We start from the raw sequence: 136,478 nt of genomic DNA on the forward strand, positions 1-136,478 counted from the left end.
GAGCCCTCGGTGCGCCTGCGCGCTGCTGAAGTCAAAGTAAACTTTATTGTCATCTCCGCTACAGACAGTCCAGCATATAGAGAGACGAGACGACGAGGCTGCAGTTACAGCAGTGCAAGTAAACAAATAATCAGTGTTGGGACTAACGCGTTATTAAGTAACGCGTTACAGTAACTACGTTATTATTGTGGTAACGAGCACGGTAACTAGTTATTATGCCAAAATCAGGAACGCGTTAGTCGTTACTGGGATTTAGATAGGCTCGTTACTCGTTACTTCGTGTGGTGGCATCGCAGAGCTTCCACAGATTCAATAACATTAGCAAGTGGTGGAGGCCAGCAGGTGGATGAAGGAAAGGGGAGGCAGGAGGAGGAGAGGCCCGAGGCGGCCGCCGGTCCAAGTGTGAACTGAACTTCAGGTAAGAAGTTATGACCTGCAGTCTATCTGGGTCAGATATGAACCAAGTTTAGGTGGAGTTTATTTTCGTTATTCTGACTTTTTCCGTACTGCGTGCTAGCTAGCATGACGGAGTTTCTATACAGCTGGGTGGTGCTATGAAGTTAATGATTTTGTTCATAAGTTATTAGAGTTGCCAACCGTCCCGTCTGGTATTCAGAGAAAATATTACGGGTTTCTTATTGAGGTGAAAAGGAACAGTTTGTCCCGTAATTCAGCTACAATGAAAAAGACACAAAGCTGGAGTTATTCTGTGTTTACGCTGCACAGCTGCCTCTTCTTCTCTCCCCCCTCCCTCTCCTGTTTCTACTTCAATCATGAAACTGATCAGTGATCAGCTGATCGGCTCTCTTGTTTATTTATCGCCCACTTTGCGCCAGAAAGAGGAAACCAGCGGATGTCGCGCTAAACAACAGCAGCACGTTTAAGCTTGATCAGCTGTTGTTAGAATTTATTTAATATTAATTTCTAGTATCAGCTGATGTTTGCTGGAGCCACAGCTGTAAACCTGCTGGTCATGATATTCAAATTCAAATTCAAATTCAAATTCAAATTCAAATTTTATTTTTCACGTACACAGTCATACACAGTACGATATGTAGTGAAATGCTTGGACAACTGCTCGTGACCTAAAGAGAACAAACAAAGAAAAGGCTATGAATAAGATAGGAAATAAATATGAAAAATTAAAAAGGGTAAATTTAACTAGGAAGGAATAAAATATAAATTAAGGTTAAAAATGAAATAACTGTACAACACAAATTAGAATGAAGGGTAAATTTAACTGGGAAGAATAAGATAAAATATATAAATTAAAGTTGAAAATAAAATAACTGTACAACAAAATACACAATATAGAACTATATAAGAATGTATGAAGAAATATAAATATAAATAAATATATACACAATATGGTTTGGTTATCTGGTGAGAGGGAAACATGAAGATGAAACCAGGAGATGTCCTTACTGAACCATCAGAGCTGTGATGGAGAAACAGGTTTACCTTTTAGGTGACATGGATGAGTTGAAGTTATGAACTGTTTCTGAGAGACAAATAACACCAGGATCCTTTTCTAAGCAGCTGACAGCTGGTAACTGTGCAGGGGCGGGTCTAGCAAAGTGCTGCCAGGGGGGCATGTAGGGCATTAACAGGGAGAGGGGGGCACAAAGAAATACTTTTCTTTCTTATTCTCATTTCAAATGTCTCGCTTTTATTAAATAATTATCTGAATCTTACAACAAACGATTGATAGATTGATGCATATATACCATCAGAACAGTGTACATCACTGTCACAACAGTGTTTGTTTTCATTCAAAGGCTTTATGATTTTTCCTATAATGGCGGCCGGTCTCTAGTCAAAACGCCCGGGCTGATTTTCTGTCCCAGTCCAGCCCTGTATGCAGCTCATCTGCAGTCTGGTGTTACCTACATCTTCCTATTCAGAAGGCAGAATTTCTGAGTTCTGAGTACAATCAAAGCACCATGACTGCAGTTTTTGTGTTGGATGTAAAAGGCGCAGATGACACTGTGACGTAGGCTAGAATCATGGCAGCGGTCAATGACGGTCCAGGCGTGGGATTTCTCTCATGGAAATATGCACATTATCTTTTCCTTTCTATTGGTAGGTGGCACAGCGCACTGTGGCAAGTAAGCAAGCTAGAAGACTGGCAAAGTTATGGAAGCAACACATTAACAAGAGAATTCTGAGTAAAACCAAAGTTACTTTCCCTAGTAACTAGTTACTAGGGAAAGTAACTTGAAGTAATTGAGTTACTTTTGAGAGAAGTAACTAGTAATGTAACTAAGTTACTATTTTAAAGTAACTTACCCAACACTGCAAATAATAAATATAAGAAGAGTAAGAAAATAAATCTACACTTTAGGACTCGGGGGTAAAGGATCAATAACAATTTATAATTTACAGTTTGCTGATTTAAAGTCTCACACACAACCCGTCGAAAGGGGCGGGGCCTGCTGCTTCCAAATAGAGCACATTTCATTCATAATGTTGTAAATCCAAGCCCATCATGTATTCATGATTTGAATCCTGGGTTGTGTGAAATCCCAGAAATACACCTTAGACAAAGTGAATCTGTGAACTGTGTGTTAGGTTATGTTGTGGTGATCCTCGGGTTGGGGGACTTGTGTTCATACTGGAGGGCAAAATGAAAACCAAGATGGACAAAAACAGTTCAAAGCCATCAGGAGGAGAAACGAGCGAAAGAATCAGGTAAGCAGATGTGTGATTGGATAAATAATCAAGAATATTCCAGAGTAGAAAAGAGTGTGTAAAAGGCTGTAACTACTGCAGGGTTTACAGTGTGTTAGATGGAGGAGTTGGACATTATTGTTGGGAAGAACACAAAGTTCCACGCTGCCTGTGGTGTCATTCAGTGGTGCATCATGGGTAATCTCAGTCTCTCACTGCGCGTGCTCCTGTGACTAGCCAGCATGTCATGGAGTGGATGGGAGGTGTTATCCATGATTGTCCTTATCTTGGACAACATCTGCCTCTCAGACACCACCCTAACCATCCAGCTCCATCCCCACAACATTACTGGCCTTATGGATCAGTTTATTTAGTCTGTTGACGTCTGTGACTCTCAACCTGCTGCCCCAGCATGCAACAGCATAGAGGATCGCACTGACCACAACAGAGATACAACAAGATAACATTAATTAGTAGTGATAGTGAAAACTTCTGTTTACGTTTGTTAGTCACTTGATTTATGATGGCTGTTTGTTGCATACACAAACAGAAGCAGACCCCGAGGGTGGAGGTGGAGGATCCATCAGTGCTGCTGGAACAAACCTCCATCCTCCTCTGCTGTGACTCACAGCTGCTCCGTGTGTTGGTGGGTTTTATGCAGAGTCTGAATTCAGATTCATCACAGAGAGCAGCACAGCAGGGGGTGATGCACTAATTCTTCCTCTGGGGGATCCGAGGAGGAGGAGGAGCGCTGCAGCTGCAGACAAAAACACACACGAGTCTATCTGACTCTGATTTAATGAAGATGTACGGCTCCTGTGCCTGTCTGAGAAGAGCCCTCTGCACCTGAAGGGCTGGTGGTGTCGGAGTAATAAAGGCTGTGAAACGTGCAGTGATGTGGTGGTTCTTCTCACCTCTGCTGCTTTAGAGCTGATTCAGAAACATGAGTGTCACTTTATCTCTCATTTCCAGACCTCTGATTCCAGAGCTGCTCGAGCCAGGAATGAAGAAAAAACTAACTGCAGGGTCAAATTTCAACGTGTTATTATATCATATAACCGCAACATAAGAGATAAATCTACAAGAGTCTAAAGTCACTCTTTCATGTTTTAACTTTAATAATGAATAAAATGTAGCATTAATTCAAATATACGTATAACTCTGCCACTCAAATTAAAATCTGAATACTTAACAAAGTTTTAAAATACTACTTAAGCCTATCTATGTAAAAATGTAAAAAAAAAAATTAAAACAAACATAAAATAAAAGTAAACACTGCAATGTTCAGTTTCCGCATAGCACTGTTGCTCTTGAACGCACCACCGCAGGGAACTCTGGGAAGGAGAAAAGATGGCGGGACGTTCAAAACCTCGGCGGGGCGTCCGAATTTACAGCCTGAAAAAGTGACGCTCAAAGAGCCATCCGGCGACACGAACCGTGGCTGCCCCGGCTCTCACCCGGAGCTCGGGCGCTGACCATGAGTGGAAGCCGGCTTAAACTCGGCCCTTTGGCCGCTGTGATGGGCACCCCGCTGGAGGAGCAACAGGCGGCTAAACCGAGAGCAAACCGCCTGAGCAGGAGCTCCAGACAGAGGCTGGGATCTGAGCAGGATTCCCCGAGGAGCCAGCGGGCAGGTGAGCAGCACCTTTCTGTGCCTTTAGTGTCGGTTTACCTCCTCGAAGCCGTTTTCTGTGACCGAACAACCGCTCTCCTGTTTGGACAGCGCGACACGCCAAACTACATGTAAATATCTGCAGATTTAAGGTTTTCTGAAACATTTCACTAAAAATCGTTTTCTGATTCGTGACAAAACGTGTGTACAGCCCGGAGAGCTCACACTCTGCAGTTCGGCTAGGAACAAGTTCCTCAGCCTGCAGCAGTGTGGCTAAAAACCAAACTAATATAGTTGTTTGTTGAACTAACCTCTGCCTAAACATTTGCGTTATTGTATCTAAAACCACATTAAAAGCTTTGTCTGCAGGTTCACACAGTGAAACTCCACCATCACACTAACAGAGCGCTAACGGTGTCAGTATCCATCACTGCCCCTTGGACCAGATTAACAGACGCTACTTTAAACTTCAAATGTGAGACGTTTACAAAGCTGACAGAAATGATTTTCATCCTTTGGTCCAGAGTTTAAGACCCCCACCAGAATCCCCAGGTTCAGACATACAGGAAGTGTCTGCGGCGAGTCTCCGCACAACGAGTCCGACTTTCAGCAGGACATCATCTGGGACGCCACCTCCCCTTCGCCAAACAGACGCGGTAACGCGGAGTCAAATTTGCTGCTCTTGTCTGTGTTTAATGCGCTTTGTTCCACGCTGGACACCTGAACTGTGATTCTCTCGTTGTCCGCAGGTAAAAGAGGAAAAACGCGCCCAGCCGGAGCCGTGAGCATCTCGGAGATCGTCAACAGGATTGCTCCAAAGGTCAGAAACCCCCAAAACAAACACACCAGCCACGGGTCGCAGCAAAAAGCATCTTGCTGTTAAAGCTAACGATCGACTGTACTGACTTTGCAGCACGGCAGACCTGAAGACACGGACCCGACGTTACAGCAGTGGATCGGAGACAGCGCCGCCATCCCCTGCACGCCAGACGTTCAGCTGCCCAAACCCAAGAAGAAGTCCCCGAGGTGGGTTCAGCTCAGGAGACTGGCGGGAACGAGCCTCAGACGGCACGCTCCACCCCGCCGATGTAGACTCGGTGTGCCAAAAGAGGAATTACATCTGTTTTTATTCTTTACTGAAAGTAGAAAATCAAAGAGAGACACGAGACAAAATGAAAGAGAAACTTAATGAGAAAAAATAAAAATAAGTTAATTTAAGGTTTGTAATAATACAAAAAAGACAGCACAGCCCCTCTGCAGGCTTCCTTAAGTTGGCCAATCAAAAGAAGGGTTTGGGAAGGGCCTTAAAGAGACAGGAGCTAAAAGAGCCGGTTTCAGACAAAGGAGGATTATTTTGAACGGTGGTTCATGCAAAGCTTCTCCAGATAAAAACACAAAGAAGGAAGTTTTAAAATGATTTGGCTGCAGGTAGAAGGTGTGACTGTGAACTGGATCATAACACAGAACCAATCAGGAAACGGCGCTTTGCTCACGGCCCGAGACCAGTGCACACGGCCGCTACAGACGGAGCCATGTTCACATCAGATCAGATTATTGATCTTTAAGCTCACAAATGCTACGACAGGCTTAGTGTTATTTACAGAGGTCCTCGATAACAGCGGCGGTTCAGCTGCACAGGTGTGAGGAGCTCTGACGTTGGCCTGACAGGAACACATCGTCAGCAGGTCTCGGTCCATCACAGCACATTTACTGCATGTGAGTCTGGTTCCGACTCTCGGTGAGCTTACGTTTCGTTCTGTTGCAGACCGAACGCCGTCGACGACCTGCTGAAGCTCGCCAAGCAGTTTGACTTCAACATGTTTTGTCAGGATGAGGAGGAGGCGGAGGACGTGCACCAGCAGAGCCTGGAGCTCCTGTCCGAGGACATCCTGGATTTCGAGAACGGCGTTGAGATTGAAGTTTCTCCCTCACTCCCTGGAAGCCGTCTGCCTGCTGCGAGCGTTGTGGCGGGGACGGGCGTGCAGCTTCTTCCAGATCAACATGTGGACGACGATCTGGATTTCCTCTTCGATGGGCCGACTCAGTACGTGAGCGGGAACCTGAGCCAGGCCTCAGCTCAGTCACAGGTCAAACCTCCCAGAGAGGCTTCTGGGAAACCGTCCGTCTCGTCACGCGGCCCCACTTCAGCCGTTTCCACGCTGCACGGCAGCGGCACGTCAGCCCGCAACGACTTCCAGGATGACTGGGGAGACGACGACCTGCTAAATGACTCTTTGGTGTTAGAGATGACGCAAAATCCTCTGAAGTTCGCTTCTCCGAAGCTCTGCTCGACCCAGAAACCTGCTGGCCAGGCGAGATATCAGAGGGAAGCTGATACCGCCGTCAGGCTCGGCCAGTCTGCCGCACCCAAAGTGGAAAAGGAAAACGTCAGGCCGAGAGCGACGTTCCTCCTGGAGCCTAATCCTGCTTTCTCTGTAGACAGGATCCAGAACGCACGCCGGGAGGTGGGCTACAGCTCGAATCCCGCCGGTAGAGACGCTGTGCAGGGCGGGGCTTCGTCTCGGCATGCCCGGCAGACCTGTTGGTCCAACTCGGTGAAGCTGGATCTGCAGAAACCGCCGTCTGACCAAAAAAGGACTTCTGCCGGGACCTGCCGGGCTGCAGCATCACAGACTACAAACGCTCCAAACTTCCCACAGAAAGCTGGAGTTTCCTTCCACAGCGCGCCGCCCGCCGACGGCGACTTCCTGGATGACGACCTGGACGCTTTCTTCCTGTCAGAGCCGGTCTGGGACGACCTGGCGGACGATGAGCTGCTGTGTGAAATGTGTGAGGACCTGGAGAGCCAGATCCAGGGCGTGGCTGAAAAACGGGCTCCTCTGATTGGTCAGATTCCCAACCACAGCGCAGCTCTGTGGCCGACTGGCAGAACCGGACGGGACGACAGGATCCTGCAGCCAGAAGCTCCTCCCCCCACAGGTACGGGCAAAGCAGCCGGCAGCTCATTGGCCGGTGGTTCTGCCTCCAGCGTCGCCGTAAAGGTGAACGAGACTCTGAGGTTCACGGGAAAAAAAATGGTGTCAGGATCCACGGTCGAGTCGGCCTGTCTGCAGGAGAGCAGGCGGGTGCAGTGGACCGCCGCGCTGCAGAGAGCGCCGCAGCAACACGCCATCAAAGACCAATTCGCCTTCAAGAGGCCGACCGACCCGGTGTCCACGGCGACCGACGACGGTAAGAGCACTATCGGTCGTGGTGAAGTGAGCTGCGTGTTTGTACGTGTGAAGCGGTTCCGTGGCTTCGGTGCTGTTTGCGTGACTCTGACCGATTTCTCGCTTTCTGCAGTTCGGGGGAAATGTTCGCCCGCGGAGATCGAGCGGAAGAAGCAGCAGGCGATGGAGAGGAGACGGCAGCGACTGCAGGCCGCTCAGAACCTCCGAGATGTGACGTGACCGACCCGCGGGGATGAAAGCTGGCGGACACGTGGGCAGCAGCTGCTGCTCTGATTGGTCCGCCGAGGGTGACTGATGGTCTCTGTGTTGGTGTGTAGCTGACGTCACTGCGTGTGTTTCTAATTGTTTCTGTATTTTTGGTTCACAGTAAAATATCTGACGAACTTTGGCGTCCGATGTAAAACTAAAGGTTTCAAAAGGATGTAGCTTATCTGCACGCCAGTGCGCGAGGCTCGCGCCGCATCACAGCGCCGCCGGGCTTCTCGCGCTCGCCGTGTTTTTAGCTGCGCAGGAAAACATCGTGTGGACAATCGTTATCACAGACCCAGAGAGGACTGAAACCATCCGGCTCATTTCTACCTGCTGAACTCTAAGTCGGACTCACACCTGAGCAGGTGATGCTCAGGTGGAGGCCCGAGGCTCAGCTTCCTCCTCCACCTCTGAATGCTAACAGACGGATGAACAGCCAGCAGCTATGAAACAGCAGGAAGTGACACGCGAGGGGAGGTAATCCCCACAGACTGTCTGGGGAAGCCGACCGGAGAGTCTTCAAACGCCGGGAGTTTAGTTCCCTCGACTTCAGCTTTTAACATTTGTTCACATTTTATTGAAACATTTTCCTTCGCAGACGGACCGACGTGTGCGCTGCAGGTTTGACCTGCAGATTAAACTGGGGTCCATTTTTAACGTTCCTGTTTCTGTGTGAGCTCTGCTCTGTTCAGATCTGAATCTGTATAAAATAATAAAAATAACAAAATAAACTGAAATGAGTAAAGCTGTTGTTCTTTTAACCCTTGTATGGTGTTCGGGTCTGTGAGACCTGTTTTCAGTTTTTTTCAAAAGAAAAATTAAAGAATTAATTCTATTTTCAACCTGAAATTCATTGGCTTTGGCTTATTTTCTGTGAAGAACATAAATCCGAACTAATTTTCAATGACGTCATACTGTACCTCCCCCCACGCATTTACATTACATACAAGGTGCTTGGGTCCACTGGACCCAGGTCTAATAAAAGTGTTGAAAGTGTAGGTCCTGTGTTCCCACACTCTGTCTTCCTCCTTTCTGGTGCTGCTGATAGTGTTTTCTTCCCCTCCTGCTCCGCACAAAGTTGCAACATTGTTGTCTGCTCTTACATCTCACACATTTTACCCTCTTTCTTGAGGTATCCAAATCTTATTTTCTCATACCCTGTCCCACCTGCAAATTACGGGCATAATACTATAAATAAGACTTTGCCAGTGTGGTTCTTTATCACAACTGATCAAGATGGCAAAAGATTATCTGCTGCGAGGGCCATCTGATTGATTTTGGAAGAGAGAGGAGCTTCGGATGATGTTGACAAAGAGGTTTCAGAATATTTCACATTTCTGAAAATTCAGAGTCTGACAGTGACTTTGAAGAAGAGGATGAGGTTGAGCACCATTTAGTAACAAAACGAAGACGAGTACCCCATCTGCAGCCAGCTCCAGGACCAGAACAAGCCCACCAGACAGCAAGTGAAGAAATATGGATGTCAATAACTGGTGAAATTGAATGGTCTTCTTGCCCAAGAAATGAGCCACCCTGCAGAGCTGTTACTGTGATAAGCCAGGGCCAACACAGCTGACAGTTACTCATGTGCAGGACATCAAGTCTTCATTTGAGCTTTTCATCCCAGATTCCATCCAGAAAATTATTCTGGATTGCAGTAATCTAGAAGGAAGGTGTGTTTTTGGAGAGAGGTGGAAGGAGATGGACCAAATCCATCTAAGAACCCCAAAGGCCTACTTTGGGGTTCTTATCCTTGCAGGAGTTTTCAGGTCCAAAGGGGAATCGACAGAATCCTGTGGGATGCAGAAACCGGCAAGAACCTTTCCGTGCATCAGTGTGTCTGGAAAACTTCCACAAAATTTCCAGGATTATTCGTTTTGATAACAGAGACGACAGACCAGCTCGACGGCAGAGAGACAAGCTAGCTGCCATCAGGACAGTGTGGGATAAGTGTGTGCACCACCTCCCCCTGTTTTACAACCCTGGGCCTAATGTCACCATTGATGAGCAGCTGATCCCATTTAGTTGTGAAACATATTGCTTCACGTGTAAATGTGTTGTGTCTTTCCACTCACTCCACTTGATTATAACTGATTTATTTTTTTATAACATTTTATTTAAAAAACAAAACGAGAAGCACATTAATTCATAACTGTGATCTAACAAAGGTAAAGGGAAAAAAATAACCATGTTTGCTGTTCATATGGTTTGTAATTGGGATGAAGTAAACATCTGTTGAGTAATTTAACATAAAATTTTTTGATAGTGTTAATTTGGAAAGCCAAAACTCTAGCGGGTCCAGCAGACCCATGAACACTGGCTGAGTAACAAAAATACGAACACCACACAAGGGTTAAAGGGGAAACTCATCACTGTGATAAATGTTTCAGAATAATATCAATGAACTGAATCTGAAGCACAGATCGATTAATCGATGATAATTATGAAGTAATTAAACGCTTCATGGGGAGTTTGTAGAACTTTGATGGACCCTGGTGGAAACTTTCTCCTGCGTGACGTGAAGCGGGACGAAGCTCCTCCGGGCTTCCTGTTTGTGAGCATTAAATTTCCTTTTCCGACAGCTGGGAGCGCAGCCCGCCTCCGCCTCCCCCAGCATCCACCTCTGTCGCTGCAGCCCTTCGCTACATCCATGAACCTCCCCTGAGCTCTTCCTCCTCTTCAGTCTGCAGCTCCATCACACAGCGGGCCTCACCTCCATCTTTAAACCGTCCCGTTTACTCTTGCTCTTCTCCTTCTGTCACACTTGTCTCCACCTGCTCCACCCTCTCTCATTAGCGTACTCGGTCTCTCCAGGCTCTCCTCCACCTCCCCTGTGTGGGGTTTCTGTGTTGTTGTGGGCTCTTTGCAATAAGGCGCACCGTCAGGTGACTGCTGTGAATCAAAGTGAACTGAAAGCCTGCTGATGGTGATTTCAGGGCCAGGTGATGTTTGGTGATGTTGGAGGTGGTGGTGAGCCCGCTGATGTCGTCCTACCTGCTGGTAGTACGGGTCGGCACCTGCACAGGTAGTCCAGCTCCTCCAGAGTGGAGCGTCACAGGAGGGTCTGCGAGGGTGGAGGAGAGGAGCAGCAGGGCCGGTCTCTGCAGGAGGAGGATAGTCCTTCCCTCCCCATCTCCAGCTGCCTCCCTCTTCCCGCTCCACCACAACCACCCACACATGCAGGGCCTTGGAGTGGGGGTGTGTCACCAGGGTGCAGAGGAGGCCACCCCCCCCTGTCCCCTTCTGGCTGCCTCTGCCTCAATTTTATCCCACAACTTAGACATTCACATTACTCACACTCTCGTTACACATACATATAGGATCTTGGGGGTGGGCACGATACACGGAGTCCAAAGTACCATCAGGGTGTACACCCCACCCCTGGCGTCGTTGCCCACCTCTCAATTTTAAATACACGTAGACATTGAGGGCTAGCAGGAGGGACCATGCGCTTACCTGCTGCTCTCTGGCAGGTAGCTCCATGCCCTCCTGGGTTTTAATTGCACCTTAGAACACACATGCATCAACACTACATATGAGCGGGTGGAGGGAGGTTTGGAGTCTTCTCTCACCCCCATTCTCTGCGACCTGCTGGAGCAGGGGGGGCTAGGAGGAGGAGTTGGCCGTCCGACTGCGGTCTGGAGTGTGGAGCCTTCCTGCTGCTGCGGAGTCAGGGCGGTCTGCCTCCCCCCACCGCAGGGAAAAGGGAAACACCACCTGGGTCTGGGTGCAGTTCCCCCCTCCAGGGGCGGGGGCACCTAGACCCGGTTTGTAGAGTACGCTTGGGGAGTGTGATCGTGTGTACAGCGTCTCTTTATGTCTGTCTCCACGTTGGTTGAGTGTGGAGTAAGTGCATATGAGAGCATGAGGGTGGGAATGGATGTTTGTGTCTGTGTGTGCCTGTATGTCTGTGTCTATATGTCAGGTTGGGTGTCAGGCGCCACCTCTCTGGGGACATCTCAGGCCCTCCAAGGTTTGGAGGCCTATCTCCCCCCACCACCACTTCCCCTGCCAGTGGCGGACTCCCTCAGACATCGGTGCGTTGGTGGTTCTTTGTGTCCGGGGATGGGCGTCCAGGTACACACCGGCTCACTCCTTGGCGGCCGCTTATCGGGGCCTGGAGCCTGGGGCTCGCTCGGGCCACTTCGGAGGTGGGGTGCCCCCGGCCTCTCGGCCTGGGGCTCGGTCACTCAGGCACGGCTGGCTGCCGGCGGAGCTCACGGGCGCGTCACTGCAACTCCCCCTGGCTTCTGCTCCGCGGCTGCTGAGTGAGCCCTCATCTGGGACTCTCCTCAGGTCTTTCTGGGACAGTGGCGCAGCTGCCCCTCTGTTGGTCTTCCTTGGTCTCTTGTGTTCTGGGGGCCTCTGGATGTCTGGAGTTTTGATCTCCTCCACACCTGCTTAACGCCCTGGAGGATGGGGCTGTGGCCCCCCCACACCCTCTAGCAGATTATTACATGAAGGAACCTTTTAAAAAAAAAAAAACAAGCGCGTCCATGCTCACAGGTGTACACACGGGTGATCACACCCACAAACTACACCCTTTTTGGCTCCTACCTCAAAGCACACTGTGTTCTGTTGATCTTATGTGCTGCACAATAATGTTTAACATTTAGTATTTACTGTCATATTCCCATATATCATTGTGATGTTGTTTATTCTATTACTCTTGTTCTCTTCTGCTTGCTTTCTTTTTTCTTTCTCAGCAGGTGATCCAGGTGATTGATATATGCATTTTTTTTTCTGCCCGTTCTGTTGGTTTTTGTCTTTTGCCCTTCTCCCCCGTCCCTCTTCTCAGCTGTTTCTCTTTCCCTCTTTCTTTCTCCCCTTCTTTCCCCCAGTCAAGTCTGTCCCGTATTCAGTAAGTGAAAATAAAATAAACAATAAAAGGTGAATCAAATGGACCATTACGGCAAGGCTGGGATGGTCAGTTTGGTAAAGTAAATCCGTTGGGCATCTTTCTTTGCCTTTAGACAACAATTCTGATGCAAAAGAGCCAAACGGGACAGGCCAAAAAAAAAAACAAAAAAAAAAGGAGGAGGATAGTCGAGTGCTCCCATGATGCTTTTGAGCCTCTGCAGATAAGGATGGGGACGTTTGTCTCACAACAAGAAGCCGTCTCGTCTCGTCCTGATTTCTTCTCCGTGAAGCACTCGATCGTACTGGTTTCACAGGGAGTACCAGTAGGATTACAGGCGATGTCATCCGCAGGTCAGCTGTCCCAGGCGGTCGGCTCGGGCTCGTCGGTTCTCTTCATTACCGGCGTGGCAGCTGTCTGATGGAGCTGATACCGTGCAGCAGGTAAGCTGAGCCTCGTTATCAGCAGACAGGTGTGTAACTGTAGTCGTGCGAATCGCCGGCTCACAGACCTGTGATCTGCCTCGCTGCAGTCACGTGACCTTTGCTCTCACTACTCTCTGTAAGGGGAGCTGACCGCAGGCTGTGCTGGACGCGTGCAAAGTTTAATTATAAAGTCTTTCCATATGAAAGGTGTCCGTCTGTGGTCGTCTTCGGCCTGCTCGTTGGACAGAGCTGGCTTTATCTGCTGATGGCTGCACACAGGGCTCAGTCTGATGATCCCTACCAGGAAGAGCTCTCCTTTAAAGACTTCGGGGCAGACGTAGTAACACTGGGCGCAAACTGCAGAGATATCTGGTCTGGGATACCCCACTCCCACCAGGAGGAGCTGGAAAAGCTGTCGTTTCTCACTTTGGTGTTTCCCAAAGTTTAGTGTGGCTGCAGAGCTGCCACGTGACGCTCCGGACTCCTACACCGACGTACCGCTGCAGCCGACACAGGCCTGCGGGTGAAATGAAGTTACCTGAGAATGACTCTGAACTCTGGATGACCCCCTCCTCAACATTAATTATTCCCATTGAGTCAGAGAGGATGGAGACAGGTGAGAGGAGCTGATAAAGAGCGGGGCAGGTTTCCCTTTAAAGACGCTTCCTTGTGTCAAACAAGTACCGAGTCATTAAAACCGTCGAACAGCGGCGAAGTCTCCGAGATCGAGTGGATGCAGTCAGCTGATTCTGGGCTCTTTGAAACAGAACTGATTTAGATCTTTGAGCTCACTTTTATTCACACGCTGCTTTACAATAAAAACGAGAGAAAACACCATCTAACAACAACAATAAATCTATCAGAGCTTTATTTCAGAGTAGCATAACCACGCTACCATATGTCATTTTCTTCTGGAACCGGCTGTCTGATGGTCTTATGTGGAACGAAGTTTGGAGACTCCCCAATCAGTTTTTAATTACCAGCAAAATTAAAGATGTTGCTTATAAATTCATACACAGAATTTACCCATCTAAAGATGATCTTCAAAGCAAATTTAAATTAGACACTGATACAAACTGTAGCTTTTGTAAAACTTGCAACGAATTTACTAGAATAGAATAGAATAATCCTTTAATTATCCCACAAGGGGAAATTTGGTTGTAACAGCAGCCAGAAAGACACATATACAAACAAACAGGACAGAAACATACATGATTTTTCTTACATATTTACATTAAGGACAGTGGTTACTATAAACAGAGTACTGTACAGTTATTAAATTAAATAAAAATAACTACAGATAAGAGGCAAACTCAGGTTGTTGTGCGAACCGGTTGATTAAATTATTGCAGTTACAGCGCTGATGTAAACATCTGTTTGTTGGGAGCAGTTCAGATTGTGCAGTCTGACAGCTGCAGGGAGGAAGGACCTGCAGAAACGCTCCTTCATGCATCGAGGATGCAGCAGTCTGTTACTGAAGCAGCTCTGCAGCAACATCTGCATGCATGGGCTGGGAGACTCTGTCCATCAGAGATGTTATTTTGGCCAGAGTCCTTCTGTCTCCACCACCTGCACTGGGTCCAGGGTGCATCCCAGAACAGAGCTGGCCTTCCTGATGAGTTTATCCAACCTCTTCCTCTCAGCTGCTGATAAACTGCTGCTCCAACATACCACACTGTAAAAAATGACAGATGCCACCACAGAGTCATAGAAGGTCTTTAAAAGCGCTCCCTGGACTCCAAATGACCTCAGCCGCCTCAGCAGGTAGCGTCTGCTCTGACCCTTCCTGTACAGAGCATCAGTGTTGTGGCTCCAGTCCAGTTTATTACTCAGGTGAACACCCAGGTACCTACAGGAGTCCACTATCTCAATGTCCACTCCCTGGATGTTCACCGGTGTCAGTGTGGTGGGTCTGCGTCTCCGGAAGTCCACCACCAACTCCTTGGTTTTCCAGCTCCTTGGTTTTCCCGGCGTTGATCAGCAGGTGGTTCTGCTGACACCAGTCCACAAAGTCCAGAGTCCACTGTCTGCACTCTGAGTCGTCCTCACCTGTGATGAGGCGACTATGGCAGAGTCGCCAGAGAACTTCTGTAGGTGGTAGTGTGGGGAGTTGATGGAGAAGTCTGCGGTGTAGAGGGTGAAGAGGAACGGTGCCAGCACAGTGTGGGGCCCCCGTACTGCAGACCAGCGTGTCAGACACAGCCCTGTGACCTCACATACTGTGGGCGTCCTGTGAGGTAGTCCAGTATCCACTGGGACATGTGGTGGTCCACTCCTGATAGCTCCAGCTTGTCCCTCAGAAGTCGTGGCTGGATGGTGTTGAAAGCACTGGAGAAATGAAAGAACATGATCCTCACAGAGCTTCCAGGCTTCTCCAGGTCAGTCAGAGCTCGGTGCAGGAGGTCGTCCTCCACCCCGATGCCAGGCTGATGGCATCTGGCATCTACTACACATCTGTTTTGGTTTTGTAACCTGGTGCAAGACTTTTGGCAGAGTTTATGTGTTTTTATCTCAGAAAATGTATTTAAAGGATTTGTACTGTTTTGGAAATATGTATCATTTGGTCTCCACATAAACCAAAGACAATGCAACACTGATAACAGATATGTGATTAACTTGTTAATCTTAATGGCTAAATTTCATATTCACAAATCCAAATGTTTAGGAAGACCTTCCTCTTTTTATGTATTCTTCTACGAGCTCGTGCAATATCTTAATTCAATTAAGAACTCTACTAACCCAAAAGCTATAAAAACTATGGTTGAATGTGAAAAAATGAAGATCCTTCAATCACTTTATTCTTTGCTTAATCAATTAAACTTCTCCCCCTAGCATATGTATATTGTAGGTTCTGAATATTGTTTATTCATTTGTTTGTTTATGGTATACATTTTTTGTAAGTGCAGCACCTTTAATGTAGTACTGTTTAATTCTACTTTGTATTGTACTGATGTTTAAATAAAGGGTTGAAGAAAGAAAAAAACAAAGTTCAAATTTGGGGAAATCGACGGCGCATTTGGAGGACAGCCGTCGTCGCGTCGCTGTGACGTAATCGGTCTCAAAACGCGTACTGTGCGGTCGCTGGATTGGGACGCAGGCGCAGACAGGAGGCGCTGCTCTGACTCGTACATGGGGCTGTGCTGCCCCCACGAGGACAGACGGTGCTCTCACAGTTCAGGACAGAGAGTCTGTATCATGTTCGTACTGAAGAGTGAAAGCTGTTCAAGTCTTCCAGCTGTTATTGAGACAACATAAGTGTGTGTTTCCATTAGACAGTGAGGCTGGATGAGGTAAATACCTGCAATCATCCAGCAAAGCAATGGGCAGCGCACAAGAGAGAAGAAGGCATGAAGTAATGAACTTCAGCAGTCCAGCTGGACGTGAACTTTCAATCAATCTCCAAAGGTTGATTCTGTTCATCTGGACGTTTTCAGTAGGAGAAACGTTTCGTGACTCCTTCAGTCTCAGCTGACTGCAGGTTTCAAGCTTATAAACAGGACATTTGACTGAAACCAGCCACTGAGGAACAATGGGCTGGGAGGGCAGTTCCTTCATCATGATTATGCAAATTCTCACCCTCGGTAACATCCCTGATAAAAAGACAGAAAAGTCTTGAATAAAATGTTAAACTTCGGAGGACGATAAACAAGTGCACACAGCACAGGTGAATGCAGATCCAACAGAAATAATCATAGTTCAAAGCTGCCATAAATATCAACGTTGAGCTGTCGGCATTTAAAACAGTTTTTAAAAACAGTTGCAAGACCTCCGCCGTGACCAGTTTCCTGTGGGGAGTTAGAGGGGACGAGTTCAGAGAAGGGCTTAAATCACCAGGATTAAGCCAAGTTTCAGTCACAAATAAGAAAACGTTAACCTGTCCTATATTACTCCGTAGTCACAGTTTCTCTCCACAGACTGCTGTCAGCCATGACACAGGTTGTTCCTCCGATTCTCTCCGTCACTCCGAGGGGGGCTCTGGTTGACGAGAAGTTTAAAGTGTTGGTCGAGAATCTTCCTCCAGGATGTCTGGTAACCGTCTGCTCCCTCCAAGAACAATTCAACTTTATTTACACAGCACCAAATCACAACAACAGTCACTTCAGGGCGCTTTATATTGTAAGGTAGAGCCTATTATACATACAGAGAAAAACCCAACAGTCATGTGACCCCCTATGAGCAGCACTTTGGCGACAGTGGGAAGGAAAAACTCACTTTTAACAGGAAGAAACCTCCAGCAGAACCAGGCTCAGGGAGGGGCGGGGCCATCTGCTGTGATTGGTTGGGGTGAGAGAAGGAAGACAGGATAAAGACATGCTGTGGAAGAGAGACGGGGGGCTGCATCTGGGACGCTGCAAACTTGTGATTGCGCCTCCGGCCGGATAAGATGGGGCCTGATTATTTAAGACCTTGTATGTGAGGAGCAGCATTTTGAATTCTGGATTTAACAGGAAGCCAAAACAGGAGAAATCTGCTCTCTCTTTCTAGTCCCTGTCAGGACTCTTGCTGCAGCATTTTGGATCAGCTGAAGGCTTTTCAGGGAGTTTTTAGGACTTCCTGATAATAATGAATTACAGTCGTCCAGCCTGGAAGTAATAAATGCATGAACTAGTTTTTCAGCGTCACTCTGAGACAGGATATTTCTAACTTTAGAGATGTTGCACAAATGGAAGAAAGCAGTCTTACATATTTGTTTAATATGTGCGTTGAAGGACATGTCCTGGTCAAAAATGACTCCAAGGTTCCTCACAGCGTTACTGGAGGCCAAGGTAATGCCATCCAGAGTAAGAATCTGCTTAGATACCATATTTCTAAGATTTTCAGGGCCGAGTACAATAACCTCAGTTTGATCTGAATTAAGAAGCAGAAAGTTAGCGGCCATCCAGGTCTTTATGTCTTTAAGACATTCCTGCAGTGTAACACAGTTTGGCATCTCTGCGTTAGTAATATGTCGATTTTTACATTAGATAATTCTTATTCTAATTCCTTTAGAATAAGAGAAAAAAGAGAAACCAAAAAATAGTTTAAAGTTAAAGAGGTACCTACATAGGGATTGTATGTCATAACGTAAGTATCTACACAGATATGTACCAGTTATAAACAAGTTATATATGCCATATAAAAGAGCAGGAGCAATGTGATCGGTGGTAGTGCACACTGAGTAAGAGGAAGGACTAGAAGTAGGAATGATGGCTGCATTATGCTACAATAAATACGTTCATAAACAGAGGTTAAATGTCCATAAATCGTCTTGAACCAAGGCGCACGCACACTGTGGGGACCCAAAAGCAGACTCAATACGAATTTTTTCTGGAACTGTGTAAAGATTTATTAATTTAACAGAGAAGATCAGGAACAACCGGGGAGACGAGAATCTAACTTAATGCCGAAGAAACCGGGAACAGAAACGCCCCGGGAAGCCTTGATCGGGACCGTGGGGAGCTGCAAGAGAAAGGGCAACAATTACTCGTGTGCAGGGCTGCAGAGTCACAACTACTCGAGAGTTAGAATATTGAGGCTTACAGAGTGAGACCGTGGGACTCGGACAGGAGGGTGTCCGTGGGAGAAATTCTAAGTGAGAAAAGTTTAAATTCATGTTGGCAATAAAAGAGCGGGGGCAGAAGGGTCTACAGGTCAATGAAACTGACGATGCTTTACTGCTTTGTGCTTGTTTTCATGTTACTCCACAAGGTCAGTGAAAGAACAAAGGTGCTAACCCCTGGACCAAAAGCAAATGGTCCAAGTGGGCGAGCTGCTGATTTTCAGATGGCAGGTCTACATCTAGAAGCACAATGAGCACAAACACCAACAACCAAAGTGAAGCATTAAGACAAAACTGTCAAACAGGATCCACACATCCTGCCACAAACACATGCAAGACAACTAAATTGGTCCACAGAATAGATGTAAACTGACTAAACTACGACACAAATCAGACAAAAACAGATGCAACATGATCACAAACAGACACATGTTGATGCAAAATGACTGAAATCACACGTGCAACACTTCCTACATATTTGACAACAGAAGAAAAACACAAACAAAGTTGGCATGTATTTTCATTTAGATTTCTTTTTTTATTTTAAAAATCAAGCGCCAAATCACAAAGTCTCCTCCCTGTTTGTACTGTAAGGTCAAAACCCTGCAGTACTACAGAGAACCCCAACAATCAAATGATTAAGTAAGAATGATTGAATGATTCTGTACACACACAGACACAGGCTGTTTATTCAGTTTAAGAGGAACAAGTACTGATAAAAACATCGATCAGTACTGATCGATGTTTTTATCAGTAGGGGAGACCGGGGATAGTTGTAACACTTCCAGTTTCTCCAATCAGGGCTAAGTTTCAAATGATGTGACTCATCCTGTGCATGCCCAACTCAGTTCTGCTATCACATGTGAAAAATCAGCACATTTTGTCAAACACAGACAATTTAACACAAAAAAAAGTAAGTTTTTCTACTTTATTTCAATGTTTAATAGCATTATCTGCTTTGCAGTTAAACTCATCAAACTTGAATTATGTTATTTGTATGTCTGTGGGGATAAATTCTGTCTTTAGTGCTAATGTTTTAGCCGTTGGCTGTAATGTTAGCGAGTTCATGGCTGTAGGAGTCTGGGTCAGTTGTAACAATAATGCAGATGTTACCACACTATTACTTTAACTTATATTAAACAAGTTGGGGCAACGACATCAGCAGAGAGAGGTTCACTGGTCGCTTTTGTATATGCGGTTAATGCCATTGGCAACACAATTCCTCCACTGTTTGTGTTCCCACACATACATTATGCAGACCACTGTGTCAGAGATGGACCAGTAGGAAGTACTGGTAGTGGAAATAAATCAGGATGGGTGCAAGAAACAGATTTCCTCATCTTTCTGAAGCACTTTGCAAACCACACCAAGGTAAGCCAGGATAAAAAGTAATGGAATTGCGATGCTGGTGAACAACTACATTTTTTCAGCTTCATTGTTATGTTTAAAATTGGTGCAAGAGTTGTAGGTTATAATGCCCACTGAGCCAATGAGGCCAACCTCGAGGAAGACCAACCAAAATTAATGAAATATTCAGTTGCAGAAAATTCCATAATTTGTCTTTTGGGGGGTTGGAATATGTTCAAAAGTTAATGTCTGCATTCTGTCACACACACGGCTACATAAATGGATCTCTGCACAACTCCTCCATCTAATGCGCAGCACACAGTGCAGCAGTCGCAGCCTGCAGCACGTCCTCCACAGTGGAAATAACAGTTTCTCTGTAATCATCTGGATGCTTATAATTGATATATTTCTTTGTAAGTTTGTAATAAACTGTATTGTTTTATTAGTTCTGTGTGTTACTGTGTTTATTGGAGTGACTGTGACCACAACACTTCCTCTGGGATGACTAAACATTCTGGTGGGGATAAAGGAAGCGTCGGTGACGTGTCCGTGACACAGCAGCAGCTGTCACCTGTTTTCAGCGTGGGCAGATCTGAACTCTGATCTCGTCTGATGTTTACAGAAAGGCCTGATTCTGTCAGTCGTTTAACATGATGTGACTGTTGCTCATTCTCAGCCAATCATCACCTTTCCCTGGAAACTCGGCTGATGGGTTTTGTACGGATTATTAACCCTCGGCCAGGATGCAAGGCTGCATTAAAGCTTGCTGATTAGAGGCGTGGCCTCTTTGACTGACGGGTGGATGCGACGCTGGCGGCTGCAGCTGCCCGCGGCCTGCCTGAACAGAACGATATTACAGCATTATAGCGAAGGAGCGATCCAGACGAACGACTCTGTGTTTTTAATCCTTTTAATCTCAGTTCTGTGAAACATCAATAATAAAACTTTTCCACGTTCGTGCTGCTGTCAGGATCCCGCTGCACACAAACATATTAACACAAAACCCGAGGGCAGTCCAGGAAGTAGATCCTGCGTGATCGGCGCCTGATGGATGTGGCTAACGTCTGGAGCTACAGCAGCTTCTGCTTCTTGCGAGCCTGAAACTGCTGCGTTTTGCTTTTGATGGATCTGACGAGCAGCGACAGACTCGGGTCCATCTGCGTCGTTGTCGCCCGAGCGTCAGACTCTGCTTCCCGACTTTTCCTGTCGCTCTCCGCCTGCGTGGGCGTGACCTCCTGAGCGCCCTCCAGGCGCCGCTGCTGCTCCTCCCGCCGGCGCTGCTTCTCGGCTACGATGCTCTGCGTGGCTTTGGTCTTCTTGTAGCTGGGGTGGGAGGGGTCCAGGTTGAAGAGATGGGAGGTGAACATGGCCTGGAAACGAGGGTCTTTAACGTCCACCTGCAGAGAGGGAGAGACGGGACATTTAGCTCCAGGTGTATCGTAAGGTCAGTTTCACGCACACCTGAGCCTGGATTGGCCCAGACGGGTCTGAAGGTCAGCGCCATCGTTTCCCACTGCGGTCACATCATGTGACCTGCTGCCATCAGCCAAACGATGCAGACCAACCAATCCTGCACAAACAGACTGAGGAGCGGCCGTTTGCCCCGAGCGTGACCTCCATCACCCCCACCCACCCAATGCTACATGCAGAATAACTCCATCACTGCACTCAAACTTAATCACTAAGGTTAATCATTTATTTATGATTAACCACGCCCCCTCCCGCCACAACAGTAGGCCAAACGAAGCGCAAGGAGCGTCAGCTACAGTGGGGCAAAAAAGTATTTAGTCAGCCACCGATTGTGCAAGTTCCCCCACCTAAAATGATGACAGAGGTCAGTAATTTGCACCAGAGGTACACTTCAACTGTGAGAGACAGAATGTGAAAAAAAAAAATCCATGAATCCACATGGTAGGATTTGTAAAGAATTTATTGGTAAATCAGGGTGGAAAATAAGTATTTGGTCAATAACAAAAATACAACTCAATACTTTGTAACATAACCTTTGTTGGCAATAACAGAGGTCAAACGTTTACTATAGGTCTTTACCAGGTTTGCACACACAGTAGCTGGTATTTTGGCCCATTCCTCCATGCAGATCTTCTCGAGAGCAGTGATGTTTTGGGGCTGTCGCCGAGCAACACGGACTTTCAACTCCCGCCACAGATTTTCTATGGGGTTGAGGTCTGGAGACTGGCTAGGCCACTCCAGGACTTTCAAATGCTTCTTACGGAGCCACTCCTTTGTTGCCCGGGCGGTGTGTTTTGGATCATTGTCATGTTGGAAGACCCAGCCTCGTTTCATCTTCAAAGTTCTCACTGATGGAAGGAGGTTTTGGCTCAAAATCTCACGATACATGGCCCCATTCATTCTGTCCTTAACACGGATCAGTCGTCCTGTCCCCTTGGCAGAAAAACAGCCCCATAGCATGATGTTTCCACCCCCATGCTTCACAGTAGGTATGGTGTTCTTGGGATGCAACTCAGTATTCTTCTTCCTCCAAACACGACGAGTTGAGTTTATACCAAAAAGTTCTACTTTGGTTTCATCTGACCACATGACATTCTCCCAATCCTCTGCTGTATCATCCATGTGCTCTCTGGCAAACTTCAGACGGGCCTGGACATGCACTGGCTTCAGCAGCGGAACACGTCTGGCACTGCGGGATTTGATTCCCTGCCGTTGTAGTGTGTTACTGATGGTGACCTTTGTTACTTTGGTCCCAGCTCTCTGCAGGTCATTCACCAGGTCCCCCCGTGTGGTTCTGGGATCTTTGCTCACCGTTCTCATGATCATTTTGACCCCACGGGATGAGATCTTGCGTGGAGCCCCAGATCGAGGGAGATTATCAGTGGTCTTGTATGTCTTCCATTTTCTGATGATTGCTCCCACAGTTGATTTTTTCACACCAAGCTGCTTGCCTATTGTAGATTCACTCTTCCCAGTCTGGTGCAGGTCTACAATACTTTTCCTGGTGTCCTTCGAAAGCTCTTTGGTCTTGGCCATGGCGGAGTTTGGAGTCTGACTGTTTGAGGCTGTGGACAGGTGTCTTTTATACAGATGATGAGTTCAAACAGGTGCCATTCATACAGGTAACGAGTGGGGGACAGAAAAGCTTCTTACAGAAGACGTTACAGGTCTGTGAGAGCCAGAGATTTTCCTTGTTTGAGGTGACCAAATACTTATTTTCCACCCTGATTTACCAATAAATTCTTTACAAATCCTACCATGTGGATTCATGGATTTTTTTTTTTCACATTCTGTCTCTCACAGTTGAAGTGTACCTCTGGTGCAAATTACTGACCTCTGTCATCATTTTAGGTGGGGGAACTTGCACAATCGGTGGCTGACTAAATACTTTTTTGCCCCACTGTATGGTTCGTACGTCCTGTGTTGTCGGTTGCAACGTTAGATCACGCGATCGTGAAGGCAAGAAGCTGGAAAATCGCCTCTCTTTCCATCGTTTCCCCTCCTGGAGGCAACGGGAGTTTTCTCACGTATCCGATATTACTAAACGAAGACGTCAGGCTTGGATTGCAGCGCTCACACGAGCGGATATCGACTTCTCTGCCATCCCTCGTTTTTTGTTGGTTTGCTCGCGGCATTTTCTTTCCGCTGACTTCTAAATAAATTCATAGGTCTCTTAACAGGCTTTTAGTGTTATTTTGAATGCGCTGAGGTCATAGGTCATTAGATAAAACATCCTAATGTGGGATGCTGCAGAGCCACGTCGTGTTGACGGAGTAGCTTATTATTTGGCATTATTGCAGGCAAACCAGCATATGAGCGTGGGTGTAACAAAGCCAGACTGGGCTCCAACGCTGCCCACGGGGCACGAGCTGACTGACCGGCACACAGCGCTGCTTGATGAGGTTGTGAAGGTTTGCTGTGTTTTGGTGAACATGTGCCCAGTGTGGTTGTCAAACCAGGGCCAATGACACTTGCTCTTGTTGAATATTCATAAAACTGCTGTGTTGCGTTTACAGTTCATTGTAAATAATTGTACTTTCTGTGAAGCGGTTTCAGTAAAACAGAAAAGAAAAGTCTGTTACTTAGCAAGAACAGCTGGCATCGCTCGTGGATCGTTCATCTAGAGCTGCTGAGGAGAAGTTAATGTTATGAGCGACCTCTGGCTGTATCCTGGTCACATGGTCAACGCACTCACAACGGCCAAATCTCGTACCCAACCGTTTGTGAATCAGATGTGCGCCGTGTATGCGCCGACTCCACAGACAAGGCACGCGAAAATATGGGGATAGGACAACGGCGGTAGGCTGCCCGGGTTTCCGCTCCACTGCCTTTTTTCAGACGGGTCCACATTACCGATGCACGCCGTTTTTCTTCCAGTTACTGTCTCTTGGCGTCCGGTCGCGATACAGCCCTTTGTCTCTTGCGCTGGTTTTAAGGTTCTGACGCTCCTGCTTCCAACACAGTGTGTTTTGATTTGTGGCCTTCTGACATGGCGCCGCAATCCCACAATGCACTGCGGCGCGACGTCAACTCCAAAGCCCTATTGTCTGTAAAAGCAGGGAGCCTGAATGTTGTTGAACTCCTACTGTGGCCAACAGCGAGCCTGGATCACTGCAGCTCATCAGCTCAGCTGTGAGTTCAGCTGTTCTCGGCCTCGTGTTCACAGCAGCACGTTGTTCGCTTTCATTTGAATCCTGTTCAGTTCAGGCGACCACAGAACCACAGAGGTCAAAGGTTAAGCTGGCGCCTCGCTACAGTTTTCAGCCGGCAGCCATTGAGAGTATGCTCACCTGGAAGTGGTCGTCCTCCGGCAGCTCCTCCCCTTTCTTCAGCAGCTTCTTCCTCTTCTTCTTGCTCAGGTTCTGCTGCTCCACGATCTTGTCGTAGTTGAAGTGTTTGTGTTTGTCGTCGTCGTCCATCAGCAGAGCCATCTGAGCCTGGAAACACACACACAGTTTACGTGGGACAGGCCGAAACGATCAGATCCAGAACCGGCCCGGCCGAGCCGCGACCTCTGACCTTCTGTTTCTGCAGCTCCTCCTCCTCCTCGGCCGTCCGTCGCTCTTCCTCCTGCTTCTTCTTTTTCTTCCCTTTCTGTTTCTTCTTCATGTCTGCAGAGACAAAATCAGAGACCCTGAAGCTCTGTTGGTGGACACACACACACACACACACACACACACACACACACACACACACACACACACGTGCACACACACGTGCACACACACACACACACACACACACACACAAAAACACAAACACACACACACACGAACACAAACACATACACACACGCACACACACACACGCACACACACGCACGCACGCACCTGCAGCACCGAGCTCCTCGGAGAAGAAGGGGTCGCTGAGGTCGACGTCTGAAGGAAGCTCGTCGTTGCTGAGCGCTCCCTCGGCTCCCTGATGAGGAGAAACCATCAGACAGGTCGGTGACATCATCACACTTGGATATGATCGGCGTGAATACAAACGTCTCAGGCTCAGCGTAAAGAGGCTCAGAGGCGTTCGTCAGTAGCCAATCAGGCTGCAGCCTCAGGATGATGTAAGCAACACGTGTTGGACTGAAACCAGAACAAACAGCGTCTGAACTGCTCCAATAACCTGCATTATCCGGGACCCGGACCAGAAGCTCAGGGCTGGTTTATAATTACTTATAATTATAATTACAGCTGATCACAGATAATCTGGCGCGCCTGCAGTGTCAGCCTCACTCGGCGAACTGCTGATGTTCGGTTTTCCAAAACCGATTCAGGAAATTGATCCGACATGTCAAAGTAAAAGCAGCAGCTCTCACAGCGGAGCATCGTGGACTCCACATCGAGTGATGTAAGAATGCTGCTACTAACGAAAGCTGGAACGTTCCATCCAACAAAGACGCCGTTTGCGTCTGCAAGCCACGCCCTCACCTGTTCACTCTCACACTTCTTCTGCTTCTTCTTCTCTCTCTTCTTCTGCAGGAACTCCTCCCAGGGCGTCAGCACGTCTTTGGCCTCCAGCTTCTTCTTCACCAGCTGCTCCGTCATCTCCTTCAGGCCTGCGGCGTGGAGAAAAACACTTTTAAAACAAGCCCCGCCTTCAGGCCCGACCTCTCCTCGTGTTAAGAAAGCAGGAAGTGAGGCTGCGTGCTCGTACCTGGCACCCAGGTGACCTCCATCTCCATGTCTTTGTCCTCCTGCACCTTCTTCTCTTTCTCCTGGATGCCTTTCAGCAGCTCTCTGTACTTGGAGATCTGCTCCTCGCTCTTCGTCTTCTTCTCCTGCGCCTCCACGACGCGCTCGTCTGTCCGGCACAAACACAGCACACCTGCTCGGCGCCGCTTTCACATTTCAGCAGTCAGAAAACTGTCATGTTCTCGTGTTTCTCACCTGCCGCCGTCTTCACGTCCTCTTCAAAGGCTCCGTCACCACCGCCTTCCTCCTCCTCTTCGCTGGAGGAGGCCAGGTAGGCTCTGAAGTCCATGTCCAGCAGCTCGTCTTTGTTGAACTTCCTGTTTAGGGCCGTCACGCGCTCGTGATCGGTTTCATCCCACGTCAGCTGCACCTGATCGGGTCGACACAAACACGTCACCGCCTGCTGCACGGAGCTCCTGCCCTGACGTCAGCTCTGAGTAACAAACTTCATTCGCACAGGTGAACCCGCCTGACATCATCACACCTGTAAAGTCTGCCAACACTCTTCCTGTCGCCTCTGATGGCGAGTGTCGGGGAAGCGCTTACCTTCGAGGTGGCGGTCGCAGACGAGGTGAAGAGCTTGGGCGTGTAGGCCGACAGGTTTACGTCCGTCGCCGCGTCTTTGGGCTCCTCGTCAAACTTCACGTCATCGGGAACGAAGCTGCTCGTATCAGGAGAAGAGGACAAGCCGTGAGATCCTTTAACGAGCTTCTAAAGTCGATGATCGACATTGAAGCTGAACAACATGACGCGTTTGGCTTTCATCAACAAGCTGGAACAAATCTGTGTGTAACTATTGGATGATTAACGCGCGCGTCATCATGGTGACCCTGCAGCGCGTGCACTCTGACCTTTGACTGAACTAAAGTTCATGGATGGAAGCTCAGCTGGGGAATGTTAAATACTCAGATCCTGGCTTCCCTGCAGACGTCCGATTCAGGAACGACTACATCTACAAACCTTCATTATGGAATAACTGAAGTGGGGAAAGCTGAAGTTTATCAACAGGAACACATGAGTCACTTTAGTCTGCTCGCTGACACGCAGGTCCGAGCGCAGCTAGCGTGAGCCTGACGTGCGCGCGTTTGCCGTTTGCTGACGTACCGCAGGTCGAGGACGGAGCAGCTGCTCTCGTACTCGTAGCCGTCGCACTCCTCGTAGATCTTCGCCGCCGTCTGGGCCGAGTCGCACTCCGCCACGGCGTAGAAATACTTCAGACGCTTGAACTGGTAGTCCCGCAGCTTCTCCCTGTAAACCCTGAGAGCACACAACACCCATGACCGTCTGACAGGTCAGCAGGGAGCCCCGCCCACCTGATACTGCACAGCTGTTTTTAAGTGTACACAGAATCACTGGTGTCCAAATGCAGCTTGTTTCAAAGCAATAAGGTTACAGTTACAGCCACTTCATTAGGTACACCTGTGCATCTGCTCGTTAATGCAAATACCTGATCAGCCAATCACAGGGCAGCAGCTCAGCGCATGCAGACATGCTGAAGTTTAAACTGACCCGACTGATGAAGAAAGGAGGTTTCAGAGACCATGAACGTGTCACGGTTGTGTTTCTGCTGATCTGCAGCGAGCAGCAGCTCCCTGAGTGAAACGCTAGCAGAGGCGCCGCTGTGATGGCGTGGAGCGCTGCTCCAGCAAAGCTCAGGTCATCTCAGACGGTTTCTAGAACACCACGATGAGTTTGCTGCACTCACTACAGCACCTGTGTGATGATGTCATGATGATGTCACTCCAGCAGATGTTGAATCTGATGCATGCAGGGTGTACCTAATGAAGTGGCCTGCATATTCATGTAATCCACCTTTTATGTTGAAAAGCCAACAAACGTCCCGCCGGTGCCGAACCGTCAGAGCCGACGCAGCCTCATGACACAAACTTTCCCACGAGCTGCTCGACTAACAAAGTCTGGCTGAAAACTGCATCTAAATCCCGCCTCTCTGTGACATCATCATTACCTCTCCTCCTCCGTGTCGTCCTCCGAGTCGTCGGGCAGCGCCTTCAGCTCCATCGGTCCCTGACTCTCCTCCGCCTTCAGCCTCTCCTCCCCAAACTCTGACGGGTAGATCTGCAAGCATAACCCAGCACGCACTGTGCTGATCATCAGCACTTCCCGGCTCCGCCCACACACAGACAAACCCACGCAGGTCTCCTTACCTTCACAGAGAGCACGGCGCCGCCTTTGGGCGTGAAGGATTGGAGCAGAGCCAGCAGGTCTCGGGCCTTCAGCCGGTCCCAGTCCATGTTGCAGACGGCGAGCCGCGCCGACACCTAACGCGGTGAGATCGTGTTAGCAACGTTTCCTGGTGGCGCAGACTAACCTTTGACCTTCAGCCTTTACCGCACACAGCATCACCTCGTCGCTCCGCGGCGCGTCTTTGCACAGCTCCCCCCAGTCGTGTTCGATCTCCTCTTCCTCTTTCCTCAGGATGGCGCCCACGTCGTCCTCGTCGTCTTCGTCCGAGCTCGTCTCGATGTTGCCCTTCCCCCGGGCCAGATCCGGCCCGCTGTCGCTGTCGTCCCCCGAATCCAGGCCCGACTCCTCTTCATCAGATCCACTCGCCTCGTCACTCTGCGCCTCCTCCTCCTCCTCATCAGAGACGCTTAGGTCATCTTCATCCTCCTCTGCAGACCGCTGCTCGTCATCATCTTCAACACCTGCATCAGCATCGAACAGAAGAGAGACGGTCAAATCGTTTCTGACACGCTTACCTGAGCAGGGTCAAAGGTCACCTGGACACCCCTCAATCATCCACACAGTGTTGCTATGGTAACGGCGTGTTTTTACCAGAAGTTCATTAACATGAAAACATCTCCTGACCTTCAGAGAGACTCGCTGCTCCTTTAGGCTGCTCTGCTTTGGCGCCGCCAACGTCCTTCTTCTTCTTCACCTCTGCTGCTTCCTCCCCCTCGGAGTCGGACAGTTTGTAGAAGCGCTTCAGGTCCTCAGCGGAGGTGTGGTTGATGGGCCGCCCTCGCTTGTCCACCGTGTACTTGACCTTGAAGCGCTCGTCGTGGAACATGGACTGAAAGCGTTTGTCGATCTTGACTTTGCGCTCCCTCTCTGGCATCTCCCAGAACCGCGGGTCCTTCTGGACCCGGAGGAAGCGCTCGTCCCCGTCTGGGCGTTTTTTGGACGACATGGCGGTAAAATCCCAGCGTCACCTGCAGAACAGAAACCAGTTAAAAACCACGTTTCACACCGAGCTGGTTTCTGCTCGGACGTCAAACCCAACCCCCAGCCTCTTGATGGACACACGTGTGGCATTCAGGGTCATTCAGTAATCCTCATTACTACGATCACCGGCTCTTATGAGGTCGTAGAACTGAAAACGCTCACGTTTTAAAACACAATTTTAATGCCAACAACAATGACACGGAGCAAAGAAACGTGCAGTGGTGGACAACATGAACTCTGTGATGTCAGTGTGTACAGCGCCAGTCCTTCTTCTTCGTGACCTCCGCTGGATCTTCTGGTCCTGAAGGACGGAGACTCGCTCCTGCCTCCTCCGAGCTCCAGGCAGACCACAGTTTGTCCCCCGTGCAGGAGCAGTGTGGAGACAGTCTGTGCAGCAGGCCGGTCCAGTGGACGGAACGGCTGCCTCACAGCTCTGGGTTAGAACCTGCTGGTTGTCCCGGCTCCTGCCTGGGTTCCCTCTGAGTTCTCCAGCTTCCTGCTACATGCTGCGTTTACAGGTGCCGGCTGACAGACCGGCGACCTGCCCGGGTGGACCCGCCTCTCGCGGTGTGAGCGCTGGGACAGGCTCCAGGCTTCCAGGCTGTGATCGTCCGAGGAGGCAGGAGCTGAGGTCCAGCTGAGGTCACGAGAGGTCAGCGGCGTGTAAACACGCCCCTTATTTCTCACTGTCATCACAGACGTGTGCGAACCGACGCAGCAACCGGTGATGACCTCACAGGTATCAGTGTCGTTGAGCCGCGATGAGCTCAGACTGCAGCGCCCAGACGGTTCTTATCGATCTCACCGTTTTATTGATCTGACGGTTTTGAATCGTTCTCTGTGCTCTTGTCTGTTTCATCCTCTGAAACTTTTGGAGGTTTTAAAGAGGATCAGGTTTGAAATCATCGCTCAGTTTGCGCCGCACACCTCAGCCTGGCTTTCTGTTTTCATGTTTACAACCTGGAGACACCGGAAATAGCTGAGAGCACAGGAAACACTTGAGAGGACCGGAAACAGCACGTCTACGCTTGAAACATCTGAAACACCTGAAACAACGCGAGCTTTAAATTAAACTTAGAAACTGGTGAAACTTTACCGACACAGTGTCCGCTCCTCCGCGATCTCACACACGTGTTTACCCAGCTTGCAACGCTGTAGCATCATCTGCTCCGCCCCGCCCCTTTCTCTAAGGCGAGCGAAGTGGGACAAACAGGAGCGAAACGCGGTTTAAACACAGCGTGACACGGCAAACAACAAACGCAAATTATTTTATTAATTTAATTAATTTGATTAAATTAACTTATTAATTTAATTATCACTGTATTGTTTATATATTATTTTATTTAATTTAAGTCATTTTATTTTGATCTTATTTTATTCAATTTTACTTCCGTTCTCAGGCTGTGATCCGTTTCCGGGGTTTCCGGTGAGCTCAGCTGAGGCCGGTCCGGGTTTTGGGTCTCTCCCCTCGGAGGTGACCCGGTGTGGAGGCTCGGAAGTCTCCGTGTTGGTGTCTGTGAGTTTGTTCCGCGGGATGAGCGGCAGGCTGTGTCGGAGGCTCCTGCGGCTCGGCCTCCCTGCGAGCTCCGCGGGCGGCTGGAGCCGGCTCTCCGGGGCCGGTCTCAACGGGACCGGGCCACCGGGGGCCGGGCGCTCCGGGCTGTCGGGCGGAGGCCGCATGAACGTGTTCAGCAGGGAGATGAAGCAGAGGCAGAAGGACTGGGCCGCTCAGCTGCAGGACAGCCAGCAGTACGACTACCTGAGGCAGGAGGTGAGCCCGACCCACACACCTGTCCGGTTTTCTGTGTCTTTGTTTCTCCAACTTTATTTCAACAGAAACTTTAACAACAAACACAACACACGGAGAACACGCTGCACAACTGTATTCCAAATCATAACACAGTGCAAGAGTATGTATAAGTAAACACACCGGACAGAAATACAGATTAAACGGGGAAAGTGACTCAGACACACTGAATAATTAAATAAGACATTAAAATATTACAAATATTCATGTTTTTAAAGCTTTCTTGTTGAGACAGGAACAAACTTTCTGTTTCTGTCCTGAGAGTGGACAGCTTACATTTACAGATGTGGAGTTTGATCGATGAGGGAAAAGCACGAGAGTCTTTCTCACTAAAGACGCTGTCAGAGATGAAACTAACGATATGTTTCCATAAAAGCTGAGTAAAGGCAAATGTTTCTGTATCGCTCTTCTGTTTTTGAAGGAAGCTTTGACAGGATCAAATCTATGAATGAGCTTAAATGAAATCTCCTTCACTTTGTTAGTAAGGAGGATTTTTTGTGGCAAAGACCAAACCTTTATCCAATCAGCGCCCTCGACAACATGAGTCCAGAAAGAAATGGGAGGAGGAACAGAGATAAAGAGACCTAATCTACAAGAGGAGAAACACATCTGACCTGATGGAGACTCTGTCAGGACAGGGCGGGGCTTGGACAGGTGTGGGGACACTGGGATGTTACACCTGGAAGGAAGAGCCAGTGTTATTGAAGAATACCATCATTAAACCAGTTTTCAAAGAAGGGCGATTTATTCTTGTAAAGATGTTACAGATGTTCCAAATATAACATCTTTGTGGAGAACGGTGATGTTTACAGATCCATGAGTCTGCTGATGAAAGTTTGAGTCCAGCCACCCAAATGTGAAAACACGTGATGAGAGGAAGTCCAGATAGATGCTTTTACTCCACTTTTTTGAAAGCATCATTTAGGGGACTGAAATCTATCAAATTTAAGCCACCATTGTTAGAATTGTGATCAATTTTGTTTTTCCACAGAAAATGAAATAACAGTTTATCAACAGAGTTTCCTGTGTGCTCTGCACGCGTGTAGTTATGCAATTAGAGATGTCCTGACTGACGTGCACCACAAATGTCCTCGTCTTCCTCCTCTCCGCCTCCCTGCAGTTCCATCTTCATCCTCCACCCTCCCTCTGCACACGCTCAGACCAGGTCAGCCTCTCTGACCCTGAGCGGTCCCTCTTATGTCCATCTTCAGCTGGTCCTCAGCCTCATCAAACATCTGGATCATAGAGAATGAGATCAGAATTTGCAGCTGGGTTTGACACCACCATCAGTGATGACCTCACTGAATGAATCACACGTTGTTCCTGTTGTTTTGTCTAAAGGGGGGGAAATGATTTCATTATAACAACCAGACCCAGCCACGCTGATCAGACGTCCTGTGCTGTTGGTTTGCAGGTCGGGAGTCGAGTGGCCGATCGGGTTTACGACATCGCACGGTGAGTTCCTGACGAGGCAGCTGGACCCATGTTTCACACAGTTTAACCACAGAGAGACACGTCTGCTTCAAAAGTCATGGAAATCATCTGAGGAGGTCAAAGAGCAGGAAACGTTCACACAGCCAGATCACTCCAATGCAGTTTTGTTTCTATAGCAACGATCACAACAGCAGGCGCTTTATATTGTAAGGTAGACCTACGATAATACATGCAGAGAAAAACCCAACAATCACATGACCCTCTGTGAACAAGCACTTTGGCGACAGTGGGAAGGAAAAACTCCCTTTTAACAGGAAGAAACCTCCAGCAGAACCAGGCTCAGGGAGGGGCGGGGCCATCTGCTGTGATTGGTTGGGGTGAGAGAAGGAAGACAGGATAAAAAACAGTCACCGTTTGTCTTCCTGTCTCCTCAGGACGTTTCCTCTGGCGCTGGACATCGGCGGAGGAAGAAGTCACATCGCAGAGCATTTAAGCAAAGTACAGTGTGTGTGTGTGTGTGCGCGTGTGTGTGTGTGCGTGTGCGTGTGTTAGGGCTGCCACGATTAGTCGACTAGTCACGATTACGTCGACTATCAAAATCGTCGACGACTGATTTAATAGTCGACGCGTCGTTTGAAGCTTTGTAAGATCACAAAAGACGCAGGAATAAGTAGCAGGATTTAAGAGTGTAATAACGGACTGAAACAGAAGATGGCAGCACTGCATGTACAAGGATGCCAGCTGCCGTTAAACCCCGAAGAAGAAGAAACTGTGTCCCAGAATTCATAGCGCGGCCCAGCGCAGTTGTCAACAATGGCGGCAGCTAGTTAGTTTTAATATTACTCTTATTATTCTTTCTGGGTCACAAAATAAACGTTTAACATATTTTCAGGCGAGAATGTAGCTGTGTAAACCTCAAATATCTGCTCAGTTTATCAGGACACCACATATTTTCAAAAGCGCTCCGACGTTTTCGGAGACGTCTGTTACCCACTAGCTCGATAGCTAGCCGGGGGCCATGAGAGCACCGGACTCCCGGCAGATCGTTTTCAAACCCACCGCCCTACTCAGGTTAAACATATACAAGTCACTTAGATAACTTAAAAATGTTATTGTTTGGCTTTTTTCAGTATTTTATTTGTTCCTGAGTAAATCGGCTGAGTTTATTAAACTCCACCGAAACAATCTGCACATTTAATTAGAATTCAATTAACTATCATCTCGTCTTTATTTTTAGTTAGCACAGACCTTAAACACTTCAAGCTGTAAGCTAATGATAGTTATATAAGAGCAGATGCTGCTGGTGCAATAAGCTGTAGTTTTACGTTCAATGGATGATGATCTGATTAGTCGACAAATCGCAAAAATAATCGGTGACTAGTCGACTATCAAAATAATAGTTTGTGGCAGCCCTAGCGTGTGTGTGCGTGTGTGTGTGCGCGTGTGTGTCTGTGTCTGTGTGCGCGTGTGTGCGTGCGCGCGCGCGCGCGTGTGTGTGCGTGCGTGTGTGTGTGTGCGTGCGTGTGTGTGTGTGCAGCACCCATCGGTGATCTGAGGTCACCGCTGTGATCACATGTATTCAGCAGCTACAGACGGGTCGGATTTCCTGATCAGAGATGAACCGATGAGCACAGCTCAAGCTAAAGCTCTGCTGTTTCTGCTATGACGTCACACTGTTGCTCATGTTAAACACGATAAACATAAAGTCACGAGCTCGGTGTGCAGAAAAGGCCTCAGACGAGTCTTTGTTACCTCGGTAACGAGCTGATGTCGTTTAGATCTCCTTATATGGTCATCTCCACAAACTGTCTGTAGTTCACCAAAACAATCAAATAGAAAACCTGAAATCATTTTGTGAGGTTGGGAAACCAAAATAAACAAAGTTATAGAGGAACTCTTATTTATAGTTTTGGATTTGTGCGATCACAGACTGTCTGAGGAGGTTTTAGGTGAACATGAGACTCAGAGTCAGCAGCTTTGACAGCTGCAGAGACGACACCACAGCAATAAAAACACTGAGATAAAACTGAACATATAACAGCTACAGACGCACAGCTTTCTGGGTGCTGCCCCTCTGTAGGCTTCCCAGAGTCGGTCAATCAGCACAAGGTGGAGACAGGAGCTAAAACATTTCAGACAGAATCAGAAAAAGGTGGATTATTCTGAGTTGTGAATCATGTAAAGCTGCTGTCAGAGTCAAAGAATAAAACCAGAGAGCGGGAGATGAGCAGAACGTTAAACATGAGCTCAGATGTTTGTTGCCTGCGTCTGTGTGCACTGCACGAGTTTCACTGCTGTTATGATGAGCTCTGTGCTGACGATGTGTCCCGCAGGAGGTGGTGGAGCGTTTCTGCCTGACAGACGTTTCCCAGCAGTCTCTGGTGGGTCCTTAGACTCGTACTCAGATATCAAAGATGGGGGCAGGAGTTTGAAGCAGACTGCTGTAATTTCATATGTGAATGTTGTTTTCTGATCAGAGACGGAGGAGGCCGAGCGAGATCCCGACTCACTGCGTCCTGGCTGACGAGGAGTTTCTGCCGTTCAAAGAAAACACCTTCGACCTGGTAGTGAGCAGCTTGGCGTGAGTACCAGAGCTCGTTTCAGTGCAGGTTGTTTCAGTGCAGGTTGTTTCAGTGCAGCTCGTTTCACTGCAGCTTGTTTCACAGCAGCTTGTTTCACAGCAGCTCGTTTCACTGCAGCTCGTTTCACTGCAGCTTGTTTCACAGCAGCTTGTTTCACAGCAGCTTGTTTCACAGAAAAGGTTTGAGTGACCGACTGTTTGCTGCAGTACCAACTTCAGCCACGAGATGGCGTCTGAGCTTTTTTAATGGTTTCCTACAGTAGTGTTTTATGTCAGGTTCATGTTTTCTTGTTTTTTGTGTCTTTTTTATAATTTGTGTGTCTTTGTGGTTGTTTTCAGTTTGAACCTCGTTCTAACATCTTACTTGGTTATTCTGAGTCTCTGTGCCTGTTTCACTGCCTTTCACAGCTTTTTAATAACTTCCTAAATAAAATTCAAATTCAAATTTCATTTGTCACGTACACAGTCATACACAGTACGATATGCAGTGAAATGCTTACACAACTGCTCGTGACCTAAAGCAAAAAAGACTATGAATAGGATAGGAAATAAATATGAAAATTAAAAAGGGTAAATTTAACTAGGAAGGAATAAAATAAAATATAAAAATTAAAGTTGAAAATAAAATAACTGTACAACAAAATACACAATATAGAACTATATAAGATGTATGAAGAAATATAAATAAATATATACACAATAACAGCAGCTGTACAAGTATTAACTGGAAATGAAGAATATAGTGACCAGTGTTGTGCAATCCACATTATGTCTTGTGCAGTGCAAATATGCTTAAAGTGATTTAAGTGATGAAGTGAAAACAAAGTCCAGAAAGTCCAGTGTGTGTGTAAGAACCATATGTGTGGGTCAGTACTGTGTGGTGGTGTGATTGAGAGACCGTATCGCCTGCGGGAAGAAGCTCCTCCTCAGTCTCTCTGTGTTGGTCTTCAGGGAGCGTCATGCTCGGAGATGACGAGCACGTTTCCGGCGTTGGCGGTATCTTCCTGTCTGCAGCCTGTTTATGTTTCTTTTACACTGTTTAATGTGAATGAAGTCAAATATATTGATCATGTGATTTGTGCTGATTATCTCAGTCACAGTTTGAAAAGATTAAATTCATCATATATTTTTAAATGGTTGCTAATGGAACTGAAGGACATCGTGAATAAATAATAACCGATAATCATGTCGTTAGATTTTTATGTCCAGAAATGCAACGAGTGATTTTAAGGTTAAAAAAATCAAATGTATGAAATAAAGTGGGTCTAGACTGAGAGGACCAGGGTTTGTTATGAACAACATGTGTGCTCATTAAAACTGCAGCTGAGCTTCATGCTTTTCAGTCTGCACTGGATCAACGACCTGCCCGGAGCTCTCAGACAGGTGAGACGAACCTGCTGCGATACCATGACTGACTGCAGCTCGCCCGTTAACGTTTCGTTGTGCGCCGTCCTCTCAGATTCACCAGGTGCTGAAGCCGGACGGGGTGTTCATCGGAGCGATGGTGGGCGGCGAGACGCTCTACGAGCTGCGCTGTTCCCTGCAGCTGGCCGAGACGGAGCGGGAGGGCGGGTTCTCACCCCACATCTCCCCCTACACCGCCGTCACCGACCTGGGAAACCTGCTGGGCCAAGCTGGCTTCAACATGCTCACTGTGGTGAGTCAGCGTGGCTGCATTTGTTAAACACGCAGAATGTTTTACATCAGCTCACGGTGACCTCTGACCCTTCCGCCTCTTTGTTCCAGGACATCGATGACATTCAGGTTCATTATCCAGGAATCATGGAAGTCATGACGGATTTACAAGGTACGAGCTGGGAACCATTCGTTTGAATCATGTGGTTCCTGCAACATTCAAACATGGCTCTACAGTCGCCCTCTTCACGTGGAAGCAAAGGAAAGCGAACGAGGATCTGCACCTGATGAGCGCAGAGCCAGAAATGACGACTTCAGTCTGATCACAGCGACTCTCAGAGTCGTCGGCACAGAGCTTTAGGTGACCGAGTCCCAGGACGCCGGCTCGTGGAGGTCCCCGAGTGAACGTGCTGCTTTTATTCCTCCTTTCATTTGCCTGCAAACAGGCTTCAAACCGAGCGGCAGAGGCTCCGCCTGAATAAGAGAGCATTTCAGGATTCGCTGTTTAAGCTAAAACAGTTTGATGACCTCACTGCGGTTTGATCGCTGAACCGGTTTCGGATCTGAAGTCATTCGTGAGGCTGTTAGTTTGAACAAACTTTCGATTAAAGTTTAAAAGTGCAGTGTTCGTGATGTGCTGTGTGCAGGTATGGGTGAGAGCAACTGTGCGTGGAACAGGAAGTCGCTGCTGCACAGAGACACCATCTTAGCAGCAGCAGCGATTTACAAAGGTGAGTCTGAGCCGCTGTCTGATTGGTGCTAAATGACATGTGATACACTGATGAGTATTAGTAGCGTCAGATTCACAAAATGTGTGGACTGGCCGATTTTGTTCGTACCGCCCGGTGCACGCGAGGGAATTGGTCTGCTCCATGTTCACCTCGTCCGAGCAGGAAGCCAGAAAAGGTGCACGTGTACAAACCGGAGGGATGAGGAGACGCGGTCGGGCTGAAAGGAGGAACAGAGGATGAAGAACACCTGATCACCCTTTAACCCAGGGGTCCAACTCCAGGCCTCGAGGGCCGGAGTCCTGCAGGTTTAGACGTGTCCTTGATCCAACACAGCTGATTTAAATGGATAAACGACCTCCTCAACATGTCCTGAAGTTCTCCAGAGGCCTGGGAATGAACTAATCATGTGATTCAGGTGAGCTGACCCAGGGTGGGATCTGAAACCTGCAGGACGCCGGCCCTCGAGGCCTGGAGTCCGACACCTCTGCTCTAGACTCTAACCTGACGCTAGGTGAGGGTTTAAAGGGATAAAGCACTTCTGAGCGTGAGCACAGGCAGCGGTGTAGGTAACAGGTGGAGGCGTGGCCTCAGTTTGAATGAGGTTGACACGAGCACGTGCGTGAGAAGGTTCTGGGTTTGAATCTGCGTCTCTGCTAACAAACAAACTGTTATTCGTAATTAACGATAGTTGAACAAACACTGAAGCCAGTCAGAGCCGACGCCGTGTTTCTGTTTGCTCATCAGTGACGCGTCAGGCTGGCGCTTTAGTCACAGCGCGGCGGTTCATGTGTCACTGTGTTTTTCTCATGTGCCTGAAATGTTTCAGAGATGTACGGCAGTGAGGACGGCTCCATCCCCGCCACCTTTGAGATCCTCTACATGATTGGCTGGAAGCCTCACGAGTCTCAGGTGAGAGCACCTGATGCTCCGTGCGCTTCAGTCTGTTTCTGCTGCGTTCACGGTGGAGCGATCTCCATCTTTAGGACGTGAGCGTGGCAGAATAACAAACAGCTTCTGCTTTTAGAAAAACCAGATTTTAGAACCATGACTTCAGCGTTTTTTCTCTTTCAGGCCAAACCGGCGAAGCGAGGCTCGGCCACCGCGTCGTTTGGAGATTTATCAAAGACCGGCTGACCGAGCGGCACGGACCAACCGTAGAGCCTTGGAGCCGACTGTAGACGCCATATTTAATGAAAATAAAATGTTTTAGAGGCAAGAAACGTGAACTCTGATGTACAGAAGACAAATATGATGTTGAAAGAGTTTGTCTTTGACAGGAAGTTGTCTTTTAGAAATCTAAAAATAAAAGCTGACACATCTGTTCACGTGGCTGAAACTTGAGAGAAACCAAACGGTTGAAGTGGGATCGAAACACTCAAATATCAGACACACAGCAGCAGCTCGGCGCATGCAGACGTGGTGAAGGCGAGCTGCTGAAGTCCAAACTGAGCATCCGAATGATGAAGAAAGGTGGTCAGTGACTGAACGTGGCACTGGTATCACTCCTGTCAGTGAGAGCAGGAAGCTGAGGCTCACACTCACAGACCTGGCCAGCAGATGGAGAAAGAGTTTGAGTTTTGGTCTGAAACTTTTGATCAGGGCTGTATCTGCAAATCAAAAACCTCAAGACCAGAGAGATCAGGCTGATCCCAAAACGGCGTTCATGAGGGTCGCCGCAGGGTGGAGCGCGCCAGGGCGAGTCCCGCCTACCTGCTGTTTAACTGGTCCCATGTGAAATAACCTAAGATGATAAAAATATGTGAATGAGGAACTTTAATACCTGCATATGGGTTTGGCAAATAACTAGAGAAGATTTTTTAAAATAGTGTTTTAAAAACATTTTTGTTCAAAAATCACTCTGTGTGATGTCAGCAAATTAGGAACGAGTGTTTGCAGCCGCGCCATAAGTAGCCACCCGTCACTCAGAAGTTCCTCTTTCATAGAAACGCTGCTGCCGCCGCTGAGACGTCTGCAGAGATGCTGCTCTGCCTGCTCCTGTGTGTCCACGTCTGTCACAGCGCTGCAGGTAAGAACGCCTCCGTCAGCATGTTCTCACGATTACAGCTGCAACAACGTAACACTGTTTCCTCTGGTTATCTAAGGAAGATAAAGGCTGTTATGTTATGTGACGATTATATGAAGCAGAACAAAAGGACAGAAACTGGAGTCGGTGTTAAGAGAATGAATATGAAAGTGTAGGCGCTGCTTCTGGAGCCGTTTGAGCCACGTGCAGGTTTTATTTGCCGTTCGTGTGTCTCCTCTCTGTGGGGCTCGCTGTGTTTCTAACCATGAGTCCGTCTGACTGAGAAACTGAGCCTAAACACACACACATAACCACGCTTACAGCCCTGCCCTGAACCCTCGCCCGCCTCCTGCGACACAAACGAGACCAAAACTTCCAAAATAAACTTCATGTTTTATTCACACAGACCATAAACTCATCAGGGAGGTGTTGACTAAGCTCGAGCCGGGGGCAGCAGATCGCCCCCGGCTGGCAGTACTAAGAATGCAGGTTTAAAAGGCTTCAGCATCCAGGCTGTAACATCTGATGAAGTGGTTCTAATTTTAAAAAGAAAAGAAACATAACTCCAGCAGGGCAGGAGTCTGAGGAGAGGAGCCAATGGAGTCAGTCCTGTGGGGCTCCGCCCATGGCCCAACTGTAGGTGGCTGGGAGATAGCAGCTAGATACAGCTGGGCAGTGGAACCAAGTTCCTGCAGTCGCCCTGGGCACGAGGCGGGGGCTGGTGTTCCTGTATCCCCTCAGTCCATGAGAGAGTTGCTTCCCTGCAGCTCTGGGTCAGGGTCCTGACTGCTACATGCCAAATGCAGTTCAGATTACCTACGTGGAGTCACCTGGTGGGGTGGGACTCCATCGTTCGGCTGGGAGACGTCAACACTCAGGTGGGCATTGACATAGTTGGGAGGGGCCTGTGTTCTGTTTCTGGACTTACATGCAAATCACAGTTTGTCCATAATGACCATAACGATGTCCACAGGCACTGGGAGGCCGGGGACACCTCCACTCCTGGAGGAGCTGCAGCTCACGGTGGTTTTAACCCCAGAACCATAACGACATCATCAAAGAGGCCAGCTTACATCTGCTGACTCTGACTGTGGATCGCTTCACTGGCACAATTCACATAAACTTATTAAAGCAAACTAATCACATCTCATTTCTTATTATATGAGATAAATTCAGGTTGTAGGTTTTACTGTGAGTCTGTGCTGAAAGGGCACCAGAGGACGTCTGCCAGTGGTCCTTTAATACACCTGATATATGCGTGACATGCACGACTGCAGCCGTCACAGCAGAGTCACGGAGACTGAACTAAACGAGAAATCAAACAAGCATTCAGAATTTTTATTATCAGGTCAACAAGTCCAGAAAACTCAAGTCTGTCGCCTTCAGGAGCAAAATGAATAAAATGCAAATATTAGTAAAGTAAAGACATTGATTTTAAACCACATCGCAGAGCCGTCCATCAGGTTCGTACGCAGCTCTGAAGGCTGCTTCCTGTCAGAGAGCAGTTTGTTGGTTCCTCAGGCTCCTGAATCTCTTTATCTGAAATAAAGCATAACATGAAACAACAGACTAAAGATAGACAAAGGGGAAATGTCCTTTAAATGTTTAAAAGATGAAAATAACTGGAGGGAAGGAAGGCCGGTCAGCGTGGCGTGAGTCAGGAAGCATCTGATACAGATTCAGACATGTGACATCATCATTTCTGCTTTTTCCTTGGCAGGAATCCCCACTGTCAGCACACGGCAGCACACGGACGCTGTGCTCACCTGTCCTCATGCTCAGGGAGATGTAACCTGGAGCCGAGCTATAAGAGGCACCCGGGTGACTCTTCTCACCGTCCGTAACGGTCACGTGAACAGCAGTTCGAAGCGCTTCAGTTCCCGTAACAACAACGAGCTGCTTATCAGGAATGTGGTAGAGTCTGATACTTCGATGTATCTGTGCAATGAGAGGAAGACCGCCTATCTGAATGTGACCACAGACCCCAGCGTGGTGGATCGAACAGTCACCGGGAGAAAGGACGACCCTGACCGGAAGGTGACGGCTGCAGGTGCTGACACAGCGCCCCCCTCAGACTTGTGGAAAGTTCCTGTTGGCGTGCTGGCAGGAGCTGCACTGGTGCTGTTGTCCATGTTGACTCTGAGACTGTGGAAAGCCGAGAAAGCAGCGAGGGACACGAGGGCGGTGCTGAGCGAGGTGGTTTACGAGGAGATCGGACACGCCGACGTGGAGCCCGGCCCAGCCCCTGAGTCCAAGGTGGAAACCCCTTACTGCTGCTCCGACGTCGGCAACCAGTCAAACACCTCCACAGCACCGACTGCTCCTCTGTACAGCAACCAGTGCAGGCCCCAACCTGAAGGACACGCCTCCGACACCTGCGTGTATCACCTTACCCAGAATCCTCTGCAGATAGAAAGCAGCTGCCGGAGCTCCTCCTGACTCCTTTAAACCAGTTATCATGGGTGAGGGGCGGGTGAGACTCCTCCCCCGCGTCCTGCTCCTCCCTTACTATTGAAGGACCATCACCTCCAAAAATTAACTTTCATTTAGTCAGACCTGTAGGCAGTGACTGAGACCATGAACCAATCAGGAAGCAGTTTACCGAGATCAGCGCTTTCCTCAGCAACTTCTATCCAATCAGAACACAGGAGCCCCTCCCACATGCCCTGGAAAGACCATTTCCATCTTTTAGATACAGTCTAATTATTTTCACGTTGCTGAATCAGTTTACGTACAAAATGTCTTAAAATATGACGAACAGGCTGCAGCAGCAGATGCAGATCTTTAATATTATGTGTAAATTTATAAAAGTGATCTTTGAATAAATGATGTCAGTTTATTTTAGAATCACTGCTCTTTGGAAAGCAAAATAATAATAATAATAATAATAATAAACTAAACCAGCAAGAAATATTCATGCTTTAAAAGCTTGCAAGTTTTTTCTGCTTACAAATGATTCAAATAAAAATTTGTTCTCAAATTTTCTCTCAGAGGCCTAATGACCAAAGAGCATCAGTTTAAGACTTTAAATATAAATTATAAGAGAAAACTGTACAAGGCACAACACACACACACACACACGTGGGTTATTCATGTCTTGTGGGGGCATCTAATTGACACAAAGGTCTCCCTAACCCTCACGCTAAAACCACATTTTTAGTCTCAAAATTGGGGCTGTTGGTCCCCACGAGTATAGTAAACCTCGAATTTTTGGTCCCCACGAAGATGTTAATACACACACACACACACACACACACACACACACACACACACACACACACGTAATACAGTCCTGCGTTGCCATGACAGCGTCTTTTGTTGATAGTGGAGCTGAGGCTCAGATAGCTAACAGCTAACGTGTTTAACTCCAGCCGCAGTTTTCTGTCAGTATAATTAAAGTTTCCGGATCCCTGTGAGTCTGCGCAGTGCGGCACGATGGTGAGTAAAGTTTTACTTTAACCGGTGTTTTTTTCAGTCATGTTGTTGTTAGCATGTTAGCTTAGCCCTAGCCTGTTATCCCGATGAGCGGAACGTCACGCGCCTCTTACCCTTCCGTCCTCAGCCGCCGAAGGCTAAAAGCAAGAAGAAGGGCGGGAACGTGAAGTCTTCCACGGTGGTGGACGGTCTGTCCACGGAGGACATGTCCAAGGATCAGGTCAGAGCTGCTAACGGTGCTAACGTTAGCCTCTCACAGTGTGTGGAGGTGTGAGGGGGTCCATCAGGGGGTCCGCGGCCCGGCCCGGCCCGGCCCCACAGTCCAACACGTAAAAGGCCCGATTATGATCGTAAAGTAACAAGTACACTGTCCACTTCATTAGGTACACCTGTAACCTCAGCCTGAGAAAATAGATTTACCTGCAACACCACAATCAGATGAAGTTTGAGGCTCTGTGTATTTCCTGCAAACGGCAGTTTTAAGCGGTACGTTTCAGTGACCTGAGCGTGTCTGACCTCCAGCTGGAGGACCACATCATCCACCTCCGGGAGGAGCTGGACCGCGAGCAAGAGGAGAAAAGCTACTTCCAGCTGGAGAGAGACAAGATCCAGGCCTTCTGGGAGATCTCCAAGAGGAACCTGGACAAGACGAAGGCCGAGCTGAGGAACAGGAGCCGGGAGAGAGATGAGGCTGAGGAGCGCCACCGAGTCGAGATCGAAGTGAGCTGGTGGTTTATTGTACCCTAATCCTGACTTTATCTCAACTTAATCTTAGTCCTGACCCGTCCTTGGTCACTGTCCAGGTCTATAAGCGGAAGCTGAAGCACGTCCTGTCTGAGCAGCACAACGCCATCACTGAGCTGAAGATGGAGGCCGTCTCTGCGTCCTCGCTGGTCGAGAAGAAGCACGTGCAGTCTGAGATCGCGCTCCACAGAAACGTTCAGGGTCTGCAGGCGGAGCTCACGGAGAAGAAGTTCCACATCGAGAGCCACATCAAAGCGCTGCAGCTGGTGAGTCGCTGCCCGTAAATCGATTTAACACTTGATTTTTACACCTGGACACCTCGGTGATGTCACTTCCTCCTTGACAGAAACATCAGACGGAGCTGATGGAGCTCACCAACCACTACGAGCACAGGATCAGAGGTAAGAACACCTGTGAGCTCGGCGCCGATCAGGTGGCCTTTCAGCCCTGGGACACCGACCTCCTCCTTCCTTTCCCCCACGTGTACTAGTTCCTTCCTATTCTTTTCCCACTCCTTCCTCTCCATTCATCTTCCTTCATAACCTCTGCTGCTGTTTCCCTCCCTGCGCAGACATCGAGGTGAAGTATCATAAGAAGATGCAGATGATGATCCAGGAGGAGAAGAAGAAGCGTCAGGTGGCGGTTGCCGAGCTCGACGAGAGGATGAAGAGTCGAGAGGTGGCTCTGATTGAGGAGCACGACCGAGCTCTGCGGAGAGTCGAGGAGCATTTCACGTCCACTCGGGAGAGACTGCTGACAGACCAGAGGACGCTCAAGGTGAGACCCGTGAGCCGGGACGGAGACTTCAAGGCTGTGACACACAGGGACACAGATTCAAGGTTTTTACACATAAAATAATATTTGGAAACTTTCATTTTCACAGACTTTGTGTTTGTTTGCAGTCCTCCAGCTTCAAAAGGTCAAAGGTAACACAGTTGGACATGAAATAGCATTTTTACACAAGATCTGATGGAGAGTTCAAAGAGTTCACGGCTGCCTGCAGGGTTAGGGTACCGAAGAAGAGCTTAGAGTTCTTCGAAAACGATCTGCTTCGTGCGACCTGTTGGGCCGCTCACATTTCAGCAGATCGGGCAGGAATGAGGATCTCGTTTCTGAGATGTTTGACCAGAACATCTTCACAGATCTGAAACTTCTGTCCAAGCTGTCTCATTGTGACTCACTTCCTGCTGTGGATACGAGTTACATAGCAGATCTTTTTAGAGCAAGTTCTTTATGAGGTAAAATATCTTCTATGTGTTTGCTGCAGAAACTGAAATTAAAGGAAACTTGCTGTTAAATTCTGGATCCTACATTTCCCAGAATGCTGCTTTTTGTTTGGGGCTCACTGCTCGATAAAGCTGAGACCTGCCAGCGGTGTGGCCGTCTGTCTTCACGCTGCGTTTCCTGTGTTTGGTAGGAGGAGCTCACGGAGGCGCAGAAGCAGCAGGCTCGGGTGTCCCGAGAGTTCTCCAAGGCTCAGGAGGAGAACAGAAGCCTGAAGGAGGCTCTGCCGGAGGCCCAGCGGGATCTGGCTGAGCTGCGCCGCCGGCTGGAGGAGCACAACCGCTGCAAGGCCCAGATGCTGGTGCGTTGCTAAAAGCTCCACCTCCCCCCACCATGGCGTTGATAGGCCCCGCCCCTGCTCCTGAGGCTGCTAGCATTACTAGAATGGTGATGCAGAGCATTTTTCCTGTTAATAACTTTATAGATTGCGGCTCATTGGGAGAAAGCACCATCAGGTCACATGGTCGCCGGGAAGCTCGCCCTTATCAGAGCAGAACCTGGACAACAAAACATTTCTGCTCATGGCTGATGTCATTCAGAGGGAGACCCGCGACATCAATTCTGTCTTTAATGGAGATCATGTGACCACAGCTTCCAGTCACAGCTCAGAATAATCCTTCTTTATCTCATCCTCTGAAACAAGCTCCTCCCACTTTCAACTGACATTTAATATGGACGACCGGCATCAGTGTATTACAATAATAATAACTATTATTATTATTATTATAAACATAAATGAGGTCAATATTAAACTAAGCCAGTGCAGAAAACAGATTCATGACCAAACAGGTGACTCAGGAACATGAAAGCTGAGCGGCAGCTTTACGCACCTGGAGGCTTCTCCTCATAAATCATCGGTTGTTTGGATCAGCAATCTCGTTTAAATATGTCACACTGCAGACAAACGATGTTTGAGAGGGGAAATTAAGTTTATAGGATTCACAGAAAGTGTGCAACAGTTAATCTAAATTAGGCAGGTGCAGAAATTTGGGCACCAGAAAAATGACATCAGTATTTAGTAGATCCGCCCTTGGCAGCATTAACAGCCTCTAAAGGCTTCCTGTAGCTTCCAGTGAGAGTCTGGATTCTGGTTGAAGGTATTCTGGACCTTCGTTGACTGGAATCCATGCCACCCTCAACTTTAATGAGACTCCCAGTACCGGGCCCATGGCCCCACAGCATGATGGGACCACCACCAAATTGTACTGTGGGTAGTGTTTCTCTTGGCCTGCTGGGTTCTGTTTCCACCATGCACGCCGCCTCCTGTTGTGTCCAGAGAGCTCAGTTTTAGTTTCATGAGTCACAGCAGTTTATTCCAAATTGCAGCTGGCTTTCCAGTCGTGCTGTAGCATACCTCAGGCTTCTTCTGCATACTCTCTCATACAGCATCTCTTTGTGCACAGTGACACCATCTGCAGCCAGAAGGTATCCTTCCCCTAAACCATGATGTTGAACAGTCTTTGTTTCCAGTTGTTTAAGGCTCCCATGTTGCCACTGAGAACCTGTTCCTGTTCTGTTGGATTCACCTGCATGTAGGTCAAGTGTGGCTGAGCTCACCAAACAAATTCTCTGTTCCAATAAAATGGTAATAAAATGGTAAATGGTCTGTATTTATATAGCGCTTTACTAGTCCCTAAGGACCCCAAAGCGCTTTACATATCCAGTCATCCACACATTCACACACTGGTGATGGCAGCTACATTGTAGCCACAGCCACCCTGGGGCGCACTGACAGAGGCGAGGCTGCCGGACACTGGCGCCACCGGGCCCTCTGACCACCACCAGTAGGCAACGGGTGAAGTGTCTTGCCCAAGGACACAACGACCGAGACTGTCCAAGCCGGGGCTCGAACCAGCAACCTTATGATTACAAGGCGAAAGGTATCGAATCAATAAAACGACAAAGGTGCCTAAATTTCTGCACCTGCCTAACTTAGAGTAACTGTTGCTCACTTTGTGTAAACTTTATTTCACCTCTCAAACATCATCACGTTCGTCTGCTGTGTGACAGATTTAAATGAAATTGCTGCTCCAAGCAACAGATGATGTATGAAGAAAGATCATGAAAATGATCAGAGGTGCCCGAACCTTTGCACACCACTGTAAGTAACTGATGATGTCATCGCTGACAGGAGAGCCGGGCTCAGATGAAGGTCGTGGAGAGGGAGCTGAGAGATCTGACACTGGAGCACGATCTGCTGCTGCAGGCCTCTGAGAAGGTAACCCGCCCCCATCATCTCCTCTCCTGCCTCCATCCATGATGTTGACGGTTGTGACCATGTTGGCGTCCCGCAGGTGCAGCAGGAGCGCGACGAGCTGCTGAAGAAGCAGAGGGACGCCATCATGGACGTGCAGCAGAGGAGCGAGCTGAAGGCGGTGATGTTGGAGAGGAAGCTGGCAGCGCTCACTGAAACCTTGGAGAAGAAGGAGGCTCAGCTGTGCGCCGCGCTCTCGGCCTCCAGCGCCGATCCGACGGCAGCAGGCAGCGCCGCCAGCAGGCTGGAGGTAAAGATGGCGCTCGCACGTTTACAGGAAGCCAATCGTTAACACGAAGATGTGCAGATAAACGTCTCCACATCCAATTAGATCCGAGCGCTCACATGTCTGACCTTTGTAGGCCATCGTGGAGCAGAAGCACAACACCATCGCGGCCTTAAAGGAGGACCTGGCTCAGCAGTGTAAGGTGAGCGGTGGTGGGCGGGGCACAGCTCACCTGTCAGCAGCTCAGGTGGTGACTGACTGAGCGTTTCTGTGCAGGGGTACGACGAGCAGAGGGAGGGGCTGAAGACTTGAACCTGCGCAGCAGATCCTGGAGGGACCGGCCGCCACGAACTTGCCGCCACGGATTTGAAAAGAAGTTAAACTCTTTCAAAATAAAACGCATTTCCTTCTGAAGATGTGACTGAATCGTTCCACGAAGCTTCTCCAATAATGTGGAAAGAAAACTTGATCCTTCTGACTGAATATTTCTGCTGTTATTGTTTACAGACCTCACTGCTGCTGCTGATCTACCAAAACAAACTAAATAAAACTTCTTTTGGTTGGACTTTGAATTTTTATTGGTCTGCACTGAAAGGTTTTGGTTCTTTTCCCTTAAAGACAAACAGCAGGGATTCACTCCGACACGAGGGCGGAGCGCGAGGGCGGAGCACGATCGCTGCACGCTTAGCATGAAAGTGATTAATGTGCAGCTGTGAAACACGAGACCGGCAACAAGGAAAAGAGAAACAACAGGATCCACATGTCAGCTTTTATTTAAATACATGGTCAATGTAGAAAAGTCAGTTATTAGAAACGTCACTGTTTCTGCTTCACTGAACATCAAACCTGGAGCTCCGCCTTCTTAATTGGTCTGTTACTACAGTAACCTCACAGCAGCTAAAAACACCCCAACATCACGAACACGTCCAGAGGCTACAGCTGCCTGTGTCACCATCCACCTGTCAGTCAGAGGCCACGCCCCTAATCATGAAAACTTTTAATACAATTTAAATGTCCTCGGCTGTTACGGAGGAGGAAACGGTCCAGAGAGCAACCAGTTTGTGCATCAGGCTGTGAAACTGTGTGATTCACTTCTTATTTTAAGCCCAGAAGTTAAAGTTTTAAAGTTTTTCCCAGTGATTCTGTAAAAGTTCGATCTGTCTGAGAGCAGCACTCACAGCCCAAACCGTGATCTAGGTAACGTTCTGGGCGTCTCTCGTCATTCTTCCGACTCAATGAGTTAAACTGCAGGAATGTCTTAAAGACATAAAGACCTGGATGGCCGCTAACTTTCTGCTTCTTAATTCAGATCAAACTGAGGTTATTGTACTCGGCCCTGAAAAGCTTAGAAATATGGTATCTAACCAGATTCTTACCCTGGATGGCATTACCTTGGCCTCCAGTAACGCTGTGAGGAACCTTGGAGTCATGTTTGACCAGGACATGTCCTTCAACACACATATTAAACAAATATGTCAGACTGCTTTCTTCCATTTGTGCAACATCTCTAAAGTTAGAAATATCCTGTCTCAGAGTGACGCTGAAAAACTAGTTCATGCATTTATTACTTCCAGGCTGGACGACTGTAATTCATTATTATCAGGAAGTCCTAAAAACTCCCTGAAAAGCCTTCAGCTGATCCAAAATGCTGCAGCAAGAGTCCTGACAGGGACTAGAAAGAGAGAGCAGATTTCTCCTGTTTTGGCTTCCCTTCACTGGATTAAATAATCAGGCCCCATCTTATCTTAATGACCTTGTAGTACCATATCACCCTATTAGAGCACTTCGCTCTCGCTCTGCAGGCCTACTTGTTGTTCCTAGAGTATTTAAAAGTAGAATGGGAGGCAGAGCCTTCAGTTTTCAGGCCCCTCTTCTGTGGAACCAGCTTCCAGTTTGGATTCAGGAGACAGACACTATCTCTACTTTCAAGATTAGGCTTCAAACTTTCCTTTTTGCTAAAGCATATAGTTAGGGCTGGACCAGGTGACCCTGCATCCTCCCTCAGGCTACGTTCACACTGCAGGTCTTGATGCTCAATTCCGATTTTTTGATCAAATCAGATTTTTTTTGTCTGCTCATTCACACAAACGTGCTCTAGTGTGAACGCTCAAAGCGCCCGCATGCGCAAAAGAAGACGTCCCACACAACGCGCTCTGTTTAGACCCAGACCAACAGCATTGTTTGACAGATGGCCGTTAATATAAAGACTTCGAACTTTACGTTTCCCAGTTTTTGCTTTAAGTTATTTTGTTATTTACATAATAATGTAAATAACCTAATAATGATCCTTGTTGCTGTTTTAGAGGAGCGGAGCTTCTAGCTGCAGATTTCTGTCAGAATCTGCAGATTGTACAGAACAAATAAAATGTTCACGTTTCTCCAACGCTGTCTTCCCAACAGTTTCACGGGATGGACAGGAAGCATTCACGATGTCTTCTTCGGCACTGATAATTGGTGTCTGTCTTGTGTCAGTGACTAAAACATCGGATGTGTTTCAGATTCAGGACCACATACGAAAGTGACCCAGGTCGGACCTGAAAATATCGGATTTGTGCCGTTCACACTGTCACACCATGATCGGATATGAGTCGCATAGGGTCAGAAAAGTCGGATTTGATGCGCTTTCGCCTGCAGTGTGAACGTAGCTTTAGTGATGCTGCAACAGGTGTAGGCTGCTGGGGGATTCCCATGATGCACTGGGTGTTTCTTCTTCACTCACTATGTGTTAACAGACCTCTCTGCATCCACAGCATGTCTTTATCCTGTCTTCCTTCTCTCACCCCAACCAATCACAGCAGATGGCCCCGCCCCTCCCTGAGCCTGGCTCTGCCGGAGGTTTCTTCCTGTTAAAAGGGAGTTTTTCCTTCCCACTGTCGCCAAAGTGCTGCTCATAGGGGTCATATGACTGTTGGGTTTTTCTCTGTATGTGTTATTGTAGGGTCGACCTTACAGTATAAAGTGCTTTGAGGCGACTGTGTGATTTGGCGCTGTGTAAATAAAGCTGAACTGAATTATACATAATGTAGACGCTCACAGTAACTGTCCAGGTTCAGTGTGGCTGCTGTTAACCGAGGTGTGATCGTTCACCTGTTGTGTCGTGACAGCGCGGCGCTCAGCGATACAGAGATCCACCTCCTGATGATCGCAGTGACAAACAGAGGAGGAGCTCTTCTGAAACGAGTGAAGGTTTAATGAAGTGATTCTAAAAACGCTCAGACCCACTGAGCGCGAGCAGCTGAGCGCGTTACATACAGACCACGGATCGTGCAGAGTCCCACCTGCCTCTGGACAAACACTCGTGCTGAGCAGCAACTGATTGGCCGAGTCTGACGACAGCAGGGAGCCGGAGAGGAAAAGCTGACCTGCACGTTTTCCCTGCTCCTGACCCGCTGAGGCGCCGGGAAAAAGGCACCGAGCAGTTCTGTTTATGTTTTGGTTTGTCAGAGGTTTCCGCCGCCCTCTGATGCGGCGCGGCGGTCAGCCGGTGCCGTGGCTACTGTACTCGAAGACGCCTTTCTTGAAGAACGAGGAGAAGTCGCAGACGTCTCGTTTGGACAGATGGAAAAGGCCGTCTTCGTCCGCTCGGAGGGGCGAGCTGGAGGACGACAGCATCACTCGGAACAAGTTCCTCAGATAACGCTGCAGTGAACCACAGAAGAAGAAAGTCGGCTGTGTTAGTGAGCCAAAACATTAAGAACACTCACAGGTTAAGTGCAGCTGGCCCTTATCAGACGTCCTCATCATCCTCCTCACCATCATCAGTGCTCTTTGACTCCCTCTCTGTCCTCTGAGAATACCTGCCTACAGCCCACCCCCACACGGACCACAGCCAATCAGCTCAGACTCAAAAACGTTACGTTTGAAGTCTTCGAGTGAAAAATTCATACAAAATAAAGCACACGCGTCCTGGTCACCTCTCGTTCAGATTACTGTAACTCTGTTCTCCCAGAAATCTCCTTAATCAGCCCCAAATGTTCCTCCACGTACCTCCAGGTGATTCTGCCGCTCGGCGACCATTCGCTCGTCCCGGTTTCCAAACAGCTTCTTTGGCGGGAAATCGAGAGCGGCGAGCTGAAACAGACAGAGTTCAGAGACGATCACCTGGCGCCAGAACACTGAGTATAAAGGTATAAGCTAGCCTCTTCATCAGGACGTCTCTGTGACCAATCTGTAAGGCTGAACCTGGACTGAGACCAGGTGAGCTCAGGTGACTGTGGAGCACCGTTTGGTCTTTCAGGTGTGCTTCTGCTGCTGCACCAGTCCCTCACCACAAAGACTCAAACCAGCAACTTTCAGATGATCCTTTAATGATCTGTGTTTCAGTATTAAGTTACGAGCCAGATGCGTCATCAGTGTCCTGTGGGCTACGCTGTAGAGCTGAAGGTTTTCACTCTTCTCGTTAATCGTGGTCACAGTTTCTGATGATGAACTCAGTGTGCACCAAGCTCAGGCTGCTTGAAACACAGTGTTTTTCTACTCTGGGATCTGGATAAAGTCACTGAGAGCTGGCTTGAAGTGGGTGGAGCTAAAGCAGACAGAGGCTGAACTGAGATAAAGGGTTTGAGAAGCTTTGGGGCTTCGACTCGGAGTTCGATCTGTCTGAGAGCAGCACTCACAGCCCAAACCGTGATCTAGGTAACGTTCTGGGCGTCTCTCGTCATTCTTCCGACTCAAACACAGAAACGTTTTTCTGCTGCTTTGATCTGTAAACTGTTCTAAAAGCTGGTGACGTGTCTCACCTCTGGATATTTTAACTTCAGGCTCTTGTGCATTTCCCGGAAGCGGCTGTAGCGTCTGAACACCGTCCACGTCTCGTCCATCACAGTGATCTGACCAAAGAGAAGCACATGAACATCGAGATGATGGACACCAAATCTGAGCTCGCTGATCTACTCAGCCATTCTACAAGAATGACACATCTGGATACCAGTGGAGATGGACCACCAGTTTACTTGACTTATTGGTGACGAGTCAGAAAGTGCACGAGTCTGTCATTTCACCACTTTAAGTGAAGGCGAGCAACAGATCCAAGCAGGCGTGGCCTGAGAGAAGCTCTGCTCAACTTCGAGGTGAGCGACTGAAGCAACTACCAATGAGAGTGCAGGACACTGTAAATACGTTAGAGGGTTACCAAGGCAACCAGACCCTGGAACCTCTAAAAGCAAGGAGTGAATCGCTTCCAGCGTGGAGGCAACTTTAGTGACGGCGGTGGCTCCCGTGTCGACTTTGGCCCGTGGCGATGGTGCTGTGCAGACTGCGATCAAACGACGGTTTCATGTAAACAGCTGAGCTTTTAATCAGAAATGTAGTTATTAACAAACGCGCTACGAGCAACCATTTACCCCCGTGCATCGTTGCTAACCGCAGTAATTCAAAGAACACGCACAGAGCGTGCAAGTCAAAGATGTAACTCAAATTCTTCTAAAGTTCAAATTTCAGAAAGAAACAAAGTAAGAAATGAAAATTGTGGACTTTGGCAGCGTCTTCGGCGTCACTTTGTTCTTGTATTTGTTTTGGTAGCAGACAGAGACACATTATTTACTTCATACTGACGCCAACGCACCACATCTGGACTTCAGACTTGTTGGTTTGAAGGTGTGAGCCCTCCTGTGAATGTTAGAGAGAAGGCAAAAACAAAGTGGATGTGCGACTGAGGCAAATCATATAAAGCGCTTTGAGTGCTCAGAGTAGGAAAGTGCTGATTAAGAACCCGTCAATTTAGCATTTAGTTTCTCATGGCCGTCGCCCAGGTTCCCCCTGTGAGCCCTGCCCCTAACGCCGGTTCACCAGAACACACCTGCCCTGGTCTTTGAAAGTTGTTCTATGAACTCTTGACAATAAACGTTCTGACCTGCTTCATAAACACAGAGTGAGGGTTGCAGGTCGTCACAGCTTCAGGGTTTAAGCAGCCAACCCATGACCCTGACACTGTACATGTGTACCTAATAAAATGCACAAGCAGTGCAGACGCAAGCATGAAATCTCAGTTTTAACATGCATTTAGATAGAATCTGTGATTGGACTCACCTTCACCTCAAACTCAAAGTGCTCGTCCTTCCCCTGCCCGCGGAGAACGTAACGAGGAATGCTAAGTTTAACAGGCTCCTGGAGGCCGCCACAGCTCGTCCCAGGAGGACGAGACACCAAGTGCTGGACAGGAAGTCGTTGAAAAAGAGAAGGAAAAAAGAAGCGGAGGGTAAAAGGCTGACTCGGAAAATTACAATCAGGAAATTGTTCATTTACAAACCCGTTATAGCCAAAAACCTCCAAACAAATCAGAAATCAAACCAAAACTTTATTACTCGGTCAGCATCCCAACATCATGTCTCTGCAAAGAAATTACACATGAAGTAATATGAACATGGAAGCCACTCCTCTACAGTCTACATGGTGCATGTACACTGACCACAAACAAATCATTCGACGAATAAACAGCTACATTTCTGTATCATCAAAGTTAAAAAGTTTACAATTTTATTAAAAAAATAGAAAAATACTTCAAGATGACGCACCTTTTAAGGTCCAATTTATTAATTAGAATTCATGTAACATCTTAAAATAAATAAGGTGTCTGATTGTGGACAAACACGAGATAGGCACACTGTGTCCAGGTAATGCTGGGCTTCAGGTGCACAGGTGATTAATCAGAGTCTGAGCTTCAGAGGAGCAGCCAAAGCATAATTTCCAGGATTCACACGGACCTCGATCAGAAGGAAGGTCGGCCGCGCCACGTCTGAACTGCACCTCTCTCTTCACGGTTTGCGATTTGGGCTTCATAAAAACAAAGTCTACCACCACGCAGGTGTCGGTCTTCTTCACGAGCAGGCACCTGATGTCAGAACGCTTGCGGAGTTTGACTCCTTGAAACTGTGGGTGGGTGGGGACCAGACTGGATCCCCGCGGCACTGGATGAAAGACGCCATCCTCTCGGAGAAGAGCTACGTGGGTGTCCGTCAGGAGGAACTGGGAGATGGTGTCCCCGTGCACACAGGTAGAGTTCTTGACTTTGACGCTGGTGTAGAGCAGGGGACGGACATTAGCAAGCGAAGGTTTGCCGGGACCATCCATGTTCCCGTGGATGATGTAGAGCAAGTCGGCGAGGACGCGCTTAAATCTGGAAGTGATGTGAAGCCCGCTGTCAAGGATGACGTCAGGAACTCTTGAAGTCCAATCCAGAGAGATTACCATTAGGTCGGCAGAGAGCAACGGCTGACGTTCGGTCTCTTCAGGGATCTTCTCAGGAAAGAGAGCATTCAGCAGAGCCCTGCAGAAGTCCTGAGTAAGCTCTTTGCTGTACGTGAAGATAGCTAGGACGGTGTCTTCGGTGCAGCCTGTTAGGCGGATGTGCTGCCCTGCCAGACTTATCTGGACTTCCCGGATTTCTTGGAGTTTAAAGCGGTGAAAAATAGTCAACATGTTTGTAGAATCCGTCCTCGCTGAGAGAATGATTAAGTCAGTCTCTGACAAAAGCAGACAGGCGGGTTTTGGGATGGGTTTCTTACAGTTAGCCGCTCTGAGCCAAAACAGACTCAAAACCTTGCCAAAATTCTTCCGAGGAGCCAGAGATTCCAGCTCTTCCAGGATCCTCTGGGATGAAAATGTCTGTAGCTCAGACAAAACAGCCGGAAGCTCGACCAGCCTCTGATGAAACACTTCTGGACTGGTAACTCTCGAAGAGGACACGGATCCTTCAGGCCAACCAGAGATGTTCGGGATCGGCGGAGCTCCGCGATTCTGTGGGAGCCTCAGCACACAATCCTTCGACAGATCCACCGAAGTGCCTTTGTGCTCGGCTGCGATTGAAGGATTTGGCTCTTGGTGAAGCCGTGTTTGATGAATCAGCGGCAGCTCTTTGGATATCATGCTCACGTACTGAGGGAGGACAACCTTCATGTCGCCTGCTTGAACGTTTCGAATGATGTCCCGTGTGCCCTGAAGCTTTCTACCAGCATCTTTACACACCTCGGACAGTTTGTCAGCAAAGTAGCCGAAGACAAAGCTCTTATTGGCTGTCACTTTCTCTGCTTCTGCATCCAGTTCTGGTTTTGTTTGACCAATAAAGGATCCCATCATCTGCTGCTGACTTACTTGTAACCACTGAACCACTGAACTGATGTAACCACTGTTAAAGCTGCGTGACTTTGAGGAATGATCAGTGGGCGGTTTCGTCTCGCCTGCTCTCCCTGAATCACATGTTTGGGATTCAACCTTTTCCTCCGAGTTAGAAAACGAGCGTCCATCGTGAACCTCCTGCTTTTCACCACGATCATCGTCAACACAGCAGGTGGAATCACTTCCATCAGATCTGTTGCTGTGCTGGTCTGGGTGCACTTCTTGCTCAATTTTGTGTTCGGCGTTCAAACAGTTGAGGTCACAAACTGTTCGGCCCACTTCTCCTTTGCTGAGGTCATTGTTTTCAGGAACTTCCACTTTTTCAATGTCTGTAGACTTTTGCGTTTCTTCTCTTTGAATCTGTACGAGACCACGTTCTGGTTCCTCTGACATGTTTTTGTGGACATTAGGACAGACTGCCTCAAACTCCAGGGAATGCTGGAAGCTAGACCCTCTGGCTCTCTGTGTGCACAAGGGGGGGAGTGGAGTCCGTGACTAAGGTGGAGGCTCTAGGAATTATGCTGAAGTTCATAATCCACCCACTGAGAATTACAGTTCCTCCAATCACCAGGTGCACAGGTGGGATGTAAGTGATTTAAATCAATAAGGTGAAAGTTTGTCATGCAAATTAAATTGACAAGTGCACGAAAACTTCTTTCCGAAAGGTTTGAAACTCAAACACAGGCAGAAAAGCATTTGCAAACAGTTCACTTCCAGGGGCAAAGGTCGTCAGCTCATCTCAGCTTTGACTAAAATCATCTGCAAATACTGTTTTACCCAAGTTTGCACAGTTTGAAAGGAAAGACGTTTGGATACTCTGATCATTTCTGCTTCCCATGCTTTGGTTGACCATCATAAAGCAGAGAGTGAGCTTTCCGTTCTCCCAAAAATACAAAGATAAACCAGCTGCAGGGTTTCCCTATGATGTTTAAGCTGAAACTGGTTTAACTGGTACCAACTCCTACTCTAGGATTACATGCACAACGCAGTCTTCTAAAAAAACGTTCAGCCAGCAAAGCTAGCTGACACGAAGCTAAAGTGGCCAGCAGGGGGCGACTCATCTAGCTGGAATCTTCGCCTACACTTGTACAGTTTTATCGTCTCAGTTTCTGGTTTCAGGAGGTTCGTTTTAGACGCTGAGAATCAGTCAGGGCTGATTCTGGGCGGGTCTAAACTGTGACGGACAGCTGTGAACCTACGAGCTCGGTCATCACATCTGGTTTCAAAAGACCAAGATGGAAACAGCAAGAATGCTCCGTCTGAGGCTCAAAAATAAATACGTTCATTGATTCATTTAAAAAACTAACCGAGGTGGTCTACGTCCATCTTTTATATAGTGAGTATGAACAGAACTACAGGTGAGCATCTGAAGTGTCAAACTGTATTGACATGAAGCCTGCTTCGCGTTAAAGTGAAAGGATCTTCCAGGGAACACAGACCTCTGAGGACACGCCCAGTTTTGGCGACACCGTGTGATCTTCTATATTTCACTAAGCCAAGCTGGCGACGACAGGGTTAAAAAAGATAAACACTAATCCCTCGAACCCTCAGCTGAACCTCTGGGTTAAACGCTGCAGCTGGAACATTCGGAGCTTCTCTGTTTGTCATCGAACATTTAAAGAGAAAGCCCATTCTCTGTCTCCTTTCAAATTAAAAGCATATTTATCACCTCAGGATAGTCTGATTAAATTAAGGGCATGCATGATTCACATCTGGAACACGATGCAGAGATAAAGAACCGCGCCTTAATAACGCGGCAGGATTCGACCCTGGTCTTACCTGATACTTGAGCTTCCTCGGATTAATGTTCGGGAGCTTTTCATCCTCCTGAAAACAATAAAAATAAACTTCAGTGTCTCCAAACATAATGTGGACAAAGTAAAAAGCATCGTGTTCGTTCATAGTCATTATTTATGATGACAGGAAATAAACCCAGGATAAATGAAAGCCAGGGAGAGAGGAAATCAAAGCACATCTGGGGACTCGTGCAGATTAGAGAGCAGGAAAAGTCTGATGGTGGGAATGAAGGCTGGAGGATCCTGGTCTTACCTCATCTGTCAATCTAACAGAGCTACAGTCGCTAACCTCCTCCTCCTCCTGCAGGGTCAAAGAGCTAAACATCAGTTCTACAGAGAAAACCTGGATTTATTCATCCGAACTTTACTGGAGACGACAGCAAGAAGCAAACACTACAAACTCTGCAGCAACACAATCCCTCAATGTTTAATCACACGACAGAAAACACATGCTGGAGAGCAGCGTGGAGACCCAGACCGTCACACACACGCACGCACACACACGCACACACGCACACACGCACGCACACACGCACACACACACACACACACACGCACGCACACGCGCACACACACACGCACACGCACACACACACACACGCGCACACACACACACACACACACACACACGCACGCACACGCGCACACACACACGCACACGCGCACACACACACACACACACACACACACACACACACACACGCACGCACACGCGCACACACACACGCACACGCGCACACACACACACACACACACACGCACGCACACACACACACACACACACACACTCACAGACACACACACGCGCACACGCGCACACACACACACACACACACACACACACGCACACGCACACACACACACACACACACACTCACAGACACGCACACACACATGCACACACTCACGCACGCGTGTGTGCGTGTGTGTGTGTAAAAGCTGAATGAATCAGCCTGAAGGTCAGTGGTTACTCTGAAAACGAGCGGTGGGGATGAAGCGCCTCGAGGCGCCTGGATCAGATTTGTGCAACAACCCAATCAGAGGACGTGTCGACCGCCGTTCCCCGGTGCTCGGCAGGTTAAATGTGGGCTGTGATGAAGAGTGTGGTGCCTCTTACTCGCAGTGATTCTGTGGACAGAGACAGATCCATGCTGCTGCCGTTCAGGAGGTTCATCTTGCGTAGCCGCCGCTGGACTTCCTCTTCGATGTAGGCGTTTATCCTGCAGGGCGCACACACACACACACACACACACAGTGAACACGGGGAGGCGGTCCTTGCAGAGTGAGGTGGGGCTTGGTGTGGCGTACCTGTCGTCGGACAGCGGCAGCAGCGTGTTCAGACCCTGGATGTGAGTGGCGGGCGAGCCGCCGTGACCCACCCGTTCGTCGCTGCTGATGGAGTGCGTCCGGCTGGTGTCGTCGCCCTCGCTGATTCGCTGCCGCAGCTTCTGGATCTCGCGCTGCACTCTGGACACGAAACACACAGTGAGCCTTCAAAATAAAAGCCCCAGCAAGAATAAATAAAATGTGCAACTGCCGGATTAAACCGGTTCCTTTCGGAAACCGTTTCCATAGAAACCTCTGCTGGTCCAGCTCCGCCCCCGTCCTGGGGGTCCTGGCGACAGAGCTCTTGCTCCTCTGCTCCTCGGAGTCAGGCTCGAGGGAGACGCTTCGCCTCAGGGCGGAGTGCCTCCTCTCCAGCCGGGCCACGGCCTGCTCCATCGCCTCCCTCTGCTGCTTCTCCTTTGACTCCAGGATCTCCTTCTCCTTCCTCCTCACCTTCTCCTCCTGCCGCGCCACGTTGGCCGTGAACTCGTAGGTCTCCTGGAGCTGCTGGAGCTGCCGGGCGCTGTGCCAATGGAGGCTCAGCTTCTCCTCTTTGTCCTCCAGCTCCTTCTCCACCTGGAACAGCGTGTTGTCGAGCCCCGGAGATCGGTCGCAGTTCCCGTTGCCGCTGCGCTCCAGCAGCTCCGAGGCTCTCTGCTTCTCCTCGGCGAGGGCGGGGAGGAGGCCGTTGGCGAGGTTGGCGAGCTGTCGCTCCTTCAGCTGCAGCCTGTGCTCCGCCTGTCGGAGGAGCTGCTCCTCGTGGCAGACAGCGGTGGCGTCCTGCGCTCCCTTCTCCTGCGTCTCCTTCAGGTGCTGCTGGCGCTCTCTCAGGCCGTGGGTGAGGAGCAGCAGGGCGCCACGCTCGGCGGCAACCTCCTTCTCCAGGCGCTCCCTTTGCTGCCGCAGCCCCTCCTCCAGCAGGTCCAGCTCCTTCACCTGAGCCGCCTTGAAGTCGGCGTAGCGGCTCTGGGCGGCCCGCGCCTCCTCGCCAGCATCCTCCACGTCCGGCCGCTCGGCGGCCTCTTTGGCGCAGAGGAGGGCTTCTCTGATCTCTGTCAGCGCCTGCTGCTCCTCCTCCAGGCGGCGGGCGTCCTCCCGGGTCAGCAGGGCGGTGGCAGCTTCGTGTTTCTCCCTCAGCTGCTCCTCCAGCCGCCCCACCAGACTCAGCTGCTCGCGCTCCTGCTCCTCCAGCCGCCGCCGCTCCGTCTCCAGACGCACCCGCTGCTCCTCGCGCTCCCTCTTCAGCCGCTCCAGCTCGCGGTAGATCTCCGTCTGCTCTGCCGCCTCCTGGTGCCTCCGCTGCTGCTCGTCCTGCTCCTCCGCACGGTCCGCCTCGTGCTCCTGCGGCTCCTTCCGCCGTCGCCTCCGTTGGAGATCCACCTCATTGATCTCGGAGCGCCTCTCCTCCTCGAAGCGCTCCTTCTCAGCCAGGAAGTCTCGCAGCCGGCTCTCAATGTCCTGGCTGCGGCGGTGGAGGCTCTCCTCCTGGCGGAGGATCCGCTGCTGCACCTCCTCGGACTCCTTGCGCTGACTCTCCACCTCCTGCTGGAGGCGCTCCAGCTCCGCCTTCTCGCTCTGCTGCTTGGCCTCCATCTCTTTGATCAGCCTCCTGCGGGAACAAAACAAAGCAAACGTCACCCGAGCCGCCCGAGCTCCACCAATCAGAGAGCTGGTCTTCAGGTGGGCGGACACGTACCTCTTCATCTCCAGCTTCTCCAGCTCTTCTCGCTGCTGTCGCTCAAACTCCAACCTAGGAAACAACACACCTCCGTCAGCTTCCTCGGAGCGCCCAAACGCACAAACACACACAGTCGAGCGGCGGCAGCACGTCAGACAAACAGCTTGGGATGAGACGGCAGGCGGCGACACGTCTAACCTCACAGCGGGACAGAAGCAGGAAGCTGGTGAGCAAATAAACAGCATGGATGAAGCAGACAGTGAGGGTGGAGGTGAGGAGGCACGGGACGAGTCGACACACGTCTTTGGGTCAAAACGGGACAGTTAGACAGGAAGTGCACGGCTGAGTCTACCTGAGGAAGACGGGGCCCTTCTCAGTGAAGAGACTGTGAACGGGACAGGGACACAGTTACATCCTTCAATCACAGCACGACAGAAACTCCCTGCCCTCCTTTAGCTACTCCTCAGGTGTGTCAGGCGACTTCGTCTTCAGACTTATTAGAAATAACGGGCGTTCCCTCCTGGAACCGCTGGAGCTGCTTAAAATATAACATGACTGTAACAAACTGTACAGAGCGGGGTGTCGATATTCAGCCATGACTCACAGCAACGAGAAGAACGATTGGTCGGCGTCTGCGGCGCGTCGCGGGGTTAAGGATCAGACCTCTGCAGAGGATGTCAGTCGAGGGCGGCGAGCTCAGCGGACGTCTCCGCGTTAGAGACGCTCGGAGAGTCGGAGAGGTGTGGCCGACCGAGCTGAGCTCACTTCAGCTGTTCCTGACTGTTTAATTACTTTAATCATCGTACGACGTGAGTAAAATTAGACGACGTGAAGTCAAAGGAGCTTGCAAAGAGAAGCGTCTGGACTTCTTTAAGTTGCTTGAAGACGTTTCACCTTCATCCGAGAAGCTTCTTCAGTTCTAAGGTCAAATGGTGGAGAGTCCCAGATATAAACCTAGTGGGAGTTTCCCCCCACAGAGGGACAAAGAACCCCCTGATGATCCTCTAATCGCCTGAGCCAAGGTGTGAAACTGGGTGTGGGTCCCAATCAGCCAGAGTTTCGGGTGTGTTCATTGTGAAACCTGGCCCCACCTTATCATGCGAATTCCTGAGGTCAGATGGCCCAGGATGTGAGTGGGCGTTAAGGCGTCTGGGGAGGATCTCAAAACTGGATTATAGATGGCATCTATAATCATCAGGGGGTCCTTTTGTCCCTCTGTGGGGGGAAACTCCCACTAGGTTTATATCTGGGACTCTCCACCATTTGACCTTAGAACTGAAGAAGCTTCTCGGATGAGAGGTGAAACGTCTTCAAGCAACTTAAAGAAGTCCAGACGCTTTTCTCTGCAAGCTCCTTTGACTACGATGACCTGGATGACTGAGAACCTTCACAGACATCTAGACGACGTGAAGCACGCCGCGCTAATCTGCAGCCCTGAACTCGCTGCTGGAGCAGCCGATGACCTGCTGACTCATCAAACCTCGGTCGTCTGAGCGCTCTCACGCCGTTTGAAGTCTGTACGGCGTTATGGCGCCGTGCATCGGCTCGTGTCTAAAAGCGAGCTCAGAAACTTCCCCTGACGCTCGGACACGGCAGCGTGCGTGCAGCGCCCGTGTGGTGATGGCAGCGAGAGATCTGCAGACTGGAAGTTTGGCTGAATAATGGAGAAACAGCTTCATGCAGAGCAGCTTCCTGATGGTGTTGTTATTTTATTTAAGCTCATGGACTGAAGTAATGATAGATTCTTTCAGTGATGTAAGGCGGAGGCTCCTCCTCCATCGGGAGGAGGCGCGGCCGTCCGCTTCACACGGACTCCCACTCAGTGTGGAGGACAGAGCGAGGAGGCGCGCATGATGCAGTCACTGCTCTGTTTGCAGAGTCGCACAATCAGAAATCACAGCCTGTGCTCTCCGAGCCGACAGGTTAAAGGTCAGCTGGTGTGTGACATCATCGCTCCATCAGCAGCCACTGCATGAAGCTCCTGATGGAGCCGAGAAGTTCAAGCTGATGTTCACCCCCCTCTGTGTGCGTGTGCGTGCAGTCACCCGGGGTTGTACAGCATCACAGTGGAGAGGTTCTCGCAGGACTTGGACAGATCGGTCATGGAGAGGCTGAACGTGGAGAGAAGGCCACTCTGAAACAGGCAGACGGCGTCCTCGTGAGGTTCACCAAAGACCTTCAAACACCTTTCAACACCTAAACTGAGGCCACGCCCTCACCTTTCGTTTCTCCCGCAGCTTGGCCGCCTCCTTCGGATGGTTGAAGCGAAACATGTTGGTCCTGCCGAGCAGAATGACGGCGCCTGGAAAACAAAACCGCACACGACAGAAACGGACGACTCAAATCAGAGCGACAGAACAAAGAGCATCTCTCAGGTAAAGGTGTGTCGCCTCCGGACGGAGATCCAGGTGTCCTGGTCTGTGCACAGCGAACACGTGCTGAAGCATCACGTTACTGTGGCAACGCCCTCCATTACCTTCAGCCCTTTAAAATCTGTTTAGACAGAGCAACACGCTACAGCTGGAGACGGGCCTCACCCTGGTTGAGCTGCGACGGCGCCGTCACCTGGACTCCGTTGACCGAACACTGAGCTCCGGCGAGCGGCACCAGAGTCACCGTCCCGTTCTGGTTCTCAAACATGCAGTGCTCGCTCTCCAGGTCCAGACCGTGCAGGACTGCAGGAGGAACGAGATCACGGTCAGCAACGCCATCAGCCTCTGCACTCATCATCATTACAGTTATGACTCACTGATGTCCTGCTCTGTGGACGCGTCCTCTCTGCCCACGTAGGTCCGCCCCTCCTGCAGAAACGAGACAGAGACACGCAGTCACTGCACCCACCCCTGACGTCCAGCGGGGGCAGCGGCGAGTCAGCCGCACAGAGTGTTTACAGCGTGACACACAAACAGTTTGGTCTTCACTCCTTCATAACACCTTTACGACTCACCTGAGCTGTTTAGAGGACTGAGATTATCTGACCAATAATAACAGACCGTGCACCAAGCACTGTGATTGGATGTTAGTGGCTGGCAGGTATCCGTGTGTGGATGCAGCCTGACGGCATAAACGATCACTAATCTAAAGGTGAGTCCGGGAGCGCGCTGACCTTTAAATGGTAGAGGATGATGCCAGTGCTGAGGAGGTCGTCGTCGATGCCGATGAGGTGAGGCAGCTCGGAGTCCAGCACCACGCCGATGCCCTCTTTCCTCAGAGCGAGCGTCTCCTCCTGCAACATTTTACAACTTCAGCCACAAAAAACAAACATCTGCTCCGAGGGGGGCCGGATGGTCAACGCTCGCCGCTACCTTGAGGATGTTTTGAGTCTCGTTCCATTTGTTGGTCCACTCTTTAGTCAGCTCCAAGACCTGCAAACAGCAGAGCGTCAGCTGCTTCTGCTCTCAGCTGTAAACGTAACGGCGGTCAAGCTGCCGGACGGCGTGAGACTCACCCGGGCTTCATTCTGGTGCAGCTTCTCCTCCATGCTCAGAGCGGTGGGCGAGTCCAGCAGAGCGATCTGACAAACAGAAACCACCAAGCTACTGAGCGCGCTCAGTCTGCGGCCTCGGGAACCGGACGGCTTCCTGTTTCCGAGGCCGCAGGCAACACGCATCACTTTAAAAGGCACAGAGGAAGATGCTGTAGTCCTGCACAACAACCGCCATGTTTGTAGTTCTTACCTGGTTGCCCTGGACCAACAGAGCTTTGAGCCGGGCGATTTCAGCCCGCAGTTCTCGGATCAGCCTGACGTTGGCGTCCTCGTTGATGGTGGGTTTGTTGATGATGTTCTTGGCTCGGTTGGCGTAGCGCAGAGTGCTGAGCGTCTCGCCGTAATTTACGTCGGCGGGAGAAATGGCTGAAACAGAAGGAGATTGCGTTTTCTCGGGGCGCTCTCGGACACTCGCATACGTTCACTTCGTGTTTTCTGCTCACTGGCGATCATGATGGTCTTGGAGTTTCCGCCCAGGCTGTCCTTCAGCAGCCACGTCAGCACCGAGTCTCTGTAGGGAACGAACACCGACTTCTTCTTCAGGTTGGTGTTCACGCCGCCCTGCGACATGTCGGCTGGAACGAGAAACATCCGTCAGTCAGAATGAGGATGAGGAGCAATCGGCGGCTTTAACGAGGCGCCCGACTTTGACTCCATCCCTGAAAACAAAAACTGAAGCACTGATGACACAACGGAAACAAAATCTAAGATTAAAAACAGTTAACCCCGCCCCTGAAGTCAAACCGCTCCTGACCTAAAGCAGAGATGACGTTGCCCAGGGTGACCAGCGACTTGTTGATGTTCCCGCCCTCCTTCAGTCGGACGCCGGTGGCTCCAGTGGCGTCGGCTCGCTCGCTGCCGGCCAGATCGACCAGGTGGATCTTACTGAGGGTTTCGCTGGGCATCTCGGCATCGAACTTGGCCTACAAGGGTCAAGCAGCAAAAGCAAACAATCACCATCCGTGAACGTTTACACGACATCCACGGCCATCACTTTGAAGCACGGAGATCATTTCAGAGCTCTCGTGGTTCTTCTCTCGCTCGCGGCTTGTTTTCGTGTCACGTCTCTCAAATTATTGGTAAAAATATTCGTATGAAAATCGTCGAGCTCAGCCGAGTACTTCCTCTGCTGACTTCTTTATGATGGCGTGGAACCCGTGACCGTCGCTGACCTGTGTGAAGTTGATGGTGAAGATGGCGTGCGAGCGGCTGCTGACATCGTTCATGCCGGTGCTGGCGGTGGTGCGGTTGATGTTTCCGGCCTCCATCAGCTCCTCCACGTCGCCGTAGTTCTGCACCAGGTGTTTGGACAGATCTGAGGTCAGGAGGGAAAACACGCCGAGCTCAGAGAAGACGATCGTATCAAAGATCGGAAGAGCGAGCGCGGGCTGTGTGACGTGGACGTGGTGAGGCTGATGGGTAACACCTTGACCCCCAGCCCCGCCCCCCAAGAATCATCAAAAAAGAACGAAACTCTGCATCAGCGGTTCAGGGGCACCGGACATAAAGGTTTTACCTTCCACGTAGGGCCCGCCTTTCGGGTGCTCCCTGACCCTCAGGTTGTAGGTCTGAGTGGACTTCCTCCTCAGCAGGTCTCTGACCCTCTCGTTGTAGATCTCCAGGTAGCTGAGGACACAAGCACAAACGTGAAAGCAGCCTTTCTGGCTGGACCCTCGCGTGTTGGAGTCGGACTCTCACCTGACTTCTGTGCGAAACGAAGCTTCGTCCCATCGAGTGGCCTCCGAGATCCGACTGAACAAACCCTCACAGATCCTCGGGATCAGGCCGGCGTCGCCCTAAACCGAGACCACAGACATCAGATCGTCCGGCTGAGCTTTCATCTACATCGGGGTGGGGAACTCCAGGCCTCGAGGGCCGGCATCCTGCAGGTTTTAGGTCCTGAGTCACATGATTAGTTCATTACCAGGACGCATCTAAAACCTGCATCACACCGGCCCTGGAGGCCTGGAGTTCCCCACCCCTGATCTACACCATCGTCGTGCTCCGTCACAACACGCTCGGAGCGTTCAGCTCGTGGTGAACACGAAGGAACCTCGGAGCACGTCTGAAGGAACGGCAGAGCGTCGATGCCGGCAAACAACTGAGTAATCTGCCAATCGGCAGCAGCTTCAGCGCTCGAGGTGTTTTTGAGTAAAATACATGCAGTCAGTTTAAAGTGGAGCACACTTCGGCGGTCTCACCGGCGCTCCCATCATGGTGTAGGACTTCCCGGAGCCCGTCTGACCATAGGCGAAGACGCAGGCGTTGTAGCCCTCGAACGCCGCCTTCAGCACGTCGGAGCCCAAATCTTTGAAAACCTGCGAGTGAAAGAGAACAAATGAGGTTGTATTTCTTCTTTGTGACACCACGGAGGCGGAGTCAATACGACGGGCTGCAGCGCGTGACCCGCTCACCTTTTCCTGAGAGACGAAGGTGGCGCTCTTACAGTCCATCGAGTCGTAGGAGAAGTCGTACGTGAAGGTTTTGGTGTGCTCCCTCACCGAGTCGCCGAGGACGCCATCGGAGATCTGAACCAATCACAGCTCAGAGGTTACAAACAGAGCGGTGAGCCCGTTTTCCTGATATTCTGACAAATGAGAGCGTTACCTTCAGGTTGGTGATGGAGGTTTTGGTTCCTTCCATCTCGATGATGCACTTTGCCATCAGATCCTTCTCCCTGAAAAACACCACGAAGCTTCACAGAGCGAACAGGACGACCCTTTACCTTCAGGTAGAACGCTGCCAACGGCAACGCTGTCAGATGTTTGTTACCATAGTTACACAGATGATAAACAGGCTGTCAGTGAAAACCAGACGTAGAGACTCATATATGAAATCATCTCCTCCAGGTCAGCCTCGTACACCCTCCACTGCTATCCTGCTGCACCTGCTGCACCTGCTGCACCTGCTGCACCTGCTGCACGCCTCACAGAGCAGCGCTGAGCACGCAGCGTCTGAACTCATATAAAAGAAGAAACTGAACCGATAATCTAAGAAACGCTTAGAAACACTTTAAAATCTGCCGTTTGCCCACAACAACAACAACAACAGAGGAGGAGGGGCTTGTTTGTTTAAATAAATTTGAATATGTAAATATTAAAAATTTTTTCTGTGCTGTTTTTTTGCTGATACGACCACAGAAGCTTCTCTGTGGATAAACACCACACACAGTGTCTCACACACACACACGCACACACACACGCACGCGCGCACACGCACGCACACACACACACACGCACGCACGCACACGCACGCACGCACGCACACACGCACACACACGCACGCGCACAGTGTCACACTCCCACAGACACACACACGCTGCGACTTCCTGATGTTTTCTCACTCAGGTGTGTTTTATCTCTGCAGGTTGTGTAACTCTGTTTACTCTCACACTGAAGCAGTCACATGACCGGAGATCGAGTTAACACAAACACACCAGACCGGAGCTAAAAAGACAAAAGGGTCAAAGGTCAGTGGATCATGGGACTGTGAAACGTGTTATTAACTCTGTCAGTGCGCCCCAGGGTGGCTGTGGCTACAATGTAGCTGCCATCACCAGTGTGTGGATGTGTGGATGACTGGATATGTAAAGCGCTATATAAATACAGACCATTTACCATTTAACCTGCGCCGTGGTTACTTCACACGGATGAATCTTTTTCTCAGGCTTCCTCTGTGTGAACGCTCCGTGCACCTTGTGCTCTCACACTGATGTCATTCTCATCTTACTCAGATTTTATTTTGAAATGCTCACATTAGTAAGAAGTTCAGGATGTTGCTTCATTCTTAGCAGATTGAAACAATAATCTCTCATTTCTGCTGTAATCTCAGACTGACAGCACACAGATCCAGCAGCAGGAACCACACTCGGCGCTGCGAACATGAATAAATACTTAGATCAGAAAGCTGATTATTGGCTTAAACTCGGAGTTAAAGCTTCCAGCCTGGAGCTGAAGCAGTGAAATAAACAGGGCGAGCTGCAGGGCCGTAACCTGCTGCGGGCCCCCGAGCAGCCCCGACATTAACGTCAAGGTCGTCCTTTCACAAACACCTGGAAACCTGCACTACAGAACCAGGCTTCCACACGTTCACCCTGCTGCCCTCAGACAGGTGGAGCAGGCCGGTCAGAGTGAACGTGTCACATCCACCAAATGTTTCCTTTGGACGGATTCAGGTAAACACGTTAATAATGTGTACCTGGTCATGAGGTCAGAGACACCAGCACACAGTCCAGGTTCACACATTTGTGTGTGTTTGTGTGTGATGTGAGGTTTCTCAGACGCCCGTCAGCAAAACCACAAATGACGAGTTTAAAGCTGATTTTATATCCACACACACACACAGCGCACGGACCTCTCAGTTTCACCGTCACTAACACAACATTTATGCCTGGAGGTGTATGACACACAACACTTCAGTTCCCAGTGAAGGTGCAGGTTTTTGTTTTGAATGACAAATTCTCTGGAGACTGATGACATCACTTCCTGTTTCTAAACGACTCTGCAGAGTCTGAAAGGATGCGTGAGAATATTCCAACAAAGGACAGTCAGTTTGGCGCCTCTGGGCCTCCGTACATTAGAGAGGACCTGTGTGTCTTTGTAATCTTTCAATGAGCACTCTGACAGGTGTGGATTTTTCTCACCCCGCCCTGCTGCACCCTTCAGCCCCACACAAAAATCATGCAAAGCCGCAGACTTAAAATATGAAGCTGGAACAGCGACAGGCTGCCAGAGAGTCGATATCCGGGTTATTGAATCTGAATGAGGCAAAAATAAAATGTCAGCAGACGGGTCACGGTCACAGTACGACTAACAGCCAACAGACATGAACCAAGCTGCTGTGGGAACTAAATAAAAATATCTCTACTTTAGGAAAGAAGTAAAGCAACGCTGACCTAAAATATAAAAACACAGAGGAAACCTCTGTTTGATCAAACCTGTCAGCACAAACCTGCAGGAGGGTCTGCCCATAACCCCTACAATCAGAATAACTCTGACTAATAACACAAAGAGTCAGGATCAAGGTTATCATGTCCACCAAATGAGAATAAAACCAGCTGGGACAACAAACAAAGACAAAGACTGACATCCTGAGGAGGCTTCAGTGATCGTAATAAACCAAACTGAGACTCAAACATCAAAAACCTCCTGATACTCAGACGGGAATAAAACACAATCAAATGAAACCAGCCCACATTTTAACCCTGACTTCAGAGACGGCTGTGCTGTAGGGTGAACCTGGGGCCTCATCCCTGCAGACTCCTCCAGGTGAGCCCGCGCAGGCTCTCAGGTACACACGGCTGAGGCGATGACGTCAGCCAGCCTTTAAATCGTGAACATGAGCCGTGATAAGCTTAAAGTCACTCACCGCCTGTTCATGGGCCGGACCCGCACAGCCACCCGGACCGACGCCATGGCTCATCCCGCTGCTGTCCGCCGCTCCGCGGAGAGGAGCCGCTTTATGGCCGCTAACAGGCGAGCGGATAAACGGGGCAAAAGTCGTACAGATAAAAGCGGAGTGCGGAGAATGGTCCAAAGGGCACAGATGGAGACCGGGTGGGGGGGAGGGGGTCTCGGGAGCGAGTGGATGCTATCAGAGTCCGCTGACACCGAGTCGCTGTCCCGCTGCCTCAGACCTGCGGTCGCTGCTAGCTGCTAGCCTGCTAGCCGGCATCAGGTGGTAAAAACATCGGGAAGTATGGAAGCCAGGAGGGGACACACCTCCGGAAGGACGGGAAATGATCTGTATGAAGAAATACAGGACGCGAGAGATTTTAATGTACATCTTTTAATAACTGGGGGTAAACAAAAACACACATTTGAGGTTTTATATGAAAAAATAAGTATACAGAAAGCAAAATTAATAATATGATTAATGATTAATAATAATAATACCTGACAGGTTTTTAAGTGACTGAAATTAATCACACATATATTTACCTAAACAGATGAAGACTGGCGAAAAATCATGAAAACAAGTTAAAAAAAAGTTTGAAAAATGCAAAATTAAGAAAACTTCAGATTTTTTTTTTTAGCATTGTTTTTTTTTTATCTAACTGAAAATAAGTACTGTATTGGAAGATGGAATAGTTTGGCCAGTGCAGAAACCTCTAAGGGCTGTTTTGTTTTGTTTTTTAGTTTCTAACATTTTATTTCAGTGAGCACTTGCATGTCTGAGCTTTTGCTGTCACTGACAGCCAGGTCACTGCTGAGGGTCACTGATGCCAACAGACTCAATAAACTGATCAACAAGGCCATTAATGTTGTGGGGATGGAGCTGGACTCCCTTAGGGTGGTGTCTGAGAGGCAGAGATTGTTTAAGATAAAGACAATGCTGGATAACACCTCCCACCTACTCCATGACATGTTGGCCAGTCACAGGAGCACATTCAGTGAGAGACTGAGATTACCAAAAACACCACTGAACAACACATATTAGTGCTATTTCTTAAATTTGTAAACTCTGTAACATGTTGTATTATTTAAATACATTTACTGTTACTGTCTTGGAGCAACTGTGACCCACATAATTTACTTGGGGATTAATAAAGTATTCTGATTCCGATTTTAGTTTAGATTTAATGAGTTGTAATAAGCTCACAGGTAGCTGCAGTTCTCCTCCTGGCCTGCTGGTGGCGGCGGAGGGCAGAGGTCGTGAAAGCTTCAGCCGGCGCCACAGCGAAGTGTTTCCGGAAACTACATGAGCGGTGTGAGCCCAGAGGAGGTGAGCTCTATATTTATGTTAAAAACGTTTATCCGAGGCTCCTCTGACCGCGGTTAAACGGAGGAGCTGCTGGGCGGAGGTTAAATCTGTAGAGACGACTTTTGACGTTCAAGCGACGCCAGAAAAAAACATTTAGTTTAAAGGCTAGCTGGGCTAAGCTAACACATGCTAACATTAGCCGAGTGAGAGAGGTTTCTGGGAAGCTTTGAATGAATTCAAGCTGAAGCTTTTGATTTAGCCAGATCTCCTCAAACAGCGAGTTTTAAAGTGTAACGTAAACGATTTGTTGCTGCTCTGGTTGTGTGAGTTTACCGAGACATTAGCAAGTATTAAACGGGTAAACGAGGTTTAAAGGTGGAGTTGAACACTGAAGAAGCTGAAGCTGCTCTCCTGTTGTCTCCTCAGACTCCACCATGGACATCAGACCGAACCACACCATCTACATCAACAACATCAACGATAAAATCAAGAAGGAAGGTGGGTGCTGTTCCTCTGCATGGCTAACAGCAGCGAGTTTCTGCTGGAATCGGCATTAAAACTGCTGTGCTGACGATCACAATGCTGATTATTATCTAATTTTAACAATCAGACACATCAAACACCGCAAAGGCTGGAAGAATAAAAACTAAGCATTAACTTAATGAAACACTGATTATAATCCATCAGACTGCTCCGTGTTTTAATGAGAGAGCTGTGGTATTGATTTAACTGTTAGCTCACACAGTCGGCGTTTTACCGGCTTTCTTTCCAACAGTTTCAGCAACAGTTGCCTCAGGGGCTTAGAATCAGAATCAGAAACTTTATTGTCATTGTCACAAGAACAACGAAATTAAGAATGGTCCCCGATCATTGCATCATCCCTAGCAATATCAAAATATAAATAAAACAATAAAATTCAATAAATAAAATAGAATACTTAAAATACTGATAAGACGTAACAGTAAAACATTCACATACATTCCCACACACATGCTTCAGACCGTGCATAGATTAACACAAGAGTGGCGTGATGGACATTTTTTTGTAGTATTCAGATGTGTTATTGCAGTTGGATAACAGCTGTGTTTGAGTCTATTAGTCCTTGCGCTGATTGCCCTGTACCGTCTGCCTGAGGGCAACAGTTCGAACAGGGAGTGGCCAGGATGTGAGGTGTCATGATGTTTTGGGCCTTTTTAAAACAGTGGATGTTGTTAGACAGGACAGAGTAGCTACGGCCCACTTTGCCTTTATAATCACATCTTTACAGCTAACCCTTGATTCTTTTAGACTGCCTCAAAGTCCTTCTTTCTATTTATTAAACTTTAACAATATCATCACTCTTTTCTACTTTCAGTCTTTATTATGTGTAGTTTCACCTTTCATTGAAATGCCATCTTATCTGCTGCCAGTACACTTATCAGTAACTGTGATTGGTCAGATGCTGCCAGCAGCGTCCCCATCAGGGGAAATCAGGGAGAATACCTTAGTAGTAGCTTTGTAGTGCCGGGGTCGGGATAAGTCATCGTCTCTGTGGCATTCAGAGAGAAAAGTCCACATCACATAAAATGACCGTAAACGCATCTCAACACATCCATACTACAGTTCAGTAAACGTGTGTGTGTGTGTGTGTGTGTGTGTGTGTGTGTGTGTGTGTGTGTGTGTGTGTGTGTGTGTGTGTGTGTGCACGCTATTTGAGTGCAGAGAAATAGAACAATCGCAGGAATAACAAAAACAAACATTATGTATGTACTGCTGAATTTCTTGCAGGAAACGAGGAGCCTTTTTTTCTGCAGGCTTCACTCTGAACTTTGTTCCAAAACATGTTTTAATCATAAAGGTTTTGACAAAAACTGTCAAATGAATTCCTCATTTTTCAGTTTTCTTCTTATTTCTTTTTTATTTGGTTCAGAAGTGGCCGTACTGATAATTAAGAATGAAATCTTCTGATTAGCAACACGTTGGAATCATGTAAACTTTATAAAGTTCTTGCTCAGATGTGGCTCCAGACTCCGAGCCCTACTTTCTCAGTTCAGTCATTTTTAAGATAAATAAATCAAACAAATGTTCCACAGTTAAAGTTTTACTGATACAAACGTTTAGATTTCGCAGTAATAATCTTCCTCTGAGTTATTTCTGATGTGAATGCAGCTCGAACTGATTCTTCTCTTGAAGCTTCATCCATGAATCATTTCTTTAAGACTTTAAAGTTTAATTAACTGATAATCACCAAGGATGGAGTACCAGCTGCCTGTGACCTTTGACCCTCCTTATAATAAAAAAAATAAAAAGACTCCGGGATGAACGTCGAGATGTTTGTGAGGGTGTTTGAACTCGTCTCATCTTCCTCCCGCAGAGCTGAAGCGCTCGCTCTACGCACTCTTCTCCCAGTTCGGGCAGGTCATCGACATCGTGGCCATGAAGACGATGAAGATGAGGGGACAGGCCTTCGTCATCTTCAAAGAGCTCGCCGCCGCCACCAATGCCCTGAGGCAGCTGCAGGGCTTCCCCTTCTACAACAAGCCCATGGTAGGCTGGAATGCCACCTTCGTCGTGGTCATCGCTGACTTCCTCCCTCTGAGCAGCTGCGCCTTTAACCCTTTTGTTTTTTTCCAGAGGATACAGTACGCCAAGACCGACTCTGAGGTCATCGCCAAGGTCAAAGGATCATATGGCGACAAGGAGAAGAAGAAGAAGGAGAAGAAGAAGGCTCAGGAGCTGGCGGCTAACGCCACAAAGAAACCGGCGGCGGTGAGCGAGCCAATAAAATGTCTCCCCTCACTGCTTCATCAAACCTGTACATTTCACCTCGTTCCTGCTGTGAGACAGGAAGTTACTGTTCACCAGACTCCATTCACAAAAACAGCGATTTCCCCTGACAGCCCAAGTGAGCTGTTCGCCCACGGCTGCTGTGATTGGTCAGTCGGTTTGTGTTGGAAGACATTTCCAGCGATGGCAGAAATCTCTCGTCTGGTGGATCAGAGCGACGGTTCCCTCCTTTACCGCCGGGGGCGCCGTTTCTTTTTACGTTTGACGTTTTTCAAAGATTGATTTATTTTTTTTAAAGATTTTGAAAAAGTGCGTTTAACGTTTTAGTCATCGTTATGTGGCAACCCGGCCAACGTTAACGGGTAGCTGTTTATGGTTAGACATGGCGTCGCCCTCCCACAATGAGAGGACCATGAAGGAGGGTGTGTGGGCGGGGCCTGTGTACAGAAACCCTTCATGTAATACCGGGTATGATCACATGTGAATGTATTTGTAAATAAATTAGTGCTCGTTTGGGCCGGGCTGGTCGCGGGGGGCCGGGCTGTAGTGGATGCGTGCTCGCGCTCCTGCAGCTGTCTCCCAGCATCTGCGATGATGTTGAAGCTGCACTTCGTGTCTTTACGTGAGACCGTCGCAGCGCTCCAGCTGCTGCTTCGTAGTCGTCTTTATTGGACTGTGAATATAAATCAGCCGCCTCATTTCAGGCTAAATCGGCAGCCGCTGCAGGTGGGAGCAGCCAGACTCCTCTTCATCAGCCGCTCTAACAGGGTTTCCGACAGGAAATGGCAGCAGCGGGGCCGGGCGGCGGACGTAAATGAGCCTTAAACCAGGATGGCTGGTGCGCTCTGCTCCTTTATTCTGTCATTTAACTAAGTCTGTGAACCACTCGGCGCTCACTTCTCCTCTCGCTGTTCCCGGTTTTCCCGGCGCTGTATTCATTTCTGACTCTGCTCTGTTCGCCATTCCTCTGGAGATGAAACCTTTGAACGTGTTTAACGCCTCTGTCTTCTTTCTTGTTTGCAGGGATTGGCCCCTCCTGCGCTCACACCTGCGGTGCAGGTAAGTTTTACCTGAGCATTGTCATGCCTTTGCCTGTCCTGTTATTCCACAGGAGCCGGAAAAAACCTCCTTTTCCTGATAAGGAAACAAAGTTGAGTGATGGCGCCCTCTGGGTTTGCCGTGGCTCAGTGGGAGGCTGTGGGCCGTCGGTGGTTTGATCCCCACCGCCTACAGCCTGCGTTCTGTTGTCATTGTTTTAACGTGGCTGCAAACAGTGGATCGACGCCACCTGCTGGCCACAGCAGTGTGTTGCAATCTAACGGCTGCTGCTTTAACAGCAGGAAAATAACTCGATAACTTTTAGAAAATTAAAAATTTCTGTTAAAATTTATAGAAAAGTGAAAGCAGTGAACATAAATCCCACGCTGGCCCGGGTCTCCTCCTGTTTCCCGTCTCTGGCTCACCCGTGGGATACGTCAGAGTTATGAGTGACTCGCTGTTAACGGCGTGCTGCGACCAGGCGCTGATACGGCTCTCGTTCTCTTCGCAGGTTCCAGACAACCCTCCGAACTACATCCTGTTCCTCAATAACCTCCCCGAGGAGACCAACGAGATGATGCTGTCCATGCTCTTCAACCAGTGAGTGCTGCACAGCTCACTGTGGTCCTGCCACACACACACACCTGCTGCTCCACCCACACACCTGCTGCTCCACCCACACACCTGCTGCTCCACCCACACACCTGCTGCTCCACCCACACACCTGCTGCTCCAAACACACCTGCTGCTCCACACACACACCTGCTGCTCCACCCACACAGCTCCATCCACGAGGCTGCCAAGCTGCCTGATTTAAGACTTCAAACAAATGTGAACAAAAGCTAAATGCAGTGATTTACAAATCTGATCATTTATGCTCAGCTGAAAACATCAAAGGTTTAAAGTTGTAACATTGTATTTATTAAGTCCATATTTCAAACGTTTGTGGTCACATCCAGCAGAGTTTCCATACGTCAGAGATCTGAACGTGCTCAGCCTCCTGATGTTTGAACGTTTGTTTTTCGCCTGCAGGTTTCCGGGTTTCAAAGAAGTGCGACTCGTGCCCGGGAAACACGACATCGCCTTCGTGGAGTTTGAAAGCGACACTCAGGCGGGCGTGGCCAAGGACGCGCTGCAGGGCTTCCGGATCACGGCAACCTGCGCCATGAAGATCACCTACGCCAAGAAGTAGTCGCCTCGTCCAATCAGAGACGGGACACAGAGACTGAGGGGGGGCGGGGCTGGCGGTTTGGGGGATTTCTGTCGTCTGGCGGTGTGCGGAGCCTAATGGCGTCTGTTTGTTTTTGTTTTTTTAAGTATATTTTCTAAGAGGAACGCCACGGAGCTGCTTCTGATTTTGTAAAATAAAATCATTTTTCATAAACGTGCCTCACATTTTTACTCTGACCCCCTCAGGTCTCAGAGGTCACGGTGTCATCTGACAAGGGTTTAGAGAGCACTCTTCTCCTTAGCGACCGGCAGTTGCCGTGGTTGCCAGTCGGCGTTTGAGCCTGTGTGGTTTTAGACGTGAGCGCTGAGACGACTCAAGCCTGTGTGTTTTCGCCGCGTTTCACCTCAGGCTGCTTTTACATTATTGATCAAAGCTTCGTGTCGTCATGCCGACAGGTTGGCTCACGCCGGCGGCGCCGGCGGCTCGTCTCGGGTCTTCAGGATATGAAAACCTTGTTAAAGCAAAGCCTCGGGTTTTATTTCTGTCGTAGCCGAGTTGTAGTTGATCATCAACAACATCCAATTAAAATCCAAGAGTTTCACCAAACGTGAAGCTCCGCCTCTGTTAGTACAGTAACCTCACAGCAGCCGTATTATTGGTCAGATGATGTCATTCCAAAGGCTCCAACAGTACAAACACGCTCAGGTCAGGTGACGCTTCAGCCACCTGTGTCACCATCCGCCGGCTGGTTAAACGTGCAGATGCGTTATAACTGCACAGGTGTCAGAACGGAGGATTGGCTCAAACTACAGGGTTTTTTTCTACGCTTGGGTCTGTATGATGTCACAGAGCTCTTGTCCTTATATGGTCATCGGGCCTTGCCAGCTGCTGTTCAAAGCTTTACCTTAGGATAACCTGTTTCTGCGACGAAGCTGACGAGACCCGACCCCTTAAGATGAGCAGAACAGGATTCTTCTGGGTTTTAAAGTAGAACTTCTTCCTCTTGTTTCTGTCAACGTTGTGATTTTTTTATTAAAAGTGATTTAAACATGTGCGGCGTTGTTGTAGATTCTTTTCCAGTCGTTTTCCTGCCTCCACCTGTCTGTCGTGTCGCTAAACAGAGAAGGGTTATTGATCGCCATCGGCACATCAGTGCTTTCTGTGATGTCGGCTGTTAATTTCCTCAGAGATGCCTGCAGGGGTTTATGGGATTGTGGAGCTGTAAGTCAGCCGTGACGGGGTGGGATCGACTTTTGGTATTTTATTGTTTGGTCTCACGGTGCAGGCCGTCTGAAGAACAGCGACACGTGGAGCGTTTGTATGAGGGCCTGTAGGAAGCACAGCCTGTATATAAAAGATGGAGGTAGCAACCTTGACCAAATAGTCACACACTGGCTTGTAAAAGTGAAACCTCGACGCCTGGAACTGAAACATCATCACAAGTGGACTGACTCAAGTTTGGAGCCTCAAGTGGCCATCAGAGGAACTGCAGACGCTGTAAAAGCCTCTGACGCAACAGGTTAGCGGGGGAGGGAAGACAAATGTGATGTCATGCTGCTCTGGTGCTCTAACCTGTGAAAACAGGTGAGCAGAGAACGAGTGCTCGTCACAGGAAGTCGTGCAGCCGTCGGGACATCGTTCTGCCAACTTCCTCTGTTTAAGCTCCTCCCTCTGAGTGCCTGACACGGCGGTACAGCTGTGGCTTAGACTGGGTGAGATGTACCTGTGCAGCTGTGATGTCAGTTTTGGCAACAGCGAGCATTTTTGCCGTGGTCGCCTCTGTGTTTAGGAAGCCGGTGTGACGCCTGAAGGTCTGAACCAATGAGCACAGGCCGGAGAACATTTCTGACTAAGAATCATCATAGATTTAAATTTGAGCCAAAACTAAAGACTGAGCTCAAAAACTCATCAGGAAACAGCAAATAGGCTTTGCAACCACGTTACTGCCCTCTGGTGGCCAGCATAAAAAGTGCAGGTTGACTTTTCAGGCCCCGAAGCTTCGTCCATATCTGACACATCGATGTGAAGAGCTGAAGATGCAGCTGACATTTGGAGGAAGAAGCTTGTGGGTCTTAAGTTTAGATTAAAAAGTTTTCAGGTTTTTGTGACTTTAGGAGCTTAAAACAGACATAAACACTCCAGTGAGGCCGAGCGTTAAACCTCCGACTGAATCACACCCTCGACCAGAAGATGGAAGGCCACCTCAGGTTTTATGTTTCATTCAGAGTTCATTCCTCCGCCTGTGGAGAGTTTCCACCCCCCCGCTGCTTCAATTTATCTGCCTCTTTGGCAGCTGCAGGAAAATGAATCAAAATGTTTGAGTGCATCAACAGAAGCGACCGGAGAGCAGCCACGCTGAGACACGCACGAGGAAATCTTTCATCCTGGATGGAAAACGCATGCAAATGATCTTTATTCACTGTACGCTGATAAATATGACAGTCACATTAATAAATAACCAGCAGAGAAGGCAGGAGAGTGTGCGAGGCCTCTGCTTTTTAAAACACAAACAATAAATGTTTCAAAGTACACACTGTGCCTGCGTTTGAAGTAATGTGAGTGCCCAAAATGAACCGAAGCCATCAGATGGGTGTAAAGAAGCACTCGCTGTAAAAACAGCAGCATGTGCTGTTGATGGGATATCAGCCACAATTAAACTGGGCCCGGGCTGTACTTGTGTCTGCCCCCTGGTGGTGGAGACGGAGACAAAGATGGACGTAGCTGCCTTGACGTCTCTTTTTTTTAATGAATCCAGATTTGAAGCCTCGAGGTAAACGTGCCCGCCGTTGCTGTGCTGGTTGCAAAAATGGAGCTTGGACGAGGAGGGGCGGGTCTAACTGTGAAACCGGATGCTCATTGGCAAATGACAAGTCACAGGATAATCGTCCATTAAGAATCCTGGAAACAGGATCTTATCTTACAGTCTGTGCATTTTGCAGACGCCAAAATATCATAGAAGTTCTAAATCATCATCATCATCATGTGAAAGTGTTATACACACTCAGAGGCTCATATATGTATACATGTGCATATTTCAGATTAAGGACAGACAAACCTGTAATTGTGTCGTTGTGTAATTTTGATTTCTGTCTGCACAAATGTAAACATGCGCACAACTCCATCAGAAAGGAACGTGATGGTCAGTCGGGAAGCAGGTGACACTTTAATGTTGTCTGCAGAAACCAAGTGGCAAATGGTCTGTATTTGTATAGCGCCTTACTTAGTCCCTAAGGACCCCAAAGCACTTTACACATTCAGTCACACACACATTCACACACTGGTGATGGCAGCTGCATTGTAGCCACAGCCACCCTGAGGCGCACTGACATATGGGCTCAAATTGTGGTCATAAATATTTTGTACTTGTAAATCAGTTTTGTATGTGTAAAAAGAATTTGTGTGTGGCCAAAAAATCTGTGAGAAACTCAAGTTTCAAGTTACAAGTACGGATTTTTGACCCTATTTTTCTTCCTTTCATCTGATTGGTCAATGTCATGTCAATCACAAATGTAACAATCCAATCAGAGAACAGATGGGTTTGGCTGTCGAGGGGCGCTTTTTTTGAACTGCAGGTCTTTGAAGGGAATAAATGCCCTTTTACATGCCAACCCAGCGTTTTCCTTCATCACCACGAAGGAAAACAGTCTGTGGTCGTCCGAGTTTGGTGATTTTTGTGTCACAGGTCTACGTGTTTAATACAGGGACTACCACAGCCTTTTCAACAGCGCTGCGGACCGCGGGGGGGCGGGCAGTGTTTTGGAAATGACAGTCTTCATTACAAAGCTTTCTTCGTTATGAATTAGCATACATGTTTTTATTGAACATTTGAAGAAACAGCAAAAAAAACAGAAACTCTTGTAGTTCACATAAAGTCAGAGATAGAAACGACAAGGAGCAGGTGCATCTAGTGCAGGTAGAGCTGCTGCACACAGAGCCCAGCAGCCAGCAACAAATTCTGGATCCTTGGCTTTTAGTTAGCAGTTAGCATTAGCAGCACATCCTGCTGTGATGTGAAAGGACCTTTATGCTGCGCACTGTGACTCACAGCAATGGTCCCGGGTCAGCCCTGACTTTGTGTTAAACTAATCCTAAAGTAATAATGTATTTCTAACCACTGATATAGCACAACTTTATCCTTTCAACAGCTGCTGAAAGTTAGGGGACCTAGCTGCTATCGGATATTTATATAGAGATCCTCCAGCTTCAAACCCTTCAAGGAGTTCAAAAAAGCGCCCCTCCGACAGCCAAACCCATCTGTTCTCTGATTGGATAGTTAAATTTGTGATTGACATGACATTGACCAATCAGATGAAAGGAAGAAAAATAGGGTCAAAATTCGTACTTGTAACTTAAAACTGGAGTGCAGAGTTTCTCATGTAGTTTTTTGGCCACACACAAATTTTTTAACGCATACAAATCCTGATAGTACAAAATGTTTATGACCACCATTTCAGCCCATACTGACGCCACCTCTGACCACCACCAGTAGGCAACGGGTGAAGTGTCTTGTCCAAGGACACAACGACCGAGACTGTCAAAGCCGGGGATCGAACCGGCAACCTTCCGATTACAAGGCGAAGTCCCAACTCTTGAGCCACGATCGCTCCTACAGCCACATCAGACGCTTGAGCCGCTGCCACAGGTGAAGGCTGGGGTGTAGATAGATAGATAGAACTTTATTAATCCCTCGGGTGGGTTCCTCTGGGAAATTCGATTTCCAAAAAAGCACAGCACCGACAGAAGTTACAGAGTTACAGAATATTACACACACATATATATAAATACAGAGACAATATAAATAATATATACGAAGGGGATAAATAGAATAAATAGGAATAAAAAATAAAAATACAAGTGAATTGCACATTTCAAGTATTGAGGTCTATTGCACCGTTGACTATTAACAAAGGTATTGTACAGTGAGGTGCAGAGGCACTACAGCTTAGTTGTTCCCTCCTTTGTCCTCCTGTTTCCCCTCCCTCTCCCCTCCAGAGAGGAGTTAAACAGTCTGATGGCGTGTGGGACAAAGGAGTTTTTAAGTCTGTTAGTTCTTGTCTTTGGGAGAAGCAACCTGTCACTGAACAGACTCCTGTGGTTGTTTATGGCCGTGTGCAGAGGATGCCCAGCATTGTTCATAATGTCCATCAGTTTCTTTAATGTCCTTTTCTCTGCCACTGTCACCAGAGTGTCCAGCTTCATGCCGACCACAGAGCTAGCCCTCCTGATCAGTTTCTCCAGCCTGGATGAGTCCTTCTTTGCTGTGCTGCTCCCCCAGCACACCACAGCATAGAAAAGTACTCCAGCAACCACCGACTGGTAAAACATCCTCAGCAGCTTCCTGCAGATGTTAAAAGACCTCAGCCTCCTGAGGAAGTACAGTCGGCTTTGGGCTTTTTTATACAGGTGCTCTGTGTTGCATGACCAGTCCAGTTTATTGTCCACCCACAGCCCGAGGTACTTGTACTTGTTGACCACCTCCACCTCCTCCCCCTCTATCTGAACCGGCAGTGGACCTTCTCTGGACCTCCCGAAGTCCACAACCAGTTCCTTAGTCTTTGAGGTGTTGAGTTGCAGGTGGTTTGTGTGACTCCATGCGACAAAGTTCCTCACCAGACTTCTGTACTCCTCTTCCTGATCATCCCAGATACACCCCATGATGGCCGTGTCATCTGCAAACTTCTGAATGTGGCATAATTCAGAGTTGTAGCAGAAGTCAGAGGTGTACAGGGTGAAGAGAAGAGGGGACAGCACAGTTCCCTGTGGTGCTCCTGTGCTGCTGACCACTGTGTCAGACGTGATGTCCTTCAGCCTGACGTACTGTGGTCTGTCGGTGAGGTAGTCGGAGATCCAAGCCACCAGGCAGGGGTCCACCTCCATCCTGTTCAGTTTTTCCTGAAGCATACAGGGCCGGATGGTATTAAAGGCACTGGAAAAGTCAAGAAACAGGATCCTGACCGTGCCTTTTCCCCCATCCAGGTGTGAGTGGGCTCTGTGTAGGAGGTACAGGATGGCATCCTCCACTCCGACACCCGCCTTGTATGCAAACTGTAGTGGGTCCTGGGCATGTTGTACCTGTGGTCGGAGGAGGTCGAGGAAGAGCCGCTCTAGAGTCTTCATAAGATGTGTAGATGGGCAGGTAAAGCTGATGTTGACACCACCTCTTGTTCAGTCAAAGGAGCTTGCAAAGAAAAGCGTCTGGACTTCTTTAAGTTGCTTGAAGACGTTTCACCTCTCATCCGAGAAGCTTCTTCAGTTCTAAGGTCAAATGGTGGAGAGTCCCAGATATAAACCTAGTGGGAGTTTCCCCCCACAGAGGGACAAAAGGACCCCCTGATGATCCTCTAATCACATGAGCCGAGGTGTGAAACTGGGTGTGGGTCCCAATCAGCCAGAGTTTCGGGTGAGCTCATTGTGAAACCTGGCCCCACCTCATGTTCACCTTGCCATCACTCTGAGAAAGACCCTGAAGTACCTGAACTATGTGAACTAAAGTCACAGGTCTGCAGGAAGCTAAGTGGGCCGCACTCACAGGAGGAGAAGTGCCGTTAAATGAACTCCAAACAGGAAATCTCAGCCTGACACAGACGGGACCGACAGATCGTCCTGCCACAGATGAGCCTCATGTTAAACTCAGTTTTAATGATCGATGTTGATAAAGCAGCAGATCATATCAGGAAACCAGAGGATGAAACAGGAAACAGTCAGTCGGAGACCCTGCAGCTCATCAGGTGGGAGTTTCCTGTGGGTGGGCGTGTTTGTTTTACACTGAAATCTTGGATTCACTGGAGTCAGTCGTCCGGGTTCCTGTGAAAAGCTCTGGTGGTGCAGGTGTTTAGCTGGGGCCTCTGTATGAGCGATTACAGCCTGACGTGATGCTGAGAAACAAAGCCAGCAGCAGTTTGTGGACCTCGGAGCAGATCTGGAGTCAGTCTGGTTTTCGTCATCGCGGCAAAATCCCTGGAAACGGATGATGGATGTGTTTCTGTGCGTCAGTGTGTTTATGGAAGCGCCTGATGCTGCCAGGCTGCTCTCGGAGGTCCTGCAGGTCTCGTCAGCTTCATCGCAGAAACATCAAAGCAGAGAAACCAGAGACGTCTGAGGGTTTATGAGCAGTGGATGAATGCTGCGTGATGCTTTCACAGCTGACTGTCGGCTCACGGCCTTGTTTTCAGAGGCTGCTGATAATGGAGTTGCCGGGGTCGGGCTCGGAGTGGGCGCATTTTTCCTCCTTTTGATCTGCAGAAAACCCCAAAAGCAATGGTCGCGGACAGCATGGACACGGCCGTCCACCTGCACACAGACACATGAACTGTCTTCATGCCCTCAAAGTAAAAATGTTCGTCCCAGAGTAGGTTGCAACTTTTTAGCTATCAAGCACACACAGTCTGACGTGCCCGAGCACTATGCACAGCCAGCTGGGCGGAGTGTAAATATGCACCGTCTTCACGTTATAATAAAACTGTTGTAAAAGGTTAGTGTTCAGCTTATTAATACCTCGTTTTAAGCAATGAAGAAAAATGCAGTACAGAAATCACGCGAGCGTTTCCTTTGAAACAAAAACTCAGCAAATAGATCAGGAGCTAAAGTTCGCCGGGTTATTACGCTGCGCAGACCAAACAGCGCCTTATTTCTACGAGTCACGTAACACCTCACATCTGCTGTGCGTGACAGGCGTCGCTGTGACTGGACGAAAGCTATTTGTAAGAGTGCCATCTGTTGGTCAGGACGTGGCACTGCAGGTCAGTATACGGGACATTTAAGGTGGAATAAAGGACGAACCTGCTCGTTGTACGGGACGTCCTGCTGTGCGTTGCCATGTAAATAGTTTGCATTTCATGTGTATGTACTTGCTAAGTACATGTGAACAGATCTTGAATAAAAAGATCAAACAGGAGGCCTGTCCCAAAGTCACGTGACAGCTTGAGAGCTCAGTAGTTGGTGGACTTGTGGGAAATGTGTAAGTATTTTATTTTTCTCACATAATTTAATGTTTGGTTCACAGGTAATTGTTGCATTAGAAATCACACACACACACACACACACACACACACACACACACACACACACACACACACACACACGTCCTCCGGTCATATCCTGGGTAATAACACGCAGCAAACAGGCTTCCCCTGTCAGAGGCGGTGGGGGGAGGGGGGGGGGGGGGGTGGAGGTCGGTCGCTGTTCGTCGGGAGCGCGCCTGCTGCTCGCGCTCGTTTCTTTTCATTCAGCAGAGCGGAGCGAGGAAGAGAAGCATTTTCAGGTCTGTATGAAATCCTTCCACATCTTTTATTTATTTCTCTCAGATCAGCTGATTTATTGTTAACAGGACTCACACCCAGCCTCGGGTCACATGGGGGGGGGGTTACCCTCTGAAACTTTATTCTGATTCTGTTTTTATGCTTTAAAATCTGCTTTACACGCTGTCAGTGTGTTTAATCTGTAGGATCAGAGACTCTGTGTGTTTCTGTGTTTCTGTCTCTGCTGCTGAGCTTTGATTTCTTAACATGAGGTTCAGGGGTTGAAATCAGGGGCCAAAAGTCTCAGAGGAAGGTTAATGCTTCATTTTTAATCTGCTGTGGAGGCAGAGAGGTCTCAGCTATACAGGCAGCAGTCGCTAAAAGATGCTCAGAAATATCTGATCGTGCTGCACCAAGTAGTGACAGGAAAACAAGGAATTGATCTGAACTTATTTGTTATCTTTATTTCTTCTTCACTGCATTTGTATCACAGCTTTATTAAAATTATGTTTTTTTGTGAACAAAATGTGAAACGTGAAAAAATTGATCATGTGTCAGCTGATATATTCACTTTATTTTTAAGACAAAATTTTCCGTATAAATTTTTCTCTTTTTAAATATTTTGTATTATTATTTCTCGGTATTATCATTATGTTAACATATAATCATCATGCTCCAGTCAGATCCTAAACATTAAAGCTACTTTTTGTAATTACCATCTGGAAAATACAACTCACATTGTCACCAGCAGGGAGCAGCACTTAGCCAGCGAGTTTGTTAAAATGTCACCTTTTAGTCTTTTTCTAAACAGTGTTGCCTTTTCTCAGCTCACCATCGTAAATCAACACTTAAATGACTTAGACTCACAAGCTGGTCTTACAATGAAGTATATTTAGTCTAAAATACAACCCATGTCTGTTCATCCTTTGTCCAGTATATCCACACCCCCTCTGCACATGCTCAGACCACCTCCACCTCTCTGACTCTGAGCTGTCCCTCTGATGGACTCAGGTCCATCCTGCTCACCGAACGTCTGAACATCTTCAGCTCGACTCCACCGTCTCCAACCATCACAGCAGGCAAGCGACCGTAGTCATGAATACGTTTATAACTAAAGTTTTGGGACATGCAAATGGTTCCACAGGGGTCTATTCGTTATTATTTTTAATAATAATAATTATATTATTATATTATATTAATATTATATTATTATTATTATTAAAAATAAACATTAAATCTGTTTAAAAATATATATATATACTGAAATTATTATGAGCACTAAAACATTAAGCAGACGTTAAAGCAGTGCAGTTTAATGTTGTGTTTTTATAATGACATATTGCATGAAAGCTTTTTAAACTGTCTGTTTCTCAGCGATGTAAGCTCCCGAGTCTGTTTAAAAGTATATGAATCAATAATCTGTGAAACATTTTAAAACAACAACGGCAGGAAAGACTCGTCCCCACAGGACACGGCGTGCTGCGCTAAAGGGTTAACGATGATGTGAGCAGCAGCTCCTTGCAGCACAAAGAACAATCAGGAGGCAGGTTGGTGAGAAGCTCCTGCGTCGAGTTTTCAGAGCTGAGATGCAACATTCCCCAGCCTGCAGGCGAATCTGACGACTGCTGCACACCAAACATCCAGCCTCACCCCGAGCGGCCAACGACACGCTCCATCTGCAGCAAACACGCAGGGAAAGAAGCCATCAGCGGTCATGGCAGTAATGGCTTTAGAAACACAGGCTGGCCTGAAGGGGGCGCTCTGTTATATGCATTTATGCTCCCAAACCACTTCCTGTTAATATCACTGTACAGGAACCTGCTATAATTCAGCTGCATGTGCAGCAGGGGGCGCTGTTCCTAGACAAAAACATTTTATTTTAGTCTGTGTAAATTTTCTCACGCTGTCCACAAAACCCCAGCGTTCTGCTAGTGCGTGCTGATTGGTCGGTTAATGATGTAGGACAGGGCGTCGCCGCGATGGTGGTTTCCAAAAGATCGTTAATATGTTACCTCTGAACTATAGCCACTGACTCAAACCCTCCTATTAAAAAATATACAGAAGACAAAAATGTTTGCCCCGTTCAGTCTGGATGAACTCGAGAGCGCCCCCTGCGGTGAGAAGCTCTGTGTTTGTGAGTCTGTGAGGACTAGCATTAGCCTCAACTGGCCGTTAGAGGAACTGCATCTTTTGGTGGGTCCACTTTTAGTCACTGCCAACCGTTAACCGTCAACCTTTTTATTACTGCAACCATGACAACCTCTAGTTAGGGTCCTCGCTTCTCTGACCTGAGAACAGAGGTGAGCTTCACGACAGCGACCAGTCATAGAAAGGTGTTTTTGATCGGTTCAAACGTGAACTTTGGCCCCTCCCAAATTTCAAAGGTTAACCCTTGCCTTGTTGTCCCGTCCCTGCAGGCGTAGCAGTGCGAGCATGCTGACCTGATCCAAAATGTGCACCTCGACCAACAGCAGCTCAGCGCTGGTGGGTGTCTTCCCAGATTACGGGATTTCCCCAGACGAGATCCTGGACACCACGCAGGGGCGGGCCTTCTTCGTGGCCACCATAGTCATTGGCGTGGTGCTGGTGGGCATCATGCTGGTGTGCGGCGTGGGGAACTGCCTCTTCATCACCAGCCTCGCCCGCTACAAGCAGCTCAGAAACCTGACCAACCTGCTCATCGCCAACCTAGCCGTGTCGGACGTGCTGGTGGCAGCGATCTGCTGTCCCTTCCTGCTAGACTACTACGTGGTGAAGCAGCTGTCGTGGGAGCACGGCCTGCTGCTCTGTGCCTCCACCAACTACCTGCGCACTGTCTCGCTCTACGTGTCCACAAACGCTCTCCTGGCCATCGCCGTGGACAGGTGAGTTCACCTCCAGGAACACAAGCAGACAACACAGAGCCTCTGTTTGTGCTTCGGTTGGTTTGGCGTGTAAATGTTCCGTGTGAGAACATCCTGGGTAACGGACGTTCGGTTTATAATATTGCTGAATCTCTGCCACAGCGTCAGCACTTAGAGCTGCCCCTCAGTGGGCTTCCAGAAGCTGCCCAACCAGAGGAAAACTGACTTACCCAGAGGGAGGTCTGAGAGTAGGAGGAGCTAAAAAGGTAGTGAGAGGCTCCGTAAAGGATGTTTTATTACAGAATAGAAGTATGGAACAGAAAAGTCCACTCCTCTTTGAAATGATTGGTAATTATTGCTGATGTTCATGGTTTGGTCCTCTGAAACAACCATCAGGATCCTACCAGGATGGACGTCCTTACAGGTGATCCATTTAAATCTTAAATATTCACTTTGTGCCTGAAAGATGGACGAGGTCAGTACGACATCACTCGCTGATGAAGATCAGAGCGTCTGGAGTCCTTCTGACGGGATCAAAACCTCCAACATGAGCATCATGCTTCATCCAATCAGACGTCAGAGGAGAGGCTACACTGTAAAACATGACTGGCAAACATTACAGTAATACTGAGGAAATTTACAGGAAAAATATAGAATCAATACAATGTTACAGTAGTATAAATGCAGTCATATCCTGTCATTTATTTACAGTAACAGTGCTGCAAATTCAATTACTGCACAGTTACTGTAAAGTTTACTGAAGTCCACTGTGATCTTAAGTGGAGCTCATTGCACATTAAATATTAAACATGAAGGTTTTGTTGATTTACTGAGAACTCATTAGTATCTGTAAAAACTGCCACATCTTCTTAAGCTGACCAGTTGGGCCATATTTGAGTTTTGCCGGTCCGATTCTGGGCCCTGGGCCTTACTTTGACACCCCTGTGGGAATGCTGCTTCTTTTAAACGACCATCAGCCCGCCCCGGGGTGGGATCCTTGTACTCTCAGATCAATCTTCAGAGGTTTTCTCCATTAATGCTTCCTGTCACGTGACCTCAGGTGTGCTTGAGCCAAAGTATGAATGATGTTTGAGTCACGCTAAGAAACCAGATAAGCACTCGAAGCGTGTGAGTCGAAGCGTGTGGCGGCAGCAGCGAGGCCGCTGATGATGTGCAGGGTCCTGACGGTGGCTCCACATCAAGCACATTCCAGAGCGGACCAGCTGACAGACGGGGTTTACATTCTGCTTCAACAAAAGCAGCTCCCGTGTTTCTGAGTGAAACCGGGCAGCTCGCGCTCCGGCGGTCCTCCACGCGTCCTTCATCACGCCTGGCTGACGGCTGTTAGTGTTTCCAGAGAGCTTCTGTGTATCTGGGGACAACAAAGTGGTTCCACTTTCCTCGTTATCCTGAGAGCGAACACATCCAAACATCTGGCAGCGTGTCAGACCGACTCAGGGTACAAACACTTCTGCAGCTGATAACAACACAATCCATTAAATCCAACGAACACGACTGCTGCTTCGCTTACATCAAAGCTCAGCTCCTCTGAAACTGCAAACACAGTCTTACATCAACAGAAACACCAGAACCCCCGAGAGGGGACATCCTGAAAAACTAAAGCTCCATTCAACCAATCCGATCCATTCAGGCAGAAATACCAGGAAAGAAATGTGTCCACAGATTTTAGAGGCGGAAAAGGAGCTCCGCCTTCATAACAGACAAGACGATGACAGCACTGAAAAACAGCAGAAAGATCTCTGACGTGTCCTCACAGTCACAGGTTGAAACGTCCCGTGTCCAGACGGTGCCGTCAGTACGTAACCACCACAAAAACAGTCTTACTTTGTAAAAGAGCAAAACCTCCAAAGGGAACAGGATAAAAAGCCAAATCAGAGGCCCTGATAGGGCCTGAGAGAGCCCGAGAGGGCCCGAGAGGGCCCTGGCAGTTTGGTCTGAGAGGGCCTGAGAGGACCTGAGAGGGCCCGAGAGGGCCCGAGAGGGCCCAAGAGGCCCTGAGAGGGCCTGAGGGGGCCTGAGAGGGCCCGAGAGGACCTGAGAGGACCCGGCAGTTTGGTCTGAGAGGGCCTGAGAGGCCCTGAGAGGACCTGAGAGGGCCCGAGAGGGCCCGAGAGGGCCCAAGAGGCCCTGAGAGGGCCTGAGGGGGCCTGAGAGGGCCCGAGAGGACCTGAGAGGACCCGGCAGTTTGGTCTGAGAGGGCCTGAGAGGGCCCGAGAGGACCCGGCAGTTTGGTCTGAGAGGGCCTGAGAGGGCCTGAGGGGGCCTGAGAGGCCCTGAGAGGGCCCGGCAGTTTGGTCTGAGAGGGCCTGAGAGGGCCCGAGAGGACCCGGCAGTTTGGTCTGAGAGGGCCTGAGAGGACCTGATAGGGCCCGGCAGTTTGGTCTGAGAGGGCCTGAGAGGGCCCGAGAGGACCCGGCAGTTTGGTCTGAGAGGGCCCGAGAGGGCCCGAGAGGGCCCCGGCAGTTTGGTCTGAGAGGGCCTGAGAGGACCTGATAGGGCCCGGCAGTTTGGTCTGAGAGGGCCTGAGAGGGCCCGAGAGGACCCGGCAGTTTGGTCTGAGAGGGCCCGAGAGGGCCTGAGAGGACCTGAGAGGGCCTGATAGGGCCCGGCAGTTTGGACTGAGACAGGCTCATCGTCCAGCTGCCAGTCCTTCTGGGTCAAAGTAAGACCAATGTTAGATTAATGCAGCGCTGCTATGTAACTGATGATGTACTGATACTCACAGCCGGACCTTTAGACTGTGATTCATTAAAAATCACAACATTAAAAAATCAGATGATTATGATTCAGCTGATTTAGGAAGCGTTGACTATATTCTGTTTGTTATGTTGATTTCATCATCCCACTGATGTTTGTATTCGTTTATAGTGATTCATTAAGGTATGAAGGAGATATTAATAACAACAAACCATACATGTCTGTGGCACACATGAGCAAAGGTACGCCTTTCAGCACGCTCTCTCCCCCGGTGGTCAAAGGTAAATTATAAGGTGCACTTAAAATCCTTTATTTTCTCAAAAATCGACAGTGCGTCTAATAATGCGGAGCGCCTCATGTATGAATCCTGGTTGTGCGTACTGACCTCGAACCGATTTAATGTGGTTAGAGACAAATGCAGTCGCATGGCAGGATGCTGTAAACGGACCAAACTTCAGCCAGGAGAACAACTGAGATAATCCATCCACAATACGAGGTTAGTCATTAATATACTGCAGCAACATGGGAATAGAGCCGCTGTGATAGAATACAGCATTAATGAATCGATGGTACAGAAGTGGAGGAAGAAAGAAGAATGAGTGGAGTAGTTTGACTCATCTGTTTTGTTTCGCTTAATGTGCTTTATGGTCCGAAAAATACGGTAACTAAAAATTTATATTATCAAAGCTTCAGAAACCAAAAGGTTTCCGTGTTTTAGAAGCAGTCCGTGTGAAGGGCGCAAAAGCCGGCCCTCCTCCACCTGAGCCAGCTTCCCGTCTGTGTCTGCAGGTACATGGCGATCCTGCACCCGCTGAGGCCTCGTATGAAGCACCAGACGGCGTGCTGCGTGATCCTGACCATCTGGCTCGTCCCCATCTTCATCTCCATCCCGTCTGCCTACATGGCCTCAGAGACGACGTACCCACATGTGGACGGTTGCCCCGATAAGACCTTCTGCGCTCAGATCTGGCCCGTGGACCACCAGGTTTACTACCGCTCTTACTTCCTCCTCGTCTTCGCTCTGGAGTTCGTGGGCCCCGTGTCTGTCATGGCCGTCTGCTACACCCACATCTCCAGAGAGCTGTGGTTTAAAAATGTTCCAGGTTTTCAGACGGTACAGATCCGCAAGAGACTGCAGAAGCGCAGGAGGACCGTGGTGGTGCTGATTCTGGTCCTGGTGGCCTACATCCTGTGCTGGGCGCCGTATTACGGTTTCACCCTGGTGCGGGACTTTTACCCCACCCTTATCTCCACGGACAAGAACTCCCTGGTGGCCTTCTACGTCATCGAGTGCATCGCCATGAGCAACGGGATCATCAACACCCTCTGCTTTGTGAGCGTCCGAAACAGCAGGAAGCAGCTGAATAAGTCCATCAAGTTCCCTCTGAGGCTGGTGAGCTTCGTGGCCACCAAGTGGCTGGATGAAGCTGAGCCGCGGACATCCTCCCTCCGGGTGACGGAGGAGGTGGAGGGCGGCCGGCTGAGGTACTTACCTACTTCTTCTTCTATGGAAGGCACAAAACATCCGGTAAAGCGGCTGCACGCAGAGACTCGGAGCTGAAGTGAGGAGCGAGCTGTGACGTGTTTGCTCAGCAGAACTGTGGCTGCTGCCGAGTGTTAGCGACGCTGCATCGTCCATGGAGAGACTTTCTGATCCCGTTTTTGTCGTTTCCAGCTGTTTGTATCTTATGTGGATGAAAATATTATTATTGTTATTATTTACAACACTGAGGCCAGAGACCTGTTTAAACTGGATTGCATTATTAGGGGCGTGGCCTCTCTGACTGGCAGGTGGCTGTTGCTGCTAGCGTCACCTGAACTGGACGTCTGCACCATGTTTGTGATGTTGGAGCTTTAAGGAGCGTTTTAATGACATCATGTGACCAATAACATGGCTGCTGTGTGGGTAATTGTGGGAAGTTGCTAACTAGCATTAGCTGCAAAGTTATCTAGATATGGTCACATCCGACTGCCACCGTGGCAACAGCTACGAAGCTGAAGTGAGGCTTCAGGAAGACGTGTCGACCACCCCTCAGCGTTCGGGGCCCTCAGTTAAAGTGACATAATCAGAGTTTGGTGCGACCTCCTTCTGCCCTCACACCAGCAGTTTGGAAGGAGTCCACCACATCTCCTCCTGCCTCTTCTTCTTCTGTGGATTTCAGCCCGACTCCCCGACGTGCTCCTGCTGTTCAAAGTAAAACTGTTGGTAATGCAGCAGGCTGCGTGCGCATGCACGATTCTCCGCTCATATTCATGTCAAATAAAGATGCATTTTTAAGCTTGTAATGAAGGAGCAGAGGTGAGAGCTGGAGTGGTGCGTGCTGGTGTTCGTGCAGCTTTCAGAGGCTGTTTGTACCTCGGTGCGCTCTCTGCGTGGGCTGGTTTGATCTTTAGACCATCAGTTCAGCCTCCGCCATCGTTTCCACCCTCATTAGTGCCGATCAGCACACAGCTCTGTGAAGCCGGTCTCTTATTTATGTTCACGCAGCAGCTTCAGACGCACAGACTCAAAGTCCGCCAGCGTCCTCTGTAGCAGCATCGAGGGAGTTTATACTGAAATCAATACTGCCTGTTCTTCCTCACATCACAGGGTTTCTGACCTTTCTCTGGTGTGTGTGTGCAGCGCTGTCTCACAGGTTTGATCTGCATATTTGTAATGCTGCTGTTGTATAATCTGCTTAGCAACGATGAACGCGAACCTGAAGAGAACAATGACTCGCTACAGTCCCTCCCTGCTGATTTGCATTGTGTGCCCATGTTAGGGTTCACTCACATGGTTGTAAGTGTTTTAATATTCATTGCGTTGCAAATAAAAAGCGCCTGAAATGGACGAAGCAAACAGGTACAGCTCTGTGAAAACGAACTGCCTCTCTTCTTAAATCATGAACGACCTGGAGCTAAGTCCAGCTTCACTGCCAGGCCTGGTTTAAGTCCAGACTTTGAGCCAATCAGAGGTGGAGCTGCTGGTTCCTGCAGAGCAGCCAGACCGTCACGCGACCACCACCCTGGCTGCTGCTGCTGGGATGTTTCTGGATGAAACGTAGAAAGTTCAGCTTCTGTCTCGTCAGCCCTCAGAATATTATCCTCCAGATGTTTGTTGGCAGATGTGCGACGAGACTTTGTGATCTTCTTGGTCAGCAGTGGTTTCTGCTTGGACTCTCCCATCTTTGCCCCGCCTCTTTCTTACTGTTGACCTCTGACCTTATCTGAGCCAGGTGAGTCTGCAGGTCTGCAGATGTTAATCTGGGCTCTTCTGTGACCTCCACAGCCTGAGAAATGTCTCTGTAACCCTCTCAGGCTGATGATGTCACTGACTTTGTCTTACTCGGCGATGTCAGTTATCACAAACAGCTGATTGCAGTTCTTGCTGCCAATGATGACACAACCAGTTATTAGCTTTAAGAGGCGACGACATCACAGGGCAGCGAGGTTTGGAAAGCTTTTGTTCCCCTAATAAACTAAATCATCGTGTAAAAACGGCATTTTGTGTTTATGCGGATTATCTTTGTGAGATATTATAAAGAGCAGAGATGTTTCAGGCTCAGCGACACAGCGAGGAGCTTCTCTTAAACTGAGTCTGAAGTCATATCCTGATGTTTTCCCCTCAAACTGTCCTCATCAAACAGTGTTGAGGTCAGTCTGAATACACTCAATGACCAAATGTTTCCATCGATGATTTTCTTTCATGCCCACGACAAAGCCGGGATTCATCGGCTCAGACTGGACATCTCATTCCCCACAGCCCGACTCCCAGCATCAGTACTGGTGCCTGTGTATAAGCTCAGTGTAAGCCGCCGTCATCACAGCTGAACAAATACTTGCTTTCTGTGCGTTAGACTACGATCGTTAAAAGAAACCAAAAACTGTCATAAAAACACATTTTTGTTCTGTCAGATTAGCAAAGAACGTTTAGAGACCCTACCCCCAGGATGACACCTGCACAGGTGACCAGCGGGCTGCAAAACACAAAACACTCCACAGCTCTGCCGGGTCAGCCAAACATCAGGGGCTGAGCTTCCTAATCAATCAAATGGACTTCCTGTCGCAGCTGTGACAGAAGGAAGAAAGGAGACGCCGCTTTGTTTTTGATGTATTTAATAGAAAAACAGTCCAGGAATCAGTGAGCTGATAAAAACGGTTCACCTTCCTCTCTGAGCGACTCACCTGTGGCCAACAGCACAGACTCTATTTACAAAATAAAAGCAGCTCAGAGAGCGCCACGGCTCAGCTGTCAGGTCGCTGCTCGGACCCTCTGTGGAGGACGCCGTCTCCACAGAGGGTCGTCTTACCAGAATGAATCACTCGCTTCATTTTAAAGCTGCTTCAAAATAAAACTGAGCCGAGCGCGTCCACTTTGGACGGCCTCAGGTCGACTTCTCACAGGTGACTTTACAGGTAAACTCGGGGAAATCCAGAACTTAAATGGGTCGGGTTTTTATTTTAGTGTTACTCATTTTAATGTTTGGTGGGCCTCACACGTGCTCCACCCCCACAGCCAGAAATAATCCCTTTCACATTAAAAGTCCTTTTAGTGGAAGAAGACACCCGCTGTTTCTTCTTCGTGACACTACAGATATATGAAGACTTTTTCACATTAAAATGAAAACAATGAGACTTATTTTGAAAAAGTGCAAAGACTTCCTCTGTTTTTCACATTAAAAGCAAAACATAGGCATATATTTGAAAGCCTAAATATGAGTTTTACTCTGAAAAAACCTGGATGCACCTCAGCACTAATCACAAGTAGAGCAAACTGAAACATGATGGCAGAAATAATAGTTTTACGTTTTAATCCACGTGTTTCTCCTTTGCTGTGCTCCTGATTGATGCAATCCAAGTTTGACAGGCTGCAAGACTTTTAATTTGAAAAAACACCTGGATGTTCCTCACCACAGCAAAGAAGAAAATGGAAATACAACAAAAAAATGTAAATATGTTTTTTCCTTGTTATCTCACTCCTTATTCACAAAGACTTCCTGATGTTATTTCCACATTAAAAGTCTGTAAAGGGAAGACTTTGAGACTTTTAATGTGAAACAACACGAGGACGTGTCTTATCCAACATGACGAGTACCATAAAGTAAAAACAAAAGGAATCAGAAAGCAGAAATCATGTGTTCATACTCGTTTCTTCTTTGCTGAATATATTAACAGATGTTTTTCACATTAAAAGCCTCTCTACAAAAGGCTGCTGAACCTTTAATGTGAAAAACCACACAGGTATGGTTTAAAATCAATCAGGACACAAAGATGAAAGGACAGCCTCTCATCTGTCTCTAATGCAGATGGAGCGGGTTTGATCTTTTCGTTTGTAGAGGATGACGTCATCAAACACGGCGTTCTGGTCTGGTGAGCCCTCAGCGAGGGGCAGGGCAGGTTTCCGCTTACTTCCTCCTCTTCAGGAAGGCCGTAGCCTCTCTCTGCAGGCCTTTGATGTCCTCCTTACCGCTGTCGTCTGAGTCAGGAGGGACGTAGTCCGAGTCATCGCCCGCGTCCTCGCTGTCGTCATTAATGAAGCTGTCCTCGTACTCGTCCTCGTCGTCAGCGGGAGTCTTTTTGGCGACGTGGCGAGCTGTGGGGGGATTTATTGCGAGTGAGTCAGAGAATGAAGTGGCCGAGATTTAGTTTCTGTTTCTAATTTTCAGACCCTTTTATTTATCACCTGTTGTTATTTACTTCCACCTGTACGACACAAATGTGTGTGTGTCCATGAGCGTACCTGGTTTCTTTGTGTGTTTGTATTCCTTCCTGTGCAGGGGGTTTTTCCTGCAGAGGAAACAAAGTTCACGTCAGAATAAAGTCGAGCGATGCAGGTCAGACGATGTTTCCTGACAGCCGTCCGTCTGCAGCGTCGGCCGCGTCGAGTTAAAAATACTCGAATTACTCATCGCAGAGTCTGCAGCGAGCACGGAGACAGCGAGCCAAGTGTCAACCAAACAAACGCTGCTCTGAGGAACACGAATCGCATCAGTGTGTGTGTCCCTGTGTGTGTGTGTGTGTCCCTGTGTGTGTGTGTGTGTCCCTGTGTGTGTGTGTGTGTCCCTGTGTGTGTCCCTGTGTGTGTCCCTGTGTGTGTGTGTGTGTCCCTGTGTGTGTCCCTGTGTGTGTGTGTGTGTGTGTGTGTGTGTGTCCCTGTGTGTGTGTGTCCCTGTGTGTGTGTGTGTGTCCCTGTGTGTGTCCCTGTGTGTGTGTGTCCCTGTGTGTGTGTGTCCCTGTGTGTGTGTGTGTGTCCCTGTGTGTGTGTGTGTGTGTGTCCCTGTGTGTGTGTGTCCCTGTGTGTGTGTGTGTGTCCCTGTGTGTGTGTGTGTGTGTGTGTGTCCCTGTGTGTGTGTGTGTGTGTGTCCCCCTGTGTGTTTGTGTGTCCCTGTGTGTGTCCCTGTGTGTGTCCCTGTGTGTGTGTGTGTGTCCCTGTGTGTGTCCCTGTGTGTGTGTGTCCCTGTGTGTCCCTGTGTGTGTCCCTGTGTGTGTGTGTGTCCCTGTGTGTCCCTGTGTGTGTGTGTGTGTCCCTGTGTGTGTCCCTGTGTGTGTGTGTCCCTGTGTGTCCCTGTGTGTGTGTGTCCCTGTGTGTGTCCCTGTGTGTCCCTGTGTGTGTCCCTGTGTGTCCCTGTGTGTGTCCCTGTGTGTGTGTGTCCCTGTGTGTGTCCCTGTGTGTGTCCCTGTGTGTCCCTGTGTGTGTCCCTGTGTGTGTCCCTGTGTGTCCCTGTGTGTGTGTCCCTGTGTGTGTCCCTGTGTGTCCCTGTGTGTGTCCCTGTGTGTGTGTGTCCCTGTGTGTATGTCCCTGTGTGTGTCCCTGTGTGTCCCTGTGTGTGTGTGTCCCTGTGTGTGTCCCTGTGTGTATGTCCCTGTGTGTCCCTGTGTGTGTCCCTGTGTGTGTGTGTGTGTGTGTGTGTCCCTGTGTGTGTCCCTGTGTGTATGTCCCTGTGTGTCCCTGTGTGTGTGTGTCCCTGTGTGTGTCCCTGTGTGTATGTCCCTGTGTGTCCCTGTGTGTGTGTGTCCCTGTGTGTCCCTGTGTGTGTGTGTGTGTGTGTCCCTGTGTGTGTCCCTGTGTGTATGTCCCTGTGTGTGTCCCTGTGTGTGTGTGTGTCCCTGTGTGTGTGTGTCCCTGTGTGTGTCCCTGTGTGTATGTCCCTGTGTGTGTGTGTCCTTCGTAGTGACCCTCAGTTTTTACAAAAACGTTCGTTTTTATGCAATAAAGTCAATAAAAAGAAGATAAAACAGAAAAAGTATCAAATCAATAGCTTTGTGTTGTCTGACAGCAACAATGTGCTGCAGGCAGTTATTAAGTAACTAAACCCTGATGTGTGATCTCTGAGGCTCCTCGTTGGTGTCTGTTTGATCCAGCTGTTTGTCAGCAGCTGCAGAGCCTCGGCCGTCGGCTCAGCTCTAACCTGTAGCAGTCGCTGCCGTAAGGACACTCAGGTTTGTCCTCCTCCTCCTCCTCCTCGTAGTCTGTGTCTCCAGGGTGACTGCAGTCCTGGAAATGAAGTGGGTTCTTCCTGGAAAACACAAGCAGGGAGGAAACGAAGGGTGTGAAGCCCACCTGTGCAGGGCGGTCACCTGCAGCTGTTTGCTATGCAGCCTGCACCACACCGTGGGCTGGAACCAGCTGCTGGAGTCACTGCAGTGAGGACAGCTGCTCCTTGTTTCAAAGATTTTTCTAAAAGTGAAATCTGAAGGACTAATCTGAGGCAGCGAGCGGCATCTGTGAGATGGTGAAGGGGCGGGGCTACAAGAGGCGCTTGACGCACCTCATCGGCTCGAGTGCTCTTCAGCTCGTCTTCAGAGGGAAACGAGACATCAAAGCAAAAGCTCTCAGAATAAATTCAGCCTGTGACTCCGTGTGTTTCAGTGTCGTACCTGTAGCAGGCCGTCCCGTACGGACACGGCGTTCTGACTCGGGCTTTGGAAGGGGCGGGGCCAGACTCGGCGTCTCCGTCTGACCCGGCGGGCTCGGCTCGTTTAGACGTCCCGTTGTTTTCAGACATCTTGCCCTCCTTCTCAGACTCATTTGCTTTGTCCTCCGCTTCCGCCTTCATGGTGAAGCTGTCGTTCTCGCCGCTGTCCTCAGACCTGTTCGGTTTAGCCCGACGGTGGGCGGCGGCCTCCTGAAAGCCAGAGGACATATTAGTCTCTTAGGTCAGGAGGCGGAATTTAAACCTGGAAACAGAAACTCTGCTCAACAGGTCTCACCTCAGGTTGTTCTTCGTCATCACTCAGTTTTCTCCTCTTCCTCGGCCTCTCCTCCTCCTTCCTTGTGAACTCCACCTCCTCAGGTGAGGAGGTTGTTGCGGGCGTGGCTCGTGCGACAGCTGCTCGTTTAGTGGCAGGTGACGGCGCTGCAGGTCGGCAGGTCCAAACTAAACAGACATTTTCAAACAAATAACAGGATCAGAAAGGGCGCCCCCCGCAGGCAGAGGGAACACAGGACGGGTCTTTGTTACCTGTCGGGGTGGAGGGCGGAGTCTTTGCAGCAGGTACAGCCGCCTGCATCCATGCAGGTAAAACTCTTCTCCTGGTCACAGACGGAGCGGCGCCTCGCTGATCGTCTTTCACCGATCCTGCCGAGTCTCCCTGAAAGAAACGCAACGAGACGACTTCACTGATTGGCTGCTCGCTTTCACACTGCCATCCACTGAGCCACTGACACGCCCACTGTGGGATCAAACACGTGAAGCCGCCTGCTGTGGCGCCCCCTGGTGAACGAGGGAGGAGCTGCTGTCAACCAAAGTTTCCTTTATTCTTACAGTAAGTCCTGTTCTGATGATGATTATTTCTGTCAGTGTTTGTTTGTCTCATAACTTTGTTTGTTAAAAAACAAACTGTTCTAAAGTTTCATGTTTCTGTCACATCACATTAACCCTGCACTCTGAAAGCGCCTCCTTGATTAAATATTCACACTTGCTGACGTCACTCTTAGGCCCCGCCCCCTGAGGAGTCCTTCTCCAGCAGCTTCTCGTCTCTGAAAAGTTCAGCCTACCTTGAACGGTCTCTCGGCCTCCTCGTCTTCCTGCGGAGCTGCTGACGGCGGCGGCTCCTCCTGGTTCAGTCTGGCAGCTGGACGTAGATCCACAGCTGGATCAGGAGGAACAGGAAGTGTCTCTTCTTCTTCTTCTAACATCTGGCTGTTCCTGTGGGGAGCGACACTGATGCAGATAAATGTGAACTTCTGTGAGCTGGAAGCATTAACTTTGATGTCAGCTTCAAAGAGCGCGACAAAATCGGAAACCTACGCTGCGCCTAATGTTCTGACCGAGCGTTTAACCCCGCATGGCACGGCCCGCACAGATAAAAGAGCTCCCGTTACCTGAGAGCAGCCTCCACCTTCATTACTCAGCGAGACGGTTCGAGTCTTTGTCTCGACCGACATCAGGACAGAAAGGAGCGTTTTTCAGACGTCAGAAGTACCTGGGCGTGCGCTCGTCTCCGCCCACTGACACCACCTCGTAGATGAACCGACCCGGCAGCAGAGAGAAGAAGTCTCCGTGACGAAGGACGTGCCAGGAACCTTTCTGCAGAGGTCGAGGGTCATCGGTGGGGGTCGACTGAATGAAGCACGGGTTCAGGTGTGTCTGAGGACCGAAACAGCAGGAGGTTAAACCGAAACTCAAACAGCAACAACAACAACAATAATAATAATAATAATAATAATGGAATTAAAAACAAAATCTTCCAAAGCAACAGGGACCAAGGCTGAATTTAAAGCAAAGGGAGATTTCTATGATATGAAACAACCACACTTCTACATTTACTATAATGTTGAATAATAAAATGATTATGTAATAAAGCTAATGTAATAAGAAATCTAAACCTAAACCTGTGGCCTGCCTCACATTCAGGAACAGGAGGAAGGACGAACGTACGGCTTTGAGGCGCAGCTCTCCGCTCAGGTTGTCCAGCAGCCCGTGGTGTCTGGAGACTCGCTTATCACTGATCTGAGACGGGAAACAAGGCAGCGTTTACAGACGTCTCCAGCTGCTCCTTTTACAGTATTACTCTGAATAAATCAAACAGAATCAAGCTCAGCCGTGATGAATGAAGGGAAGCAAACCAGGTCTCAGAACAACGACAGAAAAACAAGAGAGGGAAAAGCTGCATCAAAGCCACGCCCACATGACGGATCATTTCCCACTGTGATGATGCTGAGCTGCTCTAACAGAGTCCACGAACACACACGCTGCTGTCTCTGACGGGTCAGATCAAACATGTTTAGAACTTTTTCTTCTGTGGACTTTAGTTTCATTTATTTCATGTTTTTTAAGTTGTGTTTTTTTAAACAGGAACAGGTCAAATTATACAGACATGATGGGTGGCTCAAGACTTTTGCACAGTGGCCCGTTGTAGCCTTATAAAGCAGGGGTGGGGTTTAGATCTCACCCTGGGTGAACACACCTGGATCAGATGATTAGTTCATCACCAGGCCTCTGGAGAACTGGAGGCCATTTAAATGAATGGATGAAGGACACCTCTGGACCTCGAGGCGTTGCATTCCCCTCCCCTGTTTTAAAGGATACACCTGAGCAGCATCTGGCAGGAGGACGGAGGAGGGTCAAAGTTCAAGGTGCTAGCTTATGAAGCCCCGCCCTCTCTACGTCGGCAGATCAGTGATCCACCTGATCATGTCTGGTCACTTTGTTATTGATTAGTTATGAGGTTTAAATCATGTTTTTAAGTGAAGCTAAGCTTCCCTGGATGTATCACGTGATTAAAGATCACGTGCTGCTGTAACGAGCAGAAGTCTGTAAATGATCCGCGGTCATGTTTTCAGACTGAAGAGGAGAGGAGGACTCACTCCCAGTAACGGGCCCCGGCCCAACACCGTCTCTCCGGGTGGCAGGTGGACCGGATCCCCGCCGTCCACCGGGACCAGGTCGAAGCCAGACATCGGCTCAGCGGAGCGGACGGAGGCAGCTGCACCCCGCTGGAGGAACGTGGAGGAAAACAGAGCAGCGCCACGCTTCGACAGTTCAAAAGGTTTCAGGTTAAAAGCAGCTTCTCGGACTGTGGAGGGGAACCAGACCGAGCAGCAGCACCGACACAACTTCAGCTCAGCAACACCGTTCAAAACTTCCGGGTCGGAACGGAGCGTGCGCACTGGGTCTCTGACGTCACTCACCGAACTCCGCCCAGAATCTCTCTGATCTTTTATTAATCTCCCTTAAAAATAAACCTAACCTTGCCTGTGCTAACCACCCCGTGTATGCAGATGAAATGAATCTGTAAAAACAAAACATTTATCTCTTCTGCCGAAATGCTTTTAATATGACAGCGTTGTTGCACGTGAGTTATCGATGAAAAATACAAACAAACGTAAAAAAAGTTCCACATTTTCCATATATTTGAAGAATCGGCAGATTAATGAATGGGATGTGGTAGGGACTGCTTAAGAACTGCAGCGTGAGAAATGCTTTACAGTTTAATTTTATAATTAGAAAATTAAGAAAATCATATTTTCAACGGTTTTCAAATTTAAATTAACGGACGTTTATGCCTTGCACGCATGCGCCAAAAATCAAAATATGATGACGTAGCGTACGTTTGTAAACATCCGTTAGGACATTTAAACCGTGTGAGCTGTCTGTCAGAGACCTCGCGGACGGTAAGACACCGGTTTTCTCTCGCGCGCCGCCGCCTTCTTATCACACACACCGGGACACGTGCACGGTAAAAGTCGGTGTTCGGTCTGAAAGCGGAAGCGGCCGGTGGAGTTTTTCATGAACTGTTAGCTGTTAGCTGTTAGCAGGGGCGGAGGCGAGTGGTCGGGGTGAAGCATTAAAATCAGCTTTTGTTACCGAAAATCAGAGCGTCGGCCAAAAGAGCCACGCAGGACGGAAACAACGGGGATATTTATCACGTCTGTCTTTGAAGACAGACACGGGAAGCAGTTTGTGCTTGGGTGACGTCTCCAGGCTGGGTCCGTGGGGACCCCACTGTTCGTGTTTCTCTTTCGGTTTGACGTGGGAGCCCTTCACCTTCTCTGCGCGGAATCTTTCTGGTTCGTCTCACAGTCCTTTGTGTCCTGGTTTCCAAACTTTTCGCTTTTTTTCTGCTTATTTTGTGTGAAGTCTTCATTATTTGGCAGCTGGATCTTCTCGTCGCTACTCTCTCGGAGGTCTTTTTCTTTCTTTTCTCGCTCATTTCAGTCATTTTGTCTCTTTTTCAGCTCACAGGCTCATCTTGAACCTTTCTGTCTTTGTGATGTCATAAAAAACAAACCTGCATTTTATTTCGCTTTTCCTGCGTCTGTGCTTTGCAACATGTTTGATGAAGAATCTCAGGCTTCACTGTGATTTGTCTTCATCCTTCACTCGACCTCCACAGTGTGAGTTAAAAGTCTGAGGTCTTTAATCTGTGACTCATTTCTCCATCGCTGTCGGCTCTTTCCTCAGGCTCTTCCACTCAGTCCGACTCTATTATGCAGCATGTGTGTGGGAGGACTCCACCAGTGTTTTTTCTCTGTGAAGGAGGCCCCGCCCTGACGGCAGCCGAAGGCACAGCCCCACCTCGCAACTTTGCCGAGATGCTGCCGACAGAAATGAGCGTGAGGATCTTTGGCGAGCTGGACGCGGCGAGCCTGTGCAGCGCGGCGAGGACCTGCAGGCTGTGGCATCAGATCATCGAGCAGAGCGAGCAGCTGTGGAGGAAGCAGTGCCTGATGGTCCGAGCCATCTGCCAGAGGGAGGTCGACAGCGACCGGAGACACGGCCTCTCCTGGAAGGTTCCTAACATATTATGTCTTAGAAAACATCTCAGATTCTTCTGAAACTTTTCCAGGTTAATGATCTGCTTCAAACAGGAACTACGCTCATTTCAGATCCTGCAGTCATTAGTCAAAAAGGGATGAAGGTCAGAGGTTTTAAACATTTTTCCATCGATGTTTTTCTGAGGGATCTGATGCTGATGAAGGTCACGTGACCTGTGTCAGCAGGTTTGCAGGTCAGAGCTGAGATTTGATCTCCAGGTTTTCGTATCAGACGAGTTGATTTATGCACATTAAATCCTGAATATTCCAAAAAGCATCACAAACTTGGGATGCAGGTTTCACAGAAACGTTCTATGAAGTTAGGTTTGGTCCACGGTGTCACACCTGTGGAACGTCACGCTGAAGACATGTTGTTGTTTTCTTTTCATATTCAAGCTTTAAGTCCCTCAAAATATATTGTTGGAAAATGTCTAAGAACACTTCGCCCTTTATTTGAGCTGAAATTTTGAATAATTTCCCCAAAGGATCCCTGGCCTGGAATAGTGACAGTCAGCTGGGAATTATTTTGCTGGGATGAAGCAGCTCTGAGAGCCATCAGCTTTCGTCTGATTGGGCTTCTGCTGGAAGGCTGCTGAGGGGCAGAACCTGTGGCTGAAGTGTTGGATATACTCATAACATTATAACTGTTAGTTCTGCCTGTGAAACAGAGCGGAGTGAAGACTTGTCCACATGTCAGACGCTGCAGCCATTTCTTTTAATGTCATTATTAAAAACCGCTTTTAGTCCAGCTTATGAAAGCAGCGTCACCCAGAAACAGCAGAACTGCTTTCTGACCGTTTCCTGTTTCCTGTCCTCAGCTGATCCTGGTGAGGAACTACATCCGCAGCCTTGTGAAGAAAGACTGGCTGATTGGACGGTTCAGCCACGTGAGGTCGGCGGACGAGCTGAGCGGCAGGAAGCTGACGCCGCTGGACGCGGAGACCTGGGGCGAGATCCTGCAGGCCGAGCTGGATCGATGACGGCGTTCCAGTTTTATCAAAGCACCTCGAGCACTTCGGTTTTTTAACTCTAATATATTCCCTCTGCAGTTTGTGTTTCACAGGAAACGCAAACTTTTGTACATACTTTTAAAATTTTTATAGAAAAAAATCACAGAGAAGCAAAGTGAATTTTTTATTTTTAAATTTGAGCCTTTTTGTTTTGGGTTCGTGTAAATATGACAATGATTCAATAAACCATCTTCGTGAGGTTCTGCTGACTCGGTTCTTTTTAATGACACATCACAGCTTCTCCCCTCAAGCAAACACGCAGCACAGACTCACAAAGACATCAGTGTGACAGTCTGTGATTTCAAAGCAGCAGAGATATAAAAGCATAAAGTCACACCTGCAGCTTACGGACACGCGGGACCTCAAGTTTACTTAAATCAGCTGTTTTTATCTGTTTTTAACGTTTTTGCTCAAAGGTAACAAAGATGTTGCTTTGGCAACGAGGGGACAGCGTTTTACCGGCAGCGGTGTGAACATATTTTCATCTCCCGGTCATTTCCTGCCTGTGACGTCATGTTGCGCGTGCACAGGTGTTGTGTTTTTCTGTCTAACCTGTTTTATGTCACATTCAGTTTCACAAGCTCTTCGTTAAACTTGTTCTTTTGTTTTTAACCTTTTACAAATTTCCCGACTGTCAGATAAACTTATTTTTTTTAATAACAGCCCACCGGTGACATTTATTGACACCCCCCCCCCCCCCCCCCCCCACACACACACACACACACACACACACATTTGCCTTGGTATTTGCAGCTGCAGTCTTTTATTTTGAAAGCAGCTGTCACCGGAAGCCGTGTGAGCGTGCAGCTTGATTCTGGTCCTTCCTCAGCATCTCTCTCACGCGTCCGCCTCCCCCTCCCTGAGCTCGGCGCCATGGACGACGTCCCCCCGATCATCAACATCTCCATCGCGCTGCGGATCCAGCCCAACGACGGCCCGGTCTTCTTCAAGGTGGACGGGACCCGGTTCGGCCAGAGCCGGACCATCAAGCTCCTCACGGGCTCCAAGTACAAGATCGAGGTGGTGCTGAAGCCTGGAAACGTCGAGGCCACGTAAGCATCTCGGTAACCTGTGTGTGCGGCACGCCAGCGCGCATGTGCGAGAAATGATAAAGAACGTCTGCAAGAGGTGATGATGAGGATGAGGAGGTGATGATGAGGAGCAGGCTGCTGCTCCTCCTGCAGGCCGGAGCATCCGACACCTGCCTGAATAAATCATGCGGGGATCACGTGTCGTTCCCGGTCAGGGCGGAGGTTTGCGGTTACCGGGGACAAATAAAGGAAGTGACGTGTTCATTATGGAATAACGGGGGTAAAATGTGCTTATTGCAGGAGCAGAAATACCATCAGAGAATACTCCATTACATGTAAAAACACTGAAGTACTATCAGTTAAATAAAGGTGCATATTGATATGTGGCAGTGATTTGTGGGCCCTGCAGGAGCCATCGTTGTAACTGTGAGAGTAAAGATCCGCCCACAGCGAGGGGGCGGACCTCCTGTCACAGCAGCAGTGAGTCCCACACTGACGTTACACTCTGCTTCAGGTGTTCAGCATCAGTTACCATGGTGACGGTAGCAGGTTAACAGGCTTCGTGGGTAAACGAGAGACATGAAAGGAAAACTCCAAACTGACACAAACAGGGAGGACACACAGGTGGAGGCCGACAGGAAGTACACACACCCGAGTACGCTGCACTTTTCAGGTCGCAGGTATCGTACAGGAGAGGAGTGTGAAAGGGAAACAAGCTGGTCAGGACAGCCGTTATCATCAGCATAAAGAACAGCAAATCCAAATGTGCAGTTCAACATGCGCTGTGTTTACGCTGTGAGCTGCAGGGATGCGAACTATTCCAATGTGCTTACAGTAAAATCACGTCTGCGATTCTGAGGTAACCTGACTCCTTTTCTCCTTATGCTGTGTGACTATAATTACATTTTAATTACAAATTAAATCCACCGAACCGTTTATGAAGCGTTTCGCAGCATTTACACATCTGGATGATTTTAATGACTTTTAGATGCGAGTGGCTGTTTCCTGTTTCCTTCATACTGTGGGAGTCGCTCTCACGTCACACGCTCGGCTTGCTGCTGGACATCAAACGGTCTTTAACAGTGTTTGAGACAAAATGTCAAAAATGATAAAAATGTGCAATATTTTTATTTTCGTGCATAACCCTTCGGCCTCTTCTTCCTCACAGCAACATGAACATCGGAGGCGTCGTCTTCCCGCTGGAGCAGCAGTCCAGGGACGACGAGTCGGTGGTTTACCACGGCCAGTACGACACCGAGGGCGTCCCGCACACCAAGAGTGGCGACCGGCAGCCCGTCCAAGTCAGCATAGAGGTGAGATGTCTCAGAGCAGCGGCTCGCTCTGATAGCGTGGAGCTGGCCTGCAGTCAGCCAGCGCTGTGTGGGGCTGCACGCTTAGAATTAGCAGGCATGCTGTTTATGATAGCCTGAACAGCCTGCTCTATGCTAGCCACAATCTCCTTAAAACATGGTGGAGGGACAGGATGATCTGGAGAACCAGAGGGCCTCAGGTGGCCAACAACATCCTCTAAACAAGAAAGAGTGACAGCAGAGCAAGACTGAGACCGAGGGGTCAGACTCAGAGACGAGAGCCTGTGTAGTTGCAACCTTTCCAATAAAAACACATAAAAGCATTGGACAGTTTAGGAGACGCCTCCAAACACACACTTTGTGCAGCATTTCAAAGTAAATCAGTGGTGTTAAACAGCCTGAGCAGCTTATTCACCTCGTGTGTTTCTACGCAGGAACCTGAGCAAACAGAGAGGACGTGTTCAGAAACATTTGCATCTAAATTCCTGACCTGTTTATACTTCTCGAGAGAAAAAATATAATCTAAGGTGGTATTATCACCGTGTGACAGCTGCACAGATTTATAGATCTACAATCAGACGCGTTTGTGCAGTTTCCTGTCAGCAGATGGCTGCGCACGCCGTCTGGATTCATGAGTTTGGCCTCTTTAGAAACACCAAAAACCTGTTTTAAAAGCCTGACGCCGAATTTGAGCTCGAGCCCTCTGCTTTGTGTCTCGGTGCAGTTTATCAAGGCGGGGACGTTTGAGACGGTGTGGCAGGCCAAATACTACAACTACTACAAGAGGGAGCACTGCCAGTTCGGCAACAAGTTCAGCAGCATCGAGTACGAGTGCAAGCCCAACGAGACGCGGACCCTGATGTGGATCAACAAGGAGGCGTTCAACTGACTCCGCCCACTGAACCCCGCGCAGAGGACGCCGGTCTTGCCGGGACTACCTTTGAACATCAGCATCGCAGTGAGAGACGGCACCTCCTGAAGGCGGGCGTTGGGTTGGCGGGGTCTGCTCTTTGTGCTCTTTCATGACCTCTGAGGGAGTAACGAGCTGTTTCGCACGCTGGTCTCTGTGAGGGCGGGGTTTCAGCAGTCAGAGGGATAACTTAGCTTCTCGGCTGGTTTCCTGTGGAAAGTTAAAGGAACAGTCGGACAGTTTGAGATCCGAGCTCATTAGGAAGCTTCGGAGACGAAGGCTGACGCACGCTTCAGGTCTGTGTGTCCAGCTCGCGTTCGAAGCAGGAACTTTCTCCAGGCCTCAGACGCTCGTTAGTTTGGGTAGTTTGCAGCTACGGTCACAATAATCTTCTGAAGCTTTGGGTTCAGCAGACGGGCGCTGCTTTTAGATCAGGCTCCATCACAGGTGTTCTTGCTGATACTCTACGCTTAAATAAAACACCTTGAGAGGAGCAAAGTTGTTAGCCGGTGCTACATAAATGACATTCACTTCCTGTACTCGATGCACAGACTTGAAAGTCGTCTCCATCTCCTCAGACTCTGGAAGAAATCTGACTGTTCCTTTAACACTGAAACCCCCTCAGACTGAAGACCAGCGTGGGAAACACCTGAAGTGTTTTATCTTATTTATTACCTGTGTGAACGTCTGAGTGAGCAGAGGCGGCGGATGAGAGGATGGGCGTCACTTTTCTCGTGCTTTGTGTTATTTAAAGGAGAAATCTGTACACTGCAGTTTTTGGTTCGCTTACTTTCCAGCTGCAGAAATGAGTTTCACTGGTCTGAGTGTTGATCCTTCACAATAAAAGCTGGAGGGATACTTTGTGGGACTTCCATGTTCAAACTGGTGCAGCATCCGAGGGACTATTTTCAGCAGCGGAGTAATCCTTTGAGCCTTGAAACGCCTCTGTCTCCCTGCTGAAAGGAGGCGACCTCCTCTCTTCACGTCACTTCTCGTGTTTGCTGCTGATTATGTTTCTCATGTCTCTTAAATGCATGGCTGGAAACTTTTTGCCAAATATGATCTGTTTGTTTGTTCCTTTGTTAAGATGTCTCGATGCCTGAAACTTTTGTTATGTCTTGAACTGAGGAGTAAAAAGTGTTACTGTGAATAAACTGCTATACAGAACCACTGGGACTCTGCTGCTTGACTGCAATAATAAAATTTATATAACTATATATATATATTTATATATTAATATCCAAAGTGCATGCGCTGGACTGAAGCGATGTCAGTTGAAGGCCTGTAAAAAAGCCCTTCTAAGGCTAGAACATCTCACTATTCATCACTGATCGAAGAAAATCCATCGGACAAACTCAGCTTTATTTATATAACACATACAAAAGCAATTCAGCGTGCTTCACAAAGACAGAACAATCCCAAATATATAGAAAAGGAAAACATTAAAATCAAGAATGCAATCATTTAAAAGTTTAAGTTAAAATTTAACATAAAAGCTACAAAAAGACAAAGATTTCAGCCCTGATTTTAAAAGCTAATAGATTCCACACACTGCAGGTTTGAGGGAAGCATAAACACTAAATGCTGTCTCACCTTGTTTGGTCCGAGCTCCTGGAATATTAAGTAAGCCTGTTCCCGAGGAACTAAGAGGCTTCGAAGCCTCATAGCCCTCAAGTAAGTTAGCAACGTGTTGAGGCCCAAGACTGTTTAGTGATCATGACCCATTAACAGTATTTCCAAATCAGTTCTTTTACATACAGGAAGCCAGTGCAACCATTTCAAAGCTTTTGTAATATGATTGTCATGATGGCGTGTGTGAGGGAGGCAGCAATAGGATCCAAAATGGAGGACTCCCCGGCAGGTCTCCATGAAACTCAAGACACAGCTTTACTGCTGGATTTACAGAATACATTAATTAAAGTAGGAAGATACAGCCGGAGGAATGAGAGAAACATTAAAACAACCCTGGCAAGGGGCAACGAGAATTTGAATTCATCTCTCCTGCCAGGCCCCCGTTATTGGTCTTAGGTGCCTGCCAGGCTTGTCCTAATTGGTTAGGGCTAGAGTCCGTTAAATGCATAAACTCTAACAGGTGAGATTATTTAGTGTCTAGGTTGGGGTGTCTCCCAGGAACAAGTCAAACAGGCGTGTCACGATAAAAACAAGCATGCAAAAACCAAAAGAACAAAAACACAGCAACTCATGCAAAACAAGACAAACTCCGAAAAGCCACCCTTCCCCGGATGACATAATGCTTCATAATCCCAGCTAAAGCAGGCATCTCGATATTAAACAAAAGCGGTGCAAGAACAGAACCCTGAGGAACCCCAGGTGTAACCTTTATGCGTTCAAAATGATAGTTAATGAATGACACAAAATAACCTTGATCTGTCAAATCAAATTTAAACCAATTAAACAGTGTTCTCAATGTTCTCCAACCTATAAGGCAATATATGATGATCAGTTATAGCAGCCGATAATGTCTTATTTCATAGTCTAATCTTCACATGCTTTATCCAAAGTACACTCCCTGTTGATTCCCCCACTAATTATGTTCACAGTATCTATTATTGTAGGGTCTACCTTACAATATAAAGCGCATTGAGGTGACCGTTGTTGTGATTTGGCTCCATATAAATAACATTGAATTGAACTGAATTATTTACTGTGTCTTTATGAATTTGCTAGCTTAGCTTAGCTCGTAGCCGACTCGCTAGCAGCATGGCCTCTTCACCTGTCCTGCCTACACTTTCCTGCTCATTGTGTCAGATGGTTAGTTACTCCTCGCCATGTTTTAGCAGTAATGATACTTGTAATAAATGTAGCCTATTTTCAGCTCTAAAGGCCAGGATCCCTGAATTGTAGACTTGATAAGCACGTAGCTAATCAGGCCCCTGTAGCCGAAGGTAGCGTGGGCCCCGCTAGCTGTCCCCCGGCAGATTGTCCCGAGCAGCCAGGAAAACAGGTCGGCTGGGTGACAGTGAGGAGGAAGCATAGTCCTAAACAGAAGCCCCAGGTACACCACCAACCCGTTCATGTGTCTAACCGTTTTTCCCCACTCGGCGACACACCCGCCGGGGGTCAAACTCTGGTAATTGGCAATTCTGTTCTCAGACATGTGAAGCTAGACACACTGGCAACCATAGTCAATTGTCTTCCAGGGGCCAGAGCAGGCGACATTGAAGGAAATTTAAAACTGCTGGCTAAGGGGAAACGTAAATTCAGTAAGATCATAATTCACGTCGGCAGTAATGACACCCGGTTACGCCAATCGGAGGTCACTAAAATCAATATTGAATCGGTGTGCAACTTTGCCAAAACAATGTGGGACTCTGTAGTTTTCTCTGGTCCCCTCCCCAATCAGACCAGGAGTGACATGTTTAGCCGCATGTTCTCCTTAAACTGCTGGCTGTCTGAGTGGTGTCCCAGAAACGATGTGGGCTTCATAGATAATTGGCAAACCTTCTGGAGGAAACCTGGTCTTGTTAGGAGAGACGGCATCCATCCCACTTTGGATGGAGCAGCTCTCATTTCTAGAAATATGGACAAATTTATTAAACCCCCCAAAATATGACTATCCAGAGTTGGGACCAGGAAGCAGAGTTGCAGTCTTACACGCCTCTCTGCAGCTTCTCTCCTCCTGCTACCCCCCCAAAAACCCATCTCCATAGAGACTGTGTCAGCTTCCAAACAGACAAAGAACAAACTAAAAACCAGCAACAAACAACTTAAACATAAACAATCACAAAGAAAGAACAATACAGTATCCACATCTGAACCAAAGAGTAACACAGTGAAATGTGGATTATTAAATATCAGGTCTCTCTCCTCCAAGTCTCTGTTAGTACATGACTTAATAATTGATCAACAAATTGATTTACTCTGCCTTACAGAAACCTGGTTGCAGCAGGATGATTATGTTAGTTTAAATGGAGGTGCAGGGGATTATCTTCTTCAGTACCTGAATGCTACTCCAGCAGAGTTCAATTATCTTGTTAATAATTTCACTTAACTGCGTACAAGTCTGTTCCTCTGAAAAAGAAATGTTCAAATCAGAAGTACCTGACTCCGTGGTATAATTCTCAAACTCGTAGCCTAAAGCAGATGACTCGTAAGCTGGAGAGGAAATGGCGTGTCACAAATTTAGAGGATCATCATTTAGCCTGGAGAAATAGTTTGTTACTTTTAAAGCCAGAACATCTTACTATTCATCACTGATTGAAGAAAATAAGAACAACCCCAGGTTTCTCTTCAGCTCTGTAGCCAGGCTGACAAAAAGTCAGAGCTCTGTTGAGCCAACCAGACGCTTTTCTTTCCAAGCTCCTTAGACTACGATGACCTGGATGACTGAGAACCTTCACAATCATTAGAGAAAAATATTACTCATAATCATCTCACAGATGTATCTACAGCTACTTTCAGTACCTTTGATGTTCATTTAGACGCTTTCTCTCCAATTGATCTTTCTGAGTTAGCTTCAATAATTACTTCCTCCAAACCATCAATGTGTCTTTTAGACCCCATTCCTACAAAACTGCTCAAAGAAGTCCTGCCATTAATTAATTCTTCGATCTTAAATATGATCAACCTATCTTTAATGATCGGCTATGTACCACAGGCCTTCAAGCTGGCAGTAGTGCAGTATGCAGATGACACCCAGCTCTATCTGTCCATGAAGCCAGATAACACACACCAATGAGTTAAACTGCAGGAATGTCTTAAAGACATAAAGACCTGGATGGCCGCTAACTTTCTGCTTCTTAATTCAGATAAAACTGAGGTTATTGTACTCGGCCCTGAAAAGCTTAGAAATATGGTATCTAAGCAGATTCTTACTCTGGATGGCATTACCTTGGCCTCCAGTAACACTGTGAGGAACCTTGGAGTCATTTTTAACAGTATATTTCCAGTTAATACAAAATGCTGCAGCAAGAGTACTGACAGGGACTAAAAAGAGAGAACAGATTTCTCCTATATTGGACACGGCCTTCGCAGTCTACGTGGGCCGAGTCCTTTAAAGGCCAAGAAGGCCAGAACTGCGAGGCTGTGAAATGGGAGGGTCTACCCTTCAGATTTGTGTCACCAAGTGTGTTCATGGAGTTTAATAAACTCAGCCATCTGCTCTTTGCTATTTAAAATATAATAGGACATGCTTCTGTTTATTCAGTTTTCTGTTTGACGTTTATTCAGTGTTTATTCCCTCCGCGAATCGCTACCTTATCGTGGTGGTGGGGTTTGTGTGTCCCAGGGATCCCAGGGGCTATGTTGTCTGGGGTTTCTGCCCCTGGTAGGGTCTCCCATGGCAAATTGGTCCTAGGAGAGGAACAGACAAAGAGCGATTCAGAAGACCCTTATATGAAAACGAGGGAACAGTTCACCCTGCCTGGGATAGGGTTACTGGGGCCCCACCATGGAGCCAAGCCCTGGTTGGGTGCCTGAGGGTGAGCGTCTGGTGGCCAGGCCTTAGTCCATGGGGCCCACTAGGCACAGCCCGAAAAGGGGACATCGACCCATCCTCCTGCAGGCCCACCACCCACAGGAGGTGCCGTAGGGGTCCGATGCATCATGTGCCGGGCAGCAACATGGAATGTCACCTCTCTGTTAGGGAAGGAACCTGAGTTAGTGTGTGAGGTTGAGAGGTACTGGCTAGATATATTCGGGCTCGCCTCAACGCATGGCGTTGGAACCAGTCTCCCAGAGAGCGGCTGGACTCTGTCTTAGTCTGGATTTGCCCCCGGTGAGAGGTGGCGGGCTGGGGTGGGTATTCTAGTATCTCCTCGCGTTGCTGCCTGTACATTGGGGGTCCAGTGCCTCGGATAAGCGGAAGAAAATGCATGGATAAAAAACTATAACTTTAATCTCAGCCAAGCCCTTTTGACTCAGGAACAAATAAAACATGGTATTGAAAAAAGCCAAACAATAATATATATATCATGTTTAACCTGAGTAGCGAAAGACCGCATGGGTCTGAAAACGATGTGCTGGGAATCTGCTGTTCTCACTGGCTCTAGTGAGCCTCGACCTCCCGGTCAGATATCGAGCTGGTGAGTAACAGACGTCTCAGAAAATGTCGGAGCACTTTTGCAAACATGTGACATCTTAATAAATTGAGCAGATATTAGAAGTTTACACAGCTACATTCTCACCTGAAAATATCATAAAAGTTTATTTTGTGACCCAGAAAGATTAATAAGAGTAATATTAAAGCTAAGTAGCTGCCGCCATTGTTGGAAACTGGAATTGGCTGGGCCGCGCTATGAATTCTGGGATGGGTTGGGCCAAGAAGGATACACCTGACCCATCCTTCAAATTCAGGGAAATGAAAGATGGATTTGTCGGCCGCATTTGGAGCAGTCTTTGAATTGGGACAGCCTTTGTCGCCCGGCTGTGGCATAATCGACCTTCAAATGATTTGGCCCCTTAATTGCGACATACCTCATGTGTTAATAGACCTCTCTGCACTGAATCATACTTGTCATACTTGTTACTTTTTATTAACCTCTGTCTCTGTTAAGGAAATATACTCTAAAACACTTCTTCAGTAAAGACTCAGAGAAGAGAAACACACAGAACTTCTTGCTAGCAAGGGCAGCCTCCAGACTGAGACTCGCACTGAGAAACTGCCCCGGTCTTTATTTATACTTCAGTGGGTGCTTGTGTGTGTGTGTGGTGCCCTGCTGATCAAAGGGTCATATAACAGCACAAAAAGAACATCCTTGGTCATAAAGAGGGTAGTCTCCCCCTCACCCTAGATGGTTCACCCTAGATAACACAGTGAAGAAGTCCAGCAGTTCATCTAAACAAAAGGCACTTAGACTAAAACAGACATAGCTACGATAAAACAATAAAACAAGGTACGACCTCTTCCCATGCTCCCAGGATGTGGGGGTGGACGCTAGAACACCTTGAAGTGTTACAGGCCCCCTAGGATGAGACATTCTTTCACTATGCCACCAACTATATACTTCTACACACAAATGATTACATGCAGTATTCTACCATATGCAAACTTATATCATTAAAAGATTATACTGACTACTAAGTACAATTTTCCTATTAACAGTCTCTCTTCCACAGCATGTCTTTATCCTGTCTTCCTTCTCTCACCCCAACCGGTCGCAGCAGATGGCCCCGCCCCTCCCTGAGCCTGGTTCTGGAGGTTTCTTCCTGTTAAAAGGGAGTTTTTCCTTCCCACTGTCACCAAAGTGCTTGCTCATAGGGGGTCATATGATTGTTGAGTTTTTCTCTGTATCTATTATTGTAGGGTCTACCTTACAATATAAAGCACCTTGAGGCGACTGTTGTTGTGATTTGATGCTCTAAGTCGATGAATGAATTCTTTGAACACAATTAGTGGGTGATTCAGCAGAGCGTCTGTATTGGATCAAGGAATTGACCATTGCACTGTGTAACAACAAAGTTTTTAATTAAATGGCATACACAAAACACCACTGTGCAATGCATCAGGAACAGGAAGTGATACTATACTGCAGTGAAAGCCAACACCAGGTAAATATAACATTTCATTTCTTAGAGTGCATGGAGAGACCATCTGGGAATGGTTTCAGATGAATACATGGAGACCCAAAGAGGCTGGAAATCTACAATGGAGGGTTTTACTTGGTGCAGTCGCTGTAAATGCTTTTATCTTTGTTTGAAATCCCAGCCATGATGAAATTCTCCAGTATGTTGTAAAGGGGAAACTGTGTTCCACTCTTTCCTGGATTTCAGGAGATCACAGTCTGTGTTTGGGCTCCAGGAGAAGCAGTTCTGACTTTTTATTTAGATTGAGATTATTTACTCTACAGACTTTCATCCTTGGCTTTACATGTTCGATAAAAACAGACATTGTGGTTGATTTAATATTCACTTGAAAAAGAAATATTTTTTTGTTTGGATTATTACTTCTATTCTCAAATCTTTAGCTGTCTGTTTTTATTGATAAAAGGGTTTTGGAAAATCTAAATCAACTCTATCTATATATTTGCTCTGTCTCTCTACATCTCTAGCTCGCTCCATAGATCTTGCTGTCTCTCTCTCGCTAGCTCACTCTCTCGTTCTAGCTCAAGCAACAGATCCTGCCGTTGCTCTTCCTGTAACTCTCTCGCTAGCTCACACTCTCTTTCTAGCTCGCTCCATAGATCTTGCTGTCTCTCTCTCGCTAGCTCACTCTCTCGTTCTAGCTCAAGCAACAGATCCTGCCGTTGCTCTTCCTGTAACTCTCTCGCTAGCTCACACTCTCTTTCTAGCTCGCTCCATAGATCTTGCTGTCTCTCTCTCGCTAGCTCACTCTCTCGTTCTAGCTCAAGCAACACATCCTGCCGTTGCTCTTCCTGTAACTCTCTCGCTAGCTCACACTCTCTTTCTAGCTCGCTCCATAGATCTTGCTGTCTCTCTCTCGCTAGCTCACTCTCTCTTTCCAACTCTCCGTACAGATGTTGACGAGGGTCCAGGCGTGTCTCACGGCAGGACTTCAGGGCCTTTGGTCTGGCTCCAGTGAAGACGTTGCAGGGAAGTTGCGGTTTGGCAGCTTGTTGCTCTGAGCTGCTGCTGTTGACTTTCTTCTGAGCTTCTCGTTTGAGCTGAAAAACTATGCCAGAAAGCAAAGTGTTGACCTTCAACTGAGGTCTCGTGTTGAACGTCTCCTTACACATGGGACAGCAGCAGGACATATTAACATCCCAGTGCTGAGTGATGCATCTTTTGCAGAAGTTGTGGCCACATGGTGTGGTGACTGGATCGACGAACACCTCCAGACAGATGGCGCACAGAAACTGATCTTCAGCTCGCAGATTGCTGGCAGCGGACATGTCTGCGCTCTGAGAACAGAAGTCAGAGCATTAAAAGTTCAACTCTAATTAAACATATTTGGTGGTTTACATTGGGAATGCAACAAAGTCTGAGCAGCAACAATAGGAAACACAACTAGGACACCACAGGTGCAGAATATAATAATGTGACTCTGAAGCTGCTCTGTCTTTCAGCTCTGCCCCACCTCAAACGGCTCTGTTTGTTGCCTCCTGCAGGTTCGGACCTGATTATAGTAACCTGCACTTGGCACAACATGAGTTTAATCTTTTCGGAGACATTGAACTTATTTTCTTTGATTTGATACTGTCACATGTCAGACTGAGGCAGCAGACGTCTCTGAAAACTAAAGTGAAAGTGTCAAAAACACATTTTTAGAAAGAAATTAATTCAGTGTTGTTGATTATGCACTTGTAGATGTAATTGATGTTACTGCTGATCACATTATTCTAGTTTAATTTAAGCCTCCACTTGAATTATTCTGACATGCCAGTGTGAAATTGTATAGTGCTGAATCTTTATTTTGAACATTAAAATAGTCAAAAAGAGACAAACAAAAAAAGGAAAACAAAGCAATAATAATTATAACTAATTTACATGTTCAAAAATGAGAAGGAAGAAGCATGAGCTTATTTAATCCCACCTCCTTTCCACTATTTAGTAACTAAGAGTCTGCATTTTTTCTTATTGTTTATGCCCTGTTCATCAGAAATTCACCTTCATTACAATTTGTTACATGTATTTTTTAATAACTCCAGGAACATGTCAAAAGATATACAAATTTACAGATATATAACATACTTGTGCACCCCCACACACATATAATAAAATATGAATAAAAAGAAAAGTTTTGCGTTAATGCTGTATGTTAAACATTAAATGTCATCAGCTGTACTCACCAGTTTTTGAGTCAGTTGTTTAGAAAGAGGAGATGAATTCGGTCTGATTTTCTTCACAAATGCACAGATCTGTGACTGCAGCTGTGCTGTTACTCTCACTAACTTTAACTTTCATTTCTGGAAAATGATGCTGACTCTCCTCTTTGTGGCTCCGCCTCCTCCTGCAATGTTAGGCTTGTTTCATTCACACATGATTAGAGGTACACACATCTGGAACAGGAGTTTAAAATGTGTGTGCGCCTTCAGTTTTCTCAAACCCGAGCAGCAGTGTTTTTGATCCTTTCCTCTGCAAAGCTTCTCTCTTTCTGTCATTCATGTTTTTATTGCAGAGGAAGTTGAGCTGTGTGCACACTTCAAACTCTCCTTGAAACTGTTGCAGCCCTCTGCTGGACACAGACAGGAACCACATCAGGGTTAATGAAGAAGGTAAAATTACAATCAGTTCCTGCTCTTCACAGAAAACAGCTAAAATCAGAATTTATTATAAAGTAAAGCTAAAAGTATCAAATATGGCATCGGATCTGTGAACCCTGGTGCTGCATTCACAGTGAGCTGAAAGTTTGAGAGCATCTCAATTCAATTCAATTTTATTTATACAGCGCCAAATCACAACAACAGTCGCCTCAAGGCGCTTTGTATTGTACAGTATATAATATAATAATACATAGAGAGAAAAACTCAACAATCATATGACCCCCTATGAGCAGCACTTTGGCGACAGTGGGAAGGAAAAACTCCCTTTTAACAGGAAGAAACCTCCAGCAGAACCAGGCTCAGGGAGGGGCGGGGCCATCTGCTGTGATTGGTTGGGGTGAGAGAAGGAAGACAGGATAAAGACATGCTGTGGAAGAGAGACAGAGGTTAGAAATGGAGCAGTGTGTCATCCTGTGAACCAGGGTTTTATTCAAATCATTGTTCGCTCCATGTTACAACATTTCAACATCACCATTCATTGTTTAACAGTTCGTGTTTGTTACAATCACATATTTTCAGATTTCACTGAATCTATATTGTCAGTTTTCATTAAAATACTAAAACTGCTTATACCCACATAACAGGCAGGTCTGGCCCGGATCTGGTATCAAGCCAGCACTGCTGACTGACTTCTGGCATGATAAGACGTATGTCATCCAGATATGGGCCAGGCCTGGTGTAGATAGCACTGTTTATGCGATAGCATGCCACATCTCGCATGATTGTGGTTTGGTGTATGTGGCCTAGGCTCACAGAAAACAGGTCGTCCCTGGATCCGGCATCAAGCTGGCACTTCTGACTGACTGGTGTCATGGCAGGGTGTATGTCAGCCAGATGTGGGCCAGGTCTGGCAATGATGGCACTGTTTATGTTCCTATTTTCCTATTTTAGTTAGAAGACCCAAATGCCATGTTGCAATACTATACTGCTATGGTAGCCAATGTTTCAAACGCAGGTTTGACAGGTTTGTGAGTGTACACTTTATCCAAAACCTAGTGAGGGTTTACTCATGTTTGCCACCAGGTGGCTGTAGCTCAGGAGGTAGAGAAGGTCACCCACTGATTCAGAAGGTTAGTGGTTCGATCTCTGTGTGATCCTCCAGGCTGCATGTCAAGAGTGTGAATGTGTATGAATGTAGTTAGGAAGCACTCAGTTTACAGATAGCGTATGATTGAGAATATATCATGTTATATAGAGCAATTTGAGTAATCTGGGAGACCAGAAAAGCGCTATATAAGAATCAGTTCATTCACTGTCTGAACAGAGTTTCGTCATCTTACTTTTGCACTATTATGTTCCGGCACATGTTCTTATTACATGGCCTAATTAAGGTACACATTAGGCCGACATCTGGGGCCAGAGCTGAAACTGTTCTAGGCCAGCACAGGGCTAGCAGTGTGTCTACAACTGGCCTTGTGCTGCCCCATGTATGGGCCACATCTGGCAAACCAGATCTGGGCCACCAAAGGGCCGTCATTCTTTGCCATGTCTGGGCCATGTGTAAGCACATTGCGTGGGCCAGATCCAGGCCATACCAATTTTGCTATGTGGGTAAAGACACAAAATACCCCAAAATAAGACATTTTTACATGATATGAGTTACACTAAAAAAAATTAACACACATCATTTTCTGCAGACCATGAAGACAATGACATGCTATGACATCAGCTACCTTTTGTTACTATTCTTGAGAATTGTTACATGTTATGAAACGAAACAATTCTTCATGTAGCTTTTTGAGTGTATTACATCAATGTGGTGCCCCTTCTAAGGGAGGACATCAGTTAAAAACACTGTTAGTAATGAGAATGCTTAGAAAATAAAAGCATGCAAACAGGACCTGATTATTTATTCCCTTTAATGAAAATAAATCATCTCATCAATTCAAATACGTTGTTACTCAATTTGATTGACAGGACAGATGATCAGTGGTGCAGAGTTTTTCACACCTTGATAAAGCCCAGGACTGAAGTACGGGAAGAGCTTCTCTGTGAAGGAGCAGCCAGTGAACGAGTAGATCAGAGCTGCAGCATCTACGTCATAGAAGGAGACCAGACCCTCCTCATAGTCCACAAACACCCCCACCTTCTCAGGACCAGACCGGAGACAGAGACGGACCGGAGGGGCGGCACAAGCACTGTACTCACTTCCATTTCTCAGCCACACAGTCCAGAAACCATTTTGAGGAATCAGTCTGATGTTTCCCTTCCTGTTGATCGACTCTGTGGACACTCCTAAGTCCCAGTCAGTCTTTCCTTTAACCTGAACCTCAAAGTAAAATCTGCCTGAAGAGAAACTCTGCTCTGTTAAAACACAAACACAGTAAGAAAATCTCTCTGGGTTGTCCGGAAGTTTCTTCCTCACATCACCATGATTCACTTGTTTTCCATCGTCAGACAGGATGAGATAAGGATTTGCTGTATCAGGATCCAGAGTCACGTCCACTGCATCCTGCTGGACCCTCTTCAGCTCTGCAGCCTCAAACAGCTTCTTCATGTCTTTCCTGAGTGTCTCCACAGCTCTCCCCACAGTCCCCTCATATGATGGTGGACGGACTCTGACCTCTGTCCAGTCCTTGGTGCATAGAGCAGCTTTCAGGGAGGAGAAGCTTTGGAGGAGGTGGAGGTGGTCTTCAGAGCGTGAGAGCTGCTCCACCTCAGAGCTTCTCTCCATCAGCTCAGAGATTTCCTGTTCCAGATCTTTGATGAGTCCTTCAGCCTGTTTCTCTGTAGTTTCCTGTTTGTCTTCGATCTCCTTTATGAGCTCCTTCAGGCGTCTCTCAACAGACTCCATCAGAGCCGTGAGGACCTGAACACCTTCTGCTTTCTGTCTGTCTGCAGCATCTTTCCTCATCTTCACCGACTCTTTGATCTCCTGAATCTTCAGTCGTCTCTTCTGGATCATCTGCTGAATCTCAGCCTCTGTCTTCTCCAGCTCTGCCTTCTTTCCTTCGTATTCTTCTCTCAGAGGAACAACTTCATGAGCCTTGTGATCTAGAACAGAGCAGAGCATGCAGACACATGTCTGGTCGATCTTACAGAACAGCTCCAGATGTTTATCGTGCTTCCTACACATCCTGCTTTCCAGGTTCTCCACAGGCTCAATCAGCTGATGTCTTTTCAGACTTGTAGCTGTCAGATGAGGCTCCAGGTGAGTCTGACAGTAGGAGGTCAGACACACCAGGCAGGACTTCAGGGCCTTCAGTCTGGGTCCAGTGCAGACGTCACAGGGAACTTCTCCTGGTTTGGCAGCTTGTTGCTCTGAGCTGCTGCTGCTGGCTTTCTGCTGAGCTTCACGTCTCTGAGCAACCATCTCAGACAGCAAAGTGTTAACATGAAGTTCAGGCCTTGTCTTGAACACCTTGTTACACTTGGGACACTGGCAGCTGTCATTAACATCCCAGTGCTGAGTGATGCAGTTTTTGCAGTAGTTGTGTCCACATGATGTGGTGACTGGATCAGTGAACACATCCAGACAGATGGAGCACAGAAACTGATCTTCAGACTGTAGATTGGTGGCTGCAGACATTTCTTCACTCTAAGGGAGAAAGAAAGGAAATGCATCTTATTTGAAATTTTGTTTACATTTCATATTTTAAAAGTAAGGAACAAGTGTTAGGGTTGTAGTCATAACGTAGCAGTTCTGACAGATGTGACAGATGCCCATCCTGACAACTTCATGTGCTTACTCATTATGTCCTCAGATTGTTCTATTACAGGAACGGTTTCATGATCGTACCCTTTAAAACTCACAAGTTCCCTAACTTCAGTTGCCTCAAGGCGCTTTATATTGTACAGTAGACCCTACAATAATCCATACAGAGAAAAACCCAACAATCATATGACCCCCTATGAGCAGCACTTTGGTGACAGTGGGAAGGAAAAACTCCCTTTTAACAGGAAGAAACCTCCAGCAGAACCAGGCTCAGGGAGGGGCGGGGCCATCTGCTGTGATTGGTTGGGGTGAGAGAAGGAAGACAGGATAAAGACATGCTGTGGAAGAGAGACAGAGGTTAATAACAGATATGATTCAGTGTAGAGAGGTCTGTTAATACAATTACGGTCCAAGAGTCTCAGCAGTCCTCTGTCCTCTAATTCCTCAGTGTGAGAAGGATGTTGGGGGTTCCTGCTATTGGTGTCACTGCCAGACAACATATCCTTGGTTTCTGTGTATTTGATTCAGGCAACAGCAAAACTCTGCTCTTGCCATATGTGGGTATTTGGGTGACCATCACTGATCCTCTCCTCCTACCGGCAATGGCACCACACAAACAATAAGAACCCTCAGGTGAAGAAAAAAATAACATAAAAACAAAGTCCCAAAGTGCTCCACCAAATCCTTTCAGAATCAAAAACACACCACAGACCTCACTCAGCGTCTGTGAATGTGTGTTAGGGGAGACATCTAACATCCTACAGCTAGCACACATAGAAACAACTCAAAAACGACTGTGAATAAAACCAGTGAAACCTAAACACAGACAGATTACACGAGGAACACACCTTGCCTATAAAAACAGCCACATGTTAAGGAACCTGCCACCTAGTGGCAAAAGGAGGCACAGCGCTCTGGTACAACCAGAGCTATATATAATAACAAGCTAAACTGTTAAACTTTAACTTACTGTGATCTATAATACAGCCCAGGCTTGTCTCTCATAATCTGACAATGTTTTACCACTGCCTCTGAGAGAGGCCACCATTAAGCCAATAAACATCACAAATGCATTGTGGTTATTATGGCAAGTGGATTCACATACAACATGAACTCTGCAGCCTCTTCCAGATGTTGGAACACTGAGTTGTTTGATGTTGTTAAAGAACCCAGAGGTGTCCTGTCCTCGTACGTGAGCCCTTTGCTGTTCTTGCAAGTGTAGTTTCATTAATATGGCCCGGATCTGGCCCACACACGGCAAAGAATGACGGCCCTTTGGTGGCCCACACATGGGCCAGCACAAGGCCAGTTGCAGACACACTGGCAGTCCTGTGCTGGCCCAGAACAGTTTCAGCTCTGGCCCCAGATGTCAGCTGGGATCAATCCAAGTAATAACAACATGTGCCGGAACATAATAGTGATAAGGAAGATGACGAAACTCTGTTCAGACAGTGAATGGACTGATTCTTTTATAGCGCCTTTCTACTCTCCCAGATCACTCAAAGCGCTCTATACAACATGCCACGTTCACCCAATCACACGCTTTCTCTAAACTGAGTGCTTCCTCACTACATTCATACACATTCACACTCTTGAACCACTAACCTGCCGATCAGTAGGTGACCTGCTCTACCTCCTGAGCTACAGCCACCTGGTGGCAAAACCGTCTCTAGGTTTTGGATAAAGTGTACACTCACAAACCTGTCAAACCTGCATTTGAAACATTGGCTACCATAGCAGTATAGTATTGCAACATGGCATTTGGGTCTTCTAACTAAAATAGGAGCATAAATAGTGCCATCATTGCCAGACCTGGCCCACATCTGGCTGACATACACCCTGCCACGACACCAGTCAGTCAGAAGTGCCAGCTTGATGCCGGATCCGGGCCAGACCTGTTTTCTATGGGCCTGGGCCACATACACCAAACTATGCCAGTCCTGGCCCATATCTGGATAACTTACCACTTACCATGCCAGGAGTCAGCCAGCAGTCTGCCACAGACAGAGGAGGACTCACGTTTGGTTTGGACTTAAAAACAGTGCGAACACGATCGTCTGTACTCACCTCTGTTCTCACCAGTGGACAGAATCTGCTGTGAGGCTCAGAATATGAACGTGATGGACTCAGTGTGACGTTCCTGTGAATCTTCGTTTAGAGACAAACTGGACTTGACTGCAGCTTTTCACAGGGTTTCTTTCCTCCTCACCCTTTTTTTTTATGATTTTATGGTTTATATTTATCAACAAGGAGCAAAGGTCGGATTAGAACACGCCCAGGCTGGACGAGTGAGGCGTGTTGTATGGTTAACCATCACACACTAATGAGGGTCTCAGCCCATCTGGATTTAAAGAGTATTTTATTTTTCTGTCCTCGAGGTCACAAACTTTGTACTGTAAACGGGTTTTTCTATGTCCAGCAAATGCAGTCTGATCAGAGCTGTTATTAAACCAACATTTCATTTTTGTCAGAGTTTGTTTCCTCCTTCTGATTTGTGAATACATGGAGTTAATTTATGGCGACGATGGGATCAGAACAAACACTGGATGCAGGTCAGCTGAGGCCTGAATGTTATCCCTCTGGACCCCCCACTGGCTTGGACCCCAAGCAGCACGTCATCTTCAGCTAGCCCACCAATCAAAATATTCAGCTCAGTTCTGTGATGCAGAGCCTTCAGGATTTAAACAAACAACAAAACTTCTCCTGATGTGGTTTGTCCTGACTGTAACGTAGAGCTGCAGCTTGTTTCTGCTGTGAGCTGAATTCACACGTGTTCAATGTAGTTTTAAATAAAGGTTTATTTAAAGAGGAGCCTAGCATCAACATGTAGGTAATATGGGACTCTTCATACGTTCATCAGTGGATATACGAGTCGAACACTTTCACGGTATCAGCTGTACAGTTCAAGTAATTCAAAAACAGGTAATCGTCACACCTTTGGACATATTTTAATAGTTAGAACTACATATCGGTGAAGGACGTTTGCTTTTTTTCTTTTCTTTAAAGCGTGTGTGGTGAAATCTCTGGTTCATCGTGTGGTCCACCTTCAGGCCGCTGCAGTTTCACCACAGCAGACGCACAACAACGCCTGTCCCATCGTGGAGGCGTTCAGAGTCAGAGACCAAAGAAAGGACATGTTAAAGTTTCTGCATTTAATCAGATGTGATTATTTAAAGTGTTCTAGTTTCTTTGCTCTTGTGTGTGAGATCATCTCCTGATGTGGAGTGCCGGGCTGCCCTGTTCCTTCTGAGCACGCTCAGTTCGTGGTCATCAGCAGAGTGATTAGTGTTGAAAGATGTGTCACATGACCGGGTGTTAGGGCTTAGAGCGAGGCACCGGGAGCTCCCGCAGCACAGCCGTTACAGCCGTGAAGTCCAGCCAGCAGCCATGGGCAGCACCAAGCAGGCAGCCGGTAAGTCTGACAGGATGAAGAGGCAGGAAGTGAGGCACAGGTGGACGACAGGTGGACGACAGGTGTTTAAACTGCGGCGTGTCCTCTGCTGGTAGAGCTGACAGACAGCCTCTGGTCATGTGATCTCCTCTAGAAACCACCTTCTCTCTCTCTGTGTTTCATTTCAGACGCTAATCAGATTAAGAGGCTGGGAAGGAGATTTAAGAAACTCGACCTGGATGACTCCGGATCCCTGAGCGTGGAGGAGTTCATGTCCCTGCCAGAGCTCCAGCAGAACCCCCTCGTGCAGCGAGTCATCGATATATTCGACACCGACGAAAACGGGGAAGTCGACTTCAGAGGTGCGAAAGAGTTTTTACAGAAGACGAACAGCAGCTCAGCCGTTACAGCCTCATCGCTATCACACAGATACAGTTTGACACCTTTTTACAGTCAATAATATCCTCATGATTCAGTTACTCAGTCCAGGTTTGACATTTATATCATCTCTGATCCGCTGAGTCATATAATTAATCGATGAACACAACGTGTGCAGGATTACCCAGCAGGCACCGAGCCGTTCGGTTTGTTCTCGGAGCGTTTTGTCTCTGCGTGGAGACGATCGTATCTCAGACCTTTTGATCTTCTTGTTCTTCAGCCTTAAACAACAACAGTGATGATTTTCCTTTTCCACAGAGTTCATTGAAGGAGTCTTTCAGTTCAGCGTGAAAGGAAACAAGGAGCAGCGGCTGCGTTGTAAGCACTTCAGCTTTAACCATCATGGTTCATAAACTATGCTCGATTTTTAAACACCTTGAGGCGAATGTTGTTGTTTTGATTGTGTGCTACATAAATAACATGGAATCGAACTGAAACTTACCTTCACATTTCCTCTGTGATTTTCTTTGGCCTCAGTTGCCTTTAGGATCTACGACATGGACAAAGACGGTTACATCTCCAATGGAGAACTCTTCCAGGTCCTAAAGACGATGGTGGGAAGCAACCTGAAAGACACACAGCTGCAGCAGATCGTCGACAAAACTATCATAGGCGCCGACAAAGACGGAGACGGCAGAATCTCCTTCGAGGAGTTCTGCGCGGTGAGTTTTTGTGACTCGTTTCACCACCTGGACTCAAACTGGAGTCTGCACCAAAGCAACGCGCCGTAATCTGTGCTACAACCACGTTACGTTTCCTAGTAATGCAGTAAAGTGTTATACTTAAAACTGCTATAAAGGTTCTTCAGTTACCTGAATGAGGAGCAAATAGAAAGAAAGAAACATGAAACATTTGGGCTTCAATCAGCTGATCTCAGTTCATGTGCAGGGAGGAGGGCTGCAGATACGGCCATTACTTCTAGATTTATTGTATGAAAGGTCAAAAAGGATGTTGAAGTGCAAACTGGGTCCAGGACAGAGTTATGGTGCTAACACATGTGTGCGTGCATGCGACCAGCACGGCTCAAAACATGCATCAAAAGTTAGAAACTGACTCTGAGAAAGCTCCAACAGTAAAGACCCGAGAAGGTCGCTTAGGGAAGAACATCGTGAAGCTGTACTTGCAGGATTATCTAACTCAGCGCTCCCCAACCTTTTTTGTGCCACTGACCAGTTTATGTCTGACAATATTTTCACCGACCGGCCTTTAAGGTGTCGCAGACAAACACAACAAATTAAAATGATTCAACCGAGACAGAAACTGGTGTTCTGTAAATATAATGATAAACATGAATTCACTGTGTGATTGTGTAACTTTATTAGCAGCGTCCTCCTCTCTGCCCTTAATGCTGTCTGGTCGCCAGTGTTGCTCAAGTTACTTGAAAAAAGTAATCAGTAACTAATTACTGATTACTTCCCCAAAAAAGTAATCCCGTTACTTTACTGATTACTTATTTTCAAAAGTAATTAATTACTTAGTTACTTTTTAAAAACACGATTTACAACCTGAAGAGGTGATAAAGCGATAGATCTTTCAGCCCAATTCTACTTTTTCTACATAATCCATCATACAAAATGTAATCAAATGGAAAAGTCTCTTTTTAAAACTTGTTTTATTAGTTTTAATCTTTTAACTTTATGCATCAAGCAAAAATTTAATTATATGCAACATTCTCTGACTGGAAGAAATTAGTTTAACATTTAAACCTATTTTCTGCACATTCCAGCACATAAAATAAAATATTTTTTGTGTTTACACTCAGTCTTTCAAATAGATGCAAGTAAAACACAGCAGAAAATAAATAAAGTCAAAGACTCAGCGGTCCTGTTGCTCTATTTTCACCTGTAAAGCAGGAGTGGGGTAGGCGGAGGGTTACCCTGGTGCAGGTGTGCCGCGGTCAGTGGAAGAATCCGCGAGTTTCTCTGTGAGTTTCCCATCACGTCGTAGCTACTCGGTGCTTGTTGGAAGTTTAGGGGTTTTTTCGCTGTAAAAAGAAGTTTTCTTCCCACGCACAGCGGACACTAATGTTTTTGTCACTTTTTATGGAATCAAACTCAAAGTAAGGTCAGTACTTCCACGCTTTAAACGCTGCACGCTCATACTCTCTCTGCACTCGATATATGATCCATTGTTGATCTGCACACAGCTGTTGTCACTAACGGCGCACTCGCTTACGTCACTGTCATGAGACATTCTCGCAAAAAAATCACGGTTTTAGTAACGCAGTAACGCAGCGTTCCTACGGGAAAGTAACGGTAATCTAATTACTGTTTTTGCAATAGTAATCCCTTACTTTACTCGTTACTCGAAAAAAGTAATCAGATTACAGTAACGCGTTACTGTCCATCTCTGCTGGTCGCTATGGTAACGTTTAAACATTTCTTTCAAAATAAGACCCAGGGAAACCAAGTTCACAATAAAACCCTGAAAACCATAAACTTCTCACCCGAGCCTCGGCTCTCGCGGCCCGGTACCGGTCCGTGGCCCGGGGTTGGGGACCGCTGCTCTACAGCACCAGCAGGACCTCTTCAGCTCATTTCGAATCCAGAACCCTCACAGGTCTGTTTGACGCCCACAGAACTGAAGTCACCTCATCGGCTCCCAGATCAACACAGAATTACCTTTAAAATCTTTCTGTTAGTTCACGGAGCTCTCGGGGCCTCCTCTGTTTACAGAGTCGATTCAGTTAAAAACAAGAAAAAACAGTGTGTGACATCACTTCCTGTTGTCTCCTGCAGGTGGCGGGAGGATTGGACATTCACAAAACGATGGTTGTGGACATCTGACAGCCTCTTGTTTATCCTTCGTCCGTTCACAGGAGTCATCCAGCTGTTCCTGCCGCTCTGTTAGCTCCACTGGGCTGTTTGTTTTTATTTTAGTGCGCTGACAGACTTACAGTTTGGTCCATGAATATTTGGATTGAGACAAATTTTCTAATGTTGGTACATTACCACAATGAATTTTAAATGAAACAGCTCTGATGCAGGTGAAGTGCACACGTTCAGCTTTAATTCAGTGTGTTGGACAAAATGACCGCATAAAAATATGAGAAACTAAAGTATTTTAACACAATGCCTTCGTTTCAGGCTCAAAAGTATTTGGAAAAATTAAATAACTGAAAATAAATTGATAATTTCTATTACTTTATTCAAAACCCTTTGCTGGCAAAGGCCTTAAGTGTTGAAGTGCTGCTCTCCCAGCCTTTACTGCACCAGCTTTCTGCTGCTGTTTGCTTTTCTGTCCTATGTTTAGTCGTCGACAAGTGAAACGCCCAGGTTTAGCTTCAATCATTATTGGCATTATTTTAAATTAACCAAATCATTCAATATGGCACAGAAACAGTGGCACTCGCCGCCCTCACTCCTAAAACTTCTCCCTCTTCCTATACAACCAATTGCCACATGTTGCCATATCATTTTTTGATTGTTTGAGTTTGCATGCTTTGTTTTTTTTACGTCACATTGCGTCCTGCGTCCTGATCGCTGCAGACGATCTCCTCCGTCTCTCCTGTACAGAATCGCTGCATCGATGCTAGCAGTGTGACTGAAGTGCAGTGCTGTATGTCCACGATGTCCACCAAACGTTTTGCACCATCAAAAAATAAAATTGGCTCCTTGATTTCACCTCTCGCTGATTATTTTTAGAACATAACACCCGCGATAAATGAGAGACAGCTGAGAAATATAACATTTGAATGCATTTTCTCTTTTGCTCTGAGGCGCGGGGGAAAGATATCGACAAGTCGATGAACATCATTTACAGATATATTGGGTAAATGCCCGAGACATCTATAGAAATGTAAATCGCCGCTTGATTCATTCATTTGCTTAACTTGTTTTGGACCGTAAACCAGGCGCGAATAGGACACCGGAAACAAAGCTCCCCACAGGAGTTTCCACACCGGAAGTAGCATATGCTAACGTGCACATGGTCTATTCCAATTTAGCTGGATGTGAGCAGACAGTCTGTCTCTAAACAGCTCAGAATTCACTCAGCTGCTTCAGGCCTGTGTCACATCATCAGGAAACACAAGTGTTTTTGCAGAACTGTGCTGGCTTTTCTTAGGTTTTCTTTTTTAGCAAAGTCCTATCTAGCCTTTCTGTTCTTGAGGTTTATGAGTAGGGATGGGTATCGAAAACAGTGGGAACCGGTTCTTGTTGAGAACCGGTTCCCACTGTTGCAATTCCTTGGAAGTGTTTGCCATTTTTACAAACGATTCCCTTATCGATTCCAGTCGCCCTGAATGACGTCACCGCGTTGCGGAGCGTCATTTACCTGACAGGAAACATGGCGGCTCAAACGATCAAAAGTTTGGTTATACTTTACGAGAGTGGATGACAACAGGGCAACTTGCAATACTTGCAAAGTAGAGATTTCATTTAAGGGAGGAAACACTACGAATATGCAAAAAACACGCGATGACCTTAAATGAATGTCGTGTTTTTAATTCCGCTCGACTCGTGAATCTCAACCCAGCAGCAGCGGTAACGTTTGCACGTCCTCTCCCGTTAATGCGGCAGGTAAATAATCAACTAACAGTGCATATTATGTTAGTGCGATCTGCCTTATTACAGACCTGCCATTACTGTGCATTTAGTGACCATGATGAGAGAGACAGAGTCTGGCTCAGATGCTGGCAGTTCTCGCTGCAGTCTACCGGTGTTCCAGATCAACTGGCGTTTAGATCAACTGGCGTTGGTCGAACAGATGTGTGGCAGTCTTGCGTTTCAGTAGCTCCTACCGACAAACCAGCAAAAAAACGCCAAATGTGTCATCTGTGACACTTGTGAGGTTGTCTCAAACACACTCCGTCAGTCTTGATGCTGTTGAACAACAAAATGTTTACAAATGTGGCGAGTTTACCTGGTGATATCCTCATGCGCGACGCGATCTCGAAAACAGCAAACAAGTAATACCACGCCGTTGTTGTTCACAGGACAGCAAGAGTAAACGATCGGGAGACCCTTGTCGTCGTTATCGTTCCCCTCGCACGGTTTATTTCTCCGAATTCAGCGTTTTTGCTTCACAACTACAGCGAGCAGTTTACTTTGTGCACTAACATGGAGTCGAGTCAACCAGCGCCACCTCTGGCCAAGTGCCACAGCCTACAGCCAGATCAACCTGTGACACACATCTGCAGCACGTTTGAATTCGTGTCATGCACATTTGTACCTTTCAACTGTGTCTGTTTGTGCGTCATGCAAATAAACCTTTGAAATGAATGAAATGATATCATGTATTTATTATCAGCCTACATTTGTACAAAATTCCAAATGACATACACATAAGAATCACCATCCTGATATCAATACTTTTGCCCATACGAAAAATGTCGTGAACACACTAATATTTCACCAGTGTTGTAACATCACATGTCGTTAGCGTAGTCTGCCTGTGTCTGCCCTCTGCAAACAAACATTTTAGAGTTGGTTGTGATATACAGTCTGCATAAGTGTGGTCAATCTAATAAACATTTATAAGGAGATGGCAGTTACTGTGAATGTACAGCAGTTACACAGTGATCAGTAATAAACAGTCAGACAATGACTCTGACAATCTCATTCAATCTTGCAGATTGCACCTTCTGTGGAAAGTGGTACCACACGGTGTGTGTGGACTTCCCCTGTGCAGAAGGCGACTACAAATGTTGTGGGTGCTAAATAAACAGAAAAAATTGATCCCTGTTGTCTTTGCTTACTGATTGTTTTTAGTGTTGACAATCCACATTGCTGGCATTGCATCTTTCAACATGTTTGTGGGTAGATTTGGATGTACCAGGGGTAAGTGCAGCCACTCAGCCTCTACTCAATGTGATCATAGCAGCAGGTGCAGATGTGTCACAAGTTAATCTAGTAGTGGGCTATGGTCATGTGTTAGTGGTGGGAACAGTCATATCCACTCACTCTCACTGGCTGTTTATTACTAATCACTGTGTAACTGCTGTGAATTCACAGTAACTGCCGTCTCCTTACAAATCTTCATTAGATTAACCACACTTATACAGACTGTATATAACTCCAGCCATGTTGATGAATTGCCTATATTGGCTGGAAATATTCATTTTCAGGGAAAAGACACAGACAGACGATGCTTACAGGATGTGATGTGACAACACTAATGAAATATTGATGTGTCATATTTGTCCAAGGCGTATTTCATTGTTATGGAAAAAGAGAATATTAAAATCATGATGACCAATTGGAGTGGTGATTTCTATGACTTTGTGTATATAATTTGGCATTTTGTACAAATGTAGGCTGATAATAAATACATGATATCATTTCATTCTTTCCAAAGGTTTATTTGCATGACGCACAAACAGACACAATTGAAAGGTACAAATGTGCATGACACGAATTCAAACGTGGTGCAGATGTGTGTCACAGGTTGATCTGGCTGTAGGCTGTGGCACTTGGCCAGAGGTGGCGCTGGTTGACTCGACTCCATGTTAGTGCACAAAGTAAACTGCTCGCTGTAGTTGTGAAGCAAAAACGCTGAATTCGGAGAAATAAACCGTGCGAGGGGAACGATAACGACGACAAGAGTCTCCCGATCGTTTACTCTTTGTGTCCCGTGAACAACAACGGCGTGGTGTTACTTGTTTGCTGTTTTCGCGATCGCGTCGCGCACGAGGATATCACCAGGTAAACTCGCCACATTTGTAAACATTTTGTTGTTCAACAGCATCAAGACTGACGGAGTGTGTTTGAGATAACCTCACAAGTGTCACAGATCAAAGTCAAAGTCAAAGTCAACTTTATTTGTCGATTCTGCCACATGTACAGGACATACGGAGAATAGAAATTGCGTTACTCTTCAATCCCTAGATAAATAGCAAATGAACATTTAAATATATTTAAATATAAAAGTGATTAAAAAATGCAAGTAAAATAATTAAAAAGTAAAAATTTAAATAAATACAATTTTACATATAACAAGAAAGCTATATAATATACAATATAATGGGTAAGTGACATTGAGTGTAAACCAGGCAGAGTAGTGCAAATAGGCAAATAGTGCAAATGGAGATTTAGTAGTTTAGTAGTAGTAGATGACACATTTGGCTTTTTTTTGCTGGTTTGTCGGTAGGAGCTACTGAAACGCAAGACTGCCACACATCTGTTCGACCAACGCCAGTTGATCTAAACGCCAGTAGATCTGGAACACCGGCAGCGTCTCCTTTCAGGCAGGATAGACGAACGTCACCGAGCAGTGACTGAGTTTGTGGTCAAAGGCTTGCACCCGTTTGCCACAGCAGATGATTTTCAGTAAGTGAATGTGTTTAATTGTAGGCAGGGACATTACTGGATATTCTTGTGTAATTGCTACAGAATAATTTATGTTATACTTTGTTATTGCTACAGAAGAATATTTATTTTATTATTTTACATTTACAATGTTTTTCCTGGGGACCCTGTGACGCCCCATTGAAGAGCCGTAGGCTGGATCTCTTAAGCTCTCACTGTTGGGTTTGTAAGGCCATGTTACTCCTAAATTTCTATCTTGTTCAAAGAGAAGATATAAAACAAAGTTCTAAGCTAAACGACCTTAGTGTTCTCCTTTTTTAAAAAGAATCGATAAAGAATCGAATCGTTAAACAGAATCGAAAATGGAATCGGAATCGTGAAAATCTTATCAATACCCATCCCTGTGTATGAGTGTCTTGCACCTTGCAGTGAACTGTCTGTGTTTACTTTCATGCAGTCTTCTCTTTATGGTAGATTTGGATATCGGTACAACCTCCTGGAGTGTTGTTCACTTGGTTGGCTTCACCGTGGAATGATTTTGCGATCATGCACCACTGCTGTCTTGTGTGGATGTTCAGGTGCTGAGTTCACCAGTGCCTTCTTTCTTTCTCAAAGATTCTGCCTCTCTGAATATTGTAGGAAGTTCTTGGATAGTTTTTTTCTGTTTTCCTGGCTTAAGGATGGCTTGTTTCACCTGCACTTAGAGCTCATTTGACCTCATGTTGTCTGTTCACAGCAAAATCTTTCAAATGCAAGCACGAAAACTCAAATCAACTCCAGGCCTTTAAATCTGCTTAACTGATAATGACATAACAGAGGAATTGCCCACACCTGCACATCAAGTAGCCTTTGAGTTAGGTGTCCAATTACATTTGGTCCCTTTAAAAAGAGGTTGGCACATTTTAAGGAGCTGAAACTCCCGAACCCTTCGTCCCATTTGAATGTGGATGCCCTCAAATGAAAGCTGACAGTCTACACATTATGTTCATGTCCATCATATAACTATAATTGGAATAAACAGGTAAAAAAACAAAACTTGTGTCACTGTCTAAATATATATGACCCTAACTATTCCTGCCACTGATGGAGCAACAGAGTGAAGTGTTCACAGACAAGTGAAGCTTCTCAGTCTCAGAGCAGGACCTGAGCGACTGAACACTTTTACATTATTTCCCCATAAATAATGGCACACTTTGATAGTCACATTCACAGGAGCAGACCAGGAACATTTGCACTGACGATCTCCTGAAGAAACATCATGGGGGTGTCACTGCATCTCCTACATTAGCATTTAGTTTGAAGTCCAGTTTCAACAGAAGTTGAACTGGAGACAGCAACTTGTTGAAATGTCATCTTAAATTGGTCATGTGATTTGGACGCGCTGGTGCGTCTGTCAACCCCACAGGGTTAAAAGTTGGTAAGTAGGCGTATACCTATTAATGACATCAAAGTCTGTTAACATGTTTCATTCTCTGAGCCTCATCAGCCTCTTCTGTAGGACGTCCATCCACCATCCTGGCCTTCAGCAGCACCAGACCCTTCTTGCAGGCTCTCTGTCTCTCTCTCTCTCCCCCCTTTCAGCCTGGTCAATTCAATTCAGTTTTATTTACACAGCACCAAATCACAACAACAGTCACCTCAAGGCGCTTTATACTGTAAGGTCGACCCTACAATAACACATACAGAGAAAAACCCAACAATCATATGACCCCCCCTATGAGCAGCACTTTGGCGACAGTGGGAAGGAAAAACTCCCTTTTAACAGGAAGAAACCTCCAGCAGAACCAGGCTCAGGGAGGGGCGGGGCCATCTGCTGTGATTGGTTGGGGTGAGAGAAGGAAGACAGGATAAAGACATGCTGTGGAAGAGAGACAGAGGTTAATAGTAACTAATAATGGCACCAAATATATGTAATTGTAATTCACCAACATACACCATGAGAATTTGCTCACACTGTTGGTGTATGAAACACATTTTTCCTTCTCAGTATTTGTTACTCAAATCATCAAAGGAATCATTGTCCCATCCATATTCTTCCACTTTTCCTTGTCGGGGTCGCCGGGGGGCTGCAGCCTATCCCAGCTAGAGCCGGTAGATGGGAAATCACTGCTCACTCATTTTAACATTAATTATTGTTTATTTACACATTTGTCACATATTTAGATTCCATTTAGTTTTGTTTTACAATCAGTTTTTGCTAAATAATAACAATAAAATATAAATGTACTTCATCGTGTTTATGGACATGAAACAGCAACTTTAGATCACTGACCACAGCTGGAAAACTAAAGTCATATGAAAGCTAAAATATAACATTGCTTTAAACTTTCACTTACCACAATATGACATTTGGAAAAACCAGTAAGTTTAAAATCATTAGTCAAACCTTTCCACACTACACTATGATAATTGCCCACATGACCCCTTAAACCAGCTAAATGTTTGTCTGTAATTTTCTTAATATACAATGTTGTTACACTGGTGCTACTGGAAATCTTCGATGTGTTGTAATGGGACAGTTTCTGATCTCTTCAGCCTGACCTGTATGCGCTCCACAGGATCATATTCTATCTCTGTTTAATCTCTTAGTACTTCTTGTACTAAGTTTTCTTTTTGTTTAAAGTGTCCTGACTGTGTTCTGTGACCACGTTGTGCAGAGAACTCGTCTCTATAAATGATTCTAAGTCTTACTAGTCAAACAGCCGGCAGGCTGCTCCTCTTTATGTTGTTTTTGGCCTGCAAAGGCAAAGTAAACCTCACAAAGACCAACTGTTTGTGTGAACGCTTTAAGATCCCACAGCAGTGGAGAAAATTGGAGCACAAATTACTTTTCAAAAATTATTTTTCATTATTTAAATACTTGGTTATATTTTTTATTTGCCTTCTCCTTGATTAATTAAAATATCAGTTTCATGTTTCTCTTTCAAAAGAAAAAGATATTATGTAATATACAATAATTGTAATATAAAGTAATATGTTAATAAAGTAACAATTCTTAGCTCTACTCAGTTTGATTGACAGGACAGATGATCAGTGGTGCAGAGTTCGTACCATCATCATTAAGCTCGGGACTGAAATATGGGTGGAGCTTCTCTGTGAAGGAGCAGCCAGTGAACGAGTAGATCAGAGCTGCAGCATCTACGTCATAGAAGGAGACCAGACCCTCCTCATAGTCCACAAACACCCCCACCTTCTGAGGACCAGACCGGAGACAGAGACGGACCGGAGGGGCGGCACAAGCTTTGTACTCACTTCCATCTCTCAGCCACACAGTCCAGAGACAGTCCTCGGGGCTCACTGACATGCTCTTTGTCCTGTTGATCGACTCTGTGGCCACTCCTACATCCCAGTCAGTCTTTCCTTTAACCTGAATTTCAAAGTAAAATCGCAGCGAAGAACTAAGACATCAGAAGGGAGATGACAGCAATGCAGTTTCTGTGCTGGGCTCTGAAACCTGACTGAAACTCTTCAAATAAGCCATTCCTCTGCAGATGATCTGTTAGCTGTTTGACAACTACTCTTTCAAGACAGAGACGGATCAAGAAAATTTGGGGGTCAAAGGGCAAGAGATTTGGTAGGGTGGTACAGCGGTCCCTCGTTTATCGCAGGAGTTACGCTCCAAAAATAAGCCGCGATAGGTGAAATCCGCGAAGTAGCCAACTTTATTTTTTACAATGATTATAGATGTTTTAAGGCTGTCAAACCCCTCACTGCACACTTTATACTCTTTTCTCAGACAGGCGTGAACATTGTCACACTTTTCTTTCTTGTTTAAACTCTCAAAGTTCAAACCTACGTAGAAAAATGAGTCCAGTATTATAGGATGAAACCAAAGGTCAAACCCTGTTTTCAGGTCCAGAACATGAGAGTAGAGCAGCTGCAGAGAATTCAACATTAACGAATCAACGGTACGGAAGTAGAGGAAGCAAGAACAGTAACTTCTACCTTCCCTTAGCATGGCGAGAAGTCCAACTTTTTGTGCGATGGTTAGCATCGTCCTCTGCCTTTCAGGTGCTGCTGCACAGCTGCCTTTGATGGCGCAAAACGTTTCGTCGACATTGTTGTTTGTTGGGGAGAAAACCTACAAACAGTCCAGCACTTCAGAGTCACGCTGCTAGGACATGCCCGTCGTTGCCAAGTTACCTGCTCCTCCCAGGCTGATCACATCCACTTCAGAGGTGGTGAGAATAAACACGAGACCTCCATGATGCTTCAGTGTGAAAACTGTGACGTTTCACTAACGGCGCACCCTGGTGGTAAAGAACACCATGAAACGAGACGGTGAAGTCTAAACAGTCGAGACCTCAGAGACATCAGGTGATGTGGAAATGTTTTATTCTTACAGATTACAGGCAGAGTCACTGGTTTGGATCGGTCCTTCAGAGCGTCACCGAGACACCTGAACCTGATGCAGCTCTGAATGTCACAGTCGTGCTGAGCAGCTCAGCTAGCAGGAAGTAAATGTGAGTTATTGATCTTTGCTGATTTATCAATCATCAGGAAACAAAGGCACGGAATCAGCTGCAGTTAGAAATGTTCCAACAGTTTAACATGAAGGGCGACCGAGACAGAAGCGACTCCATTGGTCACGTGACGGGCCTCGACTGATCGATGCGTTTCAGGCGACGGGTCAGTCTGAGCAGCTACGCTCCGGGGTATTCAAAGACGGCGGCAGCTCCCATCCCGGTCCCGATGCACATGGACACAACGCCGTACGCCCTGCGGGGAACACAAGAGGGCGACAGTGAGAACACGTTTTCAAACGTACGAGGAGGCGAACGCGTGACCGTCGACACCGACCTCCTGCCTCTGCGTTTGAGCTCGTTGAGCAGCGTCACCACCTGCCGGGCGCCGGTGCAGCCCAGAGGGTGACCCAGAGCGATGGCGCCACCGTTCGGATTCACCTTCTCCGGCGGGATCCCCAGCTTCTCCACGCTGTACACCGCCTGAGAGGAAACGCCACCACCAGCAGCGAGACAGAGGTGGAGGCCAAAGGTTAAAGTGATAATCTTTATTTAAAAAGACAAAAGCAAATGAACAAAGTCTGGAGACTGAGAGGTCAAAGGGTAAATTCCTGCATGTGGAAACGCTTTGATGACTTCATACTTTATCTGTACTGTGTTAAAGAGATACTGACTGAAGCTGAACTCGGGCCGTACTGCAACACTGTACCACAAGGTGGCGCACAGAGTCACTGTGATATTTATTTAAAAACAATGTTATCATGCTTGACTCTGATTGGTCAGTAAGACCATCCATCCATTCTCTTCCACGTATCCTTAAGAGCCTATCCAAGCTACCAT

At 47.6% G+C, this 136,478-nt stretch overlaps 14 protein-coding genes and 1 long non-coding RNA gene across 35 annotated transcripts in view; 9 read left to right on the forward strand and 6 right to left on the reverse strand.

Annotated features, from left to right (window-relative positions):
• Positions 1 to 3,937: 3,937 nt before the first annotated feature.
• etaa1a (ETAA1 activator of ATR kinase a) lies at positions 3,938 to 8,459 on the forward strand. The gene is made up of 6 exons (XM_026169473.2): positions 3,938 to 4,304; positions 4,807 to 4,938; positions 5,032 to 5,102; positions 5,196 to 5,308; positions 6,048 to 7,474; positions 7,586 to 8,459. The coding sequence occupies exons 1-6, from the start codon at positions 4,148 to 4,150 to the stop codon at positions 7,690 to 7,692; spliced, it is 2,007 nt and encodes a 668-aa protein (XP_026025258.2). The 5' UTR covers positions 3,938 to 4,147; the 3' UTR covers positions 7,693 to 8,459.
• Positions 8,460 to 20,787: 12,328 nt separating this feature from the next.
• Positions 20,788 to 30,456, reverse strand: esf1 (ESF1 nucleolar pre-rRNA processing protein). Of its 3 annotated transcripts, none has more exons than XM_026169470.2 (14): positions 30,332 to 30,456; positions 28,879 to 29,222; positions 28,414 to 28,715; positions 28,215 to 28,328; positions 28,016 to 28,125; positions 27,154 to 27,306; positions 26,596 to 26,710; positions 26,245 to 26,419; positions 26,012 to 26,158; positions 25,786 to 25,913; positions 25,192 to 25,279; positions 24,881 to 24,972; positions 24,652 to 24,798; positions 20,788 to 21,288 (listed from the first exon to the last, which is right to left on the reverse strand). In XM_026169470.2, the coding sequence occupies exons 2-14, from the start codon at positions 29,198 to 29,200 to the stop codon at positions 20,962 to 20,964; spliced, it is 2,220 nt and encodes a 739-aa protein (XP_026025255.2). In that variant the 5' UTR covers positions 29,201 to 29,222; positions 30,332 to 30,456; the 3' UTR covers positions 20,788 to 20,961. The 3 variants fall into 3 exon arrangements, with proteins under 3 accessions (XP_026025255.2, XP_080158407.1, XP_026025257.2); XM_080302281.1 differs by having other exon boundaries at positions 30,336 to 30,361; XM_026169472.2 differs by lacking the exon at positions 30,332 to 30,456 and adding an exon at positions 30,041 to 30,179.
• A 192-nt stretch (positions 30,457 to 30,648) lies between these two features.
• On the forward strand, positions 30,649 to 38,746 carry ndufaf5 (NADH:ubiquinone oxidoreductase complex assembly factor 5). Its single transcript, XM_026169496.2, has 11 exons — positions 30,649 to 31,006; positions 32,457 to 32,497; positions 32,911 to 32,974; positions 34,810 to 34,857; positions 34,954 to 35,057; positions 36,401 to 36,440; positions 36,517 to 36,714; positions 36,804 to 36,864; positions 37,340 to 37,423; positions 38,250 to 38,332; positions 38,495 to 38,746. The coding sequence occupies exons 1-11, from the start codon at positions 30,770 to 30,772 to the stop codon at positions 38,555 to 38,557; spliced, it is 1,023 nt and encodes a 340-aa protein (XP_026025281.1). The 5' UTR covers positions 30,649 to 30,769; the 3' UTR covers positions 38,558 to 38,746.
• LOC145429187 (uncharacterized) lies at positions 31,769 to 33,685 on the reverse strand. The gene is made up of 2 exons (XR_013909407.1): positions 32,416 to 33,685; positions 31,769 to 32,277 (listed from the first exon to the last, which is right to left on the reverse strand). It is a non-coding gene; the product is annotated as an uncharacterized LOC145429187 (long non-coding RNA).
• Positions 38,747 to 38,881: 135 nt separating the features above from the next.
• LOC113023474 (uncharacterized) lies at positions 38,882 to 42,293 on the forward strand. The gene is made up of 2 exons (XM_026169498.2): positions 38,882 to 39,449; positions 41,167 to 42,293. The coding sequence occupies exons 1-2, from the start codon at positions 39,401 to 39,403 to the stop codon at positions 41,883 to 41,885; spliced, it is 768 nt and encodes a 255-aa protein (XP_026025283.2). The 5' UTR covers positions 38,882 to 39,400; the 3' UTR covers positions 41,886 to 42,293.
• On the reverse strand, positions 40,770 to 69,492 carry kif16ba (kinesin family member 16Ba). 10 transcript variants are annotated; one of them, XM_026169445.2, is made up of 28 exons: positions 69,156 to 69,482; positions 66,396 to 66,465; positions 66,203 to 66,316; positions 65,990 to 66,106; positions 65,487 to 65,584; positions 65,305 to 65,414; positions 64,961 to 65,103; positions 64,543 to 64,711; positions 64,232 to 64,363; positions 63,979 to 64,154; positions 63,750 to 63,815; positions 63,607 to 63,666; positions 63,408 to 63,527; positions 63,051 to 63,102; positions 62,839 to 62,976; positions 62,521 to 62,603; positions 62,347 to 62,435; positions 60,654 to 60,686; positions 60,320 to 60,373; positions 58,877 to 60,232; positions 58,606 to 58,764; positions 58,415 to 58,517; positions 57,551 to 57,598; positions 57,281 to 57,328; positions 53,417 to 53,539; positions 52,129 to 52,218; positions 51,377 to 51,460; positions 48,145 to 51,028 (listed from the first exon to the last, which is right to left on the reverse strand). In XM_026169445.2, the coding sequence occupies exons 1-28, from the start codon at positions 69,200 to 69,202 to the stop codon at positions 50,867 to 50,869; spliced, it is 4,044 nt and encodes a 1,347-aa protein (XP_026025230.2). In that variant the 5' UTR covers positions 69,203 to 69,482; the 3' UTR covers positions 48,145 to 50,866. The 10 variants fall into 10 exon arrangements, with proteins under 10 accessions (XP_080158386.1, XP_026025230.2, XP_080158384.1 ...); XM_080302258.1 differs by lacking the exon at positions 52,129 to 52,218 and having other exon boundaries at positions 69,156 to 69,484; XM_026169446.2 differs by lacking the exon at positions 57,551 to 57,598 and having other exon boundaries at positions 69,156 to 69,481.
• LOC113023467 (dynein regulatory complex subunit 4-like) lies at positions 42,721 to 47,954 on the forward strand. Of its 2 annotated transcripts, XM_026169486.2 has the most exons (11): positions 42,721 to 42,884; positions 43,009 to 43,101; positions 43,404 to 43,601; positions 43,685 to 43,891; positions 43,972 to 44,026; positions 44,197 to 44,402; positions 45,043 to 45,210; positions 47,041 to 47,127; positions 47,204 to 47,413; positions 47,526 to 47,591; positions 47,666 to 47,954. In XM_026169486.2, the coding sequence occupies exons 1-11, from the start codon at positions 42,882 to 42,884 to the stop codon at positions 47,699 to 47,701; spliced, it is 1,329 nt and encodes a 442-aa protein (XP_026025271.2). In that variant the 5' UTR covers positions 42,721 to 42,881; the 3' UTR covers positions 47,702 to 47,954. The 2 variants fall into 2 exon arrangements, with proteins under 2 accessions (XP_026025271.2, XP_080158424.1); XM_080302298.1 differs by lacking the exon at positions 43,009 to 43,101 and having other exon boundaries at positions 42,734 to 42,884.
• An 878-nt stretch (positions 69,493 to 70,370) lies between the features above and the next one.
• snrpb2 (small nuclear ribonucleoprotein polypeptide B2) lies at positions 70,371 to 75,678 on the forward strand. Of its 2 annotated transcripts, none has more exons than XM_026169500.2 (7): positions 70,371 to 70,511; positions 70,917 to 70,988; positions 72,844 to 73,016; positions 73,104 to 73,238; positions 74,280 to 74,315; positions 74,806 to 74,894; positions 75,327 to 75,678. In XM_026169500.2, the coding sequence occupies exons 2-7, from the start codon at positions 70,925 to 70,927 to the stop codon at positions 75,484 to 75,486; spliced, it is 657 nt and encodes a 218-aa protein (XP_026025285.1). In that variant the 5' UTR covers positions 70,371 to 70,511; positions 70,917 to 70,924; the 3' UTR covers positions 75,487 to 75,678. The 2 variants fall into 2 exon arrangements, with proteins under 2 accessions (XP_026025285.1, XP_026025284.1); XM_026169499.2 differs by lacking the exon at positions 70,371 to 70,511 and adding an exon at positions 70,553 to 70,813.
• Positions 75,679 to 85,943: 10,265 nt separating this feature from the next.
• prokr1a (prokineticin receptor 1a) lies at positions 85,944 to 93,754 on the forward strand. The gene is made up of 2 exons (XM_026169512.2): positions 85,944 to 86,566; positions 90,053 to 93,754. The coding sequence occupies exons 1-2, from the start codon at positions 86,154 to 86,156 to the stop codon at positions 90,822 to 90,824; spliced, it is 1,185 nt and encodes a 394-aa protein (XP_026025297.1). The 5' UTR covers positions 85,944 to 86,153; the 3' UTR covers positions 90,825 to 93,754.
• Positions 93,342 to 100,581, reverse strand: aplf (aprataxin and PNKP like factor). Of its 6 annotated transcripts, none has more exons than XM_026169477.2 (10): positions 100,053 to 100,581; positions 99,094 to 99,195; positions 98,669 to 98,832; positions 98,241 to 98,391; positions 97,705 to 97,834; positions 97,454 to 97,620; positions 97,121 to 97,368; positions 96,652 to 96,759; positions 94,983 to 95,029; positions 93,342 to 94,835 (listed from the first exon to the last, which is right to left on the reverse strand). In XM_026169477.2, exons 1-10 carry the CDS (start codon positions 100,143 to 100,145, stop codon positions 94,648 to 94,650), a joined length of 1,398 nt encoding a protein of 465 aa, XP_026025262.2. In that variant the 5' UTR covers positions 100,146 to 100,581; the 3' UTR covers positions 93,342 to 94,647. The 6 variants fall into 6 exon arrangements, with proteins under 6 accessions (XP_026025262.2, XP_026025261.2, XP_026025263.2 ...); XM_026169476.2 differs by having other exon boundaries at positions 93,342 to 94,850; XM_026169478.2 differs by having other exon boundaries at positions 93,342 to 94,850; positions 99,124 to 99,195; positions 100,053 to 100,579.
• Positions 100,582 to 100,751: 170 nt separating this feature from the next.
• On the forward strand, positions 100,752 to 103,214 carry fbxo48 (F-box protein 48). 2 transcript variants are annotated; one of them, XM_026169509.2, is made up of 3 exons: positions 100,752 to 100,859; positions 101,650 to 101,978; positions 102,821 to 103,214. In XM_026169509.2, exons 2-3 carry the CDS (start codon positions 101,676 to 101,678, stop codon positions 102,980 to 102,982), a joined length of 465 nt encoding a protein of 154 aa, XP_026025294.1. In that variant the 5' UTR covers positions 100,752 to 100,859; positions 101,650 to 101,675; the 3' UTR covers positions 102,983 to 103,214. The 2 variants fall into 2 exon arrangements, with proteins under 2 accessions (XP_026025294.1, XP_026025295.1); XM_026169510.2 differs by having other exon boundaries at positions 100,787 to 101,255.
• Positions 103,215 to 103,791: 577 nt separating this feature from the next.
• On the forward strand, positions 103,792 to 107,430 carry cnrip1a (cannabinoid receptor interacting protein 1a). The gene is made up of 3 exons (XM_026169507.2): positions 103,792 to 104,064; positions 105,212 to 105,356; positions 106,078 to 107,430. The coding sequence occupies exons 1-3, from the start codon at positions 103,886 to 103,888 to the stop codon at positions 106,240 to 106,242; spliced, it is 489 nt and encodes a 162-aa protein (XP_026025292.1). The 5' UTR covers positions 103,792 to 103,885; the 3' UTR covers positions 106,243 to 107,430.
• A 6,237-nt stretch (positions 107,431 to 113,667) lies between these two features.
• LOC113023473 (E3 ubiquitin-protein ligase TRIM21-like) lies at positions 113,668 to 124,501 on the reverse strand. Its single transcript, XM_026169497.2, has 3 exons — positions 124,371 to 124,501; positions 115,971 to 119,982; positions 113,668 to 115,082 (listed from the first exon to the last, which is right to left on the reverse strand). The coding sequence occupies exon 2, from the start codon at positions 119,971 to 119,973 to the stop codon at positions 118,342 to 118,344; it is 1,632 nt and encodes a 543-aa protein (XP_026025282.2). The 5' UTR covers positions 119,974 to 119,982; positions 124,371 to 124,501; the 3' UTR covers positions 113,668 to 115,082; positions 115,971 to 118,341.
• Positions 122,886 to 127,551, forward strand: ppp3r1b (protein phosphatase 3 (formerly 2B), regulatory s1ubunit B, alpha isoform, b). Of its 2 annotated transcripts, XM_026169503.2 has the most exons (5): positions 122,886 to 123,511; positions 123,679 to 123,852; positions 124,187 to 124,246; positions 124,406 to 124,590; positions 126,667 to 127,551. In XM_026169503.2, exons 1-5 carry the CDS (start codon positions 123,487 to 123,489, stop codon positions 126,712 to 126,714), a joined length of 492 nt encoding a protein of 163 aa, XP_026025288.1. In that variant the 5' UTR covers positions 122,886 to 123,486; the 3' UTR covers positions 126,715 to 127,551. The 2 variants fall into 2 exon arrangements, with proteins under 2 accessions (XP_026025288.1, XP_080158437.1); XM_080302311.1 differs by lacking the exon at positions 124,187 to 124,246.
• Positions 127,552 to 135,493: 7,942 nt separating this feature from the next.
• The window catches only part of acaa1 (acetyl-CoA acyltransferase 1), a 4,846-nt gene continuing 3,861 nt past the window's right edge, over positions 135,494 to 136,478 (reverse strand). The window contains exons 11-12 of the mRNA XM_026169487.2: positions 135,976 to 136,121; positions 135,494 to 135,894 (exon numbers count right to left, since the gene is read on the reverse strand). Of these exons, the coding sequence (XP_026025272.2) occupies positions 135,819 to 135,894; positions 135,976 to 136,121 (222 nt within the window). The 3' untranslated portion in view covers positions 135,494 to 135,818. The remainder of the gene's footprint in view (positions 135,895 to 135,975; positions 136,122 to 136,478) is intronic.

Source organism: Astatotilapia calliptera, chromosome 6, assembly GCF_964374335.1.
Source record: "Astatotilapia calliptera chromosome 6, fAstCal68.1, whole genome shotgun sequence".
NCBI lineage: Eukaryota > Metazoa > Chordata > Actinopteri > Cichliformes > Cichlidae > Astatotilapia > Astatotilapia calliptera.

Coding starts and splice junctions, on each gene's coding strand:
- etaa1a (XM_026169473.2), top strand. CDS start 4,148: ATGAGTGGAAGCCGGCTTAAACTCGGCCCTTTGGCCGCTGTGATGGGC. Junction 4,939..5,031: donor CCCTTCGCCAAACAGACGCG/GTAACGCGGAGT, acceptor CGTTGTCCGCAG/GTAAAAGAGGAAAAACGCGC. Junction 5,103..5,195: donor TCAACAGGATTGCTCCAAAG/GTCAGAAACCCC, acceptor CTGACTTTGCAG/CACGGCAGACCTGAAGACAC.
- esf1 (XM_026169470.2), bottom strand. CDS start 29,200: ATGTCGTCCAAAAAACGCCCAGACGGGGACGAGCGCTTCCTCCGGGTC. Junction 26,711..27,153: donor TGCTCCGTCCTCGACCTGCG/GTACGTCAGCAA, acceptor TGATACGAGCAG/CTTCGTTCCCGATGACGTGA. Junction 26,159..26,244: donor GGACGTGAAGACGGCGGCAG/GTGAGAAACACG, acceptor TGTGCCGGACAG/ACGAGCGCGTCGTGGAGGCG.
- ndufaf5 (XM_026169496.2), top strand. CDS start 30,770: ATGAGCGGCAGGCTGTGTCGGAGGCTCCTGCGGCTCGGCCTCCCTGCG. Junction 34,858..34,953: donor ACGTTTCCCAGCAGTCTCTG/GTGGGTCCTTAG, acceptor TTTTCTGATCAG/AGACGGAGGAGGCCGAGCGA. Junction 35,058..36,400: donor CTGGTAGTGAGCAGCTTGGC/GTGAGTACCAGA, acceptor CATGCTTTTCAG/TCTGCACTGGATCAACGACC.
- LOC113023474 (XM_026169498.2), top strand. CDS start 39,401: ATGCTGCTCTGCCTGCTCCTGTGTGTCCACGTCTGTCACAGCGCTGCA. Junction 39,450..41,166: donor CGTCTGTCACAGCGCTGCAG/GTAAGAACGCCT, acceptor TTTCCTTGGCAG/GAATCCCCACTGTCAGCACA.
- LOC113023467 (XM_026169486.2), top strand. Junction 45,211..47,040: donor GCTGCAAGGCCCAGATGCTG/GTGCGTTGCTAA, acceptor CATCGCTGACAG/GAGAGCCGGGCTCAGATGAA. Junction 47,414..47,525: donor GCGCCGCCAGCAGGCTGGAG/GTAAAGATGGCG, acceptor TGACCTTTGTAG/GCCATCGTGGAGCAGAAGCA.
- kif16ba (XM_026169442.2), bottom strand. CDS start 69,202: ATGGCGTCGGTCCGGGTGGCTGTGCGGGTCCGGCCCATGAACAGGCG. Junction 63,528..63,606: donor AGACTCAAAACATCCTCAAG/GTAGCGGCGAGC, acceptor AAAATGTTGCAG/GAGGAGACGCTCGCTCTGAG. Junction 62,977..63,050: donor GTCCACAGAGCAGGACATCA/GTGAGTCATAAC, acceptor TTCCTCCTGCAG/TCCTGCACGGTCTGGACCTG.
- snrpb2 (XM_026169500.2), top strand. CDS start 70,925: ATGGACATCAGACCGAACCACACCATCTACATCAACAACATCAACGAT. Junction 73,017..73,103: donor CCTTCTACAACAAGCCCATG/GTAGGCTGGAAT, acceptor GTTTTTTTCCAG/AGGATACAGTACGCCAAGAC. Junction 73,239..74,279: donor CCACAAAGAAACCGGCGGCG/GTGAGCGAGCCA, acceptor TCTTGTTTGCAG/GGATTGGCCCCTCCTGCGCT.
- prokr1a (XM_026169512.2), top strand. CDS start 86,154: ATGTGCACCTCGACCAACAGCAGCTCAGCGCTGGTGGGTGTCTTCCCA. Junction 86,567..90,052: donor CTGGCCATCGCCGTGGACAG/GTGAGTTCACCT, acceptor CTGTGTCTGCAG/GTACATGGCGATCCTGCACC.
- aplf (XM_026169476.2), bottom strand. CDS start 100,145: ATGTCTGGCTTCGACCTGGTCCCGGTGGACGGCGGGGATCCGGTCCAC. Junction 99,196..100,052: donor GCCGGGGCCCGTTACTGGGA/GTGAGTCCTCCT, acceptor TTCCCGTCTCAG/ATCAGTGATAAGCGAGTCTC. Junction 94,851..94,982: donor CAAACACACAAAGAAACCAG/GTACGCTCATGG, acceptor ACTCACTCGCAA/TAAATCCCCCCACAGCTCGC.
- fbxo48 (XM_026169509.2), top strand. CDS start 101,676: ATGCAGCATGTGTGTGGGAGGACTCCACCAGTGTTTTTTCTCTGTGAA. Junction 101,979..102,820: donor GACACGGCCTCTCCTGGAAG/GTTCCTAACATA, acceptor TCCTGTCCTCAG/CTGATCCTGGTGAGGAACTA.
- cnrip1a (XM_026169507.2), top strand. CDS start 103,886: ATGGACGACGTCCCCCCGATCATCAACATCTCCATCGCGCTGCGGATC. Junction 104,065..105,211: donor CCTGGAAACGTCGAGGCCAC/GTAAGCATCTCG, acceptor TCTTCCTCACAG/CAACATGAACATCGGAGGCG. Junction 105,357..106,077: donor CCGTCCAAGTCAGCATAGAG/GTGAGATGTCTC, acceptor GTCTCGGTGCAG/TTTATCAAGGCGGGGACGTT.
- LOC113023473 (XM_026169497.2), bottom strand. CDS start 119,973: ATGTCTGCAGCCACCAATCTACAGTCTGAAGATCAGTTTCTGTGCTCC.
- ppp3r1b (XM_026169503.2), top strand. CDS start 123,487: ATGGGCAGCACCAAGCAGGCAGCCG. Junction 124,247..124,405: donor CAAGGAGCAGCGGCTGCGTT/GTAAGCACTTCA, acceptor CTTTGGCCTCAG/TTGCCTTTAGGATCTACGAC. Junction 124,591..126,666: donor CCTTCGAGGAGTTCTGCGCG/GTGAGTTTTTGT, acceptor TGTCTCCTGCAG/GTGGCGGGAGGATTGGACAT.